The sequence below is a fragment of the Topomyia yanbarensis genome, chromosome 1, assembly GCF_030247195.1.
Source record: "Topomyia yanbarensis strain Yona2022 chromosome 1, ASM3024719v1, whole genome shotgun sequence".
NCBI classification, from domain to species: domain Eukaryota; kingdom Metazoa; phylum Arthropoda; class Insecta; order Diptera; family Culicidae; genus Topomyia; species Topomyia yanbarensis.
The window spans coordinates 136,764,123-136,871,726 of NC_080670.1; the positions used below are offsets into that span (position 1 = coordinate 136,764,123).

Genomic DNA, 107,604 nt, shown 5'->3' on the forward strand with positions numbered 1-107,604 from the left:
TTCAATCAAATCAATCAAATCAATCAAATCAATCAAATCAATCAAATCAATCAAATCAATCAATCAATCAATCAATCAAATCAATCAAATCAATCAAATCAATCAAATCAATCAAATCAATCAAATCAATCAAATCAATCAAATCAATCAAATCAATCAAATCAATCAAATCAATCAAATCAATCAAATCAATCAAATCAATCAAATCAATCAAATCAATCAAATCAATCAAATCAATCAAATCAATCAAATCAATCAAATCAATCAAATCAATCAAATCAATCAAATCAATCAAATCAATCAAATCAATCAAATCAATCAAATCAATCAAATCAATCAAATCAATCAAATCAATCAAATCAATCAAATCAATCAAATCAATCAAATCAATCAAATCAATCAAATCAATCAAATCAATCAAATCAATCAAATCAATCAAATCAATCAAATCAATCAAATCAATCAAATCAATCAAATCAATCAAATCAATCAAATCAATCAAATCAATCAAATCAATCAAATCAATCAAATCAATCAAATCAATCAAATCAATCAAATCAATCAAATCAATCAAATCAATCAAATCAATCAAATCAATCAAATCAATCAAATCAATCAAATCAATCAAATCAATCAAATCAATCAAATCAATCAAATCAATCAAATCAATCAAATCAATCAAATCAATCAAATCAATCAAATCAATCAAATCAATCAATCAATCAAATCAATCAAATCAATCAAATCAATCAAATCAATCAAATCAATCAAATCAATCAAATCAATCAATCAATCAAATCAATCAAATCAATCAAATCAATCAAATCAATCAAATCAATCAAATCAATCAAATCAATCAAATCAATCCAAATCAATCAAATCAATCAAATCAATCAAATCAATCAAATCAATCAAATCAATCAAATCAATCAAATCAATCAAATCAATCAAATCAATCAAATCAATCAAATCAATCAAATCAATCAAATCAATCAAATCAATCAAATCAATCAAATCAATCAAATCAATCAAATCAATCAAATCAATCAAATCAATCAAATCAATCAAATCAATCAAATCAATCAAATCAATCAAATCAATCAAATCAATCAAATCAATCAAATCAATCAAATCAATCAAATCAATCAAATCAATCAAATCAATCAAATCAATCAAATCAATCAAATCAATCAAATCAATCAAATCAATCAAAATCAATCAAATCAATCAAATCAATCAAATCAATCAAATCAATCAAATCAATCAAATCAATCAAATCAATCAAATCAATCAAATCAATCAAATCAATCAAATCAATCAAATCAATCAAATCAATCAAATCAATCAAATCAATCAAATCAATCAAATCAATCAAATCAATCAAATCAATCAAATCAATCAAATCAATCAAATCAATCAAATCAATCAAATCAATCAAATCAATCAAATCAATCAAATCAATCAAATCAATCAAATCAATCAAATCAATCAAATCAATCAAATCAATCAAATCAATCAAATCAATCAAATCAATCAAATCAATCAAATCAATCAAATCAATCAAATCAATCAAATCAATCAAATCAATCAAATCAATCAAATCAATCAAATCAATCAAATCAATCAAATCAATCAAATCAATCAAATCAATCAAATCAATCAAATCAATCAAATCAATCAAATCAATCAAATCAATCAAATCAATCAAATCAATCAAATCAATCAAATCAATCAAATCAATCAAATCAATCAAATCAATCAAATCAATCAAATCAATCAAATCAATCAAATCAATCAAATCAATCAAATCAATCAAATCAATCAAATCAATCAAATCAATCAAATCAATCAAATCAATCAAATCAATCAAATCAATCAAATCAATCAAATCAATCAAATCAATCAAATCAATCAAATCAATCAAAACAATCAAATCAATCAAATCAATCAAATCAATCAAATCAATCAAATCAATCAAATCAATCAAATCAATCAAATCAATCAAATCAATCAAATCAATCAAATCATCAAATCAATCAAATCAATCAAATCAATCAAATCAATCAAATCAATCAAATCAATCAAATCAATCAAATCAATCAAATCAATCAAATCAATCAAATCAATCAAATCAATCAAATCAATCAAATCAATCAAATCAATCAAATCAATCAAATCAATCAAATCAATCAAATCAATCAAATCAATCAAATCAATCAAAATCAATCAAATCAATCAAATCAATCAATCAATCAAATCAATCAAATCAATCAAATCAATCAAATCAATCAATCAATCAAATCAATCAATCAATCAAATCAATCAAATCAATCAAATCAATCAAATCAATCAAATCAATCAAATCAATCAAATCAATCAAATCAATCAAATCAATCAAATCAATCAAATCAATCAAATCAATCAAATCAATCAAATCAATCAAATCAATCAAATCAATCAAATCAATCAAATCAATCAAATCAATCAAATCAATCAAATCAATCAAATCAATCAAATCAATCAAATCAATCAAATCAATCAAATCAATCAAATCAATCAAATCAATCAAATCAATCAAATCAATCAAATCAATCAAATCAATCAAATCAATCAAATCAATCAAATCAATCAAATCAATCAAATCAATCAAATCAATCAAATCAATCAAATCAATCAAATCAATCAAATCAATCAAATCAATCAAATCAATCAAATCAATCAAATCAATCAAATCAATCAAATCAATCAAATCAATCAAATCAATCAAATCAATCAAATCAATCAAATCAATCAAATCAATCAAATCAATCAAATCAATCAAATCAATCAAATCAATCAAATCAATCAAATCAATCAAATCAATCAAATCAATCAAATCAATCAAATCAATCAAATCAATCAAATCAATCAAATCAATCAAATCAATCAAATCAATCAAATCAATCAAATCAATCAAATCAATCAAATCAATCAAATCAATCAAATCAATCAAATCATCAAATCAATCAAATCAATCAAATCAATCAAATCAATCAAATCAATCAAATCAATCAAATCAATCAAATCAATCAAATCAATCAAATCAATCAAATCAATCAAATCAATCAAATCAATCAAATCAATCAAATCAATCAAATCAATCAAATCAATCAAATCAATCAAATCAATCAAATCAATCAAATCAATCAAATCAATCAAATCAATCAAATCAATCAAATCAATCAAATCAATCAAATCAATCAAATCAATCAAATCAATCAAATCAATCAAATCAATCAAATCAATCAAATCAATCAAATCAATCAAATCAATCAAATCAATCAAATCAATCAAATCAATCAAATCAATCAAATCAATCAAATCAATCAAATCAATCAAATCAATCAAATCAATCAAATCAATCAAATCAATCAAATCAATCATAAATCAATCAAATCAATCAAATCAATCAAATCAATCAAATCAATCAAATCAATCAAATCAATCAAATCAATCAAAATCAATCAAAATCAATCAAATCAATCAAATCAAAGTTCAATCAAATCAATCAAATCAATCAAATCAATCAAATCAATCAGTTCAATCAAATCAATCAAATCAATCAGATCAATCAAATCAATCAAATCAATCAAATCAATCAAATCAATCAAATCAATCAATCAAATCAATCAAATCAATCAAATCAATCAAATCAATCAAATCAATCAAATCAATCAATCATCAAATCAATCAAATCAATCAAATCAATCAAATCAATCAAATCAATCAAATCAATCAAATCAATCAAATCAATCAAATCAATCAAATCAATCAAATCAATCAAATCAATCAAATCAATCAAATTCAATATCAAATCAATCAAATCAATCAAATCAATCAAATCAATCAAATCAATCAAATCATCAAATCAATCAAATCAATCAAATCAATCAAATCAATCAAATCAATCAAATCATCAATCAATCAAATCAATCAAATCAATCAAATCAATCAAATCAATCAAATCAATCAAATCAATCAAATCAATCAAATCAATCAAATCAATCAAATCAATCAAATCAATCAAATCAATCAAATCAATCAAATCAATCAAATCAATCAAATCAATCAAATCAATCAAATCAATCAATCATCAAATCAATCAAATCAATCAAATCAATCAAATCAATCAAATCAATCAAATCAATCAAATCAATCAAATCAATCAAATCAATCAAATCAATCAAATCAATCAAATCAATCAAATCAATCAAATCAATCAAATCAATCAAATCATCAAATCAATCAAATCAATCAAATCAATCAAATCAATCAAATCAATCAAATCAATCAAATCAATCAAATCAATCAAATCAATCAAATCAATCAAATCAATCAAATCAATCAAATCAATCAAATCAATCAAATCAATCAAATCAATCAAATCAATCAAATCAATCAAATCAATCAAATCAATCAAAATCAATCAAATCAATCAAATCAATCAAATCAATCAAATCAATCAAATCAATCAAATCAATCAAATCAATCAAATCAATCAAATCAATCAAATCAATCAAATCAATCAAATCAATCAAAATCAATCAAAATCAATCAAATCAATCAAATCAATCAAATCAATCAAATCAATCAAATCAATCAAATCAATCAAATCATCAAATCAATCAATCAATCAAATCAATCAAATCAATCAAATCAATCAAATCAATCAAATCAATCAAATCAATCAAATCAATCAAATCAATCAAATCAATCAAATCAATCAAATCAATCAAATCAATCAAATCAATCAAATCAATCAAATCAATCAAATCAATCAAATCAATCAAATCAATCAAATCAATCAAATCAATCAAATCAATCAAATCAATCAAATCAATCAAATCAATCAAATCAATCAAATCAATCAAATCAATCAAATCAATCAAATCAATCAAATCAATCAAATCAATCAAATCAATCAAATCAATCAAATCAATCAAATCAATCAAATCAATCAAATCAATCAAATCAATCAAATCAATCAAATCAATCAAATCAATCAAATCAATCAAATCAATCAAATCAATCAAATCAATCAAATCATCAAATCAATCAAATCAATCAAATCAATCAAATCAATCAAATCAATCAAATCAATCAAATCAATCAAATCAATCAAATCAATCAAATCAATCAAATCAATCAAATCAATCAAATCAATCAAATCAATCAAATCAATCAAATCAATCAAATCAATCAAATCAATCAAATCAATCAAATCAATCAAATCAATCAAATCAATCAAATCAATCAAATCAATCAAATCAATCAAATCAATCAAATCAATCAAATCAATCAAATCAATCAAATCAATCAAATCAATCAAATCAATCAAATCAATCAAATCAATCAAATCAATCAAATCAATCAAATCAATCAAATCAATCAAATCAATCAAATCAATCAAATCAATCAAATCAATCAAATCAATCAAATCAATCAAATCAATCAAATCAATCAAATCAATCAAATCAATCAAATCAATCAAATCAATCAAATCAATCAAATCAATCAAATCAATCAAATCAATCAAATCAATCAAATCAATCAAATCAATCAAATCAATCAAATCAATCAAATCAATCAAATCAATCAAATCAATCAAATCAATCAAATCAATCAAATCAATCAAATCAATCAAATCAATCAAATCAATCAAATCAATCAAATCAATCAAATCAATCAAATCAATCAATCAATCAAATCAATCAAATCAATCAAATCAATCAAATCAATCAAATCAATCAAATCAATCAAATCAATCAAATCAATCAAATCAATCAAATCAATCAAATCAATCAAATCAATCAAATCAATCAAATCAATCAAATCAATCAAATCAATCAAATCAATCAAATCAATCAAATCAATCAAATCAATCAAATCAATCAAATCAATCAAATCAATCAAATCAATCAAATCAATCAAATCAATCAAATCAATCAAATCAATCAAATCAATCAAATCAATCAAATCAATCAAATCAATCAATTCAATCAAATCAATCAAATCAATCAAATCAATCAAATCAATCAAATCAATCAAATCAATCAAATCAATCAAATCAATCAAATCAATCAAATCAATCAAATCAATCAAATCAATAATTCAATCAAATCAATCAAATCAATCAAATCAATCAAATCAATCAAATCAATCAAATCAATCAAATCAATCAAATCAATCAAATCAATCAAATCAATCAAATCAATCAAATCAATCAAATCAATCAAATCAATCAAATCAATCAAATCAATCAAATCAATCAAATCAATCAAATCAATCAAAATCAATCAAATCAATCAAATCATCAAATCAATCAAATCAATCAAATCAATCAAATCAATCAAATCAATCAAATCAATCAAATCAATCAAATCAATCAAATCAATCAAATCAATCAAATCAATCAAATCAATCAAATCAATCAAATCAATCAAATCAATCAAATCAATCAAATCAATCAAAATCAATCAAATCAATCAAATCAATCAAATCAATCAAATCAATCAAATCAATCAAATCAATCAAATCAATCAAATCAATCAAATCAATCAAATCAATCAAATCAATCAAATCAATCAAATCAATCAAATCAATCAAATCAATCAATCAATCAAATCAATCAAATCAATCAAATCAATCAAATCAATCAAATCAATCAAATCAATCAATCAATCAATCAAATCAATCAAATCAATCAAATCATCAAATCAATCAAATCATCAAATCAATCAAAATCAATCAAATCAATCAAATCAATCAAATCAATCAAATCAATCAAATCAATCAAATCAATCAAATCAATCAAATCAATCAAATCAATCAAATCAATCAAATCAATCAAATCAATCAAATCAATCAAATCAATCAAATCAATCAAATCAATCAAATCAATCAAATCAATCAAATCAATCAAATCAATCAAATCAATCAAATCAATCAAATCAATCAAATCAATCAAATCAATCAAATCAATCAAATCAATCAAATCAATCAAATCAATCAAATCAATCAAATCAATCAAATCAATCAAATCAATCAAATCAATCAAATCAATCAAATCAATCAAATCAATCAAATCAATCAATCATCAAATCAATCAAATCAATCAAATCAATCAAATCAATCAAATCAATCAAATCAATCAAATCAATCAAATCATCAAATCAATCAAATCAATCAAAATCAATCAAATCAATCAAATCAATCAAATCAATCAAATCAATCAAATCAATCAAATCAATCAAATCAATCAAATCAATCAATCAATCAAATCAATCAAATCAATCAAATCAATCAAATCAATCAAATCAATCAAATCAATCAAATCAATCAAATCAATCAAATCAATCAAATCAATCAAATCAATCAAATCAATCAAATCAATCAAATCAATCAAATCAATCAAATCAATCAAATCAATCAAATCAATCAAATCAATCAAATCAATCAAATCAATCAAATCAATCAAATCAATCAAATCAATCAAATCAATCAAATCAATCAATCAATCAAATCATCAAATCAATCAAATCAATCAAATCAATCAAATCAATCAAATCAATCAAATCAATCAAATCAATCAAATCAATCAAATCAATCAAATCAATCAAATCAATCAAATCAATCAAATCAATCAAATCAATCAAATCAATCAAATCAATCAAATCAATCAAATCAATCAAATCAATCAAATCAATCAAATCATCAAATCAATCAAATCAATCAAATCAATCAAATCAATCAAATCAATCAATCAATCAAATCAATCAAATCAATCAAATCAATCAATCAATCAAATCAATCAAATCAATCAAATCAATCAAATCAATCAAATCAATCAAATCAATCAAATCAATCAAATCAATCAAATCAATCAAATCAATCAAATCAATCAAATCAATCAAATCAATCAAATCAATCAAATCAATCAAATCAATCAAATCAATCAAATCAATCAAATCAATCAAATCAATCAAATCAATCAAATCAATCAAATCAATCAAATCAATCAAATCAATCAAATCAATCAAATCAATCAAATCAATCAAATCAATCAAATCAATCAAATCAATCAAATCAATCAAATCAATCAAATCAATCAAATCAATCAAATCAATCAAATCAATCAAATCAATCAAATCAATCAAATCAATCAAATCAATCAAATCAATCAAATCAATCAAATCAATCAAATCAATCAAATCAATCAAATCAATCAAATCAATCAAATCAATCAAATCAATCAAATCAATCAAATCAATCAATCAATCAAATCATCAAATCAATCAAATCAATCAAATCAATCAAATCAATCAAATCAATCAAATCAATCAAATCAATCAAATCAATCAAATCAATCAAATCAATCAAATCAATCAAATCAATCAAATCAATCAAATCAATCAAATCAATCAAATCAATCAAATCAATCAAATCAATCAAATCAATCAAATCAATCAAATCAATCAATCAAATCAATCAAATCAAATCAATCAAATCAATCAAATCAATCAAATCAATCAAATCAATCAAATCAATCAAATCAATCAAATCAATCAAATCAATCAAATCAATCAAATCAATCAAATCAATCAATCAATCAAATCAATCAAATCAATCAAATCAATCAAATCAATCAAATCAATCAAATCAATCAAATCAATCAAATCAATCAAATCAATCAAATCAATCAAATCAATCAAATCAATCAAATCAATCAAATCAATCAAATCAATCAAATCAATCAAATCAATCAAATCAATCAAATCAATCAAATCAATCAAATCAATCAAATCAATCAAATCAATCAAATCAATCAAATCAATCAAATCAATCAAATCAATCAAATCAATCAAATCAATCAAATCAATCAAATCAATCAAATCAATCAAATCAATCAAATCAATCAAATCAATCAAATCAATCAAATCAATCAAATCAATCAAATCAATCAAATCAATCAAATCAATCAAATCAATCAAATCAATCAAATCAATCAAATCAATCAAATCAATCAAATCAATCAGTTCAATCAAATCAATCAAATAAATCAAATCAATCAAATCAATCAGTTCAATCAAATCAATCAAATCAATCAGTTCAATCAAATCAATCAAATCAATCAAATCAATCAAATCAATCAATCAATCAAATCAATCAAATCAATCAAATCAATCAAATCAATCAAATCAATCAAATCAATCAAATCAATCAAATCAATCAAATCAATCAAATCAATCAAATCAATCAAATCAATCAAATCAATCAAATCAATCAAATCAATCAAATCAATCAAATCAATCAAATCAATCAAATCAATCAATCAATCAAATCAATAAATCAATCAAATCAATCAAATCAATCAAATCAATCAAATCAATCAAATCAATCAAATCAATCAAATCAATCAAATCAATCAAATCAATCAAATCAATCAAATCAATCAAATCAATCAAATCATCAAATCAAGCAAATCAATCAAATCAATCAAATCATTCAAATCAATCAAATCAATCAAATCAATCAAATCAATCAAATCAATCAAATCAATCAAATCAATCAAATCAATCAAATCAATCAAATCAATCAAATCAATCAAATCAATCAAATCAATCAAATCAATCAAATCAATCAAATCAATCAAATCAATCAAATCAATCAAATCAATCAAATCAATCAAATCAATCAAATCAATCAAATCAATCAAATCAATCAAATCAATCAAATCAATCAAATCAATCAAATCAATCAAATCAATCAAATCAATCAATCAATCAATCAAATCAATCAAATCAATCAAATCAATCAAATCAATCAAATCAATCAAATCAATCAAATCAATCAAATCAATCAAATCAATCAAATCAATCAAATCAATCAAATCAATCAAATCAATCAAATCAATCAAATCAATCAAATCAATCAAATCAATCAAATCAATCAAATCAATCAAATCAATCAAATCAATCAAATCAATCAAATCAATCAAATCAATCAAATCAATCAAATCAATCAAATCAATCAAATCAATCAAATCAATCAAATCAATCAAATCAATCAAATCATCAAATCAATCAAATCAATCAAATCAATCAAATCAATCAAATCAATCAAATCAATCAAATCATCAATCAAATCAATCAAATCAATCAAATCAATCAAATCAATCAAATCAATCAAATCAATCAAATCAATCAAATCAATCAAATCAATCAAATCAATCAAATCAATCAAATCAATCAAATCAATCAAATCAATCAAATCAATCAAATCAATCAAATCAATCAAATCAATCAAATCAATCAAATCAATCAAATCAATCAAATCAATCAAATCAATCAAATCAATCAAATCAATCAAATCAATCAAATCAATCAAATCAATCAAATCAATCAAATCAATCAAATCAATCAAATCAATCAAATCAATCAAATCAATCAAATCAATCAAATCAATCAAATCAATCAAATCAATCAAATCAATCAAATCAATCAAATCAATCAAATCAATCAAATCAATCAAATCAATCAAATCAATCAAATCAATCAAATCAATCAAATCAATCAAATCAATCAAATCAATCAAATCAATCAAATCAATCAAATCAATCAAATCAATCAAATCAATCAAATCAATCAAATCAATCAAATCAATCAAATCAATCAAATCAATCAAATCATACAAATCAATCAAATGAATCAAATGAATCAAATGAATCAATTGAATCAAATTAATTAAATGAATCAAATTGATTTAATTCATCCAGTGAATACAATGAATAAAATTAATGTAATGGATCAAAATAATAAAAAGAATGGATGAACAAAATGAATAAAGTAAAAAATAAATGAAATGCATAAATAAAACAAACGAATCAAATAAACAAAATGAGCTGAAGTGATAAAATGAATAAAAAGAAGAAAATGAGCAGAATAAAATGCATTGATTAAAATGAAAAATTGAACAATTGTAAAAGGTTATAAATTAATATAAAGAAATAAATTGAATCAAATAAATTATTTGGATGAAATAATTAAAACTGAAAAAGTAGTCAGATTATTAAAATGAAGAAACTGAACAAAATGAATAAACTGAACAAAATGAATAAACTGGAAAAAATGAATAAAATGCATACAATGAAAACAATGAATGATATGAGTAAAATGCACAAAAAGAATAAACTGATCAGAGTGAATCCAAAGAATGAAACGAATAAAATAAGTAAAATGAACGCAGATGAACAAAACGAATAAAAAGATGCGGAATGAAATAATTAATTAAAATGAAATGGTCATATATTTGAAACTAAAAACATTTTTGAATAAAGAAAAAAAATAAACCGGATTGTACGAATTTGAGAACGATTGAATCAGAAAGTTTTGAAATGTTTTAGAAAATCCCATCTTCTGAGAAAAGGCTAATAAATATGCAATGGACTTTCTAGGGCTTCCATCTTTTTTTGGTTTTATTCTTTTTGTTTTCATGCTTCTTTACTTGACGGCGTCGTTTCAAGATTATCTGGTGTTTCTACTTTATTGTTGGACCTTAATTAGTTATCACGAACCTGGAACGTTCAATTTGCTTTGGATTTTGAAGTTTACTTTTTGGTCACATATTCCCGAAAAAAAGATTTATGTACAGAATAGAATTTACTGGTCCAGTATTTTAACGCGCAATTGAATATAGTAAAGTGAGACAAGGTCACATGTGCTTTCAAACCACTTGAACAGAGAACGACAGGGAGAATGCGATTCGTGAATGAGATAGGTAGATATTTCAAAGTTTTTATTTGCATTGAAGTAAATAGTGTGAAATGTCTAGGCTATATCGATAGCATAAAAGCCGTGCATTCAGTTGATTGCAATGCAGTCTCTTTCAATTCATCCTTATAGCTTTCATATTGTTTCGTTCGGAATTATCGTGCAGGAAATATGGATAAATAAGTCCTATACAGACCAATACTGTGAAAAAGAAATGTTTCAAACTACTCAGTATATCCAAATATGGACGACGATAAGTTAGAAGACACATTGTAGTTGCATCCCCCATCGAGAGTGGGTACTTTGGGAGACTTCTTTTCCTGGATCTAATTTGTGGATATTTTTGGTCTTTGATCCGTTATTTTTCATGAAAGTTCGTACCAATACAACGAATATGCAGCTGATACAACTCATGGTTCATTCGCCTGCGCAACGTTCCGTCTTCGATCTGCACGCCACCATAGATGGTACGCAACACCTTTCGTTCGAAAACTCCAAGGGCGCGTTGGTCCTCCACGAGCATAGTCCAGGTCTCGTGGCCGTAGAGGACCACCGATCTAATCAGCGTCTTGAAGATAATCAACATCGTGCGGCGGCGAATTTTGTTCGACCGAAGCGTCCTCTGAAGTCCAAAGTAGGCGCGATTTCCCGCTAAGATCCGTCTCTAAATTTATTTGCTGTTATCATTGTCATCGGTTACCAGTGAGCCCAAATTCGTCGACCATCTCGATTTCGTCACCGGCAATCCGCACTCGGGTGGGATGTTCCCATTGTCGTCTCTAGAACCTCTTCCTCTCATGTATTTTGTCTTCGAAACGTTGATGGCAAATCCAATCCTGTTGGCTTCAGCTTTCAGTCTTTGAGCATATGTTTCATTCAAAATTCAATAGAGATACGAATAGTTTAAATATCGCACGTGGAATATCTCTTTTGAAAATTTTCATCGTCAAACTTTCATATTACCCAGTTAAGCCAAATATTTTTCTGATATGGCCATGAATTTCCCTAATTATAGCGTAGATACAGGCTTTGAATACAATTGATTTAAAGTTGAGTTGATGTAGCAGCAGACAAAAAATAGTTTTGTTTTCTCAAACCTTCGCAATTACAATTAATAAATATTTCAGATTGGCAGAAGATATTATCACACAACTTAGAAATGGATACAGAAATAGCTAGATAGATGCGATAGAAGAGAGAAAGAGAGAGAGAGAGAGAGAGAGAGAGAGAGAGAGAGAGAGAGAGAGAGAGAGAGATGGGGGGGGGCGTGTGAGGAATGGCAAATGATGGTTAATGCAGTGACATTATTTTTATAGGTATATTATTATGATATATTGATTCTTAAATTCTTATCATAAATAATGTAAGTAGTAATTTTTGCGCCATAACCAGTATAACCTAAATCTTGCAAAAGAGCTAAATTTTCGCTAGATTTCTGGGCTTCAAACATACAGTTGCTTTCGGTGACGCCACAAGTATAATTATATTAGAAATCTTTTATCTCACTACCAGGTGAATTACTTGTTGATCTGTGTATTGATATACGAACCAACATTTACCTCATGATTGAACGCAGTGCCTAATCCAAGGAATAAATACTAGAACTCACTGTTTCTTTATCAACACATTATTTTATTTTTGAAGTGAACTTATATATTGATTTTTGAGAAATAGTTAATTTATTACAAAGGTAATTCACAAAATGTTCACAACATCGAATTCCTTGAATCACGTAGATGTGTTTTCATACCCCGGTATTCAAAATCGGTTTAGTTTTGCCCCTAAAACACCAGTAAAGCAATAGTCTGTATGAAACAATCTCATTTTTAATTAGTGGAAATTGTTAAGCGAGGACTAAAAATACAAAATGTTTAATATCTCCACCGCTCGTGCACGGATTTAGACAATCTATAACTTGTTAGAAAGGTATTTTTACAACTTTTTATTTTATGTGCAGTTTGTGGGACAATATTGTATTGTTCGAAAGTTATTTGCAGAAAACCTGCTGTGTTTTGACAAAATCGCCCATATCTCAGAAAGTAAACAACATATCGAAAATCAAAAATAATAGTGTCAAATGGCAACGTTAGGCCTTTCATTTGAAACTATTTTTTTTTAAGATCGGCTCAGCCATTGCTGAGATAATTACATGATATTTTGTACATACATACACACACACATACAGACATTGTCTCAATTTGTCGAGCTGAGTCGATTGGTATATGAGATTCGGCTCTCCGGGCCTCGAAAAAGGTTTTCAAAGTTTGAGCGAATCCTATACATTTCTTTGGTAAGAAATGTAAAAATGTTCCTAACACACCAAATCGCTAAAATCAACTCCTAGAGCATCATTAATTGAACGCACGTTTTGGTACCGTTGCGACCACTGTGATGAGTGTAATATAAATATGAATTATGTGAAAAAGTTATTATAAATTTCTAGGAGAGTTATATGATGATCTGCGTATTCATATACCATCAAAATTCAAACTTCATCGAAATGCGTAGTGCAAAGGAAAAAGGAAAAGGTATTTTCATAAGCTTTTTGTTTCTATATAATTGCCTTGTTCGAAAGTTATTCGCTTCAAACCAGCCCTGTTTTGACAAAATTACCCATATCTCAGAAAGTAAACAACATATCGAAAAACAAAAATAATAGTGTCAAATGGGAGCGTTAGGCCATTCATTTGAAACTAGGTTCATTAAGATCGGTTCAGCCATTGCTGAGATAATTACATGACATTTTGTACATACATACATACACACATACACCCACACACACACATACAGACATTGTCTCAATTTGTCGAGCTGAGTCGATTGGTATATGAAACTCGGCCCTCCGGGCCTCGGAAAAAGTTTTCAAAGTTTGAGCGAATCCTATACATTTCATTTGTAAGAAATGTAAAAAGTAGGAGTCTTGAGAAAGACTGATCGAGCGAAAATATAGGTAGCTTTGAGAAAGACTGTTGCTGTTGAAAAACGTTAGGTAAACCAGGAGCTATCAAGATTTGTGACCGGTTCGAACGAAGGTTCAAGCCGGTATGATTTTTGACATTAAAAATGTCTTACTCCACTATCTGGGGCTAGGTGTCATTCTAAAATCTAAACTATCTCCCATGTAACGAAACTATGTAAGGCTTGCACGCTTATAACTCCAATATTACTAGATGGATTTTAATCATTCATACACCAACCTATTCAGAAACACCTAACTTAAATATTGGTAATAATTTAATATCTCCCCAATTAAAGTAGACTTTTAAAAATTGGTAAAATTAAAAAGTTCAAGAAAAAAGGGAAAATAGACCTTTCTCGTCCGACCTAACCCCCTTTTTTCTTATTTTTATTCAAAAGACTTCACATTTTTAAGAATATTTCCGCTGAAATGAGACTTTTTAGAGCTATCGTGATTTTTTAATGATTTTTTTAAATTTGAAAAATGCAAGAATGTTGAGTATTTTTTCACCTTTGCAAGAATGGTGGGACTCAAAATATGTGTTTGGGCAGCACTGTTTTGTATATTTTTGCTTGGCTTCCTGGCAACGCAGCAAATGAAGTGGTGAGTCGCGGTACAAAGTTCATTGGTTATGTAAACCTGGGACGGGACCTGCGGATTCGTGTTTTCTTATTCTTTCTTTTTGTTTGCTATATCTTACTTCTTCGATTCACACACACTAATACTTGGTGTAGTTCAAGAAATGACATGACTTTTTTAAAGAACAAACAAGAATTGAACTTTCAAAGTTTTTTTGTGAATCCATTATCATGAAGTGCAAGGTCAAAAATTGCGGTCGTAGTAAAGCGAAAAATCCGGAGATGATTTTTCACCATTTTCCGGTGAATCCCGATTTGTGAGAACAGTGGGAGAAGTTCACAAGAATTGACGATCTCGAAATTAATGAAAGCACTATCATCTCCACTATCATTATTGATTTAATGATTAATTTATTGAAACATTTGAAAAAAAAGTTAGCATTTACTTAATTTCAAATAGAATACTTCCCATATTAATCACTCTGAGGACAGCCGGTTCAATCGGACATTTGCGTGCTGGATCAATTTGACACGCGTTTTTTTCTTTCCGCAGGTCCCGTCCCAGATGTAAACAAACTAAAGTGAACCTCTCGGTGGAGAACGTTGCATGGTAATGTTTAACCTCACTTTTTTGACAGTTCAAAGAGATTGTTTACATGATCTTGGAATTTTTGTTGATCCGATCATAGTATGAGAAACTTGGTTTGGTTCGCTACCAAATGTTAACACTTTCCCAACAAGGTCGCTCAGCTGTATTTTTTAATTGATGTCGGCATCATACATTGTTCCGTTAAATTTAACATTTTTACTTTTCTTGTACATGATTCATTGAAGAAGCAAGGAATTTCTAGCCAAACATTTGAAAAAGGCCTACTGCCATATGCAAACAAATCGAATTTTGATGTTCTCTATTAAAATCCTGGGACAGAACCTGTGGATAGATGTTTTCTTTTTCTTTTTTCTGTTCATTTTATCTCTTGTCTTGCATAGCCACTCTTTCTTCCTCACATATTTTAAATGGACTGGCTACATTTGACAGTCCCCCCTGACTGCATTTGACGGTTCCCTTTGGCTGCATTTGACAGCTCCCCTGGCTACAATTGACATTAGGTTTTTTCGTATCCACACGTTCCGTCCCAGTTAAAAATTATCTATCTGGCCATGTACATAAACATAACGCAACAATGGATTATGAAGAATTTTGATAATGATTTTATAACAAATTATAAAAGAGCCCGGCTGATATAAAAGTCCTAACTAGCAATACACTTATTATAAAATGATTATAAAGGATTATTGTAACTGATTCCAAAAGGATTATAAAGGCAGTGAAATACGTACTCAATGAATTAAGGGGTGTGTCTGATGTAAACAATATGCGCAATCAAACTAAATAAAACAGTATTCAATTTTTAAATAGAATTATAATGAATTCGACCAAAACTTCTTTTGCCTTTTTCTCATTTTCAAATGTTTGGGTAGAATTTAGATTATTTTATCGTTGTTGCGATCAATTTCGTTTGGTTTGTTTTGTTCACAATGTTAGTCGCAGAGCATTTTGGTGATCTATGGCAATTGATGACCTTTACACCCCATACTAGGTCCGCTCCTGTTGCAGCTGTTTCGCCCTGTCCGGCACCGAGTCAACCGTTGGTCCAACCTGCGCCGCACTCGTCTGTCGCTATGTCAATGGCAGGGACTTGGATTAAAGGCCAAAATTTCAGCTACGGTTGGTGGTGTTGCCGCAATCGGTTTGCCTTCGGCCACGTTGGACATTCGGCTAACGGGAATATTCAGCGATTCCGATTCGAAGGAAGCAGCGCCAGTAGCAGACTGCTTCGGTTCAGCAATACGCTCCGGTATCGGACGAAGCTAACACTCCGACAGGACGAAGGTTTCAACGAGGGGCTCAGGCATAAGTAGCAGAGTCCTTGCACTTCCTGCTTGTCGAGTGAACAATGCCGACGAAACCACTGCCGCTCTCGCCAAGTTTGACCACCGTAATAAGTGCGACGTCAGCGGTATAGTGCCAGGATGAGTCGAGAACAGTGCCAGGACTGACTTGCCAAGAGCTACAAGATTAAATAGCAATGCGTTTTTATAGTGACCATAGTATAACGTAGAGGCTTTAGCCAGATGATTTATTCAGCAGAATAAGATAGCAAAATTACCCAAAACATAAGACCTGGCTGCCGAAGTGAATCCACACACATCATCACCTACAGAGGCAAGCAATATTGGAACGCAGCAAAATTCCTCACAATGAATTGATCTCGTTAGGTGAAATTCCAGGAAGTACAATTTTCATAGCACAATTTAGTCGACCGAAATTGTAGTCCTCAGTCGAGAGAGAGAGACTGATAGAGTAGCAGCAACTAAGAATTTTCTTTCGAAAGCTAGCAGCGGTTTCGCGTATCCTGCGTTAAGTAGAGAGCGTTAAGACAGATCTCCGAAACATGTCAAGTGCTATCAGATGAGAAAAAACGTTGCATCTATGACCAGTACGACAAGGACGGTCTGCTGACCAACGGTTCCGTCCGGTACCACCATAACACACGGCACCGGCGACACAAATATATTCACAACATACTAATTACTTATCCTTCCGAAAAAGTAAATAAATTGACTATGCAATTTATCATTCGCTGCCTAGTTATTTCCTGCCAATTTGAACAAGACAGCAGTTGCAGAAAGCTTTATTGCGGTGCAAAATATTCATATAATTTCTCCTCCCTGATATTCTTCCAGAATGTATAATGCTCTGCATTCTTATCACTCCTATCAAATCCTTCTTACTCCTTATCGTCAGTGCCGAGCACTGTTTTGCATTTGCCGGCTAAATCAACGACAATGCGATAATCGTCAATCGACGAAACTTTTGCTGTAATGGAACTTGAACACGAATAATAAATAATTGTTCCATTCGAAAGCGATAACCTTGTTGTCCTCATGTTTGCAGCTATCATACGCTGGTAGGCATTCTGACCAATGGAAACGTTTTTCGGTATGGGCATTGAACGATAATTTCAACAACTTATCATCGACCGGATTCGTTACCTATAAAGTTCAGGTAAACTTCACCACCTAAAAATGAGTAATAAATCGGATCATCTTGTTAGGACTTAACCCACGAGCAAACAAACAAATGTGTACAAATCCTTATCCATCATCCACAAAGCAATGGTTTATAGCCCAATGCTTGATCTTACGATTCAGCATATGCCACCGGGTTTTGCATCCAGCGCCGATTGGTCAATGTATGAACCAGGGGTGACATTACGCATCTCAAAACGAAAGGTTGATTGTATTCAAGCTTGTGTGAAAAGGTCGATTCGGATTGGTTGCATAATGTGGCACCAGGTTTCCATTGTTCCAATCCTCATCCCTCTTGAGTTGATAGTCTTTCAAAGAGCATCGAAAGTATTCAAGTAATGTAAATTTTAAAAGTCCATCTAAACAAGTCTTAGGTAAACAAGCACACTGAACTGTCAGAAAAGTGAGGTTATACATTTTCATGCAATGCTTTATGTTTTTGACAGGTATATGAATGAATCATTTCAGCATCAGTGATGCCAGGTCTATTTAAACAATAGCGTGCAGTGAAAATATAAAAGTCTGCAGATTGCTACAGAAATCTTCAATAAATTTGACATAGAAATGTAGTATGTATATATTTTAAATGATCAAAAATGTTGAAGGCTTGTGTATAAATTGGCTGGCATAGGCTTTGTTCTGCTAAATATTTGTAATCTGCAAAACATCTGCAGTGAAAATGCAAAATCTGCAGATTTGCTAATATATATGCAGATCTGGCATCCTTTTAGTATTCCCCACAGGAAATTCATCCAAATGGTGTAAAAATACGGGGAAACAAGGCAAGATAGGTATTCAGAATATGGGGTTAAATGAGCAGCTTGCACTATTTTTGATTTTTTCAATAGTTAGAGGTACCAAATCATCGCGACAATCGGCAGTAACGAATTGGGGATAAAAAAGGAAGCATCCTATCATATAAAATTTTTTGACGAGAATTTTTTGATGAGAAAGGCAAAAATTCGTTGTAATACTTAAAAACGATTTTTGTGTTTTTTAAAATAAATCTTATGTAAACTTGGCAACCATACATAGGAAAACTGCGGTTGTTTACATCCGGCCTATCAAGACAACACCCAAAATGAAAAAAAACTATATGCATTGTATTAGGCAATCCATTAGACGTTTGTTTGACAATTCAGCGGTGGGTTCTGTCAACCTAAGAGAAGAGACCAGTTCCCTGGCAACCCTATACCATCATATGAATTTTGACAGCGACCAACATATATGGGGCGTTATAGCTATAAAGCCCCAAACAAAGAATTATGTTCGGCACTATACACGATATTCAAGCATTCCAAACGACGTTTTGCATCTTGTGGGATGATATAATACCGTCTTATTCAGAAAATCAACATTTAGTAACTAATTACTGCTTTTAAACATTCGATTCAAAATTTATGTTTTGATTTTCATGGCAGTGATGCTAGCTGTACAGAGACGTCGTCCTTGACAGGAGGCTGGAAGAGACGACAACAGGCTTCTTGCTCTTCTTAATTTTATCTACCAGGCCCTGTCGTAATTCCAAAGACAACAAGCATCCATCGTTGCCAGATTCCATTTGCATGTTTTTCACAATTGCTGAAAATAATTGTACCACAAATATCGACCCTCTGTCAAGAATTCACAATACTAGCTGCATTTAAAAATTAAATTTTATGTTTATTCGTGTCTCTCTTAACAATACACGTAGTTATTCGTCATTCAGGGTATCTATTCAATTTGCATGAAATGTTCATGTGTATGAAAAGTAGCCAAAATAAATTCAGCAGCACTGTTTTTCATCCCGTTTGAAAATATTATGAACGCTCTTGACTGGCAAAACGACCAATCAAAAGCTGGTTCAATATTGAAGTTAGGACTGGATCAAATTGGCTACGCGATTGTCTTCTCTTCTCTTAGCTGTCAACAAATCTACTCCTGCGAACAGAAAAACTCAGCCTCCTGTCAAGGACGACGTCTCTGTACAGCTAGCATCACTGCTATGAAAATCAAAACATAAATTTTGAATCGAATGTTTAAAAGCTGTAATTAGTTACTAAATGTTGATTTTCTGAATAAGCAGGTATTATATCATCTCACAAGATGCAAAACGTCGTGTGGAATGCTTGAATATCGTGTATAGTGCCGAACATAATTCTTTGTTTGGGGCTTTATAGCTATAACGCCCCATATATGTTGGTCGCTGTCAAACTCCATATGATGGTATAGGGTTGCCAGGGAGCTGGAAAAACTCGTCCGACAAACAACTTTCGTTAGTCCGATGCGTTTGATGTTGGGTCGAATCAACGATATTGTCGGACGTCGCACCCCATGGAGTAACGTCAGAATAAGTGAACAAGAAATAATCAGCTGATCAGAAACGTCTCATGGATTGCCTAATAGACCATTGCACGAAAATGTATAACCTCACTTTTCTAACAGTTCAGAGAGCTTGTTTACATGGACTTAGAATTCGAACCAAGTTTTTTGTACTGGGTGGAATCAAAAATTTTCTAAAACCATGTAAACAAACTCGCTGATTTGTCATTTTTCGAGCATTTTTACTCTTATGACGTCATCTTGCAATGTCCCATTGGTGTTTATGTCAAATAAAAATAACCCTGCGGGAAAACCTAGAAAATATGCATTAATTTTTTCTGACAGGGCATCATTTGTCGTGTGTGATAGTGTCAAATCCAGACTGTCAACATATTTCTTTATTTTAAATTTTAATATTTTCACGTTTCCTGAGTTGGAAAAAACATTGTTGCAATCACGAAAATCAGCTTTATCGATGTATGTAATGAAAAAAGAGTTTTTTCTATCATTTAATGACCCAATTGTTGAATTTCGTTTTCTCGAGCTTGCTGCTGTGCGGTAAGCTTGGAAATGTGCAGTATTAGATTTTCTATTTCATCACTTTCACTATTCTACACTAAGTTAGTTTACTTGCTTCATTTATGTTAACGAATAGGTAAAAATTGCTTACAGAATGTTTTGTGCAGGCACTATCATTACACTCGCGGTATATGTTCGCGGATAACACTCACTAGGTTCTACGGATTTCTAATACTGGTTTCTATCTCGAATCCACGATATTCACATTCGATCGTTCGCGGGCGTTCCAAATACGCGACGTTAACTCAGCTATTTCGGAACAAAGGTTCGGTAGAGTTAACCACCCTTATTCTTGTTTACGACGAATGCAACATTCGTTCGAAAAAGGTTTGCATTCCCGTTTACGACAGCAAAATCAAATGGGCTTACTATTCGTTCGAATCGCTTTCGAACGAATCTCGCATTCATCGTAAACAAGAATAAGGGTGAACATTTGTGGTGCTTGATAACAATACTCCCTAGTATTGTTATTTGTGTCGGATAGGTACATTAAAACTTTAAAAACTGATTTCGACAAAAAAATTCAATTTCTATCATTGCACTGAAGGTGTGCCAATGTACAAAAATGATCATATTCTGCGCAAATAATTCTACGTAAAGAATACAAGGTGGCCAGCTAACAAAATTTTATGGGCTGGTGATTTGGAGAAACTCAAATTCTGTAGAACATATGCGAAATGCAATCTGGGCTTCAATCGAACACTCGTCATCGAACGAAAATCCTCAACACTCAAAGTGTCCACCCGGCTAGGACAGTTGATGCAAGTGACATCAGGCTGAAGTAAAAGGAACTTTAGAAACTTTCGAATACGTCAGGATCTACGAAAGTCTATCATCTAATGATTTATTAGAAAGATGCTTAGTAGCTCCCACCCTCTGAAGAGTGGAATCTGTTCCTTAGCGCCGAAACACATACACAAATTTTGGAAGGCAGGTGGTCAATGTTGTGACTTATTTGGAAGTCAGTATCTTCAACCAAGGATTTTCATCGATCTTACAAACTATGGAGGTGATGGGAATTACCTTGAGGACTGAAGCTGAAAGATGTGCTACTCTCCTCGACAGTGAACGTATAACTCGTTCTGAACGCAAAGTGGGTGTCGCGGCAAAACAGGCCCGAATTCAACAGAGAGAGCAAAATGTGCAAAGGCAAGAACATTTTCGTGATGAGGAAGGTAAGCTCTGTAGACCCGGTATAGTAGATTATCTAGTAAGTTACTACTATCGAGTTATACACCGTACTTTATCTTTAAACGCGTTTCCCGAAACTAGTGTTTTTAAGCAGTCAAGTAAGACTTCATAGAAGTACTGGCCCGATTTCAATATTTTTGACGTAGGACTTACGTCTTTCTTTACTATACTGGGCGTCATTTCAAAATTTTCAAAACGGATGCGTTACGTACACTTTGAACCTTAATAACTTTTCTCCTACTAAAGGAATTACTAATATTGTTTCATAAATCGAAAGGAAAACGTTCAACGCTTGCTATTGATACCTTGTTTGCTATGTAAAACTTGTTTAAAAAGTTCAAAAACTACTTTTAATGCGAATCAACATTAATGCTAGAACCTATAAATATGGGTGTCACAGTTTTACTTAAAGCCAGACGTGTGTAAGCCACAGAGCAGAACGCACGTACGTGTGCTGCTCAACGAGAAGCTGCATTTTGACCACCAACCAAATCATAGCTACTGCCTTATCGCTGCCAACCAAGAACTGTCGTCGCCCTGCGTGAAATTCATCGCTCTCAGAAGTGGACAGAGTTACTAATTCGCAAGCTGCTCTTCCAGTGCCTGGTCTGTGAGATTGCACAGCATTTCAAAACCGATCTACTCTTCCGGAGCTCAGCCGTAATGGCCCTCTAAGAAGCCAGCGAGGCCTGCCTGGTTAGTTTGTTGGAAGATACCAATCTGTGCGCTATCCATACCAAGCGAATAATCATCATGCCGAGCGGGAAACGGCGAAATAATATTCACAACAAACGGTTCTTATTAGGACCACAAAATCGTTCTCAGAAGAATTACAATTGAAATTTCCATTTCGTGCTTTGGAAAAAAACTTCCCTCTTATCGGGTTAGTTATTTTCTATAATAATATCCGAAAAATGTACGATAAAACTAATAAACTGACCAATTGGACGGAAGCAAGATAATACCTACAAAAATTTGAGTCAGAAAAGTGACATTGACGGAAAAATGCTTCGATCGTGTCTAAGTGTTTGGCAGCTGAAGTTGCCGATTTGTTTTCCAACGTCAATTATTTGCGCTGTGCTGTACGGAACAAACAGATATTTGCGCGATTCGTTGGGAAATAATCAAAACAATTGTGTAGTAGATTCCGTAAATTTTGATAGATTTTGTAAAAGCATTAATTAGCCTGCTTTGATTGGCGTTTTTTGCAAATTTTTCAAGAACATTAGTGAATGTGGCAACCCTGCTACTAAGCGAAAGCCACACCAAAAAGAATGATGAAAATATTTCCATTTGTCGCACAAAAGGATGGACTTCCATTTGCACTAAGAAGTTTATAAAAGAGATCGCATTGCGATATACAATGCTCATTCGATGTGAGCTGCGAAAAGGGAATGTTCGTGTATGTACGCAGCAGAAACGAATTCGGGCAAGGTTCGAATCGTTAGAAAGGATTCTCGTCTGGTATCACCAATAATAGTTATTTGCAAACCGTTCTTTTTAGGATGAAAACATATTGGAGAAAGAATTGAATTAGAAAGTTCCATTTAACAACTTGCATTGAGTTTACGCCTGTCAAGTCTACTGTACTTTATCAGTGACACATATAAACCAATGTTTATCGAATTAATCTACAAACTACTAAGCGAAAGCCACACCAAAAAGAATGATGAAAATATTTCCATTTGTCGCACAAAAGGATGGACTTCCATCTGCACTAAGAAGTTTATAAAAGAGATCGCATTGCGATATACAATGCTCATTCGATGTGAGCTGCAAAAGGGGAATGTTCGTGTATGTACGCAGCAGAAGCGAATTCGGGCAAGGTTCGAGTTGTTAGAAAGGATTCTCGTCTGGTATCACCAAAAATAGCTATCTGAAAACCGTTCTTATTAGGATGAAAACATAATAGAGAAAGAATTGAATTAGAAAGTTCCATTTAATAACTTGGATTGAGTTTGCCCCTGTTAATTCTTCTGTACATGTGCCAGTGATTCATATAAGCAAATGTTTATCAAATTATCCCGAAGGTTTTTGCAAGTCCTAGAAAATCAGTGAATGTGGCAATCTCATTCGACATGAAATTTCCAGTAAACATTCATTCAAAATTGGCATTGGCTCAAATTATCCATGAATGTCATATGATATGCCCAAGTTTAGTCCTACGTCAACGCCGCGGTTATGTCCCGGACATTACCCACTCCTAGTTTTTTCTCCAGTTGTTCAGAAAACTTACAGCTATGTTTGGTCGAGAGGGATTTGCAAAATGTCAATTTGTTCCATTTTTATGGCCCCTAATAGGCTAAAAAATAACGAAAATATTGGAAATTTTCACAAATCGTTACATAACTTTTACAAATTATAAAATAAAAGAAATCACTCTCGTCTAAACATAACCAACGTAACTATGATTATAAAAAATACGAGTTTTCTGATTACAGATTACCCAATTTGCTACAACTTTACTTAAGCGGGACCCATGCAGTTTCAACATCAATGTGATCAAAGAAGTTTGAAGCTCGCAAGAGATTTTTCTTTTCGTCTTCAAAAGTAAAATTGAAAACTCAAAACATGTATCATCAAAATAAAAAAAATAGTTTCTAAATTCATTGAGTAGATGCTTTACAATTTATTCCAAAAAAGTGCTCAATTTTGGGCATCGCGAGTAGAAGACCCCCTGAAAGCGAAATTATCATTAAAGCGAATTAATTATATATAAAGATATGTATACATAATGTTAAAGAATAACAGAGAGGGTTTCCAAGCATTTATTTATTCTTCTTTTAATGTAATGGAGCTATCTTTGAAACAATGAATGTCTTCATGCCAAATATCCTCATCTGCATACAAATCGTTTTCACACTCAAAATGCGTGGGAAAAGCAGGTGCTTTTGTATATTTCCTCAGAGGTAAAATTGTATCGTAAATGTAAACCAACCCATTAGTTTCACCTGCAATGTTGCTTCCTTGTACCCACATAACATTATACTTGGTATTAATACGCCAAATTTTCAAACCTCTAAGATTGCGCCAACGGTTTCCCATATGACCAGGCATTTTAGTACCTGGCCACACACGTGCTTTACTACCACCGGCGCCAATATTACCAGGTCGACGATGAGTTTTTGTTACGCCATGAGATGCAGGCATCCCCTTGAAACCGTGCCGTTTTACAACTCCTTGAAAGCCATGATCTACACTAGAAATATAATTAATTAAATTGTATTGCAGTTTTTTCGAAACTAAATTAACTCACGTTTTGCCGCGAACATCAACGTAATCACCTACTCTAAAGTGCGTGACATTCAACGGAGTACCTGGTAACAGTTGAGCCTCTGGTGAGATGAGAAACCGACATAAGTGTTGCTTTGGTAGTACACCGGAATCTTTAAATAGTCCACAGTATTCCTTAGTGTATAATGACGGGTCTTTACTTTGAGCACCGACGAGCAAACAACCCTTCGGTTTATGCCACTTTCGTTTTGGCTCTTGTGCAGGATGAAAATTTTCGGGTGGAATATATTTCACAACGTGGTTATCAAATACCTAAAAATATATAAAAAAACCTGTTTTAATCCACCTAGTGGTGCAATTGTGGCTTTCTCATTTATCCGAGCTTTGATTTAATACCTGGTTACGTTCAATATAATATTGTGGAAATATATTCCTTGTTTTGATGTGAGTCTTGTTTTACCCTTTTTTCAAGGTTTTCGGATCATGTCCAATGAGAAATAGACAGAAAGAATGAACCGGAAATGATTTTTTTCCTGTTTATTTGACACGGCTCAATGCGTTAGCATAACTGAGCCGTGGGTCTTTTAAAACTTTTACAATATGTAGAAATTAAAATATACTCTCAACTATCCATAGGGTCTTGTTGACGTGAAAATTGAGGTGCGTTGTCCGCCGCACCTTGAGGGTCTTTCGATCCGTCTTCTCTCGCGTTTTCGTTCACGTCCATGTCGTCATCGGTACTGCATTCTTGATGCTCACGGTCGGATGTTCTTGTTCGTTTCTCGTACTTCCGGGTCGCTATTGTAAATCCTTCTTCATCGCTGTATGATTCTTTATTGATGATGTTGGTTGTTGGTTTGGAAACATTTGTTGTAATTGTTACTTCGATGTTGGTAATGGCAGTTGGTTTAGTGGTACTGGGCTCGATCGTTGTTGAGCTGGTGTTTGTGCATGCCCGGTCCGCAGTCTTTGGTTTACCAACCGGTTGTGGTTTAGCATACGAAGACTACTTCTCGTGGAATTTCCTTAGCAATCTGCGCAAGGTTTTCCGTGGTGTAGCGGCTGATCGCAATATTGGCACATAGGAATCTGCCCTGGATGCGTGATTAGCGATCGTTGAGAATGTGTAATACCTTGAGGGCATTTACCGAGAAGCTCAAGTAAGAAGGAATAGGTTTTGTCGGACGCATTCTTACCACACGAACGCCGTTGCGGCGTCTTGGGAAGATGTTCCTCCAAGTATCTTCCGTAATACTACTCACTTCTCCGTATTTTGACATGTTTTTTTTTGATAACGGAGGAAAAAATACGTGGTGCTTTATTTCAATCTATCTTTATTCTTTATTTTTTTATTATATCTTTATGGTATCTTTATTTCAATACTGTCAACATCTATATGCGTTGGGATATTGTATAAAATGTCATTACATTCGACGACGTGTTTCATGTTGTTCTGGGAAGCGAATGATTCTGCTTGACTAATGATTTTGAACATAATCAGTACCACATGACGTAAACGGTGGAACTGCACCGCATTAACTTCTGCGATGGTCTTACCGGAACATTTCGAAAAGTCAACCACAACACAGTTTGCTCGCAACGGGACATACTCTTGCTTTGTATTGTCACTCATTGTTTATTCACATTTCACACACTAGGTAGAAGGAATCAATTTTTGCCTTTGCAAATAGAACAAGCGGCGCGCGGGTAAATTTGATTACTTGCCCTGCTATAGCAGTGGTGCGATTGCTAGCATCTGGAACTGAGCGAGATGAGAAACCGAACTGAACCGGAAATGATGATAATTCACCATTTATTGAACACACTGGGAAAAGATATGTCCTCAAGCAGGAATCGAACCTGTGATCTCCCAGTCTCTAGTTGGGTGCGTTAACCACTCCGCCATCGAGGAACTGTGATGATGCATCACAGATTCCCAACAGTATCGTGATGCCTGCTACAGTCTCAATACCTACAGTGGACCATTCTACCCCCAATGGGCTTTGAGGGCAGACTTCAACATGCTTTCCCATAGCTTTGCTCACCACCAAAAGTCTCGCGGTGTCAAAGCTAGCTAATTGAAGCAAAACTATGAAAAAAATCTCAAGCCTGAACGTAATCCACAGGGGAGCTAAAAATAGACTAACGAGTCAATTCTGCCTGAGAAGGGGTGGTGACGATTCGCTAATGAGAGGCTTTGGGGGTAGAACGGTCCACTGTAGGTATTGAGACTGTGGCGGAGATCACGATACTGTTGGGAATCTATGATGCACCATCACAGTTCCTCGATGGCGGAGTGATTAACGCACCCATATAGAGACTGGGAGATCGCATGTTGGATTCCTGCTTGAGGACACATCTTTTTTTTATTTTATTTATTTATTTCGTCAATCGATGTAGCTATAGTTACAGGAATAGTTACATTTTTTTCTTAATTGCTAAATTATATATATATATATATATATATATATATATATATATATTATATATATATATATATATATATATATATATATATATATATATATATATATATATATATATATATATATATATATATATATATATATATATATATTATATATATATATATATATATATATATATATATATATATATATATATATATATATATATATATATATATATATATATATATATATATATATATATATATATATATATATATATATATATATATATATATATATATATATATATATATATAATATATATATATATATATATATATATATATATACGTAATTTTATTATGAATAAAGCAATTTTAACTTATACTGAATCATTTTCTTATGCGTTAGAATTTATTTTATGTATAAAATATTGTGTTAGTTTTAATTTGGACTTTGTAAAATCAATTGATTCGCAATAGTGGTTATAAATGGCCATCATTCGATTTATGGGACCACATTTTGCATAGTTTGTACGATGTGGAGTTATTGAAAATATACTTCGATTTCGTAGCTGTCGATAAGGTGCATAAAAGTTCAATTTGGATAAAATTTCGGCTGAATCAATACGATGCGAGACGATATTATTAATGAACGAAAGCATTGCAAATTCACGACGTTCCTTCAATGTTTGTATATTGATAAGCATGCAGCGTGCCTCATAAGACGGCAGGGGAAATGCTGTCCAGCCTAGTTTACGAAGGGCAAATAATATTCCATTTCATTCGTGACCAACTAACTTTGGCTATTTCTTCAGCACTAACTGTATATAATGCAAAAACTGAAAATGAGATCAAGTCATGCTCAAAAAACTTTTTTAATTACATCAAAACTAAGTTGAATTCATGCAACGTCCCACCAAAAATGTCTTTGGATGGGAAAGAGGGTGAAACTTCAAAAGATATTTGTAATCTCTTCGCAACATTTTTTCAAGAAACTTATTCTAACTATTCAAACAACGATCATGACTTTGAATATTTGTCTTATTTTCCTGATTATTCAAGGGATGTTGATGTCAGTCACATTTATGTTCAAGATATCTTGTCTGGTCTCAATGATCTAGATGCCACTAAAGGCTCAGGACCTGGTGGAATTCCACCTGCTTTCATAAAGAATTTAGCAACTGAGCTCACATCACCTTTATTCTGGCTATTCAATAAGTCACTAGAATCTGATATTTTCACAAAAGACTGGAAAAAATCTTTTTAATACCTATTTATAAATCAGGTAAAAAATCTGATATTCGCAATTATCGTGAAATTGCCATTCTGTCTTACTTTCCCAAACTTTTCGAATCCATCATAAATAAAAACATTTTCAACCAAGTCAAACATGAAATAACAAATTCACAACATGGTTTTTTAAAGGCTGTTCAACTAGTACAAACCTTCTAGAATTGTTGATTACTCGTTAAATGCTAAGGATAAAGGAAATCATATAGAAGGTCTTCACACTGAATTCAGCAAAGCTTTCGATAAACTGGACATTCCCATGTTCATTTTCAAACTTGAAAAAATGGGAATCGAGATGAGACTCCTCAATTGGATTAAGTCGTATTTAACAGATCGCCAGTAAATAGTAAAATTCTATGAGATGAAATCTGATATAATTAAATTTACTTCGGGGGTTCCTCAAGGTTCTCATTTAAGGTTCAAGTTACCTTTTTTAAGCATGTGTTAGAATTGAACGCTTGGTAGTGTGCGTAGGAAAATTTGTGTTCAGCTTTCCCACCGGATTATCCATTTAAACCTTTTTAAAACTCTAAAAGAAGAATATCAGTCGATTTATTAGATCATCACGATTCAATTCATGCAAAATACCTGCTGGAAAACCCACCGGCTTAGCTAAATGGTGCTTTTGAAAAAGTGGCTGTGGTTTTTTCATTGCGCAGTTGTGTTGCGTACCCCAGCTCGGTGTGGTAGTGTGATAAAAAATCACAGCCACTTTTTCAAAAGCACCATCCAGCTAAGCCGATGGTTTTTCCAGCAGGTATTTTGCATGAATTGAATCGTGATGACCTAATAAATCGACTGATATTCTTCTTTTAGAGTTTTGAAAAGGTTTAAATGGATAATCTGGTGGCAAAGCTGAACACAATTTTTTCTTACGCATACTACCAAGCCTTGAGGTAACTTGAGCCTTAAGACCTCTTCTTTTCATTTTATATGTCAACGACATCTCTCTTATTTAAAAAAAAAACATTAAAATTCTCATATATGCGGATGATATGAAGCTATTTTTAGAAATTAGAAATAATAATGACTATAATGTTTTTCACAATGAAACGCAAATCTATATATATATATATATATATATATATATATATATATATATATATATATATATATATATATATATATATATATATATATATATATATATATATATATATATATATTATATATATATATATATATATATATATATATATATATATATATATATATATATATATATATATATATATATATATATATATATATATATATATATATATATATATATATATATATATATATATATATATATATATATATATATATATATATATATATATATATATTATATATATATATATATATATATATATATATATATAATATATATATATATATATATATATATATATATATATATATATATATATATATATATATTATATATATATATATATATATATATATATATATATATATATATATATATTATATATATATATATATATATATATATATATATATATATATATATATATATATATATATATATATATATATATATATATATATATATATATATATATATATATATATATATATATATATATATATATATATATATATATATATATATATATATATATATATATATATATATATATAATATATATATATATATATATATATATATATATATATATATATATATATATATATATATATATATATATATATATATATATATATATATATATATATATATATATATATATATATATATATATATATATATATATATATATATATATATATATATATATATATATATATATATATATATATATATATATATATATATATATATATATATATATATATATATATATATATATATATATATATGTAAACGTTTTCTCGAATCAACGAGACTTGGAATACGTGGATAGATGTTTACTCTATCAGGATAGAGTAATAATTCCTAAATCAATGCAAAATAAGATGCTAAAATTGCTTTATGCTAATCACTTAGGGATGGTGAAGATGAAGAAGATGGCACGTCGATCAGTCTACTGGTATGGCATTACCGCTAATATTGAGTGTTTGGCAAATTCGTGCGATGCTTGCAACAGGATGGCTGTGGTTCCAAAGCCAAAGCTAACTTCATCGTGGATTCCTACAACCAAACCATTCGGCAGAATACATGCGGATTTCTTTTTCTTCGATCGGAAGTCGTTTTTGCTAATAGTAGATAGCTTTTCCAAATGGATAGATTATCTGGATGAAGCAAGGGACCGATACAGGGAAAGTTTCGAAAAAGTTTATAGAGTTTTTCGCTAGGTTTGGTTTGCTCGATGTTATAGTTACCGACGGTGGCCCACCATTCAATTCATTTGGCTTTGTGGAGTTCCTAGAAAAACAAGGAAGAAAGGTAATAAAAAGTCCACCTTATAATCTCTCTAGCAATGGTCAAGCCGAAAGGTTGGTGAGAACCGTAAAAGATGTGCTCAAGAAATTCCTTTTAGACCCAGAATTGAAAAAGTTTGATTTAGAAGATCAGGTAAATTTATTTTTATTGTCGTATCGTAATTCGTGTTTGACAGATGATGGACGCTTTCCATCAGAAAGAGTATATTCGTTCAAACCAAAGACTATCTTAGGCTTAGTAAACCCAAAAAAACACTACACACAATCACTCAAACGTACAATCCCACCTGATGACAGCTCTCAGAAATCTGAGATTGATCTAAGTGATCCAGATAGTCTAAGCGATCTGAGGATTGGAGATGTACTTTGGTACAATAGTCACAATCCCCATGATGCAGCACGATGGATCAAGGGACATTTTCCAATGAAAATTTCAAAAAAATATATTACAGATCGCCCTTGGAGACACAAAGGTGATGGTGCATCGAAACCAGATAAGACTGGATAAGTGGCTCGGAAGGAGAAGAAGAGCCGTCATAGTCCGACAACCCGAACAAGTTCGCGAAGCGACTGGTGGCCGCAAACGTACGTGGCCAGAGAGGGACTGTGACGATTATAATGGCGAAGAGAGCGAAGACGAGGAAGTTTTTCGGGGCTTCCCTGAATCGAAACGGCGAAGAACACAAAGATGCGAAGGGATGGAAAGTTCGAAGGGAAGACCTGCTCCGCACATTGGTTCGTGGCACTCGAAGTTAGCCTCGGATCGCTCTAAAACGGCTCTGAGGCGCTCAGATAGAATAGCCAATAGATATAAAAGTAAGAAGAAAAAGTGAAAAAAAAGAATTTCTTTCAAAAATAGTTTGATAAGTTTATTGATTGTTAAAAATCTTTCGAAATGTATCTTCTAGTTTAAGGGGTAAGGACTGTTATGACCCGATAAACGTCCGAATAGTATGAGATGAGAATGGGAGAGAAAACCTATGCTTTGAAAAGTCAGAGCTCGAATAAAGCTGCTGGCAGCGCCAGTTCAAGTATTACCATTAAACGAAGTAGTCGTCGTTTTTTAGTTCCGAACGTTTCCCGGTAGTCATTATACAAGCAAGAATAGGTAACAATACTCTCATTTCCTCGACGATCACTCTTTTGTGGCTCAGAGTGAAGGTTTCGTTCTGGCTGGCTATGACATTCACATTTATTGAGTTTGTTTCTCCCTCCCAGCTGTCGACCGCGAAAGAGCCAACGAATCCAGTGTGGTAGCACATACTATAACCCACAATCACACAATAGACTGGGATAGCGCGAAACTTGTGAAAACTTTACGGAAAGCTGCACATCCAAACCGAAGACTACATATTAAGAATACTGATATCTCTTTACTTCCCCCATACAAACGAAAAGCAACAGACAAACGAATTATAGCGCCTCTATTCGAGGAAGGTAGGAAGCTTAATGTAAAAATGTATATGTGTGTATCACTATTTGAAGTACCGCCTTTACCCGCAAGTGGCGTTGCTGTTACTGTCGCCAGATTCTGAACAGAGTTGCCAGTCTTCTTGATATGCAGTCTTCGCCTAAACGCATGGGAATCAATGTATATAGCAAAGGCTGAACACGCGCTTAGGAACGAGGACGATGTGCCAATATCGTCACCCCTTTTCCACCTGACAAACCTGAAAATTCAGTGAATTTTTGTTTTTTAATTCTCTGCTCGACGAGTACTGTGCGCAGTATGATTGTATTTGTCATCTAGTAATCAGTCGGACATCGTCCTCAGAGATGCCAGATTTGCTGACATGTCTGCAAATTCGCAGACTTTTAATTTTAGCTGCAGATTTTTTCGAAGATGCAGATATTTGCCCCTCTCCTAGGTTGACGGGTTTGACGGTATTCCAAACATCTTCAAGCATATTTGAGCAGACACCTGCTTTAGGATGGTTATTGCATTGCGCCTCGATAGTGATGCATCGAGGATACCGAGAGGGCTTATGGGCCTTTTTTATGTTTTGTGTTTTTTCATACTCTGCACCAGCCCAAACTAACAGTCAACTAAGAGCCTGTGCACGCTGGCGTGGCCGATTGGCGGGTCGCCGTGGATCGACTTTTTCTGTGGGCTGTGTTTGCAGACATTGTTCAACAGCTTAACGGCAGTCATTGTGTGTCGATTTATCGGTCGACCTCGGCAACGTGCACAGGCGCATTAAAAAAAATAACAGTAGAACCCTATTAGTTGTGTTGTGTTGTAATAATTGTAGTTTTTGGTACTAGTGTACAATTGTATGCTATTTGTGTATGTGGGCGTCTGAGTATTTGTGACATGTGGACCAGGGAATGAATGCAGAACTGGCTTATATGATGGAACAGTGGGTGATCCTTCTTAGGATTCGTTGGTTACTTTTTACTGGTGTTCAATTCGTGCATTCGATTCATTCGGATTGGATAAATGAAGGTACGATTGATTTACCGGTACACGTCAATCATCCATTCCCGTCCAGCATAGCATGAGAAACTTCTAATGGAGTTAATTGTCGTTAATGGTAAATATATATCATTTTCTGCCATTTGGACGATTCCAAGTAGTTTTATTGCATGGTCCTCTGATGCGCCTCCGAGATAATTTAACATAAAAGGGCAACATTGCTGTCAACAATGACTATTCGCTGCCATCAAACGTCGCCAGGTTTTAGAAAAATTGAGATGTACTTTCATACTCAATTGAATCAGATAAGTAGGAACGAACAACAAACTGTAAGTAGCATATTATGTCATGTCTTATTTTAACATCATGCATATTTGTATTAACATATTATTTACAGGTAAGGGACCATTCATAAATTACGTAACGCATTTAGGGGGGGAGGGGTACGACAAGTTGTGACATAGGGGGGAGGGGGTGTTAACTAGATCGTTACGTAACGCGTTTTCATAGAAGAAAAAAAAAATTTCTTGGAATTTCTTACGTAACAGGGGAGGGGGATGGAGAAATTTGTGACAATTTGTTACATAGGGGGAGGGGGAGTCAATTTTGGGCAATTTTTGCGTTACGTAATTTATGAATGGTCCCTAACACACATATCTCAACATGCAACACTTCCCATACACACGTAAACATTCACACACGCAAATATACAAATGCTCGACAGGTGACTGGGCCAAGTGCATTCACTCGTAGGATCTATCATTTCGATGATCGCCTCGATTCTATGAAACCAGTGCACAATTAGGCTGACATAAGCTAGTCTCGTCTGGTGAATGCACGTAACCTGGAAGCCCCAGACACGACAGGACGAGACGGACAGATGACGGACTGGACTCGAAGGGGCCTAGTTCAGAGTTTTAGGCATTCTTCAATGCACGGCTAGCGACCTCAAAAAAAAATATGAATTCATACTATCAACCAGATATCATATTAACAATGTTCAATACTCACCTCTAATTCTCCAATACGAACCTGAAATGAAAATGAAATTTTATGTTTTGTATATACTTGTAAATACATACCTAGATTTAAGAATAAGTGAACTAAACTAACCCTAGAAACAAATGCAATGTAAAGATACTTACCATAAGATTCACACTTCAAACCCGTTGTGCGAGCATAAGGCAGGAATGGATTCTGCATCACAAAACCGCTGTCAATCAGCTGTACCATAAAACAGACGACGAATGTAAACAAACAACATAGAACAATAAACAGATAGTTAAAAGCAATCAGTGGTGTCGGTCGCAGAAAAATAGTTTTCGAGTTCTATTCATTTCGCGATATCCAAAGTTCCTTACCAACCCGTTTAACTCGCGCGCGATCTCCAGCGGAAGGTGCAGTGGAAGCAGAAGAAAGTCCTGGTCAAGCAGGTGAAAACAACGGCAAAACTTTCTAAAGATCCAGTAAGTAAGAAGAGTTGTGAAGTGCGTGAACATAAATTTGGTCCTTCGAGCCGGATCTTGAAGAAAAAGTGCCCGCGAGTGAACAGAAAACTGCCCAGAATAGGCAAAAAGTGAACGAAAGGTGCCCAGAAGAGGCAAAAAGTGATTGTAAATTGCCCAGAATAGGCGAAAAAATCGCAAAGAACGGCCCCGCTGAAGACGGGTAGAGCCAGAAAAAGTGCGCGAAAGGTGATTTTCGGTAGCGTCCCCAAGCGGCAAACTAGCCATTTTACGCGGTAGTGCAAACAAAACCGCATAGTGTTCCCTCCAAGAATCCACCATCGCAGAATATTTACATCGTTACAACGAGTAGTGCGTGCGAGACACAGCCAGCTGACGATAGCGTAGGTAGTGTGCATTGTTTACCTATTGCCTGAACGGTGCGCGCCGTGCTGGAACATAAAGATTTCTGAAGGAATATTTTCAAAAAAGTTTTTAAGTTTCGCGGTGAAATTTTTATTTTGCAAATTGACTGTTCGGGTGCATTTTGGATTCTTGGAGGTTGAAAAGTGCGTGAGTGAACGGGAATACGGCGCTACCGAAGAAGAAAATGGCCGACGAGAGGAAATTCAGTGAGTTGGAGCTGACGAAGCAGAATATTGTCGATTCAATGGCTTTGTTGGAATATTATGCGAAGGAGTTCGACAAGGACAGTAAGTTTGCGGGCCAAGTAGAAGCGTGGGCGGAAAAGTTGGAGAAATTTTACGACGAGTTTCACGGGACGGTGGTGAAATTGGAGATGTTTTCCACCGATAAGGAGCCAATCGACCTGAAAAAGGAACGGCAGTTGTTCGACGGTCGCTATTATGCTCTTCGGTCCTTCTACTTGGCCAAACTGGCGAAGAAAATACGTTCTCCCCCTTCTGCCAACCCCGCACCATCGAGACCAATGAACATCAGGCTTCCGGAGCTTAACCTACCCAAGTTTAGCGGTAAGTTGGAAGACTGGTGTGTTTTTCGCGATTCATTTGAATCCGCAGTAGGTTCCCGGAGCGACATCAGTGCGGTCGAGAAGATGCACTATCTGAAGGGCCTCGTTCAAGGAGAGGCAGCGCGCATTCTCGACCCTATCAAAATAAGCGAGCAGGGCTACAAGGACGCTTGGCGAACGTTGCGGCTGCGTTTTGAGAACAACCGGCAGTTAATCAAGTGTCACATTCGGACGCTTTTCGACACTCCAGCGATGCGCAAGGAATCAGCTGAAGATCTGCTTGCGCTGATCGATCGCTTCGAGCAGCAGATCTCCGTTCTGAAGAGCTTGGGTGAACCAGCAGACCGATGGAGCTCTATCCTGGTTTACCAGCTATCTATACGCCTCGATCCTTGTACGCTCCGGGAATGGGAGAACCACTGTAGCAAACTCGATGCTGACAACATCGCTTCGGTTCTGGGAGGAACCGCCGGCACATCAGAGGACACAAGCACTGGTGCGTCAACTTCAATGCCATCATACGTGACGATGGTAAACTTCCTCCAGAACTACGCTCGAGTTTTGCAAGCAGTTTCTTCAGCCACTTCGAACACCGCTCCTCCTCGCAGCAAGCCAAATCCGACATCCAAGCTAGCAGCCTTTCCAGTCGCAGCTACACAGCAAACTGCAGTATCCAGTACACCCTCTTCCAGCGCCAGCAAGCCGAAGCCGTGCGACAAGTGCGGTGAGAGTCACTACCTGTACAGCTGTCCGGAATTTCGGAAACTCAACCTTCGCCAACGGATCGATCTGGTAAGACAGAAAAACCTTTGCATTAACTGTTTGAGATCGAGTTCCCATTATGCCCGGAACTGTTCTGGGTCAAGATGCCGTACATGTACCAAGAAGCACCACACGCTTCTTCATACTGAGCCCTGTGACGACAATCCCGCTTCTGGTCATGCCACCGGATCAACTTGCTGTGTTGCCCTCCAGCCGACTCTCACCGCAGCATCTGCGCTGCATGCTCCAAACTCACTGTCACCCCAGTCTGTTTCGCAAGCTCCCATCCAGCAACCGTCTACCTCTACCTCAATCGCAAACTTATCCCACATTCATGCGCCTTCCATGAGTTCTCAGACTGCCCTCGTATCACATACTGGTGAAGTGATTCCTGGAACCGTTTTCCTTCCGACTGCGCTAGTGGATATCCGTAACGGTAGAGGTCGCATCGTCACTGCTCGTTGCTTGCTGGACTGTGCTTCCCAACGCAACTTTGTTTCTGGGGCTCTTTGCGAACGACTGCAGCTTCCTCGCATCCGATTGCCGCATGCTATCCCGATAAGCGGAATCGGAAACACTACAACGCTGGTTGAATACCAGGCCACGATAACCATCTTCTCTCGAGTCACTCCCTTCTCCGTACAATGCTCCATGCTCGTTCTGCCTTCCATTACCGTCAAGCTGCCCCAGTCGACGGTAGAAGCCCGCCACTGGCCGATTCCAAAGCACGTGGAGCTTGCAGATCCAACATTCGCTGTTACTGGCGACATCGATATGATTCTGGGTGCCGCCCATTTCTTCCAAATTCTTCGATACGGCAGGATATCGCTCGGGGAAGAGTTACCGCTTCTGCAGAATACAGAGTTCGGTTGGGTCGTCTCCGGAGAGTGTTTATTGGAAAACCACGATCACAGCGATCCACGCAAGTGCCAGTTCAGTAATCCCTGCACAATCGATGAATTGGTCAACCGATTCTGGCAGCTCGAAGAAGTCCACGATGCAAAGGGATGGTCTCCGTCGGAACGATACTGTGAGGAACATTTCTTGAAGAACACCACCCGCAACTCCGAAGGCCGCTACGTCGTCAAGCTGCCCAAGCGTGACGAGCTGCTTTGGCAGTTAAAGGACAACAAATACAACGCCACCCGCCGCTTCTTCTCTCTAGAACGCTCACTCGGTGCGAGTCCCGATAAGAAGGCGATGTATCAGCAGTTCATCCACGAGTACGTGAGATTGGGACATATGCGGGAGATTGGCCCCGATGAAATCGACGCGCAACCGCAATACTACCTTCCACACCACGCTGTGATGAAACTCGACAGCACCACTACAAAGCTTCGTACCGTATTCGACGCATCATGCCGCTCGAAGTCCGGTATCTCGCTGAACGATGTCCTGCTTCCTGGTCCCACAATCCAGGACACTCTCGTGACGATTGTCCTCCGTTTTCGAATCCACCAGTTCGTGATATCTGCGGACATTGAAAAAATGTACCGGCAGATTTTGGTCCATCCCACCGACCAACCGCTGCAGCGAATTCTCTGGCGCGACGATCCCGAGGCTCCACTGAAGAGCTACCAGCTCCGCACCGTCACATACGGCACAAGCAGTGCTCCATTTTTGGCAACTAGGGTGCTGCAGAAGCTCGCCGATGATGAAGGGCAACATTTTCCGCTGGCGGAACCAGCTGTCCGCCACGACTTCTACGTCGACAATTTGCTGTCCGGTTCTGACGATGCTGAATCTCTCGCCGTTACCTGCAACCAGCTCATTGCAATGCTCGCATGCGCAGGACTTCCTCTCCGACAATGGTCTTCGAATTGTCAAGCTATTCTTGATACCATTCCGTTGGAGCTCCGAGAGACGAAAACACTACTCGATTTGGACCACGAGTCCTCCGTGACTGCACTTGGCCTCCGCTGGGAACCGTCGACCGATTTTCTTTCGTTCAAGACGCCGAATTGGAAGGAATGTACGGTTCTGAACAAACGAGCGATCCTCTCTCAGATCAGCAGTCTTTTCGACCCCTTAGGTTTGATTGGACCGACCATTGCAAAGGCGAAAATCATGCTGCAGAGTCTTTGGAAACTCCATCTCGACTGGGACACACCCGTGGCTAACGGATTCGCTCACGAATGGCAGGAATTTCACCAGAAGCTTTCAGCACTTGCCCACCTTCGAGTTTTTCGCCATGTGTTACGTCCGGGTTACGACCGCTTGGAGATTCACGGGTTCAGCGACGCTTCAGAGTCTGCATATGGCGCATGCATCTATCTCCGGTCAATACCTGCCGAGGGCCCTTGTACAGTTCGCCTGGTGATTTCTAAGTCCAAGGTCGCTCCGATGGGGACTCAAACCATTCCACGCCTCGAGCTATGCGCAGCTCAACTCCTGTCCAGACTTCTTAAACAAGTTCAGGACAGCATCGACATAACCGCCACCACATATCTATGGACCGATTCTTCCATCGTCTTGAACTGGATATCCGCAACTCCATCGACATGGAAGACGTTCGTAGCCAACCGAGTGGCTGAAATCCAAGAGCTGACGTCTCACGCCGTTTGGAATCACGTCCCATCCGAAGACAATCCCGCCGATCTCGTTTCTCGAGGAATGGACCTCGATGAACTCCTCGCTAGTGCACTGTGGTGGAACGGACCGCAGTGGCTAAAACCAATATTCGCTCCTTGGCCAGCGAAGTACGTCGTCGTAGCGACCTCAAACTTAGACCAACCGGAGGTCCGACAGACTATTGCCCTTCCGGTCGTGAGCGTAGAACCGTCAGATATCGTCGATCGCTATTCCAATCTTCGTCAGCTACTTCGGATCGGCACACTTCTTCGGCGTTTCGCCGCTAACTGCCTTCACCGGAAGAATCACCAACCAATTCTTGTCGGCCCGTTGACGGCTCATGACATTGATCGCACTCTGCTCAATCTGGTCCGTCGCATACAACAGCAGTACTTTGCCAACGAGATACGCCAACTTGAAACCGTCGGAAAAGTAAACCGTAAATCCAAGCTACGGTATCTGCACCCGACACTCGTAGACGGCATTATTCGTGTCGGCGGCCGGCTTCACAATGCTGCGATACCTGTCGACGGAAGACACCCGATCGTCCTCCCCAAACATCGTCTCACCGACATGATCGCCACGAGAGAACACCATAAGACGCTCCATGCCGGTCCCAGCTTACTACTATCCTCGTTGCGCCAAAGATTTTGGCCCCTCGGCGGACGGAACTTGGTTCGCAACATTGTCCACGGCTGCATGGTATGCGCACGTGCCAAACCCAAGCCGTTGCAGCAGCTGATGGGGGATCTGCCATCTGTTCGGGTCAACCAGGCGTACCCGTTTCAGAATGTTGGCGTTGACTTGGCTGGGCCAATGTACGTGAGAACGTCACTCCGAAATAAGAGATCGCCATTCTTCAAAGCCTACATCACCGTATACCAAAGCCGTGCACTTGGACCTTGTGTCGGATCTGACCACTAGCACATTCATTGCGAGCCTGCGAAGATTTGTCGGCCGTAGAGGAAAGCCTGCGCATATCTACTGCGATAACGCCACGAACTTTGTTGGAGCACAGCGAGAACTGGAAGAACTGCGGAAGCTTTTCCGAACTCAAGTTCACCAAGATGCCGTAGCAAACGAATGCGCAGACAACGGAATACAGTTCCACTTCATCCCACCTCGCTCTCCCACATTCGGTGGAATCTGGGAAGCCTGCGTGAAATCCGTGAAGACCCTGCTTCGCAAAATCCTCGGAAATGCTCACCTAACCGAATCCGAGCTGCAAACCGCATTGATTCAGGTCGAGTCAATGCTAAACTCTCGCCCAATCACGCCGTTGCCGGACAATCCATCCGATGAGCTGGCTCTGACTCCAGGACATTTCCTGATTGGTCGTCCGTTGAATGCGGTACCTGATCCAGATTGCCGTGAAGTTCCTGAATCCAGGTTGTCTCGATGGGAACGAGTACAACAGCTAACTCAGCACTTCTGGAGTCGTTGGCACAAGGAGTATCTCGCCACCCTGCAAAGTCGCTACCGCTGGACAGAAGCCATGGACAATCTAGCCGTTGGTTCCATCGTCGCTCTCAAAGATGAGAGAGCACCGCCGTTGAAATGGCCCCTGGGACGCGTGCTCAGCGTTCATCCCGGCCCTGACGGCCTTGTTCGTGTCGCCACTGTGAAGTCGACCTTCGGCATCGTTCAACGCGCCATCCCGAAGCTCTGCTTACTTCCAATTGAAGTTGCGCCACCCATCGTAGCACAGAGTCCCGCACCAATTAGCAGCCCTACGTCAACAACGCCAAAGGAAGGCCCTTGCTCAGGGAACCGAGCCGCCGGACGAGATCCCGGCCCTTGCTCAGGGAACAGAGCCGCCGGACGAGATCCCGGCCCTTGCTCAGGGTACAGAGCCGCCGGACGAGCTCCCGGCCCCTACTCGGGGAAATGAGTCGCCAGACGAGATCCTGGCCCAAGCTCGGGGGTATCGAGCGGTTCGTGGTTCACCTGTAAAGAACCAAGCCTCGCCGTGTGGGTTCCTAGAACCCCCGGCTGGGACTTGACTCAAGTTAAGTACCCGATCCTAATTTGTCAAACCAACAGTTCGCGTACAGATGTTCCTCCTTTACAGCACACCACTCCCGGACAGTATCTTGCAGTCGGACCCGACGAACCTCGAAAAATCATCCTGGAAGCTGTAAGAAGGCCTGTACCGACAAGACGAATCCAGATCTTCATATCCCGTTGAACGTCAGTCATCGCAAGAAGCTCGAACTTCCGCCGCTAATGCCCGTTGAATTCCTTAAAATTTCATTGGCGGCCGGAATGTTCAATACTCACCTCTAATTCTCCAATACGAACCTGAAATGAAAATGAAATTTTATGTTTTGTATATACTTGTAAATACATACCTAGATTTAAGAATAAGTGAACTAAACTAACCCTAGAAACAAATGCAATGTAAAGATACTTACCATAAGATTCACACTTCAAACCCGTTGTGCGAGCATAAGGCAGGAATGGATTCTGCATCACAAAACCGCTGTCAATCAGCTGTACCATAAAACAGACGACGAATGTAAACAAACAACATAGAACAATAAACAGATAGTTAAAAGCAATCAGTGGTGTCGGTCGCAGAAAAATAGTTTTCGAGTTCTATTCATTTCGCGATATCCAAAGTTCCTTACCAACCCGTTTAACTCGCGCGCGATCTCCAGCGGAAGGTGCAGTGGAAGCAGAAGAAAGTCCTGGTCAAGCAGGTGAAAACAACGGCAAAACTTTCTAAAGATCCAGTAAGTAAGAAGAGTTGTGAAGTGCGTGAACAAACAACTTGGTACAAATCAACTTAAACATTCTAGAAGAGTTCACATTTACAGTCCCATAAAAGAAATATTCATTCAAGAAATCTTCGTATCTACTAATCTCTCTTTCATGTACGAGCGGAATAATTCATAAAATCGTGGACACAGAAGAAGCTTATTAACAGAACGGAAAAAGGACTAACAAATTAAAATCTGAAATCTAAAGAGGAGATTTGCAATGGCAAAGGAATATGAAATAGCAATAAGCGGTAAATATCAGCCTCAAGGTAGACCTGTGCGCCGCCGCCGGTAAATTTCAACAAACGCCGAAAGGTAAACCGGCGGCGCGCCGCCAACGCTTTTTCTCCCGCCGACAATTCGCGAACACGAAAATCATTGACTCATAATTTTATCTACAAATCTATGAACATTGTCTACGGTCCGAATATACGACGTTAACTGATTCCTGATTTACCACATATTGATCTTTATTTGGTATTAGTGGTTGTGAATAAGATCACAAAATTAACAAAGTCTTCTTGATATTTTCTCGAAAATCATTACACGACACTCGGAATATAATTCATGGATCCATTCTTGCTTCGTCAACTGGTTATGATTGCGAGCATATAAGTTACATTTCACCATTCGTGGAATGGGCCATAAATTTAAAAAAAAATCCACTTTAAAGATATAGTTGATTCCTAATATGTTAGACACGATTCACCAGTCGAGCTCGTGAAACTGTTCATGATATAGTTCATAAAGTAATAAATCTTTCACATAATCTTAATATACTTATGTAAACAATTACAAGGAACTCAGACAATTATTCATGGATTATACGGTCTACTCTTTGGTTTTGAAATTTTTATGTGAGCTATTGTGTACAACTGCTAGCAACCAGTCTCATAGGCGCGAGCATTAGATGCAAGGAAACTACTAGGACCTGTAACCCTGTTATTCTTTTGTTAAGATTCAGTGTAATTTTCGAAATTAAATTAAACTGCGCTGAGCACCAAAAATACATTACCTAGCCATAATTCATGTCCGTGAGATAAAGAAGAAAACTATAAGACACGTGACTCTGTGTAAAAAATCCGACGGTAAGATCAAGGCTAAAATATCACGATAACACGACGAGCATTTACGAAAATCGTTGCACATTTTTTTTATTAACAGATTAAGGCCGAAGTATGCCGTATACAAAAGATTCCTCCATTCCACTCGGTCCATGGCCGCGCGTCGCCAGCCACGCAGTCTGCGAAGGGTCCGCAAATCGTCTTCCACCTGGTCGATCCATCGTGCCCGCTGCGCGCCGCGTCTTCTTGTACCGGTCGGATTGCAATTGAGAACCGTTTTCACCGGGCTATTGTCCGACATTCTGGCTACGTGCCCGGCCCACCGTAGTCGTCCGATTTTCGCGGTATGACAGATGGGCGGCTCCCCCAACAGCTGATGCAACTCATGGTTCATTCGCCGTCTCCATGTGCCGTCTTCCATCTGCACTCCACCGTAGATGGTACGCAGCACTTTCCGTTCGAAGACACCAAGTGCGCGTTGGTCCTCCACGAGCATGGTCCAGGTCTCGTGCCCGTAGAGAACTACCGGTCTAATCAGCGTCTTGTAGATGGTCAACTTCGTACGACGGCGAACTCTGTTCGACCGAAGTGTCTTGCGGAGGCCAAAATAAGCACGATTTCCTGCCACGATGCGTCTACGAATCTCTCTGCTGGTATCATTGTCGGCGGTCACCAGTGAGCCCAAGTACACGAACTCTTCAACCACCTCGATTTCGTCGCCACCGATGCAAACTCGAAGCGGGCGGTTCTCATTCTCTTCTCGTGAACCTCTTCCTATCATGTACTTTGTCTTCGACGTGTTGATGGCAAGTCCGACGCGCTTGGCTTCTCTTTTCAGTCTGATGTAGGCTTCCTCCATCTTCTCAAAGTTTCGTGCAATAATATCAACGTCATCGGCGAAGCCAAGTAGCTGAACGGACTTTGTGAAAATCGTACCACTCGTGTCGATCCCTGCTCTTCTTATTACACCTTCCAGCGCGATGTTGAATAACAAACACGAGAGACCATCACCTTGCCGTAACCCTCTGCGTGATTCGAAGGGACTCGAGAGCGTCCCTGAGACACGTACTACGCACATCACCCGATCCATCGTCGCCTTCACTAATCGCGTCAGTTTGTCCGGGAATCCGTACTCGTGCATAATCTGCCATAGCTGATCTCGATCGATAGTGTCGTATGCGGCTTTGAAGTCGATGAACAAATGATGTGTGGGCACATTGTACTCGCGGCATTTCTGCAGTACTTGACGAAGAGCGAACACCTGGTCCGTGGTAGATCGTTCGCTCATGAAACCCGCCTGGTACTGCCCCACGAACTCTCTTGCAATTGGTGATAGTCGACGGCATAGTATTTGGGAGAGTACCTTGTAGGCGGCGTTCAGCAGGGTGATTGCTCGGTAATTACAGCAATCCAGCTTGTCGCCTTTTTGTAGATAGGACACACGACACCTTCCATCCACTCCTCCGGTAAAATCTCCTCCTCCCAAATCTTGGTAATCACCCAGTGCAGCGCTTTAGCCAGTGGCTCGCCACCGTGTTTTAGTAGCTCGCTTGGTATTTGGTCAACCCCAGCGGCTTTATTATTTTTGAGCCGGCTAATCTCCTCCTGGATTTCTTCGAGATCCGGAGCCGGTTGTGTAATGTCTTCCGCGCGTGCTCCCAGGTGCGTTACCGTGCCATCCTCGTCGTCTGCTGCATTGCCGTTCAGGTGTTCTTCGTAGTGCTGCCGCCACCTCTGGATCACCTCACACTGCTCCGTGAGAAGATTCCCGTTTGTATCTCTGCACATGTCGGCCTGTGGTACGTGGCCCCTGCGCGAGCGGTTCAACTTCTCGTAGAATTTCCGTGTGTCTTTAGCGCGATACAGCTGCTCCATCGCTTCGCGATCTCGGTCTTCCTGCTGGCGCTTTTTGGTCCGGAAAGCCGAGTTCTGCCTGTTCCGTGCCTGTTTATATCGCGCCTCGTTCGCCCTCGTGTGGTGTTGCAGCATTCTCGCCCATGCTGCATTCTTCTCTTCGACTAACTGCTCGCATTCGCCGTCGTACCAGTCGCTTCTTCGGTCCGGGCCCACCGTACCTAGTGCAGTGGCTGCGGTGCTACCTATGACGGATCGGATATCTCACCAGCCATCTTCAAGGGCAACTGCGCCTAGCTGCTCTTCCGTTGGTAGTGCCACTTCCAACTGCTGCGCATATTCTTGAGCCACTCTGCCATCTTGTAGCCGCTCGATGTTTAGCCGCGGCGTTCGGCTTCGACGAGAGCTATGCACTGTCGAAAGTTTTGAACGCAAGCATACTGCAACCAGGTGGTGGTCCGAATCTATATTCGCACTGCGATAAGTGCGGACGTTTGTGATGTCCGAGAAGAATCTACCGTCGATTAGAACGTGGTCGATTTGATTTTTTGTTACTTGGTCCGGTGATCTCCAAGTGACTTTGTGGATATCTTTTTTTGAGGGAAGAAGGTGCTTCGGATTACCATTCCACGGGAGGCTGCGAAGTTCACACATCGTTGGCCGTTGTCCTTTGATACGGAATGCAGGCTGTTAGGCCCGATCACCGGTCTGTACATTGCCTCCCTTCCTACCTGTGCGTTCATGTCGCCGATGACAATTTTCACGTCTCGCAGAGGGCAACCGTCGTATGTCTGCTCCAGCTGCATGTAGAACGCTTCTTTCTCGTCGTCGGGTCTCCCTTCGTGTGGGCAGTGCCCGTTGATGATGCTGTAGTTGAAGAAACGGCCTTTGATTCTCAACTTGCACATCCTTGCGTTGATCGGCTGCCACCCGGTCACACGTTGGCGCATCTTGCCCAGCACTATGAAGCCGGTTCCTAGCTCGTTGGTTGTACCACAGCTCTGGTAGAAGGTAGCCGCTCGATGCCCGCTTTTCCACACCTTCTGTCCCGTCCAGCAAAGTTCCTGCAGCGCCACGATATCGAAGTTGCGGGGGTGTAGCTCGTCGTAGATTATCCTGTCACATCCTGCGAAGCCGAGCGATCTGCAGTTCCATGTTCCGAGTTTCCAATCGTGATCCTTTATTCGTCGCCTAGGTCGTTGCCGATTGTTCTGGGTCGTATTCTCTTCTGTATTGTTCGTTATGTGGTTTTTTTAAGGGGCGGCTTATAGGGCCTACGCCAACCACCTGTCTCGCCGGTGGGCCATCGTGCCAGGACTGCTTAAGGTCCCACCTGGACACCACCGAAGAAGGGTGTTGCAGGTCGGAACAGTTTTTGGTAGCAGCTAGGGCTGCCAGCTAAGCGCACAACGTAGTGTTAGCACAGCTGAAATCGATAAGTTGTTAATTCAGTTAGTTGAGTGGTATATTGTCTCATTTTGTCCAAGATAAGTGCATAAGCGAACAACTAATTATGATATATTGAAATATAGTCTACAGTTAACCACCAATCGAAGAGGTCACAAACAAAGTGTTGTCTGGTGTAATAAAGCAGTAGTTCCCTTACATTTGTATTATTGACCTTCTTGTACGGCGAGAAATCCATAGGAACTGTAAGCAACGCTTGTCCTGGCTCACAACATATTGGTGCCGTGACCAGGATTTATGACTTGCACCTGCGTAAGCTTGTTGCCGTTCCGGTCATTCGCAATTAGGAGATTTCGTCGCCATCATAGGACGCCAACCAGGAAACAAAGCCGTCAATTGTTTTCGGAATAGAAGTTCTGCCATCGCGCTGCTATTTAGAAGGAAGGTGTCGACTGCTGTTGCTGCTGCTGCTCAATTTTAAAAACAACGCCTAATATAATTAGGCAGCAGGTAATTTGCTGTCCAACGCTTTGTACCTTTATGCTGGTGCGTTTAGATATTTTTCTTTTTTTTTTGTGGAAATTGTGTTTGCTGTGGAGTCCGCTGTGCTTGCAACTCTACTACTAGTGCTGATCGGCGAGTACAAACTTACGGATCTTTAGCCAAATCGGAAGCCGTGCAAGGGTTAGGTTCACTGCGATACGAGTTACAAGGCATATATCTGCCTTGGAGAAGGTTAGTACCTTTCCAAGCCCCCTCTCTCTGTCAGCAGTGCTACTTGGTTTTATTTTCACAGTGCCAATATCTACCGCTGTTACGATGGATGAGACCACCAGAAAGCAAAAATTAATCATTCGTCGGACTACGCTACTTGCTTCTTTAAACCGAGCCGAGCAATTCCTGCTGGGGTACGTGGCGGATCGGGACGCGCTGCAAGTCGCTATTCGTTTGGAGAACCTAGAAATTCTATGGCAAGGGCTGGAAGAGACGCAATTGGCCTTGGAGGAAATGGAATTCAACAACGAAGCGATGGTGAGAAATCTTCAATATCGTTCGGATTTCGAACCGAAACTTTTCTCAATAAAGGCCGGTTTGCTTGCGAAATTACCTCCAGCAATCAATCCTAGAAGTGATCTCCCTCAAAACCCCCCCTCTTACCCACTCTCTGGTCTCACTGGTCTGAAACTGCCTACCATCTCACTTCCTGAATTTGATGGTAATTATCAGGAGTGGCTAGGCTTCCACGACACGTTTTTTGCTCTTATTCACAACAATACCGATGTAGCTGCTATCCAGAAGTTTCACTACTTACGGGCTGCGGTGAAAGGCGAGGCGGCCCAGGTAATCGAGTCGATTTCCATCAGCGCTGCCAACTATCCTCTTGCCTGGGACGCGTTGGTAGCCCGCTATTCAAACGAATACTTGCTCAAGAAACGTCATTTGCAAGCCTTATTCGAAACACCAATGATGAATGAGGAGTCTGCCAAATCGTTGCATGGGCTGGTGGATGAATTTGATAGGCATACGAAGATTCTGAAACAACTGGGTGAGCCCATAGAAACCTGGAGCACAATACTAGAGCACTTACTATGTACGAGACTTCACAATGAAACGCTCAACATGTGGGAGGATCACGCTTCTACTTTGGCAGAGCCGACATACTCCAAGCTGGTGGAGTTTCTACAACGTCGAATGCGAGTGCTGGAATCAATATCAGTTAACCATGATACTTGTAACAAACAGAAGGGTCCTATGCATAGCGGGTCAGGAATTGCTTCAGGGTCTTCTACAGGATATCCACACGACGGTCAGTCGAACGAGCTACGATTGTCTACCCATGCCATGACGGAAGGCACACCGAAATTTAATTCGTCCGGTCGACCCGGTGTTTCTATGGGCCAGATGAGAAGGCTTAGCCTACACGAGAGAATGAATCTGATAAACACGAAACGACTGTGCTTCAATTGTTTACATGGTGATCATTTTGTCAACAACTGTCCATGCCAGACCAGTTGTCATATATGTCAACGACGTCACCACACTCTTCTACACCCTGATTATGCAGACAATTCAACTATGACTCAGAATCAGGGCTATTTCAACTCCGATAGCCGTAGACAGCAATCGGCACAAACAAACGTTACGACAGCAACCAACGAGCCCCTTACGCCACCGTCAGTCGTGGCCGTCAACGAGGTTCAAGCTCTCCCACTCCCCGCTGCGCTGCGGCGGAATGACGTCTTCATGCTCACCGTTGTCCTCATCATCGTGGATGCATACGGCCAAAAACATCTTGCAAGGGCATTATTAGATTGTGCTTCTCAACCCAATTTAATCAGCGATCGGATGGTACAAATGCTCAGACTCAAAAGAAGAAAGGTAGCTCCAAGGCCCAGGTGGTATCGCGGTTCACACGTCCGACTCCGTACTCACTCAAATTCGGTCCAGGAAGGAGGATTTTTCACGTGATGTGGAGTTTTTGGTCCTACCCCGTGTTACGTCGGCCATGCCAGAAAAGGATGTGTCAATTGATGGCTGGAAATTACCCAAGGACATTTTTCTGGCGGACCCTAATTTCAACAAGCGAGCAGAAATTGACATGATAATTGGCTTGCCTCATTTTTTCTCTTGTTTCCAATCAGTTGCCCGTATTCATCTTGCGAAGGACCTTCCAGAGTTAATTGACAGCGTGTTTGGTTGGATTGTCGCAGGGTCGGGTGTACTTACCCCAACATCACCTGAGCAAGCTCAGTGTACTGTATCAACAATTTGCCTTGTCACCCTTGAAGAAAGTCTGGAACGCTTCTGGAAGATAGAAGAACTATCATTGCGAACGGATTACTCTGTTGAAGAGCGGGAATGCGAAACGATTTATGCGTCGACTGTGACAAGGAACTGTACTGGTCGATACACCGTGTGTTTACCACGCCATCCTGATTTTGATACTAGGCTTGGTGAATCTAAAGTAGCAGCACTTCGACGATTTAATCTCCTTGAAGAAAAGCTTGAGCGAAATCCGTCCTTGAAGGATGACTACCATAAATTCATGAGTGAGTACCTCTCTCTCGGACACATGCGCATGGCGTCTAAGGACGATCTAGAAATTTGTAAAGGTTATTACCTTCCCCACCATCCCATTGTTAAAGAATCCAGCACGACAACGAAACTTCGGGTAGTCTTTGACGCGTCGGCTAAGACCACAACTGGTTTCTCCTTGAATGACGCCCTCCACGTTGGACCAGTTGTGCAGGACGATCTTCTTTCGATCATTTTGCGTTTCCGTACATACTTGGTAGCGGTTGTCGCGGACATCGAAAAGATGTACCGTCAAATCGAGGTACAATCTTGTGATATTCCATACCAGCGCATATTTTGGAGATTCAAGCAGACGGACCCCGTTCAAACATATGAGCTACTAACAGTGACATATGGCCTCGCTCCTTCGTCCTTCTTAGCCACACGCACGCTACAACAATTAGCTGATGACGAAGGCAGAGGCTATCCACTTGCAGAAACTATTCTTCGTAAGGGATTTTACATGGACGATTGTCTAGGTGGCGAACAATCGATTGAAAAGGCGGTACAGTTACGCGACGAGCTAATCAAGCTTCTTCGGAAAGGTGGATTTAGTTTACGCAAGTTTGCATCGAATAAGTTGGAGGTTCTACAAGGTTTATCACCAGAACTAATAGGTACGGAATCATCCGTAACCTTTTCGGCACAGGAAACCATTAAAACACTTGGAATAGGGTGGGAACCAGAGCAAGATACTCTACGTTTTGATTCCAAGGTGCGACATCCTGATAAAGCGGCAACAAAAAGGTCAATTTTATCATCAATTTCACAGCTGTTCGACCCTCTGGGACTGATTGCACCTGTTGTAATACGAGGAAAACTACTGATACAAGAGCTGTGGCTAGTGCATTGCGATTGGGATCAGCCAGTTCCAGCTACTGTTGCAGCAAAATGGGATACTTACTTTCGCGAATTGCCCAAAATCTCCGAGTTCCGAACCGATCGCTATGCCTTTCTTCCGGATGCTTCAATCCAGCTGCACACGTTCTGCGACGCTTCGGAAAATGCATTTGGAGCTTGCATTTATGCACGGTCCATCGATACTCAAGGAAACATCCGAGTTCAGTTGCTGGCGTCTAAATCACGCGTTGCTCCTTTGAAGCGCATCACTTTACCGCGGCTGGAGTTGTGTGCTGCTGTAATTGGTGCACAGTTGCACGCTCGTGTCATCAGTGCGAATCTCGTTTCTGGTCTGACTCGACTGTAACTCTTCAGTGGTTACAGTCTCCGCCCAATACCTGGAAAACATTTGTGGGTAATCGAGTTTCAGAAATACAATCTACCACGCACGGTTCCCGTTGGTGTCACATAGCTGGCAAGGACAATCCAACAGACTTAGTATCCAGAGGAATGAATATGGACGAATTTCTCTCGAGTTCTTTATGGAAAAGCGGGCCGTATTGGTTTCGGCAACCAGAAAATAACTGGCCACCTGCTGCCATTATACCGGTGCCCAGTGACAATTCAGAGCTGCGTAAGGTTGTTGTTGCCGTGGTACATGCAAAACCAAGCATAAATCAACTTTTCACCCGTTATTCCTCACTCAACATGCTAGTGCGGGTAACTGCACACTGTCTCAGATTCATTCGTAATGCGCGACTGAAAACTCGAACGCAGACACTCGAGCCACCATCCAGCAAACCTCTATCTGTAACACAATTAGTAGAAGCCCAAGAGTATCTAGTGCAACTCGCACAAAGAGACGTATTTAAGGAGGAACTAAAGGACCTAAGCCAAAAAAATGTCGTTTCAAATAAATCATCGATCCGCTTACTCAACCCGTTTATAGACCAAAAGGGCACACTTAGAGTGGGGGGTAGGCTGAGACTATCAAACCAGCCTTTCCAAGCTAAACACCCTCCCCTCCTACCCAGCTTCCATCCCTTCACAACACTGCTTCTCAAATCCTATCATCTCAAGTTGCTTCACGGTGGCGGCCAACTTACACTTGCAACTATACGTGAACAATATTGGCCAATTAATGGAAGACGAATGATACGAAGCGTTATTCGAGGCTGCTTACAATGTGTAAGAGCAGATCCCGTCCCAGTACAACAGCATACCGGTCAACTGCCCGTACCCCGTGTCACCCCGAGCAGGCCCTTCACTATTACCGGAGTGGACTACGCTGGCCCAATCTACCTACGAGCACCACATAAACGAGCAGCACCTCCGAAGGCGTACATCAGTATTTTTGTTTGCTTTTCAACAAAAGCAGTACACATTGAGCTCGTCAGCGATCTTACAACATCTGCCTTTTTGGCAGCATTTCGAAGGTTTATATCTCGGCGAGGACTCCCTGCGCACGTCTACTCAGATAATGGTAAAAATTTCCAAGGAGCACACAATGAGTTGCATGAACTATATCTGCTGCTCACAGGACGAAAAGCAAACTGAAATGATTGAATCTCATCTCGCGAGCAACGGGATCACCTGGCATATGATCCCACCAAAGGCCCCGCACTTTGGTGGCCTGTGGGAGGCCACTGTTAAAGTTGCCAAACGGCATCTGCACCGCCAGCTAGGAAACTCGCGCCTGTCATTTGAAGACATGTCAACCGTACTATCGCAGATTGAGGCTAGTATGAACTCTCGTCCACTGGTACCTTTGACCGAAGACCCAAACGATCCCACTGCACTTACTCCGGCACATTTCCTCATCGGCGCCGGAATGCACTCAATTCCGGACCCAGACGTGAGGGATATACCAACGAATAGACTTGACCACTTCCAGTAGAATCCAATGAAAACAAACCAACATTCCAGATGACATCACCGACGGAGGAATCCAATCTAGAAGTCCCATCTACTACACTTTCGGATCTGGATAAACGATCAAGCGAAAATAATATCAACGTATAATATTCCTTTATAATTTATGTAAATTTAGCGCTTCTAACTGCATGTAGAGAAAAATTAATTTAGGTTAGATGTTAGACTTTGATGTTGAAATGACGTTTCAAGGTGGTGGCGATGTTGCAGGTCGGAACAGTTTTTGGTAGCAGCTAGGGCTGCCAGCTAAGCGCACAACGTAGTGTTAGCACAGCTGAAATCGATAAGTTGTTAATTCAGTTAGTTGAGTGGTATATTGTCTCATTTTGTCCAAGATAAGTGCATAAGCGAACAACTAATTATGATATATTGAAATATAGTCTACAGTTAACCACCAATCGAAGAGGTCACAAACAAAGTGTTGTCTGGTGTAATAAAGCAGTAGTTCCCTTACATTTGTATTATTGACCTTCTTGTACGGCGAGAAATCCATAGGAACTGTAAGCAACGCTTGTCCTGGCTCACAACAAAGGGTAACCCCCCCTTCCCTGTCAGCATACGACCAAAGTTCCCACCGGGGTTGGTTACCCGATCTTCACTAAGGTTACTCGTATCCCAGTCGACGCCACGGGGAGGCCAGGGCTAGGAATTACTGGGCAGGAGGGTAAGGACCGCAAGTGGGGTCTATTTTATGTCTTCAGGTACAAGAGGCTTACGCACAGCCCAGTCATTGACGACCTATGCACATCCTAGGGGCAGATCACTCTAGAAATGTATAACAAATTTGAATCAAATTAGAAAAAATGCCTTTAATATTCATTTTTGCATCAACTTTTCACTCCCTCGCAGAAAAGTTTGTTTAACAAACGTCCTACGCTGATTCACTTTGTTCGACGTTTTTTTGAATGTAGGGCTAATTTTTCGTAGGGTTTTGACGTCTTACACGCAACGCTAAATACATTATGAATCTCTATTTTGATGGAAAGAAATGCATTTAATTTAGCTGATTTTTAAAAATGCATCACAAGTGATCTGCCCCTAGTGCACATCGTTCAATTCTTGACTTTTTTAGTCAATAAAGTTAATATAAATCAATGTATCATCAAGTAATGAACTAGAATCATAAAAATATTAAACATATTCAAATACAACCACATACTCAACATTTGAGTATAATGAAATCTTTTTTTTTTGGCGTGAACTAGTTTTGTAAAAATACAAAAAATATTTTCAATACGAGGTTTATTTATCATTGATTGAATCGTGACTTATTTTGAAATTTTTTTCTTGAAGAATAGTTGGGCAGAGTGATCTTGACTTTTCGCGACGTTGGTGCACTGATGTAGCGATGCAGAGGGCAAGATTTCTGGTCTCATAAATTATTCATCGTATCACAGACAAATAGGACGTGACACGAGATGAATTTTCATCACTCGTAGGAAAAGCGGTCGATTTAAATTACAAAAATGCGCCACATCAGCGAGCGTGGCGTTAATGAAAAGATTTTGACACAGAGCTAAATGCGTTACTTAGTTTCTGCACCTACCCGAAAACGTTACCGTCTTTTTAATCTCACGCAAACCAAAACAAACAAAATGGGCCAGAAATGTGAAATTCATTCTTGTCGAAGTGCCCAAGGCGGGAGTTGTTTACAATCATTTCTTAAGTTACAACACGAATCCGATGTGTGAGTAAGCACATAATAGGATGTTAGTAAGTTAATTGATTCGGTGTATCGAATCTAACTAGATGTATGCAATGGATTAGAATTTGTTGATCCCCGGAATTGCTGGAGAAATTGGCGGTGTGCAGGTGCCACGAAAACTAGAGATACGCTCACACCATTTTCAATCAGGCTTGTTTAGTGATCTGTTTTAACCCAACAGGAGCTAAAACATCAAGTCGTAGAATTATTATGAATGATAGTAACTGTATATTTAGGTTTCGTCAGGGTGTAGATCTGTATGATTCCAGCACATCGAGCATACTTTGCATTCAAGATAGAAGCAAATCTTACGTTGATAGAAAATGTAGTGCCATGGAATCGTATATACTTTATCATCGCGGCGATTTTGTACTTACAAGAAGTAAAAGTAAACGCCAGCCTAGAAAATGAAGTAATCCCAGTGAAGTTCAGCCGGAATTGAACTGAAAATCTGGCTGGTTCCAGTTCGTACACGGGATCCAGTGGCACAACCGATTCTAACTAGAATCGGTTGTGTTACTGGATCAGGAATACGAACTGGAGCCAGCCAGAATTCCGGTTCATTTTCGGCTGAGCTTAACTGGGATGTGTCTACCTTGAAAGGTCAGTAATGCCATTAATAACGCCTCGTGTTAGGGTACCTGATATCTGCGGGATTCTAAAAGAGCAACGGTAAAGAAGACTAAATAAAAACAAAAAACAATGAAACGACAACAAGAATTAATTTCCTCAAACAAAACAAAATCTGTTTAACCGTTGCTTAATTTCCCAAATATAGAACAATAAATAATTATTATGGTCATTGAAATACAGTCGTTACTCTGCATTCTTCAAATTTGTCCATTGCAATCATTATTTCATGCGAAGTCGTAGTATATGCGACATCGTCAATTTTTCTATTTCGTTCTTCAAATTTTACAACTGTAAAAATAGTTCCACCTTTCATTTATTATCTTGCATTTCGCAAGCAGAGTGGGCACTATTAGAGCTTCAGTTAAAAAAAATTGATGTGGTTAGGAGAATTACATTTTGTGCAATGTGTTCAACAGATGTCGCTAATACAATGTGGGCGATGATTTTTTTTAGAATTTTCTTCAAGCTGTAACGTCTGTTTGTATGTGCCTGTTACAATAAAAACCGAATATTTGGGAAAGGAATTGTACTGCCAAGAATTTTTTTAGTTACATAGGAGTCAATATTCGTCACGCCGATACACACCGGCGCGCCGCCGCCGATGGGGTCCAACGGCGTGACGCCGCCGCCGCCGGCCAAATATGTCGCTTACGCCGCCGCCGATTAAAAATGCATCGGCGCACACCTCTACCTCAAGGTAAATTATGGAAACGCGAAGGTAAGAATGCATTACAACTAATAATAATGATACTGAATGATACTAAATAATTATTTTAATATTAAAAAAGGAGTTTAAATGGCGCCCATGCGCTAATTCGTCCTAGTTAAAATTTGGGTTCAGGGGGGCACGCATTTTTGGCCTAGGGCGAAATGCCGATCAGACCGGTTCTACACCAAAAATGTACTATAAGGAAACTATAAGATTTTTTCGAAGATGCATGAAGATGAATAGAGTCCTTAAGTTGACACAGCCCCAAAAAAACACGTATATTGCACGGTGTTCGTATAACTCCTACCGAAAGTATAGTGGAATTAAAAAGGATAACTTTCACAAAGTCGTAAGAAATTTATAAAAAATTATACATAATTTCGAAATACGAGTTTTGTATTTCGGAGACAAATATTTTGATTTAAAATTCTCTTGAATTGGTACTAATTGATTTGAGTAGTCGAAGACAAAAAACAATGTTAAAAGCATTATTGATCGATGTTTGTTTTTGTCCATAATATTTTAAAAACGTGAAATAATTCTGAACGCCTCACGTTTGATTTTCATTTGAACATTATGCTGTGCTTCTAGCTAATTTCACATTTTCCAGAAATTAAAAAATGGAAACGTCTACGTAGACTTTTGTAGGGGTGGGGGAGTTGGTAAAAGTATACTAGAGGTGCTCATTTTACTACAAAATAATAGGGAAAAATTTGTTTATTACGTTTTCTGTGGCTCGTCGACAGGCTACCCGAGCAAAGTCGAACATCAAAATTACAACAAGTAGAAATCATATTTTGATAATAGCATCAAATTGAAATCTTATTTTGCTATCAGTTTTAGATTTTTTAAATATGACGTCAAATTTTGATCTTATTTTGCTATCCTTGTTTCTTAGAAGAATTTTCTATGTTTATATTTCTTTGGTGAAACATCACAGTGAATACATATTTTGTTATCAAAAAAAATTGCAACATCTCAATGAGCTTTCAATTTATTCTCACTGATAGCAGAATTAGTTTTCTGCTTGATGTCATAGGACAAATTTGCTGCTCTCCATTTTGATCTTTTAACCGTTAAAACGACCAAAACGACAACAACCTGAGTAATTATTTGCCGAACATTCTCCGCTCGGGTATACATATGTATTGTGCATTATCATAAAAAATCAAGTCAATTCGTTGATTAGTTTTTGAGTTACCGTGTTCGTCAAGTTGAAAAGCGCGGTTTTGAGAAATACGCTATTAAAGTTACCGATAGTTTGAAATCTACGTGTGTTACAGCAAATACGCCTGAGGAATGCACTGCCGCTATACGCATAATTGTTCTATGTGTATAAGGAATCTCATAGCACATGGGACGGTTATGCGTATAGCGGCAGTGCATGGCTGTTTAAAACAAAAGAGGCCGTTCATATACCACGCGCACAAAAAAAAATTCTCCCTCCTCCCCCTCCGTGGACAAGCATGGACAACTCCTCTACCCCTAGCTCCTCCCCACGTGGACTTTCTAAGATTTTTGTTTTTCGACTAGTTTCAACAAAAAGAGTTTTTTGGAAAAAATTTCAATGTGTTAGACTACTATGTTCACACTACAGAGTTAAAACATGTTATAATAATTCGCAACAAGAAAAACGTCAGGATAGCGTTAATAACGTTTTAACTCGTAGTGTGAACGTAGTATGAAGGATTTAATTAAAATCGTTCAAACTTTAACCACAGAATGTCATACACTTCTTTCGTCTTTAGTAAAATTTGCATGTGAATATCCCATTTCTTAACGACATATTTACGTTTTAAAGATTCACCATATTAGCACAAAATTGCAGTTACCTATGGATTCTTGATTCAAATAAAAAATTAGGGTTCGGTTACCAACCCCGCACAGGGTTAGGCTTTTTCCAAAAGAAATTTCTCCAACCCTAAAAAGAGGCGAATAACCTTAAGGTTCAAGTTACCTTTTTTAAGCATGTGTTAGAATTGAACGCTTGGTAGTGTGCGTAGGAAAATTTGTGTTCAGCTTTGCCACCGGATTATCCATTTAAACCTTTTTAAAACTCTAAAAGAAGAATATCAGTCGATTTATTAGATCATCATGATTCAATTCATGCAAAATACCTGCTGGAAAAACCATCGGCTTAGCTAAATGGTGCTTTTGAAAAAGTGGCTGTGGTTTTTTCATTGCGCAGTTGTGTTGCGTACCCCAGCTCGGTGTGGTAGTGTGATAAAAAATCACAGCCACTTTTTCAAAAGCACCATCCAGCTAAGCCGATGGTTTTTCCAGCAGGTATTTTGCATGAATTGAATCGTGATGACCTAATAAATCGACTGATATTCTTCTTTTAGAGTTTTGAAAAGGTTTAAATGGATAATCTGGTGGCAAAGCTGAACACAATTTTTCTTACGCATACTACCAAGCCTTGAGGTAACTTGAGCCTTAAGGTTGAAACCTCTATTAAAGAAACAAAAAAAAAAGTTTTTCAATGCAAATAAATATAATGAAAAGTCCACGTGGACATTTCCCACCCCCTCCTCCTACCCATGGACAAACGTGGACTTTCTCGTGACCCCTACTTTCCCCTAAATTGTCCACGTGGTATATGGATAGCCCCAAAGTAGTTCAGTGCAGAGCTGCAAATTTCCAACAGGTTATTTTGAACTTGAAGGAGGAACGAATCTCAAATCATGCCCTAACTATGCTCAATTCGCAGTAGTTTGTTTGCATCATTTATTCAAACAGCCGAGCTGCTGTATCATTTACCATTCATTTTCAATTTAATTGACCCTTTGAATATCTCTCGACTGGGGTATTGACTAGGCTTTTCAAGCAAAACTACTCTGAACATACTTCTTACTGTTAATGTAACCTTGAAAATGCAAAACATGTTAACATTTACCCTAAACTGAGCTCTACAGAGCAGATGGACTTTTGAGGGTGAATAAAAAAGCATCAATTTGAAATGAAGACGTACGCTTTAGTCATGAAAATCCCGCCAACTTGAAAGTGAATGATTAAAGGAGGCTTTGAATTTGAGTCATGGTTGGGGTGGATTGAACTGGAAGTTGGCATTTGAAAATGAAAATATGCACTACTGGTTCAGTGTGACCACCGAGATTGCGGTAGACCATTCTAGAGGTTCAATAATAACAATTAAGCAAATAAAAAGTTTATGTTTTACCCACTACATCAGACGCTCCCCTTAAAGCCAAATTTACACCTTTCCGATCCGTTTCCGCGACGGTTCAGTACCATGCACGGACACTAATATTATTTCATAAACATCAAATGCATTCGGTTGTACGACTTTCCCCCGAAAACCATTCCCCAGAAACTAAAACACCGAAGTTTTTTCCCCAGAAAGAACCATTCTCCAGAAAACCATTCCGTCGAAAGTACCAATTACCAGAAAACCTTTTCCCAGAAAGTATTTTTGCCCAGAAAACCGTTACACAGAATGAACAAATACCCAGAAGTTCATACCCCAGAAAAAACCATTTCCCAGAAATTGAGGTATTTTAACTGAAGATGACTTATTTTTTATTAGTATTAATATTCTGGTTTGGTTTTGTATTATAAGAGCTATTGATAAAATGGTATCTTTTAATGTTGTACCATCGTCCTGGTCGGCAATTAAAACTTCTTTTAATTTTTTGTCTCCTGCATGTTTTTTTTTACAGCGACGCCGGTTTATCATATCTCCTTGCAGATATCGCATATATTCCGCCGGCGTGGACTGCTCTTCCTCTTTGAATGCTTTCACAACCGCATAAAGTTTAAGGGCACTGGTACCTTTTAAGAGTGCATTTAATTGGTTGTGATACCCTTCTATTGCGTTTGAGGTATGTCATTGAGGGTGTTGTATCGCATGGTCCATGGTGTTGCATCGCATGTGAAATTCAGGGGAAAATCTGGCCTGTGCCTGTGCGCAGTGTTTTCCAACCCTTCGCTTCCCCAATACCCAAGCCTTCAGGCACATCTTGAGGCTTCAAAAAGTCCAAGGCCTGGGTTTGTCTGAAAGAGATCTGCATTTGCACGCTTTTCAAATAAATTCCAGATAATCCCAATTTTTGGATCCGTTTCCACCAATTTTTCGTTAGGTGGAAAAAGCAACCATATCGCACAGAATTGGGAATAATCCTTGCGATAGCGTTTATCTCAGCTGTTTCGAAATCTGTTAATGCAATCGACGGATTAATTATAATATTGTTGTTGGCTGCTATGGTTTTCATTAGTTCTAGAGCTTTTTTGTAGTTGGATTCTGATTTATCTGGAAGGACCATGTGTACTAAGGGTAGGAACGTTCGTTCAATGCTCAATGTTCCGATTGACCCGCGGATGTCAATTTATGTAGCAGATGAATCAATAAGGACATGACCTGTGATCAACTCGTATGCTCGGTTTATTCAAACATAGGAGTTGACTCCTTCTTTTAAACATGAGCAATTCTTTGAATATGTATGCCAAATGGCCCTCGGAATGAAACTTGTTATCTACTCGTCTGACCGGTTTTCTCAAACATAGGGTTGATTCATTCTTTCCAGCACACTATGGAATAGCTGGAGCAAAAAGTTGGCTAAAATAGGAAAAACATATTCGAACTATCACATTAAAGATTTTTATAACATTCTTCGATGTTTGTTGCACCACGTACCATCGAAATTTCAATTCTACTCTCGAGGCCTAAAATTGAAATTTTTTGGGAATAATTTGCGAAAGATCTACTGAATGGATCTTGATTTTTTTATTTTTATTTTGTTTCGGCTCTTCAATTTAACTTTAAACGACAAAAACAAACATCTCTGCGACCTTGAAACGTCATTTGTGACATTGATGTTTAAATTACATGGGTCCCGCTTAAGTAAAGTTTCGGCTAATGGGGTTCTCGTCTTCAAAAGTGAAATTCGAATGCCATTACCATAAAAATGTTTCATTTCTTCTAAAAACTGTCCGTATGCAAATTTGCGTCGATTTTAATGACGTTTACAGCGCTTTTTCATTAACAAGTGCACGATTTCACAAAATCCTACGTTGCTTGCCATTGTACCAAGAAATCGAGAAAAAATTTAGTTTGGCTCTAGGCAACCAAAGCTTTGTGCTCAATCATTAACCGTCAATAGCACGCAAAGCGATAGAGATTTGGGGTGTCCTACTAGGTATTTAACCTAATGGAGCTCTTTTTATGTTTCTAAATCTTCAGGTAATATTACATGTCTTTGCAACTCAAATGTATTATAGAGTTTTGGGATATTTCCGCGGCACGATGCCGCAAATATTGAAAATCGACGATTGTTGAATATTTAACAAACAATAGGGTGGGTGCTCCAATAGCCGCGGTGTACTACTAGTCGCAGTAATAGGCTAAACACTCGATTAAAATGCCAAACGCCGTTAATTATTTCTTGCTTTGTGGTTTGCACTAAACTCGCATGGCAACACAAGTTTTATCATAGAAGTTTGCTCAAAAAACAACTGAAATAATGAGTTTTCCTTGATTTTTGAGCTCCTATGCAGCTATAGTGGGCCAAATGTACCTAGAGTTGCATGCTTTAAAAGTAATCAATGGGTTTTGCGTCTATAGGAACCGGAATTAGCAATTGGGCCACTATTGCTACATGCGGAGCAAGCGGTTTTAAATGCAAAATATGGTTCAAAACCAATTATATTTTTTCTATCAAATAGGAATCGAAAGCTTTCATTTAACATATAATCATCACCCATTCCATCTTTTTTAACCCTTTCATGCCCAACTTTTTTCTACTGCATGTAGGGTTTCAAAACTATTTTCCTTGAGAACGGTGAGATCAAGAAACACGAAAAGTCTTTATTCATAAAGATAGGTGCTTCCCTTGCAGTGCCAGAAGCTGCTCAATTTTTACCTTACCATGCTCAATACAATTCTCCTAGAATATTTACAATAGTCGAATTGTATGGAAAACATAGCCAAAGACAGACTAAATTGATAAGTTTTATCAGTTTTCAAAAATATTGCACCATTACGAAGATATGTGAAAAATTCATTTTCCGTCGTCAACGTAAACTGTCCTTGGCAGCACTGCTCCAGCGGAATCAAATCAGACTAATTGCAATAACTTCAGTTCTAGAGCTGATCTTTGTAACTGTTAATGCTCAAATGAAAGGAAATAGTTACATTTATTAGACTTACTTGTTTTTGCGAGCAAATCTTGCCTCAACTTCAAGTTATAGCTGTTTACAAACGTAGTTGTTCACAAACAACATGGGCATGAATGGGTTAATGCGTTTAAATTTAAGCGCGATGCGTAAATATTAGAAAAAATGTGAATAGCAAACTTATAACAAGTATTTAAGTACACATGATCTAAATGTAACGAATTGTTTATTGAGAAAATAGAAGAAAAAATTTCGGTAAAATAATTTTCTGGGTTTTGGTACTTTCTGCGGAACAGTTTTCTGGGTTATGGTTCTTTCTGGGTGAAAGTTTTCTGGGCTTTGGTACTTTCTGGGGATTAGTTTTCTGGGAATTAGTACTTTCTGGAATATGTGTTTCTGGGGAAAAACCTTCGGTATTTTTTCTTCTGGGGAATGGTTTTCGAGGGAATGTTATACAATCAATGCATTCACCGTGCCGGAGAAGTGTGAATCATTTAAATGTATAATAGAATATTGGTGTCCGTGCACGGTACCACAGAGAACAGACATCCATGATCGAACAAAAATATTTACAAACGTGTGTAAACATTTGAATTAATATACGATAAACACTAGCGCCGCCACACCAACCTATCCCAACTATCCGTCAAATCCATTCCGGAACCGGTTCGAAATCCTGAATGGATTCAGTATGGAATCTTGCTCAAGGAAAACAACGATTCCGACTCTATCGGTTGATGCATTTGAGCTGGAATTCAAGCTGGAAGTTCGAACCGGTTCCGGACTAGTTTGACTGGGTAGAGGAATAACCGCTGTCAATTCTGTCGAACTCAGCCCCAAAGACATGACGACAGTAGCGCACCTGGTTTGGATATCCCAACTACCTACGTTAGAGATTTTACACAAGTTGAATGCTGAAGATAGACGTCTTCCGATCGGATAGTTGCGTTGCGTTGTGACGATGATTTTGGCGGATTGCACACTAACTTCATCATGTATGACTGCTGATTATCTAATAAAAGTTGCTTAGGAAGTAGTAAGTAGGAATTCATACCAATCCGACCCATATTAAAACCTCAGCACATGATAGCCATAATTGCCGGCCGCCCCCATCTCCATCGTTCACGGGGAAAGATAAAGGATAAGGTAGACGGGAAGTGTTGATGCTCCACCTACTTAACGGAAGGACGACGATTCATCAGACTCTTCCATAGGTGTCGCGGAGTTGGTGGTTTGGAAGGGTATAAGGTATAGAATTCGCTCCAAGCAAGCGATGCGACCTGTAAAGAATATTTTATTATGTAGTTGTTTAGTTAAACAAAAGCAATTTGAACTCCACACAGCCGACGGGAGTATTGCCTATAAAAGCTAATCTTATCTACGTAATGGGCCGGATCACTATCTATTGTAACAGTATTTAGACAGAATTCGCTACTTTTTCTGTACTGTGTATTTAGTTGAAAACTACCGATTGATAACACGTTATGCAGACAAAGAGTTATGATAGCGCGAGATGTTATAAATCAAGGTATGTATTACCTATTTTACGTATCGGATGATTTGTAAAATACACGTATACAGTGTATTGCACCGGCCTACTAGTTTGATTCCAACCCGATTCGTATGATGATGTTTCCCCGCTTTTGAAATGGTTTCTTCGGCATCTCTCGTACATGTAGATTTCATATAGAAATATAAACTTTTTCCATGACTTGCGATTCCCAAGTTGATTAGAGGCTATTTATTCAATTGCTGCAGGATTTTTTGTCTATCTGCGTGTAAAACATTTCGACTTGAGTTTCTTTAGAAACTATTTTCACGTTTTGATACTAAAATTCTCAAAGTGCTAAACACACAGTCCCATCACCGTTCATTGTCGTCGTTATCTTGCCTGTTCATCTTTCGATATAGAACAGAATATCATCCTATTTCTGACGTTTTGTACTTACAATTTTTTGTTTGTTTGCAACTACATATTCTGTACAGGCAAAACAGCAGAAAATAGGGTTATTGAACCCAATTCCAGCATATCTATCTATCTATCTATATATTGCTTGTGGCACTAAAAACTGGATTCTAACCGCACTGCGCACTTACCATTTTTCCATTAAATTCTTCTCATAGACTGGTTAGTTCGACTGGTCTGTCTATGAAAGTACCATCTCTATTACTTGAAATACATGTGTTTTGACAGCTCGCAGTTTTGAGATCACTCGCACTTTAAAAGTGCGGAGTCCATGTTGGTGGGAAGTGCGCAATATATAAAAGTCAAAGTTTGTATGTATATGATTTATAGACTACCAAACGGCTTAACCGATTTCCGTAAAAAATTATACACAGTAGGTATTTGTTATGGGGCGTGTTTGTGTGCTAGTAGTTGGAGATTATCTGCCCGCCAGATGGCGCTTTGGAACAAATTGTGTTTTCCTCCTATTTCGTTGAAAGTCGCAGCAACGCGCGATGGGTATTAGCTAGTTTCATATATTGATCCTTGTTAGGCGTCACTGAATCCGACCGGATAGGTGTAAATAGTGCGGTGTGTAAAAGAATATTGGTGTCCATGCTCGGTACTTGATTATTGTACCAATTCTTTTGGGAGATTAACATGGGTATCTGCCGGCGCGACAAATGTTTAAATATGCCCGACGAAATCTGTTGAAATCGATTCATTTTAACCAACGAATAACGCGGTCAATTAGTTGGTAGTTCAAGATGCACAATGCACAAGAAAATTGTACACCGGAACTCAACTTAGTCGATTAATTGTAATTGATATTTATTAGCTTATGATACCTTGTTGGTTACATCTGTATACCTTATATCAGGTCAAGGAAGAAACTGTCGATTTCGAGCCACCCGAATCTGTCGGGCGACTGGAAAATTTCGTATCAGTCAAATTTTCACTGTTCCCCATTCACCCAAAAATATAGCGAAGAGTATCATGCGCTAATTAAACACTATTTTTTATAAACAAACCTGCAATAAAGTAGTTCGAATCTTTGTTCCATCCTTCTTCCACAAAGGATATTGTCCTATTTTTTTCGCTATGACGCCCGTTCTTCTGAAACCCACTTGCCATTGTGTTTTCGGAAGGTGCTCGATTTGTAACAAAGACTGGTTTGATTGATCGAATGTAAGCACTCCCTTTATGAGAGCAGGAGAACCAAATTTATCGTGCAATACTTGCTTAACAAACGTCGTATTCTCGGGAGTCAGGAACTCGTCATGAACCTAGAAAACATATACGAACAATCTGATTTTTTATACAAAACGCACTTACGGTTCTTTCCTTCCTGACAAACCAAATCGGATTTCGTAACCGAGGGCGATTCAGATAGTTTTTGTTTCGGAGCTGATGTATTCTTAAAGAAATGAAAAACATAACGTACTATTCTAACGTAAAACATTCAAACCTACCCAGGTAACGAAACACTTCGTTGGAGCAATGACGCAAAAATATTGAAAGTTGTTATCATTTCAACGAAAAATGTATTTGGCCAATAATTCTATATCAGACAATTGGATCTAATGTCGTTTTTGCTTGAAGCGAAACTGAGCAGGGACAAGACGGATACAGGTGTGCACATTTTTTTCTGTGTGTGAGTGCGCACGGAAACAAAAAACTACCTAAAATAGAGTTCCTTAAGGACTTTGACTCAATCTCGTGGTATCGTGGGGGAACTTAAAATTAGGTAAACCGTGTTGAAGGTAGTTTCCATTTAACCACGGCAAAAATTACAACTCATTGATAGGTTTTTTATACTCAAATTTAAGTTGAATTTACCTAATTTTGAGTTCACCCCAAACAACTCAAAAGTAACTTCCCCCACGGAAGATCTCGACTGAGTCGAACCTCTCGTTTTGTTTTCGACAACACTAATAAGTGCGAAAGCGACGCACAACTCAAAAGTAAGTTAAAAGAACTTTTCTGCAGGTTGTTTTATTTAACCGTGCGGTTGTCATTTTTTTTTTGATGAAGCCGAAAAAACAAGAGGATATGAAGAAGAAAAGCACAAACAAATGACGTAGTGGGCCTTTCTGTTGCCATAAGTTTTCTTTCGGTTCGGTCATAGTTAATTTAATCGGTTTTTTTCGAAGTCCCTAAGTGTTCTAATAGGTAGATCCGAGGTGAAGCTCGGCATTTTCTCACTTTTCATCGTGCGCCAAAGAATCAGGATCAGAGATGCCAGGTACTTTTTTCAAATGTCTGCAATAATAATTTTAAAAGTCTAGGAAGAATAAAAAATGTCAGGAAAGCTAGTGTAACCAAAAACTTTTATATTCAAAAATCTGTAAATATCTGCAACCAAACTAAAAAATCTGCAAATATCTGCAACCAAACTAAAAAATCTGCAAATATCTGCGTCATCGAAAAAATCTTCAGCGTAAATTAAAAGTCTGCGAATTTGCAGATTTGTCTGCAAATCTGGCATCTCTGATCAGGATGCTCGTTCGTTTACTTCAACCCACACTATCAAGGTGGGTTGCTGGCGAGTTACGGCGGGTTGCCTAGAACAATGTTTCAATAGCCTACCGCTCGCCAGCATGTATTTTAACACGCCTAGCCGCCATTTCGTTTACTGGGAAGGGCCCCGGCCGCCATCCTAAATTTTGGAAGTATTAAGATAATACACTCAAAAGTGCCAAATGTTCCCACCTTTCTCTCATTTTGGAGCAAGGATACCAGCAAAGAGAATAGGGAAAGAGACGAATAGTGTGAAGCCAAAAATACCTTATTGAGCAGACCAATCGTGCAATGTAAATAAACATTACTCATGCCTGAGTTGGAGGAGATAAGTATTGTACATCTATTAATGTCGTTTTCGATTGAGAACCTAGAAACTAACCCAGGTTAGTTGCTTCAAACGAACGTTTTTGATGAAACTGAGTTGGGTTCTCGCCAAACAGCAGTGGTGTGAGCGAACCCGAAATATATTTCAGGTTGGAACCCAACCCGGTTTTCAGTTCAGTGGCGCATAAACTAGGTTGGAAACTGGCTTCAAACAAACGGTTTGACAGCAGTTAGGTCCGAAACTGAGTTAGTTTCTGCTTCAAGCGAAAACGACATAAAAAAGAAATTTCAATTTTTGTCAGAATTTGATTCAATCGTGATTGTGAGGTGCATTCTAGAGTATATGTATGAGTAAAAACAAGCTTTAGAATTATTTCATCTCTTTGTTTCGACATGCGCATCGTTTGATAAACAAATCCAACAATCGACATACGGTTTGTTTTCAAAATATAATAGGAGTCATTTAAAGTGCTGCCTGTGGAAGCGGTTGCCAAAATAGACCTTTCTCGTCAAAAAATTTTATATGATAGGATGCTTCCTTTTTTATTCCCAATTCGTTACTGCCTATAGCCGCGATGATTTGGTACATCTAACTATTGAAAAAATAAAAAATAGTGCAAGCTGCCCATTTAACCCCATATTCTGAATACCTATCTTGCCTTGCTTCCCCGTATTTTTACACCATTTGGATGAATTTCCTGTGGGGAATACTAAAAGGATGCCAGATCTGCATATATTACATGCATTAGTAAATCTGCAGATTTTGCATTTTCACTGCAGATCCTTTGCAGATTACAAATATTTAACAGAACAAAGCCTATGCCAGCCAATTTATTCGCCTGCTTTCAACATTTTTGATCATTTAAAATATATATACTACATTTCTATGTCAAATTTATTGAAGATTTTTGTAGCAATCTGCAGACTTGTATATATTTACTGCAGGCTATTGTTTAAATGGAACTGGCATCACTGATGCTGAAATGATTCATTCATATAGCTGTCAAAAACATAGAGCATTGTATGAAAATGTATAACCTCACTTTTCTGACAGTTCAGTGTGCTTGTTTACCTAAGACTTGTTTACATGGACTTTTAAAATTTACATTACTTGAATACTTTCGATGCTCTTTGTTCATACATTGACCAATCGGCGCTGGATGTAATACCCGGTGACATATGCTGAATCGCAAGATCAAGTATTGGGCTATAAAACGATTGCTTTCTGGATGATGGATAAGGATTTGTACACATTTGTTTGTTTGCTCGTGGGTTAAGTCCTAACAAGATGATCCGATTGATTACTCATTTTAGGTGGTGAAGTTTACCTGAACTGTATAGGTAACGAATTCGGTTGATGATAAGTTGTTGAAATGATTTTGTTCGTTCAATGCCCATATCGAAGAACGTTTCCATTGGTCAGAATGCCTGCCAGCGTGATGGCTGCAAACATGAGGACAACAAGGTTATCGCTTTCGAATGGAACAATTATTTATTAATCGTGTTCTAGTTCCATTGCAGCAAAAGTTTCGTCGATGATCACATTGTCAAATGCAAAACAGTGCTCGGCACTGACAATAAGGAGTAAGAAGGATTTGATAGGAGTGATAAGAATGCAGAGCATTATACATTCTGGAAGAATATCAGGGAGGAGAAATTATATGTAAATTTATATTATATCCCGAGTTGCCATCATTTTGGCACCGCAATAAAGGTATCTTTCCACTGCTGTCTTGTTCAAATTAGTAGGAAATAACTAGGTATGCTTCGGAGATCTGTCTTAACGCTCTCTATTTAGCGCAGGATACGCGAAACCGCTGCTAGCTTTCCAAAGAAAATTCCTAACTGCTGCTACTCTATCAGTCTCTCTCGACTGAGGACTACAATTTCTGTCGGATAAATTATGCTATGAAAATTGTATTTCCTGGAATTTCATCTGACGAGATCAATTCATTGTGAGGAATTTCGCTGCGTTTCAATATTGCTTGCCTCTGTAGGTGATGATGTGTGTGGATTCACTTCGGCAGCCTGAATAAATCATCTGCCCAAAAGCCTCTAGGTTATACTATGGTCACTTTAAAAACGCCCTGCTATTTAATATTGTAGCTCTCGGCATGTCAGTCCTGGCACTCTTCTCGACTATTCCTGGCACTATACCGCTGATGTCGCACTTATTACGGTATTCAAACTTGGCGAGAGCGGCAGTGGTTTCGTCGGAATTGTTCACTCGACAAGCAGTAAGTGCAAGGACTCTGCTACTTATGCCTGAGCCCCTCGTTGAAACCTTCGTCCTGCCGGAGTGTTAGCTTCGTCCGATACCGGAGAGTATTGCTGAACCGAAGCAGTCTGCAACTGACGCAGCTTCCTTCGAATTGGAATCGCTGAATATTCCCGTTAGCCGAATGTCCAACGTGGCCGAAGGCAAACCGATTGCAGTAACACCACCAGCCGTGGCTGACATTTTAGCCTTTAATCCAAGTCCCTGTCATTGACATAGCGACAGACGAGTGCGGCGCATTGACGAGTGCGGTTGACTCGGTGCCGGACGGGTCGGAACAGCTGCAACAGGAGCGGACCTAGAATGGGGTGTAAAGGTCATCAATTGCCATTGATCACCAAAATGCTCTGCATTGTGAACAAAACAAACCAAATGAAATTGATCGCAACAACGATAAAATAATCTAAATTCTACCCAAACATTTGAAACATTCGAAAAGGGTCTAACTGCCAAACGTAAACCTTGAGAAAAAGGCAAAAGAAGTTTGGGTCGAATTGATTATAATTCTATTTAAAAAATTTAATACTGTTTTATTTAGTTTAATTGTGCATATTGTTTATATCAGACACACCCCTTAATTCATTGAGTACGTATTTCACTGCCTTTACAATCCTTTTGGAATCAGTTACAATAATCCTTTATAATCATTTTATAATAAGTGCATTGCTAGTTAGGACTTTTATATCAGCCGGGCCCTTTTATAATTTGTTATAAAATCATTATCAAAATTCTTCATAATCCATTGTTGCGTTATGTTTATGTACATGGCCAGATAGATAGTTTTTAACTGGGACGGGAGTGTGGATACGAAAAACCTATTGTATATTGCAGCCCGGGGTAGCTGTCAAATGCAGCCAAAGGGAACCGTCAAATGCTGTCAGTGGGAACTGTCAAACGTAGCCAGTCCATTTAAAATATGTAAGGAAGAAAGAGTGGCTATGCAAGACAAGAGATAAAATGAACAGAAAAAAAGAAAAAGAAAACATCCACAGGTTCTGTCCCAGGATTTTAATAGAGAACATGAAAATTCGATTTGTTTGCATTTGGCAGTGGGCCTTTTCCAAATGTTTGGCTAGAGATTCCTTACTTCTTCAATGAATCATGTACAAGAAAAGTAAAAATGTTAAATTTAACGGAACAATGTATGATGCCGACATCAAATAAAAAATTACAGCTGAGCGACCTTTATTTGTTTATTTGTTTATTTGTTCAATACATCAACAGGCATATCAAAGCCCCAATGATGTTGACTTAAATACTAGTCTAATTACTAACAATCAAGTACACAAAAACAATAGTCATACAATAATTAAAAACAAATAAAAAGGTCAAGTGTTGTTAGCTAATTGATTAAATAGTCTGGAAAAACGTATACGCAGATTTTGTCGAGAAACGTTGAAATCAAATGCCGTAGCTGCCTGGTTAAAAATTCGTTGCAGACCAGTGATGGCTCCATACATACTATAGTTAGTGCGTCGGAATGGTAATCTGAGCATAATGTTGTTGCGTAGTGTTCGAGGAGCGACGTTTATGTTGATTTGTTCCAGAATAGCTGGGGCATCTATACGACCTTGCAGAGTGTCAGCGATGAACAAGGCTCTTGCAGTATTCCTTCGAAGATGTAGGGGCTCTAGTTGAATTAGCTGACACCGGTTTTCATAGCGAGGTAGTCGGGAAGGATCTCTCCACGGCAATCTACGAAGCGCGAAACGTAAAAAGCGACGCTGAACGGACTCTATTCTCTCAATGCCATTATTGTAGTTTGGACTCCAAACTTCAGAGCAATATTCTAGAATTGAACGCGATAAAGAACAGTAAAGCGATTTGAGACAATAGATATCCGTAAAATTTTTGGCTATTCTGAAGATGCATCCCAGTGCTCGAGATGCTTTACCAACTGCATAGGAGACGTGCTGTTTAAACGTAAGTTGATTATCCAGAATCACTCCCAGATCTTTAACGTGACTGACGCGTTCAATGTCTGTTTCTAGTAGACGGTAGGTAAAATGAATCGAATCATTTTTCCGTGAAAACGATATTACCGAACACTTCTTCGGGCTCACGCACATGCGGTTCGTGTTACACCAATCAGCAAAGACATCAAGCTGCTGTTGGAGAAATCTGCAATCTTCAATTGACCGAATTAGGCGGAATATCTTGAGGTCATCTCCGAAGGACAATCGTGGAGTCTTCAGAACTAGATGTACATCATTGAAGTATAGCAGAAACATCAACGGTCCCAAGTGGCTTCCTTGAGGTATTCCTGACGTAGAAATGAAGGTGGGGGCCTGACAATCTCCTATGATAACCGCTATCTCTCGGTATGTGAGGAAGAATCGAAACAACTGCAAAACACTACCATTTTTTCCAAATCTCTCCATTTTTGCGATCGCGATATCGTGATTTATCTTATCGAAAGCGGCAGATAAGTCAGTGTAAACAACGTCGGTTTGAGCACGATGTTCCATACTCTCTGTTATGTAGGATCTTAATCACAGCAGGTTAGACGCTGTTGACCGCCCGGACGTGAAGCCGTGTTGATCGTCACTTAGGTACTGCTTACAATGAGCCTGAAGAGGTTCCATAATCACCAGCTCGAACAACTTTGAAACTGCACTCAATGAAGTTATTCCATGGTAGTTATTGACGTCTCGCTTATTACCCTTCTTGTGGACAGGGAACATGTTCGCGTATTTCCAGCAAGACGGGAAAACTCCTCTAGCAATAGATGCTCGAAAAATATGAAGAAGCGGAGTAATCAAAGCTTCAATGTGCCTTTTCAGGACAACGGAGGGGAACCCGTCGGGTCCCGGATTGAAAGATGACTTAAGCCGAGAGGAAGCTCTGGTAATCATCGTTGCATCGACATCGATAGCACCCAAAGCTTGGCCTACAAGTGGAGCTCTGCTAGCGGCGAGTTCGATTTGCTCAATAGTTAGTGCCTCATCTGTGAATACATTCGCGAATTTTTCCGAAAAAAGTGCACATATGTCTCGAGATGTGGTAGCTGTATTCCCATTGAAAGTCATAGACGACGGCAGGCCTGAAAGTGTTAATATTTGGCAGCGAACCAAACCAAGTTTCTCATACTATGATCGAATCAACAAAAATTCCAAGACCATGTAAACAATCTCTTTGAACTGTCAAAAAAGTGAGGTTGAACATTATCATGCAATGTTCTCCACCGAGAAGTTTACATAACCAATGAACTTTGTACCGCGACTCACCACTTCATTTGCCGCGTTGCCAGGAACTCAAGCCAAAATAAACAAAACAGTGTTGCCCAAACACACATTTTGAGTCCCACCATTCTTGCAAAGGTGAAAAAATACTCAACATTCTTGCATTTTTCAAATTTAAAAAAATCATTAAAAAATCACGATAGCTCTAAAAAGTCTCATTTCAACGGAAATATTCTTAAAAATGTGTATTCTTTTGAATAAAAATAAGAAAAAAGGGGGTTAGGTCGGACGAGAAAGGTCTATTGGAAATGCTTCGGATTCAGCTATAGGTGACACATCCGATATTTTTTTACGCCACCAATGACATCACTGAGAGTTGTAGACTGAGTGAGCAATGTGCTTGGGGTCTCGTCAATTTCCACAAGTCGAGTTAAGATTCCAATATTGTCCATTCCGGACTGATTTAGCGTAAGCTCAAACGTACCTGGCATAATACTATTTGAAGGGCCTAAAAGAAGACAACAAATATTAGTTTTTTTGTAATGCTTGATATTTTAAACCCGAGTCATATGAACTTTGTAAACATTGCCAGCGATACTCTGGCTCGTATTAAAAATCGAAAAATCGCTTGATGTTTTTGTAAAAGTAATTCTACCCAGTACAGTTCAGCCAGACAATGAGCCGGAATTCTGTGACACAACCGATGATTCTAATAGACCTTTCTCGTCAGACCGAACCCCCATTTTTATATTTTTAACCTGTATATTTCACATTTCTAAGAACATCGCCGTTTAAATTAGAATTTTAGGACCCTTCCTGATTTTTCCACGATTTTTTAAAATTCTCAAAATGCAAGAATGTTGAATATATTTTTCACCAATCAAGAATGGTGAAAGTCGAAATATTCGTTTCGGCAGCACTGTTTCTTCATTTTTTTTTTGAATTTTTGACAACACTGTTAATGAAGTGGTTAATATCGGTGCAGGTTCATGAGTGACCGTAAACATTGAGATGACGGCACGATGATGAAGAACTTTCATGTTTGGCATTTCTCGGTGGTTTATCTGTTGCATTAGAACTCATTTAAGAAATTTAAAGTTGTTTCAAGGTTGGACCAGCTTTGCCGAGTTCAGATTTTCAGACTAGGTATGTGAATGTAATCCGCCAACGGATTCTACCGAACATCATCAATCTTTTGTACCTGAACTGGATGTTTTGGACAGCGGTGCATTGTTGGAGATAAGAACTGGAACACGAAAGTTAACCAGTTCAGAATTATATTGAACCGAGGAAAGGAAAAAATAGTTCCGAGTGGTAATGTCTTAAAACGCGATCGTGAGCTGCTGACAGTAAGCTGGTGGAGATTTATTGAGATTGTTAGCAAATCTGTAGAACTTTAACTACAGTGAATACACATCGACAGATTTGTGTCTAGTACATGCTGCCTAATCAAAACTTGAAACCTTTTTGCTGCAAGATTTTTGGACAGTATACTCACCAAGCTTGATAAATCTGTGAGTGGATAACAGCAAACAACAATGTACAGCAATTGATTTTCTTGCCCAGAAATAAGAATGCGCAAATGCTAAGAAACTTAGTACTATGCCGGTAATGCATACAAGGGAAAACGTTTCCAAACGTCGTATATGATATTCTTGAGACAGCCAAACGAATGGAGTATCAGATTGGCAAGATTTTTTTTTACAAAATGGTAAGTTTTATCGGGTGTACTCTATATTGTATAATGAACGTTGGGTATATACCATATGGGGCACACAATAGTATTTCCACAGAGAACAGACGTCCATCTTCAGCATTCAACTTGTGTAAAATCTCTAACGGTTTCGAAGGTAGTTTGGATATCTAAACCAGGTGCGCTACTGTCGTCATGTTTTTTTGTGGCTGAGTGCGACAGAATTGACAGCGGTTCTTCCTCTACCCAGTCAAACTAGTCCTGAACCGATTCGGATTTCCAGCATGAATTCCAGCTCAAATGCGTCAACCGATAGAGTCGGAATCGGTTGTTTTCTTTGAGCTAGATTCCATGCTGAATCCATCTAGGATTTCGAACCGGTTCCGGAATCGATTTGACGGATAGTTGGGATAGGTTGGTGTGGCGGCGCTAGTGTTTTTCGTATATTAGTTCAAATGTTTACACATGTTTTTTAAATATTTTTGATCGATCATGGATGTCTGTTCTCTGTGGTATTTCCATGAATTGTAACGTTCAATAAATTTTACCGCCCAACCACAGATCTTCCCCACGGTGATGCCACGAAACAAAAGCCAGGGTTGACCCCTTCGGGAGCGGCAGTGCAGCCGGATCTGGCGGAGTATCCGTTTGATACGCTAAACCTATTAGAGGACACTTCTCAGAATTCGCCAACTGAACGGACGGATCATCTGAGCAGTGCACTCACGGCTGGCTAGGATCATTTTACCGCTTCATTGGGTGCTGATGATGCAACCCATGCGTCGACTAATGGCATTTTCGTTTTTGACAGTGCACTACACCGGTGTAGTCGGTGCTACACTCATTCAAACTTGGGTGTAATCAGTCTATCTCTTTCTTTGCACTACACCGGTGTAGCACCAAGAAAAAACGAAAACGTAATTATGAAATTTTTCTCCAGTATTGAATTTTATTACTGCAAAATAAAAATGCTCGTTCATATCACGGTATGCTAGTGGTCCTTAGTAGTTGTGGCAAATCAGAACAAATACGAATGAGGAAAATAAACAAAATAATAAACAACAAATATTAAAAATTTTGCGTGATATTTTGAGCGAGGAGTGAGGAGTTTACCGAATGAGTTGAACTTAATTGATTAGGAATAACCAGTACAGATTGTTGCACAATCCTGTCCACCAGCCGCCAATCGAAAGTAGCTTAATGAAATGCTTAAAGAACAATAGTTCTCAGAAGACAACCCTAGTTACCCTGTGGATAATTCAATCATGCGGATCGAACAAAATTACCTCATCAGCTACACTCTGATAATTGTACAGGCGAGCGAACAAAATAGTCGCGTGCACTTCTGGTTCATCTTCATACAGAATCACAAACCAATATTGTTCATGTGACACGATTTGGGCTTTTGTCCCATACAACTATTAAAACCTGCACAAGATATGCTTTAGAGGGAGCAAATCCCTACTGTCTTCATGAATTTACTGGTCGAGTGATTTGTCACGGTTTATCCATGTATACCTATGTCTCGGAGCGGTGAATGTCAAACTAATGAATCAATAGTCCTTGTGGAATTATTCTTATTTATCTGCATGCATTATAACCACTGTGGAGAATGTATAAAGCATAATCCACACCTTTCCGATGCGATGACGGTTTAGTACCATGAACGGACACTAGTATTCGTCATATGCGAGCATTTGTCCGGCACGGTGTTTGCGTCGGACATGTTTGAATGCTCGCATATGACGTTATCCAGCAGTGTATGCATATGCTCTTGCACCTAATTTTATTTTACCACAATAAATAATACTGGCGCTATTTTTAAAAGCAAGTGTATTGAACAGGTAAGTTTTTTTGAAGCACAAGCCTAATACGATCGACTAAAAGCTGTTCGAGAACTACGTATTAATTTATATATATATATATATATATATATATATATATATATATATATATATATATATATATATATATATATATATATATATATATATATATATATATATATATATATATATATATATATATATATATATATATATATATATATATATATATATATATATATATATATATATATATATATATATATATATATATATATATATATATATATATATATATATATATATATATATATATATATATATATATATATATATATATATATATATATATATATATATATATATATATATATATATATATATATATATATATATATATATATATATATATATATATATATATATATATATATATATATATATATATATATATATATATATATATATATATATATATATCTATTTTATATTTATTTTATTTTATTTTATCTGTATATATAAAAGTCAATGTTTGTATGTATATGATTTATAGTCTCCCAAACGGCTTAACCGATTGCCGGGGAGGGGAGAGTGTTTGTGTGCTATTGGTAGAGGATTTTCTGCCCGCTAGATGGCGCTTCGGAACAAATTGTGTTTTACTCCTATTTCGTTGGAAGTCGCAGCAACGCGCGATGGGTATAAGCTAGTGTTTTATGCAAGCATCGTTTACGGGACTGTAAATATATATTTAAGTCGTTTTTGATTGACCTCAAAACTGAGACCATTTTGACAACAGTTGGGGTTAAAATATATACAAGTTCCGCTTCAGGCTAAAACGACATTAAAAGCTTGCAGTTGCCAAAACCAGGCAATGGAAACGACAGCAGTGATCATGTCATCCGTCGTTGCCACCAGACTATTGTGTTGATAAAGAAAATGAGCGTGCATGGGTCTCATGAATATTTCTGTATGGTACAGTTCTGGTTCCTGCAGCTCCCACCAGATGTTGAGCAACTGCTTCCATCGACGGCGGCAGATTTCTTGAAACCGCTACCCATTTACATTGTAAGTAGTGTTCACCTAAAATCTAAATGAAACTTATCAACCTATACACCTTATATCAACATACTACTATCTGTGTACACTTTGTTAACCGCACCCATATGTGACCCTTATCCACTAAGTCAATCCCTCGTTCAGTGCATAAAGCAAACGCCTATCAGGCGAATTCTCATTCTCGAGCGCGACCATGCAAGAGTGCAGTTCGTTTTTTTGTTTTTTCTCAGACTAAATAAAAGTAACCGTAAAAGTTCTCGCGTGTGTTTTTATTTACTTCGAGCATCTGATTTATTACGCTGGATTTCCGCTGTGAACCGTGACATTCCCGTCAGGTTATGGGCCCAGCAGAATCGATGAAAAAGTAAAGACATTGCTCGGAAAGATTTTTGCATTGTTCGATTTGCCTGTCCGGGAGTGACGCCGCGTTGTGAAGAATAAGAACAGTTGCAAAAGCCCGTGTGTGCGAGTATAAAGAAACGCTCCTTTTTGACTCGTAAAAAGTGAATTGTTTGCTGGTGAAAATGAACGACCCGAAGTTTGTGATTCCGAAACTGAACGGTACAAATTGGCAGACATGGCAAGTGCGCGTTGAGAATCTGCTTTCCCGGGAAGATTTCTGGCATGTTATTGCCGAAGAGATTCCGGATGTGAAAAACGACAGGTGGAAAAATGCCGACCGTAAAGCGAAAGCAACTTTAGTGCTTTTACTGGAAGATAACCAGTTGCCACTGGTGAAGAAAAGTATGCATGCCCGTGACGTGTTTAATGCACTGAAAGCGTACCACCAGAAGACAACAAGATCGATTCGCGTAGCGTTGTTGGAAAAATTGTGTGCGATTAATCTGCCAGTTCGTGGTGATTTAGAGCAGCATTTGCTAGAAGTGGATGAACTTTTTGATCGTCTGGATGCTGCCGGCACAGAGCTGGACAAGGACACAAAAGTTTGTATGCTTTTGCGAAGCCTGCCTCCTTCTTTCGATGGTCTCGTTACGGCGCTAGACACTCGGTCTGATGATGATATTTCGTTGGATTTTGTGAAGTCCAGGCTGATGGACGACTACCAGCGGCAGCTGGAAAGGGGAGGTGGATCTCCAAAAGTGGAGAAAGCAATGCGTACCGCAGAAGGCAACCAATGTGAAAGGCGTGTGTGTCACTTTTGTAAAAAGCCCGGTCACATCAAACGCAACTGTCGAAAGTTGTTAGCATTGAAAAAGGAATCGGATACTGCACCCAAACCGAAAAAGGAGGAAACCGCCAAAGCGAAGGCAGCCCACGGTGACAACAAAGGGGTTGCGTTCACTGCCGGTAACGAAAAAGCGCGCTTGATTATTGACAGTGGAGCCAGCGCCCACATGACGAACGATAGGGCGTTTTTTACGGAGCTAAAGGAGTTCTCAGGTGGATGGATCACTTTGGCGGATGGCAACAAAACGCAGATTAAGGGTGAAGGCAGTGGAGTGCTTTACGGGATCGCTAACGAAGAAGTGATGAAGATAACAATTAGTGAAGTGAAGTTTGTTCCAGGTCTGTCGACTAGCTTAATTTCTGTTAGCAAGCTGGCACAGAAAAAGTTTGATGTGTGTTTCAGTGAGCAAGAATGCCGGATTGTCGATCCGAAGGGTGTCGTTGTGGCGACGGGATGTCGTTACGGCGGCCTATATAGTTTGCTGCTCGCGGAAACTGCGTTGAAAGTAACAGTCGGACAGCACAAGGAGAACTGTCAGCATCAGTGGCATCGGCGCCTCGGCCACCGTGATTGGGCTGCAGCTGAACACATTGTCAAGGAAAATCTTGCAACTGGTATGAAGGTAAGCGATTGCGGTTTAAAATTAATCTGTGAATGTTGCATTGAAGGGAAATTAGCTCGCCCTCCATTTCCTGCAATTACCGAGCGGAAATCGACTGGAATTCTCGATATCGTGCACACAGATCTGTGTGGCCCGATGAAAACCGCCACGCCGAGCGGTAACCGATATGTTATGAACATAATCGATGACTATAGTCGTTTTACGGTAACATACCTATTGCAGCATAAATGGGAAGCAACGGAGAACATTAAAGAGTATGTTCGGTGGGTGGAGAATCACCATGGTAAGAAGCCGAAAATAATCCGCTCGGACGGTGTAGGTGAATTCGACAATAAAGAATTGCGGAAGTTTTATCGAACAGAGGGCATTAAACCAAAGTTTACCACTCCTTACTCGCCACAACAGAACGGAGTGGCCGAGCGTAAAAACAGGTCACTCACAGAGATGGCAACCTGTATGTTAATCGATAAAGGCATCGAGAATCGTTTTTGGGGGGAAGCCACTCTTACTGCGACCTATTTACAAAACCGTTTACCGTCAAGATCGGTTCAGAAAACGCCGTATGAACTATGGTGGGGTCGTAAGCCGGAGTTAGGTCACTTGAAGGTCTTTGGGAGTGAAGCGTATGTGCACATTCCTGAATCGAAACGAGGAAAGCTAGATGGCAAAGCTCGAAAGCTCACTTTCGTAGGGTATTCGATGGAGCATAAGGGGTATCGCTTTGTAGATCGTGTGACAAATCAGATCACTGTGAGTCGTGATGCCAGGTTCATTGAGCTGGACAACGGAACGAATTCGGTGGAGTTTCCAGCAACGGGGTCGGATTCCAGTGTTCCAAGGGGAAACGCTGAGGATGATATCGAATTGATACCTTTCAAGGAAGAGCCTGATAGCGACACAGACCAAACCAACATCGATTCAGAAAGTGATGAATACCTCGAAGCATCGGGACGAGATGACCACGTTCCATTTAACAGTCGAAGATCGGATCGCTTGACTCGTGGTGTAGTGCCGAAGCATTTAGATAACTACGTTCTGGATTACGCCGTAGGAATTGCTGCATGTGCGGTGGAAGAACCATCGGACTTTCGTGAAGCTGTCAAGGAACCGGAATGGAAAAACGCAATGCAGGAGGAATTGGCGTCTCATCAGCGAAATGGAACCTGGGAACTTGTACAACGACCCAAAGGACGTAAGGTAGTTGGCTCGAAATGGGTTTATAAAGTCAAACGCAACGAGAAAGATGAAGTCGTGAAGTTCAAGGCTAGGATTGTCGCTCAGGGATATACTCAGAAGTTTGGAGTCGATTACGACCAAGTGTTTGCACCTGTAACTCGCCAGACTACGTTCAGATCGTTTTTAGGCATAGCTTCAAAGCGGAATATGGTCGTTCGACATCTGGATGTCAAAACCGCGTATCTTTACGGGATGCTGGACGAAGAAATTTTAATGCGTCAGCCTCCTGGGTTTGCAGTAGCCGGTAAGGAGGAGTATGTTTGCCTGCTCAAGCGCAGTATTTATGGTTTGCGACAGTCTGCTCGCTGCTGGTACAAAAAGCTTGATGAAGTCCTTATCCAGTTAGGATTCAAGTCATCGAAAGCCGACCCATGCCTGTACAGTAAACTAGTTGGGACCACTGAAGTGTTTCTGCTTGTGTACGTGGACGACATGTTGATTGGGTCAACTGATGAACGGGAAGTGAAAAGGGTTTTCGATTCTCTGCAGGAGGAGTTTGAACTCACTTGCCTTGGAGAAGTGCGGCACTTCCTCGGAATGGACGTGCAGCGAAAAAATGGGACCTACACAGTTCGATTGAAAAGTTACATCGAAAAGTTAATCGCGAAGAATGGGATGGAACAAGCTAAGACGGCGAAGTCACCCATGGACCCAGGATACCTGAGTAGATTCAAGTTCCCCCTTCGAAGACCCTACAATGTATCGGAGCCTTGTTGGAGGGCTATTATATCTTGCCGTTACCGCTAGACCTGATATAGCTGCATGTACTGCAATTCTCGGACGCAAATTCAGCGCTCCGGGTGAAGCAGATTGGACCGCTGCGAAACGAGTTCTACGCTACCTGAAGGCAACAGCTGACTACAGTCTGCAACTAGGAGGAGAACCGGATAAGACGCTAATAGACCTTTCTCGTCCGACCTAACCCCCTTTTTTCTTATTTTTATTCAAAAGACTACACATTTTTAAGAATATTACCGTTGAAATGAGACCATTTGGAGCTATCGTGATTTTTTAATGATTTTTTTAAATTTGAAAAATGCAAGAATGTTGAGTATTTTTTTCACCTTTGCAAGAATTGTGGAACTCAAAATGTGTGTTTGGGCAACACTGTTTTGTATATTTTTGCTTGAGTTCCTGGCAACGCGGCAAATGAAGTGGTGAGTCGCGGTACAAAGTTCATTGATTATGTAAACAAACTAAAGTGAACCTCTCGGTGGAGAACATTGCATGATAATGTTTAACCTCACTTTTTTGACAGTTCAGAGAGATTGTTTACATAGTCTTGGAATTTTTGTTGATTCGATCATAGTATGAGAAACTTGGTTTGGTTCGCTGCCAAATGTTAACACTTTCCAAACAAGGTCGCTCAGCTGTAATTTTGATTTTTGATTCGTTGAAGAAGTAAGGAATTTCTAACCAAACATTTGAAAAAGGCCTACTGCCAAATGCAAACAAATCGAATTTTCATGTTCTCTATTAAAATCCTGGGACAAAACCTGTGGATAGATGTTTTCTTTTTCATTTTTTCTATTCATTTGATCTCTTGTCTTGCATAGACACTCTTTCTTCCTCACATATTTTAAATGGACTGGCTACATTTGACAGTTCCCCCTCACTGCATTTGACGGTTCCCTTTGGCTGCATTTGACAGCTCCCCCTGGCTGCAATTGACATTAGGTTTTTTCGTATCCACACGTCACGTCCCAGTTAAAAACTATCCATCTGACCATGTGCATAAACATAACGCAACAATGGATTATGAAGAATTTTGATAATGATTTTATAACAAATTATAAAAGGGCCCGGCTGATATAAAAGTCCTAACTAGCAATACACATATTATAAAATGATTATAAAGGATTATTGTAACTGATTCCAAAAGGATTATAAAGGCAGTGAAATACGTACACAATGAATTAAGGGGAGTGTCTGATGTAAACAATTTGCGCAATCAAACTAAATAAAACAGTATTAAATTTTTTAAATAGAATTATAATGAATTCGACCCAAACTTCTTTTGCCTTTTTTCTCAAGGTTTACGTTTGGCAGTTAGACCCTTTTCGAATGTTTCAAATGTTTGGGTAGAATTTAGATTATTTTATCGTTGTTGCGATCAATTTCATTTGGTTTGTTTTGTTCACAATGTTAGTCGCAGAGCATTTTGGTGATCTATGGCAATTGATGACCTTTACACCCCATACTAGGTCCGCTCCTGTTGCAGTTGTTTCGCCCCGTCCGGCACCGAGTCAACCGATGTCCAGCCTGCACCGCACTCGTCTGTCGCTATGCCAATGGCAGGTACTTGGATTAAAGGCTAAAATGTCAGCTACGGCTGGTGGAGTTGCTGCAATCGGTTTGCCTTCGGCCACGTTGGACATTCGGCTAACGGGAATATTCAGCGATTCCAATTCGAAGGAAGCAGCGCCAGTAGCAGACTGCTTCGGTTCAACAATACGCTCCGGTATCGGACGAAGCTAACACTCCGGCAGGACGAAGGTTTCAATGAGGGGCTCAGGCATAAGTAGCAGAGTCCTTGCACTTACTGCTTGTCGAGTGAACAATTCCGACGAAACCACTGCCGCTCTCGCCAAGTTTGATCACCGTGATTAGTGCGACGTCAGCGGTATAGTGCCAGGAATAGTCGAGGAGAGTGCCAGGACTGACTTGCCGAGAGCTACAAGATTAAATAGCAGGGCGTTTTTAAAGTGGCCGTAGTATAACGTAGAGGCTTTAGGCAGATGATTTATTCAGCAGAATAAGATAGCAAAATTACCCAAAACATAAGAGCTGGTTGCCGAAGTGAATCCACACATATCGTCACTTACAGAGGCAAGCAATATTGGAACGCAGCGAAATTCCTCACAATGAATTGATCTCGTTAGATGAAATTCCAGGAAGTACAATTTTCATAGCATAATTTAATCGACCGAAATTGTAGTCCTCAGTCGAGAGAGAGAGACTGATAGAGTAGCAGCAGCTAGGAATTTTCTTTCGAAAGCTAGCAGCGGTTTCGCGTATCCTGCGCTAAGTAGAGAGCGTTAGGACAGATCTGACCAACGGTTCCGTCCGGTACCACCATAACACACGACACCGGCGACACATATATTCACAACATACTAATTACTTATCCTTCAGAAAAAGTAAATAAATTGACTATGAAATCTATCATTCGCTGCCTAGTTATTTCGTGCCAATTTCAACAAGACAGCAGTTGCAGATAGCTTTATTGCGGTGCCAAAATTAATGCAACTCGGGATATAATATAAATGTACATATAATTTTTCCTCCCTGATATTCTACCAGAATATATAATGCTCTGCATTATTATCACTCCAATCAAATCCTTCTTACTCCTTGTCGTCAGTGCCGAGCGCTATTTTGCATTTTCCGGCTAAATCAACGACAATGCGATAATCGACGAAACTTTTACTGTAATGGAACTTGAAACCGAATAATAAATGATTGTTCCATTCGAAAGCGACAACCTTGTTGTCCTCATGTTTGCAGCTATCATACGCTGGTAGGCATTCTGACCAATGGAAACGTTCTTCGATATGAGCATTGAACGATCAAAATCATTTCAACAACTTATCATCGACCGAATTCGTTACCTATAAAGTTCAGGTAAACTTCACCACCTAAAAATGAATAATCAATCGGATCATCTTGTTAGGAATTAACCCACGAGCAAACAAACAAATGTGTACAAATCCTTATCCATCATCCAGAAAGCAATCGTTTTATAGCCCAATACTTGATCTTGCGATTCATGTATGTATGAACCAGGTTACCATTGTTCCAATCCTCATCCCTCTTGAGTTGATATTCTTTCAAAGAGCATCGAAAGTATTCAAGTAATGTAAATTTTAAAAGTCCGTGTAAACAAGTCTTAGGTAAACAAGCACACCGAAACTGTCAGAAAAGTGAGGTTATACATTTTCATACAATGCTCTATATTTTTGACAGGTATATGAATGAATCATTTCAGCATCAGTGATGCCAGGTCTATTTAAACAATAGCCTGCAGTAAAAATATAAAAGTCTGCAGATTGCTACAAAAATCTTCAATAAATGCGACGTAGAAATGTAGTATGTATATAATTTAAATGATCAAAAATGTTGAAGGCTGGTGTATAAATTGGCTGGCATAGGCTTTGTTCTGCTAAATATTTGTAATCTGCAAAAGATCTGCAGTGAAAACGCAAAATCTACAGATTTACTAATATATATGCAGATCTGGCATCCTTTTAGTATTCCCCACAGGAAATTCATCCAAATGGTGTAAAAATACGGGGAAACAAGGCAAGATAGGTATTCAGAATATGGGGTTAAATGAGCAGCTTGCACTATTTTTGATTTTTTCAATAGTTAGAGGTACCAAATCATCGCGGCAATAGGAAGTAACGAATTGGGGATAAAAAAGGAAGCATCCTAGCATATAAAATTTTTTGACGAGAAAGGTCTATTGGTTACTCACACTCTGACTGGGCAGGAGATGTCGTTAGCCGAAAATCAACATCCGGGTTTGTGTTTTTGTTCGGAGGTGGAGTGATTTCCTGTGCTAGTCGCCGCCAGACGTCCGTCACGCTCTCGTCAATGGAGGCAGAGTACGTAGCGCTCAGCGAAGCTTGCCAAGAGATCGTTTGGTTGAGGAAGCTTTTTCGTGATTTTGGTGAAGAACAGAAGGATCCAACCGTCATGAACGAGGACAATCAGGGGTGTCTTGCGTTTGTAAAGTCAGAGCGTTTGAGTCGACGATCGAAGCACATCGATACAAGGGAGAATTTCGTTAAAGATTTGTGCGATAAGAAGGAAATAGTTTTGTTGTACTGTCCAACAGATCGAATGGTTGCCGATGGAATGACAAAACCCCTCGGATCTTTGAAACATAGGAAGTTTTGTGAAATGATAGGGTTGTCAGTGAATCAGGCGATCACTGAGGAGGAGTGTGGAGAAAAACAGTGACCACCTTATATCAACATACTACTATCTGTGTACACTTTGTTAACCGCACCCATATGTGACCCTTACCCGAACAGAACGTAACATCGGAATTGTTAGTAGAAACATTAAATTTACAACAGTTATTGTTGTTAACAATATTTTTATAGTAACATCAATGTTTTGGTTTTCAGCACTTTCTTAGAATTTACACAAAAATGATGCTATTCACTTTCTCGTGCAATCAATATTTGTTGTTATTTTTATGCGCATTTTTTCACCATGGCGTTCCGTTTGTCCGCTTCGTGGAATATTTTCCGGGTTTAAAACTTTAGTAAGTAGATATTATAATATACAAATATGATAAATATAAGAAATCTAATTTAACATTTTTATTTACAGGCGACATGTACGATCGACGCCAGTTGATTGCGGCCTTAAAGTTCAATTCCTTACGGGATCGGGGGCACCGTGCACTGATCCGGGTAGTTTTTGGCCTGCATTGTCGACATGAGATAAGAAGCAGCTGATGCCACGATTTCTGAAGTACGTTACTTGCACTGTATCGGTCGATTGTACACTTCCAGAAACGAATGGGACATTAAATCACAACGATGCGGAAGTATTAACGGAGATGGTTGGTAAAGTGCGCAGAGCGACACTAGATGGGAAATTTTGTGATTGCCCGACATATACCCAGAATCAGCAACATATGTGTTCTGGATGTTCCGTTTGTAAATAAATATCCAAAGAACACATGACATACCTTGTCAAAATGTAAACAAAACAGCTCTTGGCGGTAGTGGAGCTTATTCAACGGAACATGACAACTAAGTAAGTAGAAATATGTTTCAATATTACCACGACTGCTAAAGGTTTTGTTAGCTAACTTTACTGTGCGAATTTTTCAGCTGACAAGATTATGCTCTTGCTCCTACCAATGGTGAGTGTGTCGTTCTTGAGCATAGATTAAAAAGGCTGCGTGTTCCCGTATGCGATGCGCTTGTAGGAAACGATTTAAACTTTGAGAAAAGATACTATGTAAGCATCTACAGACTTCAATTTAACTATGTTATAAAAATATGCAAATGAAAAAATGTATGAATCACAATTTTGCTGGAAATTCAATTTAACAGTAAATCCGCTGTAAAAAAAAACAAGTAAAATTGTTGTGAAAACAATGTAAATCAACGTTTTAAATTCCAAAATCTACAACAGAAAAACATTCTAAATCGTTGTAAGTGGTTTCAAAATGTATGGAAAAAAGCCAATTTTTTCATTGTTACATCGCTTAACGACCGCCCTTTTTCGATGTAAAAATTGTATTTATAATGAAATTGATTGTAGAAACAACAAATTTGATTGTATATTCATTGTACATTTTTCAACATATCTAATCTTTTTACATCGTTTTTCATTGTAATGTAACAATGAAAATCACTGTAATTCCGTTATACATTTTTATTCGGGTATCCACTAAGTCAATCCCTCGTTCAGTGCATAAAGCAAACGCCTATCAGGCGAATTCTCATTCTCGAGCGCGACCATGCAAGAGTGCAGTTCGTTTTTTTGTTTTTTCTCAGACTAAATAAAAGTAACCGTAAAAGTTCTCGCGTGTGTTTTTATTTACTTCGAACATCTGATTTATTACGCTGGATTTCCGCTGTGAACCGTGACATTCCCGTCACAAATTTCATCAAAATATATCTTACCATCTATGTCGGAGTCTGAACCTGTGCTCAAATTCTGCGTCAACACCAGCATCAAGTTTCGGTCTATCTGTCACAAATCCGTATGTGATGGATTTAACATTTGTTGAACATCAATGCGTGAAGCGTAGGTAAAGACTATCAGCTACTACGTAGCCGAGAGCTGTAGTGCAAAGAACATTGTGTACGATTCTTTGTATGCCGGCCATCCTTATTTGCAGATAGAAGAAAACGATCAGAAACAGCAGGCTGGCGTTCGTTATGGCTGCAACTACGTGCGTGCTAATCATTTTTCGTGGGATTTTCATTCTTACCTACTGGAGGCACATCCGTGGCGGCATTGACCGGGGTATATTTGTTGTTTGCGAAACAGTTCCCGTTTCCCGTCAATGCCGGAGTAATACTTTATAAACAAATGGTCTCACTTACAGAGTGCGACAGTTGGCAACATTTTGTTTTGCTCTGCTCGCGAAGGAGGTCGAGGGGAACGACACTCCTTGATTTGTTGATGAAATTAACATAAAATTTATATTTCTGAACGGATTGATAAAGATTTACATTAGTTAGTTCGAAATGGATTCGCATTTTCAACATTGCCAAAAAAAAGTTTCAAATGGCCGAAGATGATTTGAAATGTGTCATGAAAAACAAAATGAAATGCTCGAAATTCACGTTTTGACAGCTTCAGTGCTCGATGAAACCAAAACAAAACATTACCAGCAGCATAACTGCATGACCAAATCAAAACAAAAACATAAATTTTGTTGCCAGAATTGTTGAAAGATTCAAACATTGAGTATACAGAGTTGCCAGTTCCATCAAAATCGTCGAAATTCGAGCAAAATTTGCTTGAGATTGGAGAGATTTTTTGTAATTTCTTCGATTTTTCTTAACAATGCTCGATTTGTTAGAACATTGTCAAGATTTTCTAAAATTTCCGGAAAAAGTACGAATTCGTGTAAAACTGAACGGAATAAAACAATCATTCTGAAGTGACGTTCCCCTCGAAGGAGGTTCATTCAAGTCAAAACAAATGTTTCGCAAAAGGTTTGAGTAAACAATTCATGCGTACACGGAGAACTTTATATAATCAGCGATAGCATACTTTTCTTCTGCCGTAATTTTTTTGCGTTTGACAAATTCTGTCTATCCATTCGTTGAATGCATGCTAGAAGTTTATGCTAGAAAATACATAAAAATCACAACAGAAGAAGAGACGGGAACAGAAAGTATGCTAACTCTGCATATTTTTGTTTCTCAGTGTATGTTTTATATTCTCCACCCGAAATTCATCCAAATGGTGTAAATTTTTGGGGAAACAAGGCAAAGTAGGATCTGAGAATACGGAGTGAAATGGGCAGCTCGAATGATTTTCGATTTTTTCAATAGTTAGAGACTTCAAATCACCGTGGCAATATGCAGAATCGATTCGGGAATGAAAAATGAATTTCAGCATAAAAAATTTTTTGACAAGAAAGGTCTATTTAGCGCTTAGCCTTTTGTACCTTCTTACTATTCGCTATGCTAAATATTGAATAACTTCTTAATTCTATTGAGCAGTTGTTGGCTTACCGGCGCTTTGCGCTCTACCAGTTGTGACGGAGCTCATTTCGTGTTGCTGAGACGGATCCAGCTCATGGCAATTTCGGAACGCCACCTTCATCAACGCATACATGCAGAACTTTTTCCTATGCGAAGAAAATGGGGAATCAATACAAATTGTCGGAAAGGTTTATTAGTGTTGTTTGTGACATTACCTGACTCTCGCTCAACTTAATGCATTTTCCGGATTAGTCCGAGGTTTGTCTTGATATCATGCCATGACACCGATGAAGCACTTTTTCCAAATGAGTCACACAGCTGGCCCGTTTGAACTTGTCGTGCCCTTCCATTATGTTTGTTCTGTAAATCAACAAGGATATCTAGATATGCAAAGGAAAGTTTGGTGGGAAGTGGGGGTGGAAACTTACCGAAAGAGAAAGTCCTTTTCAAGCACCTTGCTGCTGCATTTACTGTTTAATCACTGCGTTCTGCTGCTGGATGTTGACTATGGTACCCTGTTGCTGCCGTTGAGCGGTGTGTGTCCGCTGGATCTATATCTACTATGGTTCCTGTTCGATCTAAAAAATGCAAAACTTAATATCCGTAACCGAGCTTACGAACGTGAACTTTTTTTTATAAGAATATGATATTGAATTACAATGTACTCAACACGGTACTGATACTTCTGAAATTAAAAAAAAATCACTCACCTTGCTGCACCTGCAACTGAATAAAAGTTCCTCCTGCTCGTGGTATGATACAATATCGTATACAATGCTACGGTTACTACAGTCTGAAGGTGCTGTTCCTGTTCTTTGCTATATCTTTTTCTGCAGAATCTGGGTGATGATTGTTCTGATATGGTTGTTGCTGCTGCTGCTACTGTTGGCCAATGGTTTTCTGCGTTTGTCCCTGATTGGATTAGATCGTTTGCACTGGTTGCCATTGTTGACCAGGTTATAAAATTAGAATAAAACCCTGAGGTAGAGCCGTCGTTTTAACGCTATTAATGGCGACCATTTGATGATGGTCATCATCTGGGAGAAATCTTAATAACTGGTGCTGCTGCTAAGTCTGTTGTGAAAAGTTGTACTGTCAAGGCTCCTCCCTACCTTTTTCATGCAGGGAACTGGTAGGAATTAAGGCTAGGATGGGATACGACGTTCCTTTTTGATTTAGGATGTTGGATAAGTTCGATATAAATTGTTTTGCCTTTCACGTTTGGTGATATGATCACCTTGGAGCATTTCAGTTGCAATCGGCTTCATGTCATGATGGAAAAGTTTGTTAATTTTACTGCCGCTGATGGATTGTTTTGTTGTAAGATCTGAGCAAAAAACGTAGCGATCGTGATGTTGCTTTGCGGGTTTAGATCTGAAATTGTTATATGGCTCTTTTAAGGGGTTGTTGGCTGCTACTATATGTTATGTTGCTGGTGCTGCTACGGTTTTATCGATTCAATGCTGAGAATGGTTGGCCGATTGCCAAATTAAGGATGTTGAATCGAGATAATTGATGATTTGTTGCATCTGGTTGTTGTTGAAGGAAACAGTAAGGGCTGAACGATTCGATTAGGGGTGGTTGGATGCTGACTTTGCTGTTGTTGGGCCTGGAGCAGTTACTCTTGATGCTAGAGCACGGGAAATTGTGATTTTAAGTTCTGGTCTAACGATTACCTTTGCATTCGTTATCTTTGATTTGCTTCAAGGGCGGTAAGGTTTTATGGACGTACGACTGCAGAGCATAACAATTGTAGAACCAGTTTCTGTTGCTGTGCTTGCAACTTGCGTTTGGTTGTACCTACTTGTTTTGTGACAAACAGAATATTACCAACTGGACTGCCATACTTTAACTAAATTTTTAAAACCTCCGTCTCTTCGTGTAACTGAACAACACAAAAGAAAAGCCTTTTTTTAATTCCTTGACCTGATTTATAGTACTAAACTGACAGGCTATCGTACGATTAATAATAAACAATATTTTTTTCTTTTTTACATCGCAATCTGTCAAAATTTCGCGAGTCTCCGAGCGGAATAATACCAATGAGGTTGATACTAAAATGAAATTGAGCGAGAGAGCAATACAGCATTGCCACACCTTAGTATCCAGTACATTGGAATAATACATCCGATCATTATTTCGCACGGAAAAAGCTTGCCTTGGTGACAGCTCATAGAAAGCAGCGCTGTCTCGCGGAAGTAATATAAAACTTATCGTTTGTCGAACCGTGTCTCGGCTAACTGCAATTTTCGTTATCGTTTTCGCGAGAGCTGCGTACCGCTTGTGAAATCAAAATGAAAAAAAATTTCGCAAGCATTTCGCGGCGTTTTTTATGCATAGGTTTTGTATAGGAAATTTCATTTCGCAAGAGGTGCATACTTAGCTTTACTAGTCAAAGTTTGACATAGTTCAACAGTTTATGATAGTTCAACAGTTTATGAAAGAGAAAACTTTTCTCTTTCATTTACTACCAACATCTGTTATTGGCGTGTAACGGTTTGTCCGGATTTTCCATTCAAAGTGGATTTTGACAGTCGGCTTTTAGGCCGTAATCATATGTTTGTCGAGAAATGTGAAGACATTTGAAAAATATACCTGGTATCCAAAGAGAATAGGGAAAGAGACGAAGAGTGAAAATCAGTCAAAACGGCAACACTCCCTTTATGATGATCACGGTTAAATAAAACAACCTGCAGAATAAGTTGTTTTAACTTACTTTTGAGTTGTGCGTCGCTTTCGCACTTATTAGTGTTGTCAAAAACAAAAAGAGAGATTCGACTCAGTCGAGGTCTTCCGTGGAGGAAGGTACTTTTGAGTTGTTTGGGTTGAACTCAAAATTAGGTAAATTCAACTTAAATTTGAGTATAAAAAACCTATCAATGAGTTGTAATTTTTGCCGTGGTTAAATGGAAACTACCTTCAACACGGTTTACCTAATTTTAAGTTCCCCCACGATACCACGAGATTGAGTCAAAGGAACTCAATTTTAGGTAGTTTTTCGTTTCCGTGATTTCAACACTAGAATAGACCTTTCTCGTCCGACCTAACCCCCTTTTTTCTTATTTTTATTCAAAAGACTACACATTTTTAAGAATATTGCCGTTGAAATGAGACTATTTGGAGCTATCGTGATTTTTTAATGATTTTTTTAAATTTGAAAAATGCAAGAATGTTGAGTATTTTTTCCACCTTTGCAAGAATGGTGGGACTCAAAATGTGTGTTTGGGCAACACTGTTTTGAATATTTTTGCTTGAGTTCCTGGCAACGCGGCAAATGAAGTGGTGAGTCGCGGTACAAAGTTCATTGGTTATGTAAACAAACTAAAGTGAACCTCTCGGTGGAGAACATTGCATGATAAAGTTTAACCTCACTTTTTTGACAGTTCAGAGAGATTGTTTACATGGTCTTGGAATTTTTGTTGATTCGATCATAGTATGAGAAACTTGGTTTGGTTCGCTGCCAAATGTTAACACTTTCCAAACAAGGTCGCTCAGCTGTAATTTTTTATTTGATGTCGGCATCATACATTATTCCGTTAAATTTAACATTTTTACCTTTCTTGTACATGATTCATTGTAGAAGTAAGGAATTTCTAACCAAACATTTGAAAAAGGCCTACTGCCAAATGCAAACAAATCGAATTTTCATGTTCTCTATTAAAATCCTGGGACAAAACCTGTGGATATGTTTTCTTTTTCTTTTTTTCTGTTCATTTGATCTCTTGTCTTGCATAGCCACTCTTTCTTCCTCACATATTTTAAATGGACTGGCTACATTTGACAGTTCCCCCTGACTGCATTTGACGGTTCCCTTTGACTGCATTTGACAGCTCCTCCTGGCTGCAATTGACATTAGGTTTTTTCGTATCCACACGTCACGTCCCAGTTAATAACTATCTATCTGGCCATGTGCATAAACATAACGCAACAATGGATTATGAAGAATTTTGTTAATGATTTTATAACAAATTATAAAAGGGCCCGGCTGATATAAAAGTCCTAACTAGCAATACGCTTATTATAAAATGATTATAAAGGATTATTGTAACTGATTCCAAAAGGATTATAAAGGCAGTGAAATACGTACTAAATGAATTAAGGGGAGTGTCTGATGTAAACAATATGCGCAATCAAACTAAATAAAACAGTATTAAATTTTTAAATAGAATTATAATGAATTCGACCAAAACTTCTTTTGCCTTTTTCTCAAGGTTTACGTTTGGCAGTTAGACCCTTTTCAAATGTTTCAAATGTTTGGGTAAAATTTAGATTATTTTATCGTTGTTGCGATCAATTTCATTTGGTTTGTTTTGTTAACAATATTAGTCGCAGAGCGTTTTGGTGACCTATGGCAATTGATGACCTTTACACCCCATACTAGGTCCGCTCCTGTTGCAGCTGTTTCGCCCCGTCCGACACCGAGTCAACCGATGTCCAGCCTGCGCCGCACTCGTCTGTCGCTATACCAATGGCAGGGACTTGGATTAAAGGCTAAAAGGTCAGCTACGGCTGGTGGTGTTGCTGCAATCGGTTTGCCTTCGGCCACGTTGGACATTCGGCTAACGGGAATATTCAGCGATTCTGATTCGAAGGAAGCTGCGCCAGTTGCAGACTGCTTCGGTTCAGCAATACGCTCCGGTATCGGACGAAGCTAACACTCCGGCAGGACGAAGGTTTCAATGAGGGGCTCAGGCATAAGTAGCAGAGTCCTTGCACTTACTGCTTGTCGAGTGAACAATTCCGACGAAACCACAGCCACTCTCGCCAAGTTTGATCACCGTTATAAGTGCGACGTCAGCGGTATAGTGCCAGGAATAATCGAGAAGAGTGCCAGGACTAACTTGCCAAGAGCTACAAGATGAAATAGCAGAGCGTTTTTAAAGTGGCCGTAGTATAACGTAGAGGCACAGAGAACAGACGTCCATCTTCAGCATTCAACTTGTGTAAAATCTCTAACGGTTTCGAAGGTAGTTTGGATATCTTAACCAGGTGCGCTACTGTCGTCATGTTTTTTTGTGGCTGAGTGCGACAGAATTGACAGCGGTTATTCCTCTACCCAGTCAAACTAGTCCGGAACCGATTCGGACTTCCAGCATGAAATCCAGCTCAAATGCGTCAACCGATAGAGTTGGAATCGGTTGTTTTCTTTGAGCTAGATTCCATGCCGAATACATCCAGGATTTCGAACCGGTTCCGGAATCGATTTGACGGATAGTTGGGATAGGTTGGTGTGGCGGCGCTAGTGTTTTTAGTATATTAATTAAAATGTTTACACACGTTTTTTAAATATTTTTGTTCGATCATGGATGTTTGTTCTCTGTGGTAGAGGCTTTAGGCAGATGATTTATTCAGCAAAATAAGATAGCAAAATTATCCAAAACATAAGAGCTGGCTGCCGAAGTGAATCCACACACATCATCACCTACAGAGGCAAGCAATGTTGGAACGCAGCGAAATTCCTCACAATGAATTGACCTCGTTAGATGAAATTCCAGGATGTACAATTTTCATAGCATAATTTAATCGACCGAAATTGTAATCCTCAGCCGAGAGAGAGACTGATAGGGTAGCAGCAGCTAGGAATTTTCTTTCGAAAGCTAGCAGTGGTTTCGCGTATCCTGCGCTAAGTAGAGAGCGTTAAGACAGATCTCCGAAGCATGTCAAGTGTATAGTTACTATATTCATAGTTAGGCGGAGACACTAAGCGGAGCCAATTTAACATGTCAAATGCCGGAACCAATCGAGCATGACGTCACATAACATATTCTCTTTGAATATATATGGAAAAGGTATTGTGATTATGGTCATAACTATTTTACTCATATCTTGTGTTATCGAGTGTAGAGAAACGAAAATAACCAAATATTTTTTTCTGTAGCAAGAAGAGATATTCGCACAAGTATGAAATCATATGATCAGATCTTCAAATTGATTTTTCTATTCGTGCATGTAAAGTTCTTACTTACGACGACAATGAAATTATTAAGTTAGAGCTTGAACATTTACATGGGATGCCCGTGTTTTCTTCCTGAAATAAGAGCTGCCAGTTTTCCGGCTTTTGTGTCCGCCTAACTCTTAATATAGTAACTCTAGTCAAGTGCTATCAGATGAGAAAAAACGTCGCATCTATGACCAGTACGACAAGTACGGTCTGCTGACCAACGGTTCCGTCCGGTATCACCATAACACACGGCACCGGCGACACATATATTCACAACATACTAATTACTTATCCTTCCGAAAAAGTGAATAAATTGACTATGAAATTTATCATTCGCTGCCTAGTTATTTCGTGCCAATTTGAACAAGACAGCAGATAGCTTTATTGCGGTGCCAAAATGATGGCAACTCGGGATATAATATAAATTTACATATAATTTCTCCTCCCTGATATTCTATCAGAATGTTTAATGCTCTGCATTATTATCACTTCAATCAAATCCTTCTTACTCCTTATCGTCAGTGCCGAGCGCTATTTTGCATTTGCCGGCTAAATCAACGACAATGGGATAATCGACCAGGGTTGCCAAAATTAAATCTGTATTTTTGTCCTTGAAAATCTTTTCATCTGTATTTATTCTTCGAAAAATCTGTGTCGATATCTGTATGGAATCAGTTGAGTCGTTTAACTTGGATTTTGCTGGATTATCTATCGAAGATATTAATTCCTGTGGTTTAAATCAGTCAAGCAAGGACCTGTCTACGTCTTCATAATAAACACTACAAATCGTTCTGATATTTTACATCCAGAAACTTGAACTTTACCGATGTGCACAATGGAAAAATAAAATTCTTCTTCATTTAAATACTTTTGTTGATATATAATGTAATATACATTAGGTCGACCCATGTAGCTATCGAATTTTCGGACAAAAAATTGAGAATTAACAAAGTCACAGAGCATTACAATTAACGTTTCTGGAAATAGACTTCAGCCAGGCGTTTACGGGGTGCTAACCTGAGTGTATTACAAACCTTTACCTTTCAGAATGTACGACCACTCTCAAAAGCAAAAATATATTTTAATATAGAGGGCTAAGCTGAGAGAGACACAGAGGATGTATTACTGAAACAGAAAAAAAATATTTCAAAAAATAGTTTTTGTAACATCATTTCTCAAAAATCTGTATATCTGTACATACACACAAAAATCTGTATATCTGCACATACAGATTCTTGGTCTGAAAATGGCTAAAAAATCTGTATAAATGCAGATTATTCTGTATTTTTGGTAACCCTGTAATCGACCATACTTTTGCTGTAATGGAACTTGAACACGAATAATAAATAATTGTTCCATTCGAAAGCGATAACCTTTTTTTTTTATCTTAAAATACGTTTATTTAGGCCCAAATGCTGTAGCTTAACGAGGCCGATAATTCATTTTTTTTATATTACATGTCACATGTTAGTGGGGGAAGGGAAAGCCGTATTTAGGGGCGGCTTACTCCCCTCTTATGTAAGTAAAGGAAAAAGGTAGGAAATGGGATACATATTGTGTAATTGACATCGTCGTTTGCTGATTGATCAATGTGGCGGATATGCACACTTTGTTGTAGTGTTGTAGTTTCCAGCCTGTAATCGCAGGGGCGAGGGGAGGGTCGATATTTCGGATAATTATTGGCACTCTATATCATCTGCATGTGCGGTATGTCATGATGTTCTGGATAGACGGTTATCAAGAAGAGTGTGCACCGAAGACTCGTGAAGCAATGCCATATTGTAGATACAGGGATAGGTTGGTGAGATTCTACTGTGAATGAGAGAGGGTAAAATGTATTAAACTTGGACATCAATGGTTTTCAAAAAGATATAGATAAGAAAAATATAGGGGTGGTCACGGCTTGCCAGGACGTCCCGGACTGGCACATAGGGTGATCTACCTCGGGCCCGAAGGGAATCTATTAGTTGGGACCTGGCAACACAGTACTCTGCGCACAGCCAAACAACATGCTCGATGTCGTGATAGCCGTTCTCACAAACACAATGATTATTTTCAGCAAGCCCTATACGACGGAGATGCGCGTCAAACGAGTAATGGTTGGACATGATCCTTGACATCGTACGAATAAAGTCCCGGTTCACATCCAACCCCTTAAACCAAGCATTCGTTGATACCTTCGGGATAATGGAATGTAGCCACCGTCCCAGATGCCCATTGCTCCATGAGGTTTGCCAACTATCGAGCGTCCTCTGACGAGAGATACTGAAAAATTCGTTGAAGCAAATTGGTCTTTCGTAAGTGTAGCCTTCTAATGCGCCCACCTTGGCTAAAGAGTCCGCCTTCTCATTGCCCGCAATAGAACAATGTGACGGGACCCAAACCAAGGTAATCTGGTAAGATTTTTCAGATAAAGCACTCAGATATTCCCGTATTTTCCCCAGGAAATACGGTGAGTGCTTTCCAGGCTTCGCCGCACGGATGGCCTCAATGGAGCTGAGACTATCCGAAACGATGAAGTAATGGTCTGAGGGCAGGGTGTAAATGATCCCGAGAGTATACTGAATGGCAGCTAATTCTGCGACGTAAATTGAAGCAGGATCATTGAGTTTGAATGAGGCAGCAAGATTTTCGTTGAAGATACCGAAGCCTGTGGACCCGTCGAGAATTGATCCGTCAGTGTAGAACATTTTGGCGCAGTCGACTTGATGGTATTTGTTATAGAAAATATTTGGGACCACTTGCGGGCGAATATGATCCGGAATTCCACAAATCTCTTCCTTCATGGATGTATCGAAAAATACAGTTGAATCAGAAGTATCTAAGAGATGAGCACGGTTGACGTTATATGTAAATGAATTGATGTTCTGTGCCATGTAATCGAAGTACAAGGACATGAATCGGGTCTGAGAATTAAGCTCGACAAGCCTTTCGCAATTTGCAATCACCAATGGGTTCAGAATATCGCATCGAATGAGCAATCGATATGAGAGGTCCCAGAATCGATTTTTCAGCGGAAGAACGCCCGCCAGCACTTCGAGACTCATCGTATGGGTCGAGTGCATGCAACCCAAGGCAATACGCAAGCAACGATACTGGATTCGCTCCAGTTTGATGAAGTGTATGTTCGCAGCGGAGCGAAAGCAGAAACATCCGTACTCCAACACTGATAATATCGTTGTTTGGTACAACCTGATTAGGTCTCCTGGATGGGCACCCCACCATGTTCCAGTTATTGTACGGAAAAAGTTGATCCTTTGTTGGCACTTCTGTTTCAGATACCTAATGTGACATCCCCAGGTACCTTTAGAGTCGAACCATACCCCGAGATATTTGAATGTTGAAGCCTGAGCAATAGTTTGATCCATTAATTGAAGCTGTAGTTGCGCTGGTTCACGCTTTCTAGAAAATACGACTAGCTCAGTTTTCTCCGTGGAGAACTCGATACCCAGCTGGAGAGCCCAAGCAGACAAATTGTCCAAGGTATCTTGCAGTGGTCCTTGCAAGTCGACGGCTTTAGGACCTGTAATAGAGACCACACCGTCATCTGCAAGCTGCCTTAGCGTGCAGGAATTGACAAGACATTCGTCAATGTCATTCACGTAAAAATTGTAGAGGAGAGGGCTTGGACATGAGCCCTGGGGAAGGCCCATGTAGCTAAATCGTAATGTCGATAAATCGCCATGCGAGAAATGCATTTGTTGTTCAGACAACAGGTTTAGCAAAAAGTTATTTAAAATTGGCGAAAGACCATGCTGGTGCAACTTCTCATAAAGAATGTTGATCGAAACTGAATCGAAAGCCCCCTTAATATCCAAGAATACTGATGCCATCTGCTCTTTGTTAGCATATGCCATTTGAATTTCTGTTGAGAGCAACGCAAGGCAATCGTTCGTCCCTTTGCCTTTGCGGAAGCCAAATTGTGTATCTGACAGTAAGCCATTTGTTTCGACCCAATTGTCGAGCCGAAACAGGATCATTTTCTCGAACAACTTCCGGATACAGGACAGCATTGCAATCGGACGATACGAATTGTGGTTGGAGGCTGGTTTTCCTGGTTTTTGGATGGCGATGACCCTCACCTGTCTCCAGTCATGTGGGACAATGTTACCCTCAAGAAACCTAGTAAATAAATTCAACAAACGTCTTTTGGCAGAGTCTGGCAGATTCTTCAATAAGTTGAATTTAATTCTATCTGGCCCCGGGGCTTTATTGTTACATGATAAGAGAGCAAGTGAGAACTCCACCATCGTAAACGGTGTTTCGTTCGCGGTATTGTAAGGCGACGCGGCGCGGTAGATTTTCTGTGCCGGGGCGGAATCCGGACAAACCTTCTTGGCGAAATCGAATATCCAACGGTTTGAATATTCCACGCTCTCGTTAGTACTGTTTCGGTTTCGCATACGTCGGGCCGTGCCCCAAAGAGTGCTCATCGATGTTTCTCTTGTTAACCCGTCGACAAACCGGCGCCAGTAACTGCGTTTCTTAGCTTTCATTAAATTTTTCATTCGCTTTTCTAATATCGCGTACACTCGATAACTAGCAACTAACCCGTCGTTCCGGAAGGTTTTATACGCGGCAGCTTTCTCCGCGTACACGTCTGAGCACTCTTTGTCCCACCACGGGTTGGGAGAACGTTTTTGGGTGTTCACGTCGGGTACTCGTTTCGTCTGAGTTTGAATCGCGCTATCGAGAATCGAGTTGGACAAAAACTTATATTCTTCCTCCGGGGGAAGTATCTGTGTTGAATCGATAGTTTTGGATATCTCAGCAGCGTAGCTCTTCCAATCAATGTTTCGTGTGAGGTCATAGGGAACATTGATTGGTGTCGATGGTCTTGAACCAGTGGTGATTGCAATTACAATTGGTAAGTGGTCACTACCGTGGGGATCAGATATTACCTTCCACTTGCAATCTAACCGTAGTGATGTCGAGCATAAAGATATGTCCAGTGCACTTGCTTGCGCAGGTGGTCTAGGAATTCGTGTCATTTCCCCTGTGTTCAGAATTGTCATATTGAAGTTGTCACAAAGGTCTTGAATTGTCGAAGATCGATTATCGTCGTATAGACAGCCCCACCCCGTACCGTGAGAGTTAAAGTCTCCAAGAAGCAGGCGGGGCGAGGGAAGGTGTTCAATCACGTTGGAGAATCTTCGATATCCCATCATGGCCCTAGGAGGAATGTAAATAGAAGCAATGCAAAGATCTTTACCTTTGATTTTTGTTTGACAAGCGACAACTTCAATACCTGGCGTCGAAGGGAGGTTGATTCGATTGAAGGAGTAGCACTTTTTGATCCCTAAAAGTACCCCTCCATATGAGTCTTCTCGATCCAAGCGGATAATGTTAAAATCGTGGAAGTTGAGGTTTATATTAGAAGTTAGCCATGTTTCACATAGGGAAAATGCATCACAATGATTGTAATTTAGCAAGTGTTTTAATGAATCAATTTTGGGGATAATACTTCTGCAGTTCCACTGTAAAACAGTGATCAGATCCCTGATTCCGTCTAATAAGTTAGCCATCGAAGGATACGATCGCTGTAAGGAGGGGCCATTGTTCAGTCAACTGTTTTAAAAATGTTCTTACTGTTGGTAGAATAGCAACCAGCAAGCTTTTCATAGGATCGGTAATGTTGAAAGCTGTGAATATCCAGTCCACAATGTCAGAAAATTTAAGGAATCCCGTTTTAGGTTGAGTTTCTGACTGTAAAATTGGAGCACTTGGGATTTTTGGTGCCCCGGGGAGTGCTGGGAACTCCTGGTTGTATCTCAATTTCCCAAAACCAGGAGGTATTATCTTCGGATTTGTACCAGCACTTCCAGTTGATGAATTATTTTTATTTTGTACCCTTGTTTGGGACAACCTAGGACCCTTACGAGGAAGTTCAGGTGAGTTTTGATTAGGTCTTTTCCTAGAGTTTCCAAGCGGAGCCAAAGAATGCCCCTCGCAAGGGTCGTTAGAGGCGTTATCGTCAGTTGGCAAGAGAGCGAATGGGTTTTCGGAGATAAGTGGAACAGCTCTTTTAAGCATTTCTGCGTAAGAGCGTCTGGAGCGATCTTTGGCGGATCGCTTCAGTTTATCCGCGCGAAGTTTGTACGTTGGGCATGTCAAAAGTGCATGCGGATTCTCCCCACAGTAAACACACTTCTCAGCGGGGCTACTGCAAGTATCATTCGCATGGCGTTCCCCACATTTACCGCACCGTTGCTTGTTGCTACAGTAGGTGGCCGTGTGACCTAGCTGCTTGCAATTGGAACAATTCATGACCCGCGGTACAAACAGGCGTACAGGTAGACGAGCTCCTCCCACTTCAACCTAGCTCGGAAGTGCAGATCCGGCGAAGGTTACGCGAAACGAGTCTGATGGATAGTAATTACCATCTTCGATGGACTTTGAGTGCAATTGCTTGCACTCCAAAATCTTAACTGATTGAAGGTTAGGGTCCTTAAAGCGGCCAGCCCCATCATTCATCAGATCATCGACAGTTAGACCCGCATCACTTACCACACCGTCGATCTGCACATCACGAGAAGGGATGTAGACGCGATACTCCAGTGTAAAGAGGCTATTGCTAACGATATCATTGGCCTGTTTCAAGTCAGTAACGACTACGCGCAGTTTATCTGACTGAACCTTTTTAATCTCGGTTACGGCCGAGTAACGTTTTGTCAGCTCCCGTGCAACAGTTATGCTGTTTAACGGTTTATTTTTGGGCCGAAAGTATACCACCCAAGGACCAGCGGATCCATCCTGGTAAACCTTGACTCGGGGGGACTGTGAGACATTGGGGGAAAGTGGGGGAAGTGGGTCGACCATAACATTATCTGTCTCAGTATCAGATATACGTTCTTCTTCTTCATAATATTCCTCTTCGGAGGGTGATCCTTCTGTTTGTTCCATTTTGTTGCGGGAGCAACACGCTCGACCGCACTGTATAACTTAAATCAAAATAAAAAATCAAAAGCAATAAAAAGAAAAAAAATCGATAAGAAAAGTAAAAAACGAAACACTTCACCAGTTGGTTCCTGACGAGCTGGTAGGTGAATTGATCCTTCGTTTGTTTTATCCGTCACCCGCGTGACCTTCACACAGTAGAGCTGATATAGCTCGTCTAAACAAAGCCGTCTTTCAGGCAAGAAAAATGTTTAGTAACGCACTTCACTGCACTACTTTAACTGATATCGCAGGTAACAATTATCACTCGCGGGACTGTTTATTAGTAATGCTTTACTGCAGCCTCTGCCACAGCAAGCACCTTCGTACCACCGAAAAAACTAAACCACACCGGAGAGAACAAAAAGCACTTGTTTCCCGGTACAAAGTTGGGTTACGAATGAAAGCGATAACCTTGTTGTCCTCATGTTTGCAACTATCATACGCTGGTAGGCATTCTGACCAATGGAAGCGTTCTTTGATATGGGCATTGAACGATCAAAATCATTTCAACAACTTATCATCGACCGAATTCGTTACCTATAAAGTTCAGGTAAACTTCACCACCTAAAAATGAATAATCAATCGGATCATCTTGTTAGGAATTAACCCACGAGCAAACAAACAAATGTGTACAAATCCTTATCCATCATCCAGAAAGCAATCGTTTTATAGCCCAATGCTTGATCTTGCGATTCAGCATATGCCACCGGGTTTTACATCCAGCGCCGATTGGTCAATGTATGAACCAGGTTACCATTGTTCCAATCCTCATCCCTCTTGAGTTGATATTCTTTCAAAGAGCATCGAAAGTATTCAAGTAATGTAAATTTTAAAAGTCCGTGTAAACAAGTCTTAGGTAAACAAGCACACCGAAACTGTCACAAAAGTGAGGTTATACATTTTCATACAATGCTCTATATTTTTGACAGGTATTAGGTTTTACACCAACCGACATAACCCCGCAAAATGAGCCGGATGAACTTCGTTTGACAATTCTCGGTGGTTTGTTTACATGGGAGTTACGTGAGTTCGAATGTAACAGATGAGCACCCGTTGCACTCGCACTCACGCAATTGACAAAGTAAACAAACCACCAAAAATTGTCAAACGTGAACTTCATTCATCATGAGTTCATTCGTGTCGTCATTTTGTAGAACTCTATATGAATGAATCATTTCAGCATCAGTGATGCCAGGTCTATTTAAACAATAGCCTGCAGTAAAAATATAAAAGTCTGCAGATTGCTACAAAAATGTTCAATAAATGCGACGTAGAAATGTAGTATGTATATAATTTAAATGATCAAAAATGTTGAAGGCTGGTGTATAAATTGACTGGCATAGGCTTTTTTCTGCTAAATATTTGTAATCTGCAAAAGATCTGCAGTAAAAATGCAAAATCTGCAGATTTACTATATATATGCAGATCTGGCATCCTTTTAATATTCCCCACAGGAAATTCATCCAAATGGTGTAAAAATACGGGGAAACAAGGCAAGATAGGTATTCAGAATATGGGGTTAAATGAGCAGCTTGCACTATTTTTGATTTTTTCAATAGTTAGAGGTACCAAATCATCGTGGCAATAGGCAGTAACGAATTGGGGGAAAAAAAGGAAGCATCCTATCATATAAAATTTTTTGACGAGAAAGGTCTATTGCCAGCAAATTGAAGTGCAATGCGCATCCGAGTTGGCAAATAGCCCCCCGTTAGCCAGCAACTTGCCCTTTTTGACTGGGTGGTCAGGCGATTTAAACAGTTTGACGTTTCACTCAATTCGCCTGTGCTAATTGCCCCTAGGAACAAAATTTGTTTGTTGCATTTAATGCAATTTACGAATGCGATTTAAAGGCAATTTCAATACTTAGAGAAATTTTCTGGCGGCTGAAATAGACTTGGTTGTTTTTTGCGTTTTTTAAACATGGCGGTTCATGTTTAGCTTAAGTTTTAAATTGTTTTTTTAAACAATTGGCGTGTTCTCGCTTGTATTTTGTTTGTCTAGTGCACTTAATTTAGCCAATGAATGTGGGAAATTGTGGCATCGTGTGTAAGTATAGTGAAACAAGATCTTTGACCCAAAGTCTAAATGAAAGTCAGATTGTGGTAAGTTTTGGTGTGCAATACGAATTTCACCATCGATTCTTCCTATAGTTTGGTGGTGATTACCTAGAGTACTGATAAATTTATGTGAGTAGATAATGAATCCGAAGATAATTATTATTTTTAATTTTCAAATTCGGTAATTAAGGGCGATTAAATGGCGCGTCCCCTGGGCAAATTGGGGTCGATTTAAGGGCGGGTAGAGCGGCAAAAAAATGACGGTGGCAAATCGCTCAAATGTTGCATTTAAAATAGCCCCCTAATTGCCAGCAAATTGTAGGGCAATTAGCACATCCGAGTTGGCAAATAGCCCGCCGCTAGCCAGCAACTTGGGATTAAAGAATAGAAGCCAGAGACAGGGATGCCATGTGATATTTTGAAAAAAATTTGCGCAAGTCAGAAATTAATTTTTTTTTTTGAGTTTTTGCGCAAGTCAGAAATTAGGCGCAAGGTAAAAAAAATGAGAAATCTGCACGGATACGAAAGTTGAGCTCTTTTGACTCAATCTCGGGGTATCGTGGAATAACGTAAAATTAGGTAAACCGTGTTGAAGGTACCCACTGAGACGTCCAAAAAATTGTTTCAAAATCGTTCAACACGGGTCCAACAATGGACGTTTGTTAAACGGTTATTTGGACGTTGTCCAAATTGGTCCAACGAACGTCCTTCATTGGACGATTTTGAAACCAACCGTTCTTAGAGGGTAGTTTCCCTTTAAGTTTTTTCTACTCAACCTTGAGTTAATTATGCTTCAATTTAAGTTAAATCTACCTAATTTTGAGTATATTTCAAACAACTCAAATGTACCTTATTCCATGGAAGACCTCGACTGAGTCGGATCTCTCTCTCTCTGTTTTTGACAACACTAATAAGTGTGAAAGCGATACAAAACTCAAAACTGCACAAATTTAAGTTAAAAGAACTTATTCTGGGGCCCATATTATTGGCTCGAATCAAAACTCGTCGAAATGTCAATTGACGACAGGCCCATTCGGAGTGTTCATTTGTGTTTACATTTAACTAGCGTTGCCAATTTTATTTTGTGTCCACCACCCAATGTGGCTACGCCACATCCAAGAGGGTGACGTGACGTCATATTTTCGTAGCCAACATAAGAGCTTTGCTTGTAACAAAATGAACGAAATTAATTTTAAATGCGAACGAGGAGCACTTTAGTTTACATCAAATCAGTTAAAGTGTTCTTTGCTTTCTTTTGTTTACTGCTACTATTGTTCGTTGATGACATTTTAAGCGATTTTGACGTTGTCAAACTGACCCCCATCGATCGGTGGAAAAGCGATGTTGCCTATTGTCAAACTCTGTATGTAGAGATAGGGATGCCAGTTACCTGGCCACACCGCTTTTGCGCGTGCTGTCAGACTTCGCTACCGCTCAGGTGGACTTAAACTATAGCCCCTATGTTTGAGTAAGCCGGGCAAACGAGTGGATCACAGGTTCGCTTGCTTCTGACGGCGGGTCGGTGGCCACCTCGTCCGGCGGATCCTCAGCGGCTTTGCGCCGCTTCGGTTCCTAGGCCTCGGTTATGCGGCTAAGCCGCAACGAAATTGTACCCCTTAAACATTCTAACTAGAATCGGTTGTCACCGGAGCCGAAATACGAATTATAACCAGCTAGCATTCCGGCTGAGCTTAACTGGGAAGTTTAGTAAAATTTAATCAGGAAATAAAAATTTTCTGGCAGCACCCTGTTGAATTCTAACTATTTCACCACCTGGGCGCCAGGTTGACGATATGAAATGAACTTTGTTTACTTTCGACAAGTTTTGATTCGAGCCAACAACATCCAGCCCTTCCTGCACGATACCACGAGATTGAGTCAAAAGTACTGAATTTTAGGTAGTTTTTCGGTGGTGTGTACACGCAACCGTAAAATAACCTACAGAATAAGTTCTTTTAACTTAAGTTTAGGTACTTTTGAGCTGTGCGTCGCTTTCGCACTTATTAGTGTTGTCAAAAACAAAACGAGAGATTCGACTCAGTCGAGGTCTTCCGTGCAGTAAGGTACTTTTAAGCTGTTTGGGATATACTCAAAATTAGGTAAATTCAACTTAAATTTAAGTAAATTAAACTCAAGGTTGAGTTATTATTTTTGCCGTAGTTAAATGGAAACTACCTTCAACACGGTTTACCTAATTTTACCTTCCTGCACGATACCACGAGATTGAGTCAAAAGTACTGAATTTTAGGTAGTTTTTCGGTGGCGTGTACACTGTTTGACACTTCGCTAACCTGTGTATAAAAATTCTGTATAAGTGTATACATATAGGCTTGACGCGGTAGTTATTTGCGGTTACAGTAGAAATTTAGAAAGTGTAAGGAAATTATCTTTGTAATGCCAAGTAAGTATAAATGGATAAGTGAATGAATGTAATGTAGTTAATTGCAACAAGTAAGTCTAACGTTTGTATAACAGAAAAATCAAAAAGTAAACCTGTACGCGCATTGGGAATTATAAGAGACGGTTAAGGCCTAAGAGAAAAGAGGACAATCGCGTAGCCAATTTGATCCAGTCCTAACCTCAATATTGAACCAGCTTCTGATTAGTCGTTTTGCCAGTGAAGAGCGTTCATAATATTTTCAAACGGGATGAAAAACAGTGCTGCTGAATTTATTTTGGTTTGAGTGCATATAATGAGAGTGACGACTCTGTCAAAATTGGAACAATGATTATTTGTCAGTGTCATTCCAAACGAGTCAAATCAATGCATTTTGAGAGGTCGTTAGTTCGATTGGAATATTACTGACAGATAAACATGACAGTTGTCTTCATTCTCCTTACATACACTCTGATTTTGGCTACTTTTCATACACATGAACATTTCATGCAAATTGAATAAATACCCTGAATGACGATATAACTACGTGTATTGTTAAGAGAGACACGAATAAACATAAAATTCAATTTTAAATGCAGCTAGTATTGTGAATTCTTGACAGAGGGTCGATATTTGAGGTACAATTATTTTCAGCAATTGTGAAAAACATGCAAATGGAATCTGGAAACAATGGATGCTTGTTGTCTTTGGAATTACGACAGGGCCTGGTAGATAAAATTAATGGCGATTTCGCTTGAACCTAGGATAGGATCCGCCAACTGGCTTCTTATATTTTACTAATCCCTGTTGAAAACGACATACCCCTAGAGCACTCTAGTTAGAGTGTGGCCAAGAGGCCATGACGTATCCAAACGAACATGGAATCTGATGTATACACAATAGAAATATGTCAAATTTCATGTTCGTTTGGATACGTCATGGCCTCTTGACCACACTAACTAGAGTGCTCTACATACCCCCACTCGACCAATGTTGCCAAAATATTTGTTTTGTTTCGGTCGTATATTTGTTCTGATTAGAATATTCTATATTATGTATCAATTTCATGCTTCTGGAAAAATCAAAGGTTTATGCCCAGTTTACATTAGTGCTGGTTGCCATCTGCTGGTGCCAGCATGCTGCCAACCAGCACGCTACCATGCATGGCAACCAGCACTAATGTCAACGCTACATTAGTCTTTATATCCGCATTTAACATGCGAGCCACAACATAGCTCCTACGCCACACACACCTCTCCCCTGCCTAACCATGTATATGACATGAGCAAATATAAAAATACGTTTTTCAACACACTAACCTTGCTGGTGTGCCACGAAACTGCTACTTAAGAAAGCTAGAATATTTTCCTATACAATCAATCCGAGTTTTTGACGGAATGCCATCTGTAGCTCCTATTTTGTGTGAAAATATTACCCCTCTTCACTTGGGGTTTCTTTTTAAATACTTCTTCTCGTTTTTATTGCACTTTTTTCACACACCACTGCAAAAACACTCGCGAAACTTTAATCGTTTACTAACAAAACTTCAAATTTTCTGCCAATGTGCAGATGACCAAAGGAAAATGTTCGGAAACTCATTTGTGCGTTTGAATTTTCACTTCAGATTTCAGGTTGTCGTTGGAATACAAGCGTGTCGGTGCCGAGCCTTCAGTGAGGACTCATTTGCGGATCCTGTTGAGTGGTGTTAGGGGTGGGGATGAGGTTGTCTGATAATTGTATTGTGCTGTGTGTGTGTGTGTAGTGTGTGTGTGTGTCGTGTGTGTGTGTGTAGTGTGTGTGTGTGTGTGTAGTGTGTGTGTAGTGTCGTGTGTGTGTGTGTGTCGTGAGTGTGGTGTGTGTGTGTGTGTGTGTCGTGTGTGTGTGTGTGTGTGTGTGTCGTGTGTAGTGTGTGGGTGTGGTGTGGTGTGTGTGTGTCGTGTGTGTATAGTGTGTGTCGTGTGTGTGTGTGTGTGTGTCGTGTGTGTGTGTGTGTGTGTGTGTAGTGTGTGTGTGTGTGTGTGTGTGTGTGTGAGTCGTGTGAGTGTGTGTGTGTCGTGTGTGTGTGTAGTCGT

The 107,604-nt window shown here is 38.6% G+C and overlaps 2 protein-coding genes and 2 long non-coding RNA genes across 6 annotated transcripts in view; 2 read left to right on the forward strand and 2 right to left on the reverse strand.

Moving 5' to 3' along the window:
- Positions 1-25,265: 25,265 nt before the first annotated feature.
- Positions 25,266-65,731, reverse strand: LOC131691442 (large ribosomal subunit protein uL3m). Its single transcript, XM_058977879.1, has 5 exons — positions 65,570-65,731; positions 65,433-65,514; positions 65,129-65,383; positions 25,765-26,054; positions 25,266-25,707 (listed from the first exon to the last, which is right to left on the reverse strand). The coding sequence occupies exons 1-5, from the start codon at positions 65,626-65,628 to the stop codon at positions 25,281-25,283; spliced, it is 1,113 nt and encodes a 370-aa protein (XP_058833862.1). The 5' UTR covers positions 65,629-65,731; the 3' UTR covers positions 25,266-25,280.
- A 19,477-nt stretch (positions 65,732-85,208) lies between these two features.
- LOC131691965 (uncharacterized) lies at positions 85,209-86,098 on the forward strand. The gene is made up of 3 exons (XR_009305890.1): positions 85,209-85,301; positions 85,370-85,801; positions 85,879-86,098. It is a non-coding gene; the product is annotated as an uncharacterized LOC131691965 (long non-coding RNA).
- A 2,088-nt stretch (positions 86,099-88,186) lies between these two features.
- Positions 88,187-90,048, reverse strand: LOC131692072 (uncharacterized). The gene is made up of 4 exons (XR_009305915.1): positions 88,929-90,048; positions 88,647-88,796; positions 88,434-88,578; positions 88,187-88,364 (listed from the first exon to the last, which is right to left on the reverse strand). It is a non-coding gene; the product is annotated as an uncharacterized LOC131692072 (long non-coding RNA).
- A 15,430-nt stretch (positions 90,049-105,478) lies between these two features.
- Positions 105,479-107,604, forward strand: part of LOC131691769 (endoribonuclease LACTB2) — a 395,704-nt gene continuing 393,578 nt past the window's right edge. Inside the window, exon 1 of one of the 3 annotated variants that reach the window (XM_058978684.1) lies at positions 105,479-105,556. In XM_058978684.1, the coding sequence (XP_058834667.1) occupies positions 105,550-105,556 (7 nt within the window). In that variant the 5' untranslated portion in view covers positions 105,479-105,549. The remainder of the gene's footprint in view (positions 105,557-107,604) is intronic. The other 2 variants (XM_058978597.1, XM_058978439.1) reach the window with 2 other exon arrangements.

What these genes read in the sequence shown, in the direction of transcription:
- LOC131691442 (XM_058977879.1), bottom strand. Translation starts at nt 65,628, where the DNA reads ATGATAACAACTTTCAATATTTTTGCGTCATTGCTCCAACGAAGTGTT. An exon ending in TTGTCAGGAAGGAAAGAACC is followed by an intron (nt 65,384 to 65,432) that starts GTAAGTGCGTTT and finishes TATGTTTTCTAG; the next exon opens with GTTCATGACGAGTTCCTGAC. An exon ending in TTCGAACTACTTTATTGCAG is followed by an intron (nt 26,055 to 65,128) that starts GTTTGTTTATAA and finishes ATATATTTTTAG; the next exon opens with GTATTTGATAACCACGTTGT.